General features: G+C 38.4%; 1 protein-coding gene across 2 annotated transcripts; it reads left to right on the top strand.

Moving 5' to 3' along the window:
• Positions 1 to 43,870: 43,870 nt before the first annotated feature.
• On the top strand, positions 43,871 to 122,417 carry GABRG2 (gamma-aminobutyric acid type A receptor subunit gamma2). 2 transcript variants are annotated; one of them, XM_045829572.1, is made up of 10 exons: positions 43,871 to 44,414; positions 67,940 to 68,091; positions 69,331 to 69,398; positions 71,502 to 71,722; positions 74,755 to 74,837; positions 77,554 to 77,691; positions 113,463 to 113,615; positions 115,734 to 115,939; positions 118,465 to 118,488; positions 119,977 to 122,417. In XM_045829572.1, the coding sequence occupies exons 1-10, from the start codon at positions 44,308 to 44,310 to the stop codon at positions 120,250 to 120,252; spliced, it is 1,428 nt and encodes a 475-aa protein (XP_045685528.1). In that variant the 5' UTR covers positions 43,871 to 44,307; the 3' UTR covers positions 120,253 to 122,417. The 2 variants fall into 2 exon arrangements, with proteins under 2 accessions (XP_045685528.1, XP_045685535.1); XM_045829579.1 differs by lacking the exon at positions 118,465 to 118,488.
• The last annotated feature ends 21,762 nt before the right edge of the window (positions 122,418 to 144,179 follow it).

The following is a 144,179-nucleotide window of genomic DNA, read 5'->3' as shown; positions in this document are numbered from 1 at the left end:
ACCAAAATTTCATGCACCCTAGTAACCATAACAGCATCCTCAATGACTTAGAATGTGTCTTGTGATTTTAAATTTGAATTTAACAAGGTGGTGTAATTGAACATTGTCGATTAAATATTACTCACTTTAGGATCTGTATTAGAAAATCAAACATCAGGTAGAAAAAGTAGGCCTTTTGAACTCATTAAAATGAAGTACATGTGAAATGATAAATGCATGCAAACCCCAACATCTCTACATGCAAATAAACCACCAGAAACTCTTTTTTGGATAAGAGTAATCTTTCGTTGCTTTTGCCAGAAAGTTCTGCTAGGAAACATTAGATGACTTCATGGTTTTGAGGATGGTGCCATGGTTTTGAGTTCGAGTGCCATGTCCCTGTACTCCTAAATGTTATCAATTTGCATATTAAATGTTTCAGCATTTTTCATCTACTGCATGTATCCTAACTGTTGTTTTTTAACTTTTCATCTTCGCAATAAGTATAGGTTTCACATAAAGTTGAAAAACAGCACAGGAAGGTCCTGTGTACCTATCATTCAGTTTTTCCTAGTGGATTCATTAAGGTACAACATTAAAGCCAGGATTTGACATTACTGCACTGTGTATACAGTTACGTATGTATTATTTTATTACATGTGTAATTTGTATAACCACCATCACAACCAAGATACAGGACCATTTCAGCACCACAAAAATATCCCTGGTACAGCTCCAACTCCACTACCCTTAAATTATGGTAACCACTAATATGTTTTCCTCTGTAATTTTGAAATTTTGAGAAAATTATGTAAATGAAATCTGAGTATTTGACCTTTTGAGACTATGGTTTGTTCACTCAGCACGCATGGCATAATTTCTTTTTCCTGATGAATAGTACTCCAAGTCCTGGCCACACCGCAGTCTGTTTGAATTTTCACCTGTTGAAAGGAGCTGGCGATTGCCAGGCTCTCTTACACACAGCTGCTATGACGACTTCGCACACGCTGTTGAGTGCGCCGAAGTTTTCCTTGTCTGGGACACAGGCCCAGGGGCTACGGGGCTGGAGGTAATCTAGGACACCTGCCCACCATCCGCCCCGAGAAAAGGCCGGCTCCTCCCCACCGGCCAGGCCTTGGAGGGGCCGTCTGTTCACCCTTCCCGCTGGGAGCCACAGCGTCTCAAGCCTGCAGCCTTCAGACCACGTGTTTTTCTCTTTTCAATTACAGTTTACATTCAGTATTCTGCATGAGTTTCAGACACAATGCGTCTTTATGATCATATGGATGGAGTACGTGCCTGAACCCCGTTAAGGCCTGTACATAAACCTTTAAGATCCTGGCGGGTGCGTGCCTAGACTTGGTTCCCGCCACAGCCAAGACAAGCCTCCTGCGTTAAGTCCCCTTGCTTATTAAAACTCCCGCTTACCGTCCGTCCGTCTGTCCGTCCACAGTGCTCTTGCTTCTGCGTTGGGTCTCTCCTCGCCCTCCCTGCACGGAGCCAGTCGCAGATTTCACCCCAGAAGCTCGCAAGGTGGCGGACCGACAATTACGGAGTCGGCGGGAGACGGGAGCAAAGCATTTTGGGAAAGGCGTCCTCCCCGGGCAAATCTCACGTGGGAAACCTCGGTGTGGGGGAGGGTGGGCTAGAAATAGATGCTTTATGGGCCAGCCCCTGAGTACGTGGGACACGCTGGAAGCACCAGCGGGGTTAACAGGAGTGTTTGAGAAACCGAGCATAGCACTGGGGGAGAGAAAGACAACAGAGGCCTCTTTGTGGAGTTAGTGTGTCAGTTTACATCTGACAGAGCAAAGGAAGGTCATCATCGGTGGGTTTGAATATGATTGTTTGGGAGAGTGTGATTAAATATGATAATGTTTTAAATGGAAAGAATGGCAGGAAGTGGGGATCTTGGAATATTGAGGAAAAGAAAGGAGGCCAATATACCAGGACAATATTGAATGAGAGCTAAAGTGGCATGGGATGATGTCGAAAAAGGAAACTGAGTCAGACCTTACAATAAAGTGCGATGGAAAGCTATTGTCAGCTTTACATTTGGGATGCCATAATTTACATTTTAAAAGCATCCTTCTTGCTACTGTGTGTATCATAGATGATCTGAGAGCATAATTGGAAGCAAAGATATCAGATCAATGATGCCTCAGTCCCCTTCAAACCAAGCACGTTGGAACCTCACACAGCTCTCCCAGGATCTCTTCCACAGTTCAAAACACTCTGTAAAATCCTTTGTTGGAATCGCCATCATCTGTCCTGTTGTATTTTCCTGAATCTCACGGACAGTTTGAAATCTCTTCCCTTTCAAAGGTGATTTTAGTTTGGGGAAAAGCCAGAAATCACAGAGCACCAAGTCTGGGCTGTAGGGGGGCTGAGTTAGCTGGGTGATTTGATGTTTTGCCAAAATATCTGCCTGAGACGTGATGCATGAGCAGGAAGTGTCCTGATGAAGCGGCCAATCAGCAGTTGCCCATAGCTGCAGCCTTCTGAATCATCCAAATAGTTTTCATGGAGGAATGTTTAAGTTTAATGCAAAATGTGATGCAGATTCATTGCTCTACTCGCTCAGTCATTTTGAATGTGACAACCACACAGTACACATGCTCACTCAATGGCATCTACCGTCCCCAATGACTAGTACAGTGAAGTTGTCATCGTTCATGAATGTGCATCCCAGTCCCCTCTCCTTGGCTGTCCTGTTACATCGATGTCACATGAACTGTTCTTGTTACATTAACAATGGTTGGGTTTTTCCAGACATATATGTATTTCATAATATATATATATACTTGTATTTTGATTTATTTTCTATGTGATATAATTTCTATAAATGTATTTTTTATAACATACAGATGAGTAGATAGTACATACATTGTGGACAAGAGCATCAGCTCTGGACTCAGTCCTCCTGGTTTGAAAACTTCTCTATAGTACTTTTTGTATATTGGAATTTAGGAGACATGGAGGTGTGCTTCATGTCCTCCTTGGGAAAATTAAAGTGCTAATCTGTCTGTCATGTGGATTGTTGGGAGGCTTAAATGAGAATACAACTAAAGTGTCTATAACAGAGGGTAGTTTGCACCTAGTGAAATAAAGTGTAATAGAGTGGAAAACGTTTATTGGACATATGGGAAATAACTATCAATTCTACGCGTGCAAAGTCAGGAAAGACTTGGAAAAAAGTGGTATCTTTACTGAGCCTTGAGATATAAAAAAACCCTGTCCAAGTGAACAAAGCAAATAAGAGAGTAAAATCACTTGATTTAATTGAAGGGGAAAAAATACAAAATCCTGCAAATAAATAAACTCTAACCTCAGTGAGAAATGTCTTTAGCCTATAAGACACTCTTATTATTTTCCACTAACATGAATAAAATAAAAAGTAAACGTATATTTTCCAACAGTGTTTGAATTCACTTATAGCACTTGGTATGGATGCATTTTTTGTGAAGACATTATGCTGGGGCTTAATGAGGGGCTTTTTCTGAAAGATCACACGCTGAGAGGCCCCCTCTGTGCGCTATTTACCCGACACAGTGCAGTCGGGATGTGTCTACTGAAGATTCCTGCAAGGCCAGCCTCCTTTGGCTGCTCTTAAGAACTCATGGCCCCTTTCTCCTAGGATATATAACTATTCTCCAAATAAGAATTGCTGTAATGACTGACTGCTAATACAATTCTAAGGGAAAAATGTTTTTCTATATTATCACATTGTCTAAAATTTCATAACTTTCCTAACAGTATATGAAGTCATAGTGACTTCTCAAGCATTATTAAATTGAAAATTGCCAAGTTCCATCCTTTGCATCAGGTGACCATGACACCATTGTGACATAATCCGGCCTTACGAAGTATTTTTCATCAAGAGAGGGATTCTAAACAACAAAGTTTAGAAAAATTCTGAGCAAGGTTTTGATGTTAGTTAATAACAGTGCATATATAGAATACAGATCTCTCATTCTAATCCAGGAAAGCCTTTGTGATTTTCTGAGGACTTTTGACTTTATTGACACACACACACAAAATAACAAAAGAAATATAATTAAAATTTTAAGAAAACAAAGGGACCAATGTTCTTAGTACAATCTATGTCTTTAGCTAAACAAAGGCTTATATTCACCAAGTGCATTGAAGCCTTTTATGATATGCAATTTAATTTCTGTCTTTCAATGGCTTTTTTGTTAAGAAAATGAGCATTTAATTAATTAACAGGTAAATATATATTTTTCTTATATGAGTGGAGTTTTTTTCCCTACTAACATGTACTAGTTGAGTGACCACGAGGAATAAAATGTGTACTACTAAATCTTAAAAGGTCAAATTTGATAGTAAGGAGTTAAACATTTACTGAAATGGAAAAGTGTCACTATTAAATTAAAATATTGAGCTATCACCCCAAATTTTGTTCCTAAAGTCCAGTTAATTTCCTGAATAAGATGTTAGTTCAGTTAAAATTTGATCTTTTAATTTTTTATAAATTGTTTTTACTGTACTATAAATTTTTATTTATAACTAAATTTCTTTATGGGTAGAGAACATACACTGTGTAATTACTAATCTTTATTTTGAGAACTCTTTATTGCCCAGGATATGGTATATTTTAGTAAATTTTCTAGATACCCCAAAACACACTGTTTATTCTGCATTAGATTACTATAAACACTCTATATTTTGGATTTTTTCTGTTCTTTTTTTCTAGTCACTAAAAAATGAGTTATCTTCAGTTTGACTATGTATTGATCTACTTATCATTTTAGTTATAACTTTATTTATTGCAGTAAGAAAACATGAAAAGTATCCTCAAGAAATTTTTAAGTGTACAATAAAATATTGTTAATATTAGGCAAAATGTTGTACAGAAATTCTTTAGTAGAAGTTTTCATTTTTCATAATTAAAATGTTATGCTCATTTCCCACTCCCTGGCCCTTGTCAGCCATTTTTCTCTCTATTTTTATGAGTTCGACTAATTTAGATAACACGCATGTCAGTGGAATTGTGCGGTGTTTGTCTTTCTGTGACTGGCTTATTTTACTTAGCATGATGTCTTCAAGGGTCATCCATGTCATATATGTCAGGAATTCCTTCTTTTTAAAGGCTGAATGATAGTCCATTTTATGTATATACCTCATTTTCTTTATTCATCTGTATGTGTATGTGTATATATAAGCACTTATGCACACATACATACATGGATTGATGGGTGGAGGGATAGATGGATAGATAGATAGATAGATAATCTGTTATAATAACCGTTATCACACACAAGAACATCTCAAGTCTTCTGCGTGCCTGTCTACAATTGGTCCTCTCCCCTTAACTCAGGCACCTGGTGATCACTGATCTGCATTGTTACTATGGCCTTGACTTTTCTGTACTTTCATATAAATGAAGTCATATGATACACAGTCTTTCCTGTATACCTTCTTTCATATAGTGTCATGATTTTGAAACTCACCCATATTATTAAATATATCATTAGTACCTTTTTTTCTGAGTAGTATTCTCGGTTTGGACATAGCCCAATTTTCTACATTTATTCACCAGTTCATAAAACTCTTGTTCATATAAAATTCTCAAAAGATGTTTTATTTCTAAATGTCAGAAGTGAGCACTATTTTTTAAAAATGTACTCAAAATCTGTCATCTTCCCCAATCCCCATCATTTTCCAAAATCTACACCACCAGTAGTTACAGTACATACACAGTCACTGAGAGAGCACAGTGAGCCAGACAACTGCGCAGAAAACCCACCTTGTATTGTTTCTCAATAAAGGTTTTACAGAAAAGAAACCACGTGAAATCTATCATAGATTCTCCAAAAAGTTTAGGTATATGTCTGCGTTCTATCTGGAATTCCCTAAATTAATTTTGGTTTTCGTAATGAGCCTATTAATGGCAGATACCTTCAACAGTCATCACGAGAAGATGCTAAATTTCCTGGCATTCCACAAGTGTCACTCTGACACATTTTTGTTCCTTGCAAATGCCAGCTAGGTAGAGGCAATCTCTTATTGAATGTTAAAAAGAAAAAATGAATGTCTCCATTTTTGAGCAAGGCAGTGCAGTATCATGGTTAAGAACACAAGCTCTGGAATAAATCCGGATTCAAGGCTCATTTCTGCCACTTACGAGCTGAATATTTGGTCGAGTTGCCCGATCTCACTGTGCCTGCGTGGATAAGCTGGAGAAATAACAGAACCCGCTGCATATAGTAATGAATATCTTACTTAATGCATATAATGTTATGTGCTTAAATCAGAGCCTTTTGCATATGCATTTCTCACTATCAGCAGTATTAATTAGATAATAGACTTGGTTCTGATAATTTGTATATTTTTTGTGTGTAAATGGAGTTTATGAGTCTAATACTTACAATGTTCGAGAATTTAGCTATTAAAATGAAACAAAAAATAAACAGTTCTTTAAAACAAGCACTTCTACTTTTTTAATCTATTTTGGTTGCAACTCTATTAGGTTTCATTTTAACTACAAGAGAATGTGAATCTAGGGAATTAAAGAATTTGAACCCTGAAAGATTCAAACGGCACCATTTGTACTGGTTGGATTCAGTGAGGTGTCTGCTTTGCTGCTAGACAATGCCTGGGTCTGTTCTCACACACACGTTCTTAGTCTAAACATCTGAACTGCACTCCTGCCAATGGTCTTCTTATAAATTATGTTTTCTTGTATCCACAGTGGAGATACTGACCTGGAGCCCAGCCATCTCATCAAAATACCCTCAGGCTTTTTGGAAAGAGATTACAGATCTCTTGGTAATGCATGTTCCTTATACAGAAATAGTTTTTCTTAATATTCACCAACACCTACCAAATCAGAAATAAAAATGGAATAAATCATAATCCTTTATCCAAGGTTTACACTCACGAGACTCAAGTTCTTTTGGCATTTGCTTCATGCCCTATAAAGTTGTAAAAACATCATTTAATCATATTTCCCATGGCCTTTATCCTTACTAAAGTGTTGACTCTTACATTGTACCAGAGTCTAGCTTTGTCAGTCAGCTCTTAGTCTGTAAAACAGGTTTAATTACATAGTTAAAGAATACACAATCTGTCTCAGCTTTGTTGAAAAATTCTTTGCTTCGGTATTACAAAATGAAATCAATTTATGATAACAAGCTAAACAGATTATAGATCGTTTTCTTCAAATGGTTACCAGTTTTGACTCCTACTTGGGCTTTGAAAATTACTTTAATTATGAATACTTGTTAGAGAAGTAATTTTATAAATACACATTATACTGTGATTAATAATAAAAATTTAATAGCAGGTTTCGGTCTTTGTATCATCTGAGATAGGAGTAGAAGCACAAATCTCCTATCTTCTTGATTGCTAAAGATATTACAAAGCGCAGCTAAAAATAACTGCATACAATGAAGTCTGACCTTTTAAGATTCACAAAGGTTTTAGGTCATCTTTTTACATATCTGTTTCAAGAACCAACGGTTCTGTAAAGAAATTGAAGGAAAATAAGATTTAACTCTTAAAATATCTCAGAATAAACTTTCCTGGTTTTATTTTCATTTCTTTTCTGTTTCCAATTGAGTTATTTCAAAGTAATTTAGAGTTCTGTATAATTGTATCACATGTTCCTTTTTCCTTTTAAAATCCCCTTTTAAAAGAATATATACTTATATGTTAATAAATGAAACAAAATGTTTACTTATTTCTAAAAACAACCAATTACCGACGCATGAATTACATTTCAACATAAGAAATAATATTTAACATATTTAGTGAGTTTAGACCTTCAGTTGTGTGGATAAATACATCAGTTTTACTGGAAATGTTGGTACTTCTTTTCCCTTAATAAAGAATTAATAGTATTTTATTTTGTCCTTTCTAGATGAGCAATCCATCAGCCTCGCAGATGTTTCTAATTCATCAGAAAACTAATGAACCCTCCCTCTGCCAGTCCGTGCCCCAGGAAGGACGAAGGCCCATGTGGTGCTCTGAAGAAGGGGAGACTTACTCTTTGGGTAATTTATCTGAGACACTACTTTCTGAAAAACTGCGTCTTTCCAATTTTTGCCGAAGACAGATTACGGAGCCAGAACGACACCATTTTATTCAGGCTTTCCCCCGCTAGCGACATCTATATATTTACTAGATTACTCAAAAAGTGCTGGGTAGATTTTTACCAAATGTGGACGGATATTTGAAATGATTTGAGTTAAAGGCACATTATCCTTCCCCAATAAAGTGTATGTCATTGGCGGTTGAATTCCTGTCCTTTCATGAAAATACTCACAGACTTTCTTTAAAGCACAGTCTTTGGAATCTACCTGAGTTTGAAGTATCACCACTATAAGACATTAGGACGAGCCTTCAGACATGATCAGCTCCAAGTTTCTCATCTGTAAAATGAGAGCAATAAATAAGTTACGTACTTCACAGGGTTGTTAAGAGAGTAAATGAGATGGTGCAGCTGAAGTAGCTCGCAGGCTGTCTGGCACATAGAAAGTGTTCACTGAAGGTGAGTCAGTCAGTTAGTTATCAGTGTCACTATCATTCTTAGGCAATTGTTAGTGCTTCTTGACTAAGAAAGAAAGAAAGAAAGAAAGCTAAATTGACCTTCTGAATAATAGTGGTATAGACAGAAGGTATTTAATCCCCCACCACGGGCAGTTTTCTCCACTGGTGTCACTAGTCTATCCATCACATGCACTTTAACAAAGAGCAATGATGCACAATTACTCCCTATCAATCAACATCTATTCATTAGCAGCCATTATGTATTTAGCATCTACTATATAATAATATATAAAGGTCCAGTGGGAGATACTTCAGAGGTATAAGGCATGGATGGTCTATGGTCTTAGAGAACTGGCAGTTGGGGCTGAATTACAGAGGACTGATGAATTCACATTGGTTATTCATGAATAATAGACTATAAAATTAAAGGCTAAATATCAAGGCCTAAAGTATTGATGTTGTGGTGTATTTGTAAGAAGTTCTTCAGAGGCAATGACAAAATCCAACTCAAATTCGATGAAATAAAAATATGCATTTATTGACTTGTATAAAAGGGCAGATATCAGGCATGGCTGGATCCAGGGATTCGAATGACTTCATCAGTTATCAGTTTCTCTTCATGCCTCTATCACATTTTCTCTGCATTGACTTCATTTTCATGGAGGCCCTCACTGTAAACTTTTGAAGCTGTTGTTGGCATCTCCTGACTCACAAACTCAAACTGTACAGCAAGAAAAGAATGTGTCTCATTGATCAAGCTCATCCTGAAACTGTGAACAAGAGGATGATGGTACATAGGCAGGCCTGGCTCCAACCCTCCTGGAGCTAGAAAATGTTGATCGTGGTGGAGGAGTGATTTTTCAAAACAGTACTTAAATATGGAAAATAATTTGCACACATCATGACATTTCACCTCTGTTTCCAGAAGGCACCATCTAAGAATCAAGATCATTGTCCACTTAATCGACACACTGTTCCTATTTCTGACAGTTTTAATAATAACTCCCTATCATCAAATAGAGACCTTATATTGAAATTATCCCAGATTCTCAAAAAATGGGCTGACTGGTGAAGCAGTTCACTGGGGCTGAGGTTGCGGAGACAGAGGTGTCCTCTTCTGACATTTTGTGTTGTTCCCTCAATCAAAGACACTGGAAGTTCCCAGAAGGACCTATATTGTTTTATATCTATTGCTTTATCCCTCCACCATTAGTCCAGATGAATACTAAAATTAAACTTAATACTAAAATGAAAATGCATACAGCTTAACTTGGAGAAAAGTTATAACAAAATTCATTTTGATATAAATGAAACATAGGTTCTTTCAAAGTGACCCAGTTTAACAGGCATTAATGTTGCAATGACTAATTCTGGAAGTGATAGATAGATGATAGATATCAATACGTATCGATAAAGATTAATCAGCAGTCTGTTGCTTATTGTTCACAAAAATACATTTCAACTATATTCATCAAACCAAGCAGAAAGTGGGGGAGAAAAAGTTATACTAGAATGTGCAGGTGAAGTGCTATCTTCAGAAACAGCTTAATCCACGTTCAAACAATCTCATGAGGTCTTTTCTCTCTCCTTCCTTCTTAGGTATCCATTTCCAGCCAGCTTTCCCTGACCTGTGTTCACTATGCTCTCTTCCCAGTTCTGTCCACTAGGTGGCCCCTGACAGCCCAAAGTCACATCCTCACCACCTCAAGGGCAAGGACCGAGAAAAAGATTTTTTCAATCATCGCATCAAAATCTTGTGACTACGTCATCTTCATCACCACTTCTGACTTGGTTACAAGCCCATCCCTGAAGTCACTCTCTATGTACGAGAGAGGGCAGACGGAAAGGGTTGTAATTCTTTAAACTGGGTAAGTCTGAGTCACATAATCATTCTGAAAGCCCGTGGTGAACTCAATACTACCACAACCAAATCAAGTGGCTTGTTATTTTGGAAAAGTTTTTTTTTTCCTTCTAGTGCAAAAGAAAAAAATGTTTGCAAAAGAAGACTGTGTGGATAACTGGAACATTGCAAAAGAGACGTCCATTACACGGCTGAGAGGCTGACTGGAAACCCCAGCCCCACCGCAGTCCCCCTCAAGTCTTCTTCAGCAACAACTACTTAATGAGTGAGCTCTAAACTGGGTTTTTCAGGGTGCTTTCAAAGACTTTAAAACACTTCATTTACATATCAGCATTGTGAGGTAAATGTTACCATCTCCCGCTGCAGAGCGGGAACCTAAAAAACCCCCGAGATTTGTGCATGGCTGGAGGGCAGGTAAGATAAGGAGCTGATACACAAAGCCAGGTCTGTCTAATTTAATTACCTTCCTATTTTTAGAGGCATCAGCTTACTTAACTCAGGAGACATAAATTTCACTGCCTACAGGTGTGAGTCAGGTAATACAAATACTGCAAATACCTGGAGAGAGCAGGGTGGGGCCGAACAGAGTTGCAGGTCCGCGTGGTTGCTCCTGAGGGCACAGCTTCTCCCAAAGGTCAGATCGTGGTCACCTGTGCAAAGACACAGGCATAAATGCCAGGTCTGCCCATGTTCAAGAGAGGCTCAACATTGGAATGTTTGGTGAACCGTCCTCTCATTTAAATTTGGTGTTCAATTTATTAAAGTGAAAAATGGAAGGCCCACAAAATATCTCTTTGGTCTGCTATTTTAAATAGCTCAGCACCCTGCACTCAGTGTCAACACTGCAGAACTAAGTGTGTTTACTCCACCGTCCTTAACCTGCTGTTACTTGAATGGATATTTTAACAGGAGCATTGTGCCATTTATTAAATAAATGAGCTGCATACTATAACCTTGCTCTCCATTTCTTTTTGCTCTCTTTCTTCGTTGCACTGTTATCAAACCTCTATAAATCGTGAAAGAGATTTCACAATTGTGAAAGAAATTGTGTAGAGAAACAGGCAAATAGTATAGAAAAATGTAGGAGGATAATCAGAAAGATTTTGTTCGGTAGATGTGGGAATGAAATGAGATAATTTAAGGCATGTTTCAGAGGCAGAATTGAAAGAGTTGAATTCCATTGGGTAGCTGAGAGAAAGGAAGACACGGGATTGTCCTGATTTCTGCTAAATGAAGATATTGAGGTCAAGGGGCTTTACTTACATCCCCCTTGATGGCAGAGACAGACCTAGAAACAACCCAGGTATTTTGACTCCCAGTTGTCAGTTGCTTGTCTTTTTAAACTGCCAATACATTCTTTCTCTCTGACACTCTCAGGCTCTGTGTATGCGCGCGCGCGCGTGTGTGTGTGTGTGTGTGTGTGTGAGAGAGAGAGAGAGAGAGATACAGTGAGGTGACCAAATGTTACAAACTCATTTTTGTGCATGATCATTGGAATATCTGAAAATGAAACTGAAGAATGGATAATGGGTGTTGGGCATGGGAAAATTAGTAAAATAACAAAACAAATGCAATATCCACTTAAATCTTCTTTTAGTACTTAATCTTTTTATTCTAAACTCTCAAAATTCACTTTAAAGAAGGATCTGAATACCTGCAAATTTTCCTAGGATCACCTAAAAGATAGTATGTTTGTGATATTTTATCAAATAATATACCTTTGCCCTGGGTGGCATACCTCAGTGGATTGAGCATGAGCTGCGAACCAAAGCATCACAGGTTCAATTCCCAGTCAGGGTACATGCCTGGGCTGCAGGCGATGACCCCCAGCAGCCACACATTGATGTTTCTCTCTTTCTCTCTCTCTTTCTCCCTCCCTTTCCTCTCTGAAGATAAATAAATAAAATCTTTAAAAATAATAATATACCTTTCATTTGTACAGGTACATTTCTGCCTATCACTGTTCTAATTTCCCTATTTTTCTCCCATCTATCAGTTGCTTCAGTCACATTAGCATTTTTCCTGTTCCTTAAACATGGCAAGATTTTTCCACGTGCTCTCCCTACTGCCTGAAATGTCCTTCCCCCAAAGTTTCACATGCCTGCCAATTTCTCTAGATTCAGACCCAGTTCAAATGTCCACTACTACTTGGACTAAAGTAACCACCTCAGTTCGTCGCTTTGTCTCATAACATTATCACAAAACAATTATCTCATGTTTTCATTGCTTTTTATTATTTGTCTCTTCTCCTAGAATGCAAGTTCTACTTGAAAAGCCCTTATCTGTCAATGCCCCCACTGCCTTCCCAGATGTAGAAGAGTGGCTGACACATTCAAGGTACCAAGGTCTCTTTTCCACATGCGTTCCCAGAAGACAGAGAGCGTGGGGGGAACAAGTGTAGAGAAAGGTCAAAGCACTCTCTACATGACTGGCTGTAGGGCAGCATGACCACCAAATGGGAACTAGCTGACTTCTTCCCTGACTCACACAGTGCCCGACTGGGTCTGGCCTGTCACAAAAGAACATACGCCTGGTGGTGGATCCGGTGAGATTCCTGGCTTACAGTGAAAAACAAGGAGCTGAACCGAGGCTGGCCAGTTTATTCTTCTCAATTATTCTAATCAGATAAGGTCACTGCAGCCCCAAAGGATCGGCATGTAAAAACACAGAGACAAACCAATAGGTGCATTGACTAATTTCCGTTCACACGGATGGAAACAGCTAGAGTGAGAGAGAAGCTTTTCTCCCTAAATGTCAATCAATAAATATTCTTGGAATGCATCCATTTTCTTTAGCTCTAATTACAGGTAGCAAAAACTCAATGATGTGGGGTTAAAAGAGATTTCTTCAAGTTTATTTAAAGCAGGTGTTCCGTTTTTTTAGTTCAGTATTTTCCTACAACATTGTAAAACAAAAAGTATTTCCAACTTTGAAGCTTCTTGGTGACTTGTGAAGGTCACAGGAACTAATGATAAAGGGAACAAAAGAAGATAAGTATGGCCCCGAATTTCAACACAGAAAATGAGACCAGCGTTTACATTCCGGACACCCATCAGCTTGGGCCCTGAGAGCTGGTTTCCTCTGCTCATCGCTGTTCTTTCAGAGCCTCCATTACTAAAAGAAGACAAACAAACCGTCGGCGGAAACTAATCTATCCACATTCAATTAAATTGTGAAGCAATTACATTTTTTCCCCTCAAAGCATGCAATTAGTACCCTTTGAAAGTTTATTCCAGCTCCAAGAGAAAAACAGAACCTCTGAAAATACATGTTGAAAGCAAACTAGAGAAAGTATCATCACCCTCTCTTGCCCATCAGTAGTTTTCCTCTTCGGGCCCCACTCCCACTTCTGTGGCCTTTGGGGCCCCCCTCAAATGACTTCCTGCATGTCACCTTCCCCGGGTAGGGCCCGATGCTACTTCAAGCCCGTAATCCAGATATTCATTCGACACGTGGGAGGAGATATATGGAAGGACATTTATGGCAGCACTATTTGCAGCAGCAAGAAAAAGGAGACGCCCCAAAGTTCAAGAAAAAGGTGAATGATGATTATGGTATATCTATGCTCTGGAAAATGGAAGGAAGTAGTTATACAGATAAGAGAGGTGACATCTACTTTTCCAGAAAGAGGGCTAAGACATTGCCCCCTGCCCCAGGTGGGGAAGGTGACATGCAGGAAGTCATTGGAGGGAGGCACCAAAGGTTAAGGTCTGAGAATGGCCTCAAGGTTAAGATCTGAGCATGCTAGAGGCAGCACGGTAGATACAGCGGAACAGGGATCCCTAACCCCCCTCCCAGCCCAGGACTGCTGTGGTCCACAGTCTGTTAGGAACCTGGCTGGAGCTGAGCTCACCTGAGCTTCGCCTCCTGCACCCCGCTCCGCCGTCCACACTCCCTCCCCCTGCACTATCTTCCACAACACCAGTCCCCGGTGCCAAAAAGGTAGAAGACACCCTGGACTTGGAGGACAAAGTGATTGCTGGCTCTTTGTGTTGTGACTCTGGGCAACCTAGCTTCCCTCTCTGGACTTCAGTTTCCTAATTTTTATTTTTTTAAATTTTAATTGTTTAGTTTCCCAATTTTTAACTTGAGGTATTTTGATTCACATCAGTGTTAGGATAGAACACTTTTTTAAAACTTTCCCATCCAACTCTTAAAGAACATCTCCACCCTCCCAAATTTTCAGATGCTCTAGTTGAAGCAGACAGTTGCAATGGGGGTGGGGAAGGGTGAAGACAGAGTGGTCCCTCTATAACCCCATATACCCTCTCAGGCGCTTAAGTACTAGAAGAAAGCCACTGAGTTAGATCGTCTCTCAGGTTCTCCCCATAAGCCCTGTCTCAGCTTCTTTCTAGTTTAGGAGTATGGTCTGGAGAGGGACCCAGAGATCTCAGTTGTGTACTCAGGGATCTGGGTGAGCCTTGAAAAGTTATTTAAACTCTCTAGGATGATCGTTTTCCATTTTGCAAAATGGGGGAGATAAAAATAAATGTATCTTTGTTTTTAAATATTAGCACACTTTTTTTGAAACATTTTCTGCAATGTCTTAGCCCTCTTTCTGGAAAAGTAGATGTCACCTCCCTTATCTCTATGGCTACTTCCTTCCATTTTCCAGAACATAGATATACCATAATCATCATTCACCTTTTTCTTGAACTTTGGGGCATCACCTTTTTCTTGCTGCTGCAAATAGTGCTGCAATAAATGTCCTTCCATATATCTCCTCCCACGTGTCAAATGAATATCTGGATTATGGGCTTGAAGTAGCATCAGATATTCAGTATTTTCCTCTATAGTACATAATATCCAATTACCAAAGTTATCTTGCCAATATACTTCCCTTTTGCTATAACTTTATTAATATTTGAATTCATATTTTTTAATTTGAGAAATTTAGAAAATATGTAAATTTCGTGTTAATTTTCATTTTATTTCTAAACTAGTACAGAACCTAACAATACTAGGTGCCTAATCAATATGTATTTGGATATATCTACTATTTTACTTATAACTTACATGAAAATAATAAAATCATGTATAATTATTTTTTATTTTTATATTAAGCAATTACTCAAAGTTAAGAACTTACAGTTATAGCTAAATTGGGAGTTAATAGTAATAGTAGAAAAGTTTAGAATCAGGTCTAACAGGAGATAAAGGTTCATACTGAAATGAGCAATTCAGTACTACTTGGAAGTTGGACAGATCTGAATTTAAATCTCAAATATCCCCCCCAGTTAGCTATGTTGCCGTGGAAATCTTCCTTTATCATATCATAGTTTTGTTTCTAATTTGTAGAGTAGAGATTGCATAGGCTATTTTTCAGGACTACGAAAAAATTGATTCCCATATAATAAATATAAGAGGGCTAATCTGGCCCCTCATAGCCACCAGGTATTATTGGTCGGGCCTAGACAACCAAGATCCCCTTGACAATGCCAGTCTGGTAACCCACGCTGCCCACTTGCCATGGGTTTTCATTTAATGCATCCAAATCTCCATGAAGCAGATACCAATAGAGTTTTTGATTTTGCATAATTTGGACTCAAACACAGTTTTTTTTTAATTTCGAGAATATACAAGTCAAAAGAAGATATTTCTCAGAGTGAATAATTGTATCTTCAGCCCATCACCTCCCCAGCAGCAGTGGCAAAGGCCAGATCCATGATGCACCTTGCTTAATGACCTTTGAGCACACTCGGCCTCCACCTCTGACTGCAAGATGAATTGATGCCTGGAGTTTAAGCAAGGACACGCACAGCCTCAGCCTTTGTTTGTCTGTTCATTGTCTGGAAGAAAGACATAGAAAGACTTGCAGGTTGGAAGATGGGGCAAAATAATTACAGAGTGATTTGCTCAATTATTTTTAATGCCACGAATCAGACAACCACCATCTGGCATTTGGCAAGGGAAAAATTCACGCACTTAACTCTTGGGAAATGCTAGGGGCTTGACGGATATTTCAAAAGAGGAAGCCAAAATTCCACGACAATAAAATAATAGACTCGCTAACCTGGCGTTCTCACCCATGTTCCCACCAGCATCTGACACCAAGGATCTCACTGCCCAAACTGTTGCAGTCCCTTTCCCAGGGGTCTTCATCAGGACATCATCTCTTTCTCAGACCTACTGAGGACAGTTGATAGAGAAATATCTCTGGCAGTTATTCTATCAAAATATTGCCCCCCTAAAAAGTTATTAAACAGATTAGCTCAATGCATTGTAGAAAGTATAGTAAGTGTTATGTTGCCTGTGAGGCCATGGTTGCGTGGTTATGAAACCATGACTTAGAAGAGTTAGTATCTGAGGACTGTTGCCAATACGAATCATGATTCAGGACCAAATATTATTTCATGGGAGGGGTCTCTTTTTTCTCCACATGCACTGAAGGCCATCAGAGGCAGTCTGATTCATAAGTTTCTAGAAAATTGTTCAATAGAGGGGGGACCCAACAAAACTGGAATTATTTATAAATATTGTGTATTTATTCTTCCATGTTTAAACTTCAGTGACCTTCCAAGTACTCTCCATTTGATGCAATACACCTATCGAGTTGTTTTTTCCACTGCTCAAAACAGTTTCTGAACTCATTGATTTTCATGCCTTCTAGTGCTTCTGCTGTTTTTTGTTTCACCTCTTCCACATCAGCAAAATGTTTCCCTTTGAGGACTTATGTCATCTGGGGAAACCAAGAAAAGTCAGTAGTGATGAGATCGGGTGAGTAGGGGGTCATGCCCTTTTTGGTCAGAAACTGCTGAACACTCAGTGCATTGTGGGCCAGTGTGCTCATCAGTTACTCATCATGAAATGGGCAAAATCTTCAAAAATAAAATTCACTGAAGCCTGATGCAGCCTCTTACAACAATGCCAGCTGGTACACTGATACAGATGGTTTCCTAGAATATTCACCTTGTAGGGGAAACCGGTAATACAAAAGGCCTGCCCTCCAGAGAATAATTCCAGGTTTTTTTGTATCCACCCCTTGTATCCTTTTAATCTCTCAGCATGATGATGCTCATCCCCTCCTGAACTTGATCCAAAAACCTTTAGTCCTCCTCCCATCCTACATTTCTCTAGATTCTTCAAGACCAAACCTGAAATAACGGGCAGCACTTTCATGTTGTGAAAGAGAAAAGCTGACAGCTTTTGTGAAGGCGTAATCTTTTTTAGCTACGGGCTGGAGGGAAAGGCTCAGACTACAAAAGTCCTAGTAATGTGTGCTAAGTGCTGAGGGAACACAGAGAAGGAAGATTCCCATCTGTCTATGGGCCGGGGGAAGGTCAAGGGCGGGCCAGGAAAGTATGTGTTAGAAGAGTGACATTAAAGGGGGTCTTGAAAAATGAACAGTTTTCCCGAAGAAGAAAAGGTGAGCTTCAAAGGTGTGACTTTTCCCTTCTCTTAACTATTCCTATGCATACTTTTCTCCCATGCATGTATTACTTCATATAATTCGTGGTTGTGTATGGTGTCTGTACTTTGTCTCTTCAATTGTGACATATTCATTGAAGATAAACTATGTGTTACACTTCCTTATTTTTAACAGAGATATTATTGAGTTATAGATACTTAGCAAAGCTAGGGCTTTTTTTTTTTACTATTGATGGAAAGGTGACAAAAATTCTGTCATTTCTCTGTTTCTCTTCCATCATGAACCTAATTCTTTTATGCTAAATTCAGATTATGCTTATACATGGCTACACAGAAACATTAAAAATCTCCAGCCCTTAGAAAGAAAGTGTGGTAACTGTAACTCTCAAGATGCTTCTTTATTTAAATGGAGCTTGGAATAGAAGTCTGGAGGAGGGAAATTCCACAAATGATCACAGACGTATTATTTGCAGATTAGCTGCCATATGGCATGTTTAATTGCAATCCTAAAACAACAGTGAGACTCAAATTGATGGTTCATTTTTAAGTTTCAAGTTATAGAGCCTTCTCAACATCATTTGAAAATGGCCGTGTTTTGGCTAACTACCCAAATTACTGAAAGCGTTTTTTCATAGTTTAAAGAATGAACTGGAAACTCCAAACTGGTTGAAAGCTTCAAGGGGGAAAAAATGGTTTTTAATTGGATTGATTTTTCATTCATCTCATGAAGTCACCATCTCCTGGCCCCCTTTCTTTTCTTCACTCTGAGCAAAACCACAAATATGAAATACAAGCACATTGCTAGAACATGAAATTTATGATCTTCCGTGCCATTCATCTCAACAACAACAAAAACAACAACGGAAGGATGGCAAGTTGAAGAAGAAAAATGTTAACACTAAAACCCCAGAGAAACACCATTCGGAACCCACCCTTGCACTGGGCGTCTGGACAGTGAAGAGACCTCCCTGGTCTGGGCCGGACCACGCTGTGGCTCACTGTGATGACAGAGAGACAAATGTCAAGGCTCTGTAGGACACAGTGGACAGTGGCTTTCACATAACGCCTCTTTCTTATCCATGGCAATGGTCCACTTTCCTTCCACGTGACTTTTATAGCTTTTAAATCTCCATGTAAAAGTGGACATCTTTAATTGTCTGGAAGTTTATGGGCCTCACAGCTGGTACCATGATGTGCTTGAGGGAAGGAAATAACAGTTGCCAAATTTTCGCATCCTAGACTCTGGCAGGCTCTGCTGCACTGCAGTCGGTTCTTTAGACTATGGGTCCAGAGCAAGTATCATTTACAGCTTCCTTAGAGTATTTTAAACACGACGAAACCAAGTTTCTCACTAATTTGTTTATAGAGATATATTTACTGAGAAAGCAGGTGAGGAATGCTCCTAACTAGAAGTGAACTTTTAACTGAGAGAAGCATGAATATCACTCATGTACTCCAAGGATCGACATGCAACTAATCATTCATAAAATGTAAATTGCTACTTTGGTTTAAGGATTTTATTCCTTATTCCCACAGTCATTTTTTTATAAAAAAAAAAATCTTGGCATTATGGACTAAATGTTTGCATACCCCCCACCCAAATACATGTTGAAGGCCTAACACAGTGTGGCTATATTTGAAGATATAGCCTTTACGGAAGCAACTAGGATAAAACGAGGTCCTAAGGGCCGGGCCCTGGACTATTAGGACTGGAGTCCTTCTGGGAGACATCAGACAGCTCACTTTCTCCCTGTTGCAGCTTGCTTAGAGGGGAGGCCGTGTGAGGACAAAGCATTCTCACCAGAAGCCAATTCTGCCAGACCCTTATCTGGGACTTCCAGGCTCCAGAACAATGAGAAAACACGTTTCTGATATTTAAGTCATCCAGTGTGTTGCATTTTGTTATGGCAGCCCAGTCAGACCCTCGCCGACACCAAATAACCTCAGGTTACTTCCAAAAGGCATAGTCAGGCTGATGATGAGGAAAAAATTATTCTTCTGAATGACTATTTTATATTTATTTTGCTAGGTTATGATGAAGTGATATTGCAATATTATTGTCAATTTGTCTTTTTCTTCTAAAGTGATTTTTGGGGGAACAAATGCAAACCAGAACACTGAGAAACGGCAAACCAAGTGCAAGTTTAGAATTTATCTGCAAGATTGAAAGAATCCTCATGCATTCCTAACATCATTTTATGTTACCTCTCCGTGATCTGAAATTGCTGTGTAAGTGACCTGAGGTTGGTTACATTTCTGATTTTTACTGAAACCTAGGTTATTTGTTGTGTTTTTTTTTATTGTGACATATTTTGGCTACATAAGAATGCATCAAACATGAATGTATAATTACATCATTTGTGTTTAATTGAAAAGTAACAGGCATAGAACCAGTATGAAGATGCTTATTAAAATTTTCCTAGAAGGTCCCCAGCTCCCTTCCTCGATCAGATCATCCTTCTATCCCTGGAGGTAATCAGTATACTGGATTGTGCTGAATTCTGTGGTAATCATCCCTAGCCTGAGCATGTGCCCATCCCCCCCACCCCCACTGGCTTCTTATTGGGAATTTGGTGGATCTGTATCTTTTTGTCACTAAAATAATCCAGAGATTTCATTTAGCCCTGGGCAGGGGTGGGGGAGTTGAATTCAGCTCTTTAGCCTCTCACCCTACACAGCTTCGAGGAAGAAACGCTGGGAGCTGGCGGCTGGCCTCCACGCGCTCTCTGTGACCTGATCCTCGTCGGAGCACCGGAGATGCCCTCTGTGCTTTAGTCCTGCCTCCCCAGCCTCCCTCCCACGCTCCTCACAAAGATGCTTCTCTCTCTGAGATGGGACTGGTCCTCGCTGCACCCCCATTTTCACTGCAATGCGTTTGTCCTCTGGTCCCCTTGAAAACATAATATTTGTTCTACACTTGGCAAATTTGTCTCCCATGCTGTGGGTTATCTATTCAGTTGATGTTTAAGTACTTGTATTCCTCTGATGATTAATGATATTGCTCATTTTCTGTTGGTCCATCAAGTGACAACCTTGAAAAGTGCTTATTTTAGGCTTTGACCAATTAAAAACTAGTTTTTAAATTCTTTAGGACATTTTGTTGATTTTTTTGGTCTCTCTTGGCTAGGAGTGCTTTGCCATTTTGCTCTCTTAGTATTTTTAAAATTATTTTTAGTGCTCTGTTACTTGTGCTGATGGGTAGCATTTCATTGAATGGATGCACCAGTTTGAGTATCCATTCACCTATCCAAAAACAACTTGTTGGTTTCCTGTTTCTGAAAATTATGAGCACAATGTGTAAACATTTGCATGCAGGCTTTGTGTGGACCTGTTTTCAAATCACGTAGGTATCTATGAGTGTGATTGTTGGAACCTATGGTGAGACTATGTTTAGCCTCATGAGACACTAGGAAACTGTTACCTAAATGTTCAGTACCATTTTGCGCTTACATCCCCGATAAACGAGATTCTGGAGCTCTACACTTCTGCCAACAATTGATATTGTCAGTTTTTTGGTTCGTAGCCATTACCAAGTGCTCTGTGGTGACTCTGTTTGAATTTGCATTTCCCTAATGACAAATGACTTTGGTCATCCTTTCATATGTTCGTTTGTCGTCTTTATTCACTTTGGTAAAATGTCTGTTCAGATGTTTTTCTTCCCATTTTAAGAATCCAGTTATTTCTTATTCTTGAGTTTTAGGATTTCTTAGTATGTTTTGTATTCAAGTTCTTTATCAGATATATCTTGCAAACACTTTGTCACAGTAACTTTTCATTTTATTCACAATCTGTCAGTAGAACAGAAAGTTTTCTTTTTAATAAGATCTGATTCATTTTTTTCAAGAATTGTTCGGTTAGTTTTACATCCAAAAACTCATCACCACACCCCGAGTTCATGTAGATTTCCTCATCTGTTTTCTATCAGAAGTTTTATAGTTTCATATTTTAAGTTTAGTTATATGGTCCATTTTGAGTTAAATTTTATAAAAGGTACAAGATCTTGTCTGGATTCTTTTTGATGTATGGATACACAATTGTTTCAACAGAGTCTTTATCTGTTGAAAAGACTCTGCTTTCTCCACTGAGTTGTCTTTTGCCTTTATCAAACATCAGCTGGCTGTGTTTGCTGATCTGTTGTACGAAGTTCTGTATTCTTTCCCATTCATCTATTGTCTACTGTTTTACTAATGCCAGCTGTCTTGATTATAATACTTTGGCAGATAAGTCTTGAAATAAGATAGTGTGAGTCTTTCAATGTTTTCCTGTTTCTTCAATATCATATCAACGTCAATATAAGATACAAAATTAGTTTACTGAAATTTTGATTGGAATTGTGTTTAGTCTACTGATTAAATTAACATAAATTGATATCTTAATTCTAATTCCAATCCATGAACTGAAATTTAACTCCATTTACTTAGTTAGATCTTTGATTTTTTTTATCCGTGTTTTATAGTTTTCTACGTATAGACTACATATATTATTTGATTTACACCTTAGCATTGCATTTTTTGTTGTTGATACTATAAATGATATTGGCTTTTTAATATTAGAATCCCATTGTTCACTGAGGCAGACAGGAAAGCAACTGACTTTTGTATATTAGTTTTGTATCCTACAGTCTTATTATGTATGCTTATTACTTGTAGGAGGTTTTGTTTTTGTTGTGTTCTTTTCTAGATTCTTTACGATTATTTACATAAACATTCATGATATCTATGAATAAAAAAGTTTTATTTCTCCCTTTACAATATGTATACCTTTATATTTAGATATCTTATTGCATTAGGTAGGACTTCCAAAACAATGTTAAATTTGAGTAGTGAAAGGGCATTGTTGCATTGTTCCTGATTAAGGTAAATGCATCCATTCTGCTTCTTCCTGCTAAATATGTTGAGTGTAGCTTTCCTCTGCTTCTATTTTCTAAAAGAAATTGTAGATAATTGGCATTATTCTCATTCCTTAAATTTTAATAAAATTCACCAGTAACACCCTCTGAGCCTAATGCTTTATTGAACTATTTTAATTATTAATTCAATCTCTTTAATAAATTTGTGGTTATGAATTTGTTTGTAGTATTCCTTTATTATACTTTTAATGTTCATGGGGAATGTATCTTGCCTCTTTTTGACTTTGATAGCCTGGCTAGGATTTAGCCATTTCATTGATCATTTCAAAGTACCAGCCTTTGGATTTATTTATTTTCTCTAATTTTTCATTGATTTCAGCACTAATTTTTAATATTCCTTTTCTTCTATTGCCTACAGAGTTAGCTTGATGTTTTTTTTTTGTAATTTTCTAAGGGAAAGGCTATTGATCGGATATTTTCTTTTTTCTAACATATGCATGTAAAGCTATAAATTCCCCTCTAAGAATTGCTTTCACTGCATTCTACAAATATGGATTATTTATATTTTTATTTTAATTTAGTTCAAAACATTCTTTTCATTTTTCTTGGAAATGTTTCTTTGACCCATGGGTTTTTAGTAGTGTGTTGTGTAATTTCCAAATATTGGGGGATTTTTCAATTATGTTTTTAATTAATTTCTAGTTTAATTCCATGTTGGTCTGAGAACATACTTTGTCTGATGGCTACTTTTCAAATTTGTTCATGTATGTTGTATGGCCTAACACATGATATCTTGGTGAATATTCCATATGAGCTAGAGAAGAATGTATATTCTGCTGTTATGAAATGGAGTATTCCCTAAATGTCAGTTATAGCAGACTAATGGGTAGTACTGTTCACTTCATTTGTATCCTTACTGATTTTCTGCCTGCTCGATCTATGAATTACTGAGAGTGGAGGTTGAGGTTTCAACTATAATAGTGGATTTGTCTTTTTCTCTTTTTATTGCTGTCAGTTTTACCTCATGTAATTTGACATCTATTGCTAGTTACATACACATTTAAGATTATTAAGTATTCGTAGAGAATGTACTTCTTTAGCATCTGCATTGCCCCTCTTGATCCCTCATAATTTTGCTTGTTGTAAAGTCTGCATTGTTTTAAATTATTCTAGCTACTTCAGCTGCCTTTTCATTATGTCAGCATGATATATCTCCCTCTGTCTTTTAACTTTTAACCCAGCTAAATCTCCATGTTAAAAATGGGTTTTTATTAGACCAGCTATAGCCGGATCTTGCGTCTTTACTGTTGATTTTACTTACTCTGACACTCTCTGTTTTTAGAACTTTCACATCCAAATGATTATTGCTATAGTTAGATTAATGCCTACCATGCTTAAAACTCTTCTCTATTCTTCCCAATAGTTTTTTTTAAATAATTAAACATTTTTTTTCATTTACAGGTGACATTCAATATTACATTAGTATCAGGTGTACATCATAGTGGTTAGACATCTATATAACTTATGCGGTGATCCCCCCAGTAAACCTAGTATCTACCTGGTACCATTACACAGTTATTGCAATACTATTGCTTGATCTTTTTTTTTTTTTGCAAAAGTGTATCTGTATTTAAGAATACATTGAACACTGCCTTCTGAGAATGTTCTGTTCTAGGACTTAATAACATTTGAGGGGGAAAGTTACTTAATGCAGTTAAAGCTCAAATATTTTAGGACAGAATTTATTTTCCTTCAAAAGGGTATTTTCTAAACCCAAAGAAAAGAAAATAAGTGGCAGTTTTCCCTAAGTAGCCAGAAGTATTGGGAAAATAATGCACAAAACTTAGAGACAATAATTATGTCTCAAGGTCATGCAGGCTTTCAGATTCTGACTTCATTCAGCTCACATCTTTTTCTCCACTCTGAAGCGATGTTTGTGGATGAGAAAATAAAGCCAAGTCATTTGTATTTACCAGAATTGTGTCTGTAAAATTGTAAACATTTTGCAAGTGAATGTCCTTGATTTATCATTTACTGCCAGTGAACTCAATCCAATATGAAATACAGAATACTAAATTGGCACACACAGACATTCCCTGCTGTAACTGCCTGAGGTACATTCATGCAGAAGAAAGCTCTGAAGTATTTCCAAAGTATAGGTGGATAAATTGTCTCTGAAACAGAAAGTATTTAGAATTTCTCTAAGTATAGTGTCAACTCCTTCCTAGTCATAAAACTGATGTTTTCATTCTAAATATAAACTCTGACATGTAGAAATGATGATTAAAGGACATCAAGGCAAATCCTATTTGACATTTGTTGCTACTGATTACCTATGGAGAGATGAATTCGTTTTGTACAGGGGGAATCGCACAGATTCCTGTAACAAATCCTGAGTTACTGCTTATGGAGTACTTAAGCGTCAAAGTACTTATAGTGTCAAACACTTTATTACATAGGGTCCTGTTTTAACTTACCCAAAATGTTTAAAGTAATATCTCCATTTTGTAGTAAATTAAACCGATACCTAAGAAGGCTAAGGACTTCAATGCCTCTACCATTTGGCCTCAAGCTATGTATAATAGAAAGGGAGGTAAATTTAACCATGGTGGTCAAGGGGTAGTTCCCTTTTTGTTGCAGAATTAACACTGAAGTTGAAAAAAATGCGAAACTGACCCTCAATATTTTGAAGCCTGAATTCCACACCTGTCAAATCTTGAGCTTGGTCATTCAAATTCAAATTCAAATTTTCTCTCCATTTCTGGAAGGTTGCTTCACAGGGAGAATCATTGAACTCCTCAGAGAGAGATGCGTCCTTCTATTGCTAATATTCCTTTTAATCACAGGTATTGCTGTATAGTGAGAACATTTTTTTGAAAAGAAAAATTGGCTCCTGTGACAGGGTAACTTCAAAGAAAATGATATTTTATCTATTGCTTGTTCCTTACCATTTCGAAGGACCTCTCCTCCCATTGTCAGCCTTGTTGAGCACGGTTGTAACACTGAGAGCAGGGTGGTCTGCTTGGAGGAAGGGCTGTGTCAGTTCATGCCATGGCGGTGAGTTCCTTTCTTACCTAAAGTGTTGGGAAACCCACTAGTCAACTGGGAGAATGGGAGAAAGGTAGTCAGGCTCCCTGATAGTCACGGGGGCACTACTGTTTAGTTGGTTTTCCTGAATTGAATGGCTGTTCATAGCTTGTATGAACCAGACACTCCCTCTTGTTTAGCCTGTAGTATAATGAAAAACAATACAGGCTAAAATTACAAAAAAATAAAAACACTACAAAATTCCTATCATCATAATAATACACGGCTATATTAATTATCTGCTCGCTCTATTAAGGCAACCATTGAGTTAAATATTTATTTGCAACATTTCTTGATAGCATCAAATAATAACCGTGTGTGTAAAAGGCAGTTAGAAACTTGCCTAACAGTGGGGAGAATGGACCACTCACGAGAAAGGCTTTAAGAAGATTCTTTGAAGGACAGGGTATCCAATGCCCACGAAAACGCTAAAATGGCATTGTAAATTGTGGTTACATATTGTTCTTCTATGGTAAACTACGATTAAAAGAATATTTATATGCTTATTGTCAAAATGGTACAGCACTCTTTTTCTTTTGCTTTTTATTAATTGAAGTGATATAATCTGTAAAGGTGAGAATACAGCCATCTGCTCTCTTTGCTTCCTTTAATTATTTTGTGTTAGCTTAGACAAGCTGTTATTGGGGATTTATTGCAAAGAATTTCACTTCACTGGCACTTAGACCTTATTGTGTAAACATGGCCAAACCTCTGTAGCTTCTGTATATCATTTTGAAACAGCTATATTTCCAAAATAAAGCTCAAAATCTATAAAAGAGACAAGGTATGACAGGTGCCATATACAATGTATGATTGCTGAAGGCAAGATCTGGTAACCCAAACTACTTTTCTGTTAACTCCTTTATATCTTGTCTGAATAGTCATTATATCTCCCTGAAAGTTTGCTCCACAGATGTTCAGTCCCCTGTTGCTCTTGAACCTTCTTTGTAAAGTCCCTTAGGGATGGTTATTTAAAGAATAAATGCCTCCTGTTTCCCCCTACTTGCTGTCTCTGCATGATGGTATTAGATAGCGATGCTTTCTTCACCAAGAATCATCTGAGAATCAGGTGTGATTTAATTTGCTAAGTACTTTCAGTTAATTTATTCAATTACCTGAGATCTCCAGAACACTTCAGCGTCTCATCAGCATCGATATGAAAAGTCACTTTGCCATTTTCTGCACCTCTCAACACACACAGAAACTCCCGAGTGTGTCCAGAGAGGCGCGGGCAAAGCAGATAGCTGGATGGACATAATCTGACAATGTGCTCAGAATTATCTATACATAGTCCTGAATTTGTATCCCTCAACCTCATAAAAAAATCGTGCACTCATTCACAACAGAGGTTAAAGCAAGAACACTGAATTTCAATCCAGTAAATATAGTGAGAAATTAAGGTGTTCATTTAAATATTTTTATATTATTGTGGGAAACAACCTTTTATTTTTCTGTGACTTCATTATGGGAAATTATGAATTTTATTATTATTTAAATAACCTAAAATCAATACTCTGTTAACTTGCAGTCCAAAATAGCCTGATATTATAACTCAATGATTTTCAACTAGTATGCTGCAAGAATTTTAAGACATGTAATACCTGACTGTTTAGTCAGGGGCACTGACCTCTTTTCCCTTCAATTGCCAAATAAAAAATGACAACAGCCAACACAACATCATCTTCTGGTGAAATGCCCTGTGTTGAACCATAAATATATAGGTCATACAATAGAGTTGCATCTTATTGGTCACATCGTATAATAAGGTTGTGTTTGATTGGTTAATTCTTGGTAGCAGAAATCCTTATACACAAATGTAGGCATCTGATTTTTTAAAAGTCACTTATTGAGGTAGAGGGAATAAGTAGCATAAATGGTAGATATAAAATAGACAGGAGGAGGTTTAAGAAGAGTATAGGAAATGCAGATGCCAAAGAACTTATATGTACAACCCATGGACATGAACGAAGGCTGGGGGGCGGAATGCGGAATGTGTAAAGGGCAGAGGGGAATAAAGGGGGTTGGGGGAATGGGACAACTGTAATAGCATGATAAATAAAATATATTTTTTAAAAATCCAGTTAGTTTCCATCTCATCTACAAGATGGTACCATGGCAGAAGACATGGCGGGGCCACCCTTGGTAGGCCGAGCACCCAGTGCTTTCAGCCAACGCGGGATCAGCAAGAACAGGAAGCGGGGCAAAGGGGCAGCCCATGCACTGGCAGCAGCCTCGGGCCAGCAACCCCCTCTAGAGGCCTATGGACCAGAGTGCAGGGTCAGGGGTAATAAGGAAAGGGGGTTATGGGAAGTGACCACATTAAAGACAATCCTGGATAGTTCAAGAATACACTTGAGTCTACAGGCAGAAAAGGCATTCTGGTCCACCCTCCACTAGATGTCCAGCATGTTTTTTACTAGTAACCCCTCTCTGCCCACACACACACACACACACACACACACACACACACACACGTGTGCTCTCATCCCACACTGCTGTGCTGAAACTGAGGAAGCCAAAAGAAAAAAAGTCAATTTGAAGCAAAAAGGTAGATAATTACTATTGTTATTTATTTTGTAAATCAATCAAAGTTATACCTTTTTGTCAGATTGGCAAAAAATGTAATATATTTTTTTGGTGTGCTTCAGAATTTTAGTATTTAGTTTATGTTTGCCATGAGACAAAATAGGTTGAAAAACCGCTGCTATATCTCAAACACTATCATTTGTAATGTAAATCATTGCAACATTTTTGGTATATGTGTCAGAAAGTAACTTTAAATATTTTTAAATGTACACTTCCTTTGACCTAACTACTAACACCAGAAATCTATCATATGGAAATAAAGTGTAAAATCATATGCATACACATAAGTACACATAAATAATACATAGATACATTGATATGTATAAATGTTCACTGTAACTTTACTTTTAAGTTGCAGGCGTGTTTTATTGCTTTTGAATGAATGGGTCATGAGGGAGATTGGATAAACACTCATTTGCCCATCTCCCAAGGTGTTTTAGGTGGACCGCCTGCCATTAGGCAAAGAGCATTGCATATAAAACATTATATGTTTTATAATAACAGATGGACTTTTACTTCCTTCAACAAGGAAAGATTCTGTTGTATTATCTTATGAACATCAGGATAAGACATCTCTGATGTTTTATGAACATCAAAGAGTAAATGCTCTCTTTTTGTAAATGAGAAAAACAGGGATTCGATGAAGGAGAGTGATGCACATGAGACTTTGATTATCCGACTGAAAATCATGATCGATGGTCAGCATATTTTACACTCCTCCATTACTGTATGTCTATACAGAAAAAAATTTAAAATATATATCAAACATATGTAGATTTGAAACATTAAGTAGATCGAGAATACAGAAATATTTTAAGTAAGAATTTATTTACATTAGGACCTAGCATTATATCTATCACTTAGTAAATTAATATATGAAAGAAAGGAAAGAAGGAAAGAAGGGAATATTCTTAACATACGTAAACTATAAAGTATACCAGCCAGACTGAACCATCAGTTCATTTAAGAATATATTTATGGCTAAAAAGACTTCAGTTAAACATAATTTTAAATATATTTGAATACAGAGGTTTTTAAAGCAAATGCAAAGGAATACAGTGATTTTTCCCCTTTTAAGTATATATGCTTGTTAACCTCACATTTTCATTTCTCCTTTTGTGTCTTTTGATTGTTAGGGCATATTTAGTGGTCAACGATGAAATATATCTCAATCATTATATATGATACATTCATTAATTAAATGAACAAAAGCTATACGTATATGATGGAAAGTTAGCCGCCGTGCACTCACAGAAGTTTCTGTACGAATATTTTGTGAGGAATGTGTGTTGATGAGTGTAAACGTTTTCTAAATGAGGGGATAAGGATTATGTACTCAATCACTGATTAGAAACTATAAAGATTATGTACTTAATCATGGCTTACAGAATATAAGTGGGTAATCTTAATACCTCTTTTAAAAAATCGTAAGTAGATAATATCAAAAATCAGCAACAGTGCTGAGCTGCTAGGATATATTGCTTGCGGGAGAGTAGATTGATGTAATATCTTTGAGATGTAATTTGGTAAATATCTGATGAAGTCGAGTTTGCACAGACCTCGAGGCCCAGCACTTCCATGCCTAAGTACCTAGACATTCTTGATCATTGTACATGTATGTGCACCCAAACAAACCTGTGACAATGTTTACAAAATAATACTTCGCAGTTGGGAAAAACAGTGATTTATGTATCCAGATAACCACCAATATTAGAAGAGGTCAATACTTTGTGATATATTAATTCGATGGACTGTCCTACAGCAGAGACAACAATTGTATAATAGCTACATAAAACAACATGGATGAATCACAAGATGTAAATTGAGTGAAAAGTAAAGAATATACAGGATAATCCCATTAGCATATATTTCAAGTGAGACAGAACATTTTTAGGGGTATAAACATACACAACTAAAGAAAAGCAAGGATATTCAATATGGTGGTTACTCCGAGGATATAGACAAGGACGTGGGAAAGGGATTGGGTACAGAAAGAACGTCAAGCTAATGATAGTAATTTTTAAATTAAACTGAATTCTGCGCCTACAGAGATGACCACATCTTTACTCTTTATCCTTGATATATGTTTTGTAACTATTCCTTTGTACCTGCTTAATATTTGGTTTAAAAAAACATTTAATGAATAATGATAGGAAATGATATAATAGTGGTGTTTAAAGTAGGTATTTATTTTTATTAAATAAAAATTCAAACCACAAACAAAACCTAAAAAACAGCTAAAATGAATCAAACATTATTTCTTGATATTCCTAGCATTAGCTACGATCATTACCATTTTGTCAGCTGTGCTGGGGCTGAGCTGAGGACTCCAACTTTGCCTATCTCTAGACCTTGTTTCTGGCATGTACGACATTAAAAAGAGAACTCTTAAGAATTAGGATTGCTATCATTTTGTCTCTCATAGGAGCCAGGTTTTTAGCCAAGTTAAGTCTGTATTTTCATCAGGTGGATGTGCATGTACACACACACACAGATGCACACATGCACACACAACCACAAGCATGCAAGGCACTAAAACTAACCAGTTCAACACGGACTCATATGAAAAACCAAATATCACTATTATGACATTGTGAGTTATCTCTCACAAGGGAAGTCACAGCTATTAGGCCGCCAGAAAAGGTTGTGGGAACTAGAAAGTAGTCAAGTCAACTCACAGAGGCTTTCCTTCCCATGTTACATGTCCGATGCCCAAGGTCCACCTCACTACCTCTTCAACCACAACCAGCCAAGGCTACATCTTTACCTGCCATAAGCTGATTCCGTCTGACGCGAGTTCTGCACGATACGTTTTCACGGGCAAATATGTTTGGGAAAAACGCTGTCGAACAGAGACAGGAAGCTCACTACAGTACGTTTTAGAGGATGTGAAACTCTAAACTGCATTTTGATTCTCCTCTGAATGGGAAACACATCGCTCCTCCAATTCCTTTGATTATGATGACTTTTCCTCCTTGGAGGATTGTAATAGGGGATTGGTGATTGGCCTGATAAACTTTGACAAATGCTGCTCAGACCTATTCTGTTCTGTTCTCTGCTTTTCCTAAAAAGGTACAGTAATTAGAGAACTTAGGCCGTGTCAATAGACTCGAACTTATCACCGGATGGCAGAGTGGGCAGAGAAGCAGACTGAAATAAAACTGGTTACACAGATACTCTATAAAACTGTTAGAAAAAATGTTTTACAAAAGCATACTTTATATCTTTTGATCACTTAAGGTGCTATTAAAGGTTCCCTTTGCCTGTTTAAATATTACCTTTTCATCCTATTCTACTTGCCTCCATTTAGATCCTAAATAAATTAATTAAATTTAATCTGGCCTCTTGAGTTTAAAAAAAAAAAGAAAAAAAGAAATCTTTTGATAGATTCACCATCTCTTTAATCAGGCCAAAGAATTTTCACTTTAAATATAGAAACGTGTCTCACTCGAGCTTCAGCACAAATATCATGCGACCCACATCAGACTCGGTTGTTTTTAGATTCTTGGTCTTCATAATAGGATCAGACTAAGAGGTGAGAAAAGTCAGGTGAAAGTTCTGAATGGAATGGAATAAAACATTATTTTACACTCCATATGGAAACAGGCTTTATTTAAGTGCAAAACTGGGATAAAATAACCTATCGTGCTTTTATTATTACCAAATGGGTTTTCAGAAGTTATTTCACACCCACCGAAATCCTCCACAACTTTATCAAGGTCATGCATATATAGGATTCTTATTTTGGTTTCTAGGTAATGACTAGAAAATTTAGATAACCTGCATATAGTCACAGGGGATAGTGTGACATTTATAAAATGAGAGGGTTGGATTAAATGAACTTTAAGAGCTGATTTTAGATTTAACATTCTTGGATTTTAAATTTTAATAATGTTTCTTCTGGTCATGCTATATTCCAGTAACATCAAGGAGATATGGCAATGTTGAATACAACCAAGGTTATATCTCAAGAATTGTCTTGATACTGTTTAATATGTTTTTATTGTTATTCTATTCGAGTTGGCCCAAGTTTTCTGCCTTTGTGCTTTTCTGCCCAGCCCACGCCCCGCTCCCACAGTCAATCCCCACACCGTTGTCCATGTCCATGGGTCATTCGTACATGTTCTTTGACTAGTCCGTTCCCCTTCCCATTCACCACCTTGATTAATTTCCAAATCAGCCATTAATCTTTGGATCAAATGTGAGAGCATATTGCTGACTGACTGGGGTTCATTTGTGCCCTACTTGCCTGGGAAGGGTAGATGGATATTATAACCCCTTGGTCCAGGTGGAATCCTTCCTGCTGCAAGCGCAAACAACAAAATTACACATTCAGATGCTGGATAGATTAAATGCATTCAAAATATAAAAATAAGGCAAATAATGGAACATCTGATTTCATAATTCATGGTCTCTTCATTGGGTGAGAGAGATTTCCAGTTTGGCAGAACTGGAAAACTGTCACTCACAATGGTTCTTTTACATTTTACCCACTCTCAAGGGGATGGGTTTGTGCTGTGGAGTCGCAGAAAATGAAGCTTCGTGGTAATGTAACCTCTTGGGTAAAAACTGGCAAGTGTATTTGACAATGACTCTCGCAACTTCCACATAGCTTGTCAGTACACATGCACAAAGGATAATCAGGTGTTGAGACTGAAGTATCAGCCAAAGTAAGAAAAATACAGGGAAAGAAAATACATCCGTTCCTTATCTTGTGCTGAGATGACTCTGCCAACTGAGAACTTGAAGCAAATCTTTGGTTGTAACAAGGTGGAACGGGAGTAAATGGTAATGGAGAAAAGGTAAAGGAAAAAAACTAAGCAGACATTGGCACCACAAAACAGTAGGATGGTCGATTCCAATGCTTTCTTATGTTTACATGTTACTTACACCTTTGAAACAGTCCTTACAGAATATGCCGATGGCTGTTCCTATTGTGTACAATAGGGAACAATACCTTAGACAGGTTAAGTAAACTAACGGAGATTTAAAAGCCTGGATTTCAGCACCTGAAATCTTAAGCACTAGGCATGTTTTCTCTAAAGAAACTAGAAGCAGCGCCTATGTGGAAGAGGTGATTTCTGGGGCCTGAGATAACACCGCTGAGCTCTCCCCTCTGTGGAGAGCCAGTCTGGCATCCCTCCCACGTTCACCTCACCATCGGGGACAAATGTAGCCATATGTCCATGTGGAATCCAGGATGCTGCGCTCTGAGGCAGGTCACCTGTTCTAGAATTGAATTTCCCCATTCATACCGTAGGAAGGTTAGAGCAGGTGATCTTTAAGATCCTCTGCGGATAAAACACTGTTCAAAATTCCCTCACAATTTTCCCTTTAAGCCTAAGATTTTAAAACTCCTCTAATGCAGGATTCTTTGGGCAAACAGGATCGCACTATGCATATATAAATAAATACATGTATTGACATTAAGAGTTTTTAACCTAGATATTATAGATCTACCTGATTCATTTTAAACTTCATATGGTAGTCCATAGAATCCCATGGTATTTCATGTTGCACCAAGCTTATTTACTTATATATCTATATAAAATTATTATTTAATTAATCATTAATACATGCCTTCCTAATCTTATTTATTTATTGAGCAAAATATCGCCAACATTTTCCATGTCTGTTAATATTATTAAATAGTCTTGGTGAAACATATATATTTCCTTGTTTTAAAGATTATCTTACCTCTTTTATCAAAAGTGGATTGTATATTTTAATTTTATTTTTACTTAACCTCTCTCAACACAAATTAATATTTGAGCTTCTTAGAAGACCCAGAAATAGGTGGCATTTTATTCAAGATTTATTTATAAAGGAAATCAAATGTGGCCCTGAATTTAATTCTGTATTCATACATTAAGTATAAATGTATGTATACATGATTCATTAAAAAAAATAGTCTCTTTAAGTAGCTGAATTTTCCAGGAATTTTTCTTTTTTTTCTTTTTTTAAAGGGTTTATTTATTTTTAGAGAGGGAAGGGAGGGAGAAAGAGAGAGAGGGAGAGAGAGAGAGAAACATCAATGTGCGGTTGTTGGGGACCGTGGCCTGCAACCCAGGTATGTGGCCTGACTGGGAATCGAACCTGCGACATTTTGGTTTGCAGCCCACACTCAATCCACTGAGCTATGCCAGCCAGGGCTGAATTTTTCATTTATTTAAAAGTGAAATTCCAAGTGTAAAATGAAATGATAAATGACTAACCTGGTTCTCCTCAGGCAGACAGAGATGACAAGGTTAATACAATCTAAAGGAAAATGAAGAATGTTTGAAAGCATGCATTTTTATGTCACAAAAGAACATTTTGTTTTTCATTTTTCTTTGCTGATCCTAACAGCTTTATGCCAGAGTTGAAATGAACAAATTCTTCTCAAGTAGAAATAAAACTTAAAATCACTGCTTACATTTCGGTAGATGTAGGGTACACAAAGGACTTTTTAAAAAAAGAAAAGTATCCAAAATAAAAGGGTTGGCTGTCAGTTCACTAACTACCTGGGTAGAATCAAGATTCGAAAACAGAAAGAGAAGCAGGCTGCCTGAAGACGAGAGTAGGAGGCTGAGAATGCCAGCAACTCAGTGGCTCTAACCAAGTTCTACCATGAAACGAAACCATGAGCCACCAACACCAACACCTCCTCGCTGAATCCCCACCCCCACCCCCACCCCATGCCTCACAACAGCGAGCACTCCCATCTTCCACATCCCGGTTGCATAACTGATAACTGCCCTACTGCTCTATAGAAGAGTTCAGTGTCGGGATTTAAACAACGTAAATCACCCTTTGAAGACCAGATTAAATAAACAAAAAACCATCTCATAGATTGCAGAGTATTCCGTAACAACTGAAACATAAATACTTTGCAGTGACAATCTTTACCTTTGTCTTGAACTGTAAACTGAGGTTGCTTTCCTGGGGGTGAGGGGGCTGGGGAGATGGGGTCAGGCAGACAGAAAATCTGCATTTCCCATCCAGGCTCTGCAATTCATCAGCTGAGTGCACTGGGGCCAGTTCTCAAACATCTCTGGGCCTAATTTCTCATTTTTGTACAAAGAGAATCTTTGGTTGAATATTTTCTAAAGTCAATATCAGGTCTACTGTTATAACTTTTTCCCCTGAATAATTAAGTTGGTACGATTAATGGAAATGTGGGGCGAGCAACAAAAGTATGAAAGTATCTAATGTCACAAGTATAATATCAAAGGACTATAACAATTTCAAAACATTTTAGTTGATATATTCTATTTAATGTCAAATCCCACAACCAGCCACACATAATCTTTTAGAATGCCAACAAATATTTCACCATCTTTTTTTAAGATTTTATTTATTTATTTTTAGAGAGGGAAGGGAGGGAGATAGAGAGAGATAAACATCAATGTGAGGTTGTTGGGGGTCATGGCCTGCAACCCAGGCATGTACCCTGACTGGGGATCGAACCTGCGACACTTTGGTTCACAGCCCACGCTCAATCCACTGAGCTACTCCAGCCAGGGCTAAATATTTCACCATCTTAATCGTTTTTTCAAAATGTGAATGTAGCACCTGGAAAGTGAACACCAGGCTGCCTTCCTCATGAAGCTGTGGGAGGCTAGAGGACAAAATTCATGTCTTACTCACTTTTCTATCCCCAGCACCTGGCACAGTGTCCAACGCCTCATGTGAAAATGAGCAGTATTTGTTAAATGAGCGAATGAATGAATTGACAAATTGACTTGATCTGGTTTGCCTGGGTTTCTGGAGATTAAGATCAAATGGATTTCTATTAGAAATAGTATTCAAGCAAGTAGAAATAAACTTTACATAAAAGTGAAGTTAAGTAGCTGCCTTGCTAATGTGATTGAGTGAATGACAATGGAATTCTCTGTCTTATTTATTGTCACAATGCTGTGCAACCATCAACTCCATCCGCCTACTGAACACATTTCATCATGCTAAACTGAAAGTCTACACCCATTAAATGATAAGTCTTCATTCCTTCCTCACTGCTGTCCCTGGTTGCCAAGCCACTTCCTGTCTCTAGAATTCTGACTGCTCTAAGTGTCTCATGTAATTGGAATCATGCGGTCTTTGTCTTTTGGTGACTGGCGAAATTTCACTTAGCATAATGTCCTCGAGGTTTCTTCCATTTTGTTGCATATATCAGAACTTCATTCTTTTTAATGCTGAATAAAATTTTACTGCATGTATATACCATATTTTGCTTATCCGTTTATCCACTAATGAACACTTGGGTTGTTACTGTGAATTCTTTATCTCATTTCAAACCACAAATTCGGAGTTCAAGAAAACCGCTCAAAGAGAAGGATGTGTTCCTTGGCTAATGTGGAGAACACAGAGATCTTCACGTGACTCAGAACCGTTAACAGTCTAACAGAGCAAGAGGCTATGACTAGAGCTTTCTGGTAACAGAGGAAGGGACCGGGGGCACTGGAGACATTCTGCACTTGCAGAGCTTGGCAGCAAAACTGGGAGTTCACCATGAGTCAGAGGTAGCTCCCAGGAAAGGGGGTTGGCTATGGGCCATCCTGATAGATCCCACAGAAAGGACTTCTGATCAGTACAAAGATCTTGAGATCTTCCCAGAGATGCAGAAACTGCAGGAGATCATCACCCACACTCAGGTGCATTGCTGGCACCAGGAAACTGATTCTGGAGGCTTTTAGTGGGAATCTCAGAGGAACTCTCAAAAGTGCCTCAGAAGAGAGAGACAGTAATTGCGTAGCTAAGGCCCTGACACCAGATCATAATGTACCAGTCAAGTAGTATCTTTTCCCCTCCCACCCTTGTTAAAAAGCAGCCATAGAGTGTGTGCGTGTGTGCGCGTGTGCATGCATGTGTGTGGCAGTGTTTCTGGGTTAGCGACAGACTGAGGGAAGCTATACCAAGAATAAGAAATGTCAGTTTTTATTTCTCCCTTCCCTTATCAGGCTTCTTATCCTGAAGTACATCTTTTCAGTGCCACAGGAATGCTTTAAAATTGCAAAGTGCTCAACAGAGTTTAGGGCTAAGTTGAAATTGCACATGTTAATACTTGGTAAATAACCTGCTCATTCGTCAGCTGACAGTGCCAGGAAGAGCTGTGACATAGGCCTGGGATGTCCTGTGGGAAAACGGAGGATGAGCACACAGAGGGACTTGAAATGAGTTTCTGTGGGAAAGATCTTGGAGGAATTTCAGCCTTAGATACACTGAGCTCGTTTTCTGGGAGACTTTAAAGTGAAGAGATCTACTGGGCAGTTGGATGTTTGGTTGTGAAACACAGAAGAGTGTTGGAAAAGGGCTTGCTTCATGTTCCTGTAAAAATTAGAGTGGTAGAAAACTAACTCACCACACTATTATCTCTTCCAAGGGAAAGAAATGCATTTAATGAAACGCATTTCATTAATGATGCCTAGATTGAGGCCAGGTAACAATTAGGCACTGATAAATTTTGCTGGATGTTCTTAAATACTAGAACAAGAAATAATAATAATGGGTAATATTTTTGAATATTTAACATGGGCCAGGAATCTTATAAATTGTTTACATCTATTAATTCATTTAATCCATGGAGCTGTTTGAGCTCAGTATTATTATTAGGCTATAGGCAGATGAGAAAAATATGTCTAAAAAATTTTATCAGTTGTGACTCAGGCATGCCAGTAAAATTTCTGATAAGACTTAAAAAGTGAATCAATTTTCTTGCAGAGACCTCTCACTTTTTGAAAAAGGCAGTAGAATTGTTTAACATACTTCTGTAAATTTAAAGAAGCCCTGTTTTCTTTCAAGTATTAATGTGAGGAGCTGACATTCGTTTCCTCAATAAAATGGTCTGAAGATTTTAAACTGAGAGTCTTCCTACAGTTTGGTAGATCCGTATTCTATTTCTACTTTCACATTTGTGGTTTGCTGATGCAAACTATGTCAAATAAACTCTGATGGTCACCATAATGATTTTATATATAGTTGTGTTTGTTTACCACAACTGAAATTTTAAAAAATGCAATCGATCATTTAAGAACTGACTCACCTGTCAACCAAAACACACACACAAGAATTTATTTTAAATGTATTCCAGGAATATTAGCACTGTAATAATCTGCTGTCATTTTCATGTTTTTTTTTTTTTATTTTACCCTGAAGTTTAAAATCCTCTTTTCTGGAGTACTTGACAGGATCCTGAAGCCAGTGGTGTTGAGGAGGTGGGTGAGGCAGTTCATACTATCGTTTCAGGCTTGCCCGTCCCACCAGTCCCACCCACTAACAGTGTCACACTGAATGACACTCCTGTGGCTCCCAAGTGTAAAAGAAAGTCCCTGGGAGGCACGTTATTAGCAATGAGAGACATTTGCCCGGGGAAACTCGGCTTCACCATGTCATGATTGCACAGAACATCTGAGAGTCATTACAAGATAATTTACAGCCTCGATCAAGTTCTTAGATCATGTGTAAATGTTGAGATGCCTGTGATTTTCAGAGACCATAATTTGACATTCCAAAAACAAAAACAAAACTTATACCCAGTGATTTCAAAAGACTGGCCAACTTGCGATCCATATACTATTATTGCAAAAGTATGCTGACATGCTTCTGGGAGATACTCTACAAGAGTCAACTTTAAAATTTCAGCAAATTTTTAATGAGCATGTACTATGTGCCAGGCCCTTTTCTAGGTGCTGGGGAGTGCATTAGATAAGGCAAGTCAATGCGTGTTGTCATAAAGATCTGATGTTGTTACAGGATGGCAGGAGCATTGCAAGAGGATGAAGACGGAGGTGGAGATGCCTTTCACGGCTCAGACTTCAGAACTCACACATACGTATGTTCTACTGGACAAAGCAAATCACAAGGCCAGCCCCAACTCAAGCCTGGGAAAAGAGACCCTACCTCCACATCTGGTTCATCTAGTATCCTGAACAATGAGGCACCTGCACTCTCCCATGACACTGAAGATTAAGACGGAGATAACTAAGCCAAACTTTTTTTCAGTTTATTTTAAGGTGTGATAACATGAACATTGACCCCTGTAATGCCGTGCTACAATTAAAGAAGCTAACATATTTGAAAGAGCTATAGATACCTCTTCCCACGTCACTCACAAGGAAATGCTATTCAAATTATAGTCACTGAGTGTTAAAGATGAAGGGTTCCATGTATATCACCTGTACCATCCATCATTTTACTGATGAGAAAATAAGACATAGAGAAATGAAGTAATTTTCCCAAAGTCACAAAGTTAATGACAAAGCCAAGATTTCTGACTCTGAACTGTGTGCTCTTTGTATTACATCATGTTGACTCTGAAGTTTTATTATCGCTGAGATTAAAGTGAATTAATAACTATGTTACTTATTGCCAGAATCATGTTATTGAGAGACGGTTTACAGCAACGCTTAAGAGTTCAGTTTCTTATCTTAGGCTGTCTGGGTTTAAAATCTGCTCTGCCATGAACTGTATGATCAACTCTATAGATTATACCAGGCAAGAAATGTAGCTTTTCTAAACTGGAATCCTCCTGGGTGTGAAATGTTGATATTAACAGTACCCACCTTGTGGTTTTTTAATGAAGATCCAATAAGGCCTGTCATGCAGCACTGTGCCTGACACAGATTATGCTTATTGATGAGGATAATACTTATTTTAATAATAAAATTTCTGTTAAGGTGAAATTAGTGTATAGTGAAATGCTGAGATCTTAAGCGTATAATTTCATAAGTTTTGTCAGTGTATAAGACTATGTAGTAACTTTCCTAATTAAGATAGAGGATACTTAATTTACCCTACAAAGTTCTCTTGTACCTCAAAAATTATAGGCAAAATCCATGCTTATTTTAATCACATATAATTCTTCTGCTGCCCTTGAAGATAATACAAATGGCAGCATCACACAGTATGCACTAGTGTTTGCTTGGCTTTTTTTTTTGCTTAACATAATATTTAAAAATTTGACTATGTTGTTGAATGTATGTATATATATTATATGTTTATATGTGCGTGTATTTGCATAAGTTATTCATAACATTCTTGTTGAATAATATGTTTTTCCCATTGTCCAAAAATACCTTGGGATCTGATTATCTATTTTCTTATTGATGATATTTGGATATGTCAATACTGAATAAATCTTCCACAGAATTCTTTTTCTGGTGGCTCTTTCTCACCTGGGGGCTGTTCTCTGAAAAAAAAGTATTTTAATGTATTTTCTAAAAATTTTTAATGCATATAAGGTGGAACAAAAGTAGGTTTACAGTTTTTCATATGGAAAATAATATAATAATTAAGAATAATAATACAAGATTAAAGTTTGTTTTTCAGGTACTCATAGCTATATTTATTGCTGGCCACTTTTAATAAGACATGTTTATAAAACATTTAAATTACATTGTCCATTTGATAAATATGATGTTTGTATTTTCATTCTACATAATATATGTATATATATTTATTTATATTGTTTTTAAATATAAATTGTTTATTGTTGTAAAAACAACATAATTGTTTTATTGTATTTAAAATATGAAAAAGTAGGAAGACGAAAATTAACACTGATATCCTCTCATCCAACTAATTATCTTCAATATGTTGGAGGATTGTTTAGCAGATTATTATTCTCAGAAAAAAGTTTTATTTAAAATTTTAACTTGGTACTGCATCATCATCATCATCATCATCTTCTTCATCATTATTATTACTATTCCCAGGAGTGAATTATGAGGTCAAAATCTTGACCAGTTTGGTTTTTGATACCAGATCTTTTATCATTTGGGAAATTAAAATACATTACTTAGGTTCTGGTTTGGTAGTTACGAAGTAAGCTAATTATTCTGCAGATAACAATTATAACTAATGGACAGAATATTAAATAGCTAAAGGACTAGAAAGTTACCAAAAGCACATGAACGTGATGAAGATTTGGGCATAGAAAGAGAAAACTATACTGGATGAGATCTAAGATTTTGTAGCCTTCCCATGAGGACATGTAAAGGATGACCAACTTTTTTTTTCCATTCGCCTGAAACTTGACTGGTTTGGGTATGAAAAGTCCCACAGCCCAGTCTCACCCTCAATACCCGCAGTGCAGGCTGGCTCGAATCAGCAGAAGGCAGCCATCTGATTGGCTGGAGTTTTCAGAGTGTGGGGCTGCCAGAGAAGCTCAGACTGAAGGGGGAAGTCCCAGAAACAAAGTAACAACAAAGAGCTAAAACTCCACATTCACAGGCAAACTTCTCTTAGATGTTTGTTTCTGGCTGGAAGGAGGGAAGACACCAAGAAGCCCTAAAACAAAGCAAAACTGAAATACTCAAAAAGCTGAGCCAACATTTCAGCCACCACTCATTGCAAAAAATACTGAGTTTGGAGTTTGAAGTCCACCAGTCTTGATAAGCAATTCAGACTTCCCTAGAAGGAAAGGGCTTAGGGTTCCTAAAACCCTAGAAGGAAAACAACCCTTCTCTGTTTTAGAACTAAGAATTTGCTGGAAGCCTAAGGGCAAAACTGAAAGTAACATGAAAGCAGTATAAAACTAATCCTGCACAAGATTAGGGTGATTAGTCAATGATTTAACTCCTGTTGGAACAAGTATTGACATTCTTCAGAGGAATATTGAAAATCAGAGTGTTGATAATATATAATGTATGTAATACATGGTAAAAAGAATGAGATATACAAAGTGCAGCATAATAAGACACTTTGAAAAATAGCAGTCGAGCCCTGGCTGGTGTAGCTCAGTGGATTCAGCTCAGGCTGTGAACCAAAATGTCACAGGTTCGATTCCCAGTCAGGGTACATGCCTGGGTTGCAGGCCATGACCCCCAGGCAACTGCACACTGATGTTTCTCTCTCTCTACTCCCTCCCTTCCCTCTCTAAAAATAAATAAATAAAATCTTTAAAAAATAGCAGTTGATATAAACCAATCAAACCTGAAATGAAGTTAGCAAATAAAGACATTCAATTAGCTATTTTTAATAGTGTAAGTACTTAAAGGAAGAATGGTCATAATTTTTATATGATCAGTGAGTATACAGTAGGCAATTGCAGAGAATAAATGAATCACTTGCCTGATTCACAACCAGCCCATTTGTATAATTTATCTCATGCGGTCTTTATAGGTATGTGATTATATAATTACCTTGGCCTACAAAAATATGATAAACTATCTTCACTAAATATAAATATACAGCTGTAAGCCACCTAGTTGTTTTTGTTAAAAAAAATCAGAAATATAAAGAGGGCTAAATTTTCTCACAGTGCAGCAAGGAACAAGGAAATTACAAAGAAAGGGGTTTATATTTCTTTTGCCTCCAGTTCAATTATAATAGGAAGACATCAATTGACTACGGAAGGGAATGTTGTCGCTGCTTTTATTGGACTTTCCCTAACCCCATAAAATAACGGTCTGAGGTAGAATTCTGACGTCATGCAGGTGTCCGTTAGGCCTTTTTTGCTACGGAGTCAGAATGTGTCTCCTCGGCCTCTGTCGTGAGCAGAAGCCACCAGTAATTCTCTCTGCTTTTCTTGGGTATACCTTAGGGTTGGAGAGGGAGAGTAGGCCTCCCCCTGCCTGGTTCTATTCCTATGCCTCTTGGACCCCTTCTTCATGCTGCCTTCCTGGAGGACTCAGAGTATGTAGAAAAGTCCATGTTCGGATACAACCCCCCGTTGTGTTCCGGGAAAGGGTCCAGTGGGTTTTCTTCACCTGTATCGCTACGTGAACACCTTTGCTCTGGTCTTGACTCTGCAGAAACCTCGGAACACTCCTCCACCTTCTTCTCCGTGCTCAGTGAGTGGAGTTCCCCCTGTGGCGGATGAACTAGGTTCAAATAGAGGGATGTCTCTCATGTATCAGTATCCATGGTAACATTCTGTGCCAGAAGGAAGCATGCTAACACCACTCAGTCACCCCAGAAATTTTCAGGATTGTCATGAAGAAGAAATAAAAAATGTCAACTCTGCACAGCAAATAAAATTCCCTATATATTGTTAGATGTCCTCTCGACTCTCTCCCTTTGTCCAACTTCCCTTCTAAAAGCGCCCTTTGGTTCTGTGGTTTATATTCTTTACTAGGCAGCCATCTCCACACAACTGCATCCTTCAGCCTTCCAGCAGTTTGTGTCTTTACATTCTGAGAGCAGAACGGGGAGGAGTGCATCCTGGAGAACACAGAATTTCTTCCTGTCTTTTAAATCTGGCAGTGTTCCCCCCTCCAGTCAAACTGAAAAGCCATCAAAGCTGTTTTCGAATGGGATGGTTTTGCAGAGAGACGGCCCTGCCTCCCCTGCATGCTCTGCTCTCCCCTTTCCCACAATGTGATCATGATTTCTAAGGCTACGCGGTTTTAAATAAGGATTCTTGGCAGATCTGAGGAGGCAAACCTCCTGCCATTGGTGTAGAGTTTATGAGCTAGCTGGAGCATCTCCTGGCTTTCGTGGGGATGAAAGGCAGTCCTCGCGTGCCTGCGTGTGCAGTGAAGGGTTAAGAAGCACTGGAGAGACACCACGCATGTGTTAATTCGTGCTGCTGCGGCGTGCATCACTTCCACTTTGACCTCATAGTTATCACGTAGAGATTCTCGTGATTTTTCTATTTCTTTTAAATACACACACACATGCACACACACACACACACACACACACACACACACACACAGCCCTGCCCCCTCGAACAGAAAAATCAAAACAAATAAACCTACAGTGATGGACCTGGGGGAGTTTGTGTGAGTGTGCGAATGTGAGCGGCATGAGTGTGTGTACCAGCATGCACGCCTTTCTCTCCCCCTTATTTGTCTCTGTGTGTCTCTCCCTGAACCCTCCCCCTGCCTCAATTATATTATTCCCCCAGACGTGGAAGCTGCTCCCCGAGCTGACGCTTTGATGGTATCTGCAAGCCCGTGTGCTGATCCTATTTCTGCTCCCTGAATATTAATTCCTGAAGCGGGTAGCAATACATCTCCCCAGTGACGGGACCTACTAGAGGCAGGTGGGGGGAGCCACCATCAGATCATAAGCATAATAATAATACAAAGGGGAGGGATTCTTCTGCAACCGAGAGGCAAGAAGCAGAGGGGAAAAAAAAGCGATGAGTTTGCCAAATATATGGAGCACAGGAAGCTCAGTCTACAGGACTCCTGTATTTTCACAGAAAATGACGGCGTGGATCCTGCTCCTGCTATCGCTCTACCCAAGGTAAGATGTGCTGGTTTTGGCTTTGTTTTGTTCCAGAGAGGTGGGGGAAGGGGTGGGGATGTGGCATTAGGGAGACCACCCAGATGTAAAACACTCTTCTAGGATTTGGGGCTTTGTAATTTGGGGGAATGTGAATGTGCTGGGAGGAAAAAGGAGGGAGGAAAGAGGAAGGTCACTTTCATTTATTTATTAATGCATTCCATTGATTTGTTTTGTTTTAGAATGGAAAAGCTGTCAGTGAAAAGACTTTGTGTTTGAGGAGTAGCATTTTGATATTACTGCAAAATTATATCTGGGTGGGCTGTGCTGATACATGTGGGCATTTGAGGCCATGTTGGAGGCGTTTGGGGTGGGGGTCTGGAGGAGAAAACTGCAAATGAGGTCCCGGCGCACCCCCAGGAGAGATATGTTTGGGGGGAGGGGTTCTGTTCGCGTACATTAGAGTATTGCTTGCGCCTGCACTTTGGCGTTCATAAGATCAGTCAGCCAGGTTTTCTATCCAGCCCCATTGACCTGGCAGCGGGCTCTCTGATGGGCAAACATGGTTCAGCACCAGGGACAGCAGTTCTGCTTAGGGCCAAATGGGAAGAAGCTTGTCTAACCCTATAGGACACCCCTAAATTTACACAGGACATCCGTAGAGTGGGGATAGAAGGCCAAGAGAGCCAAGGAGCACTGATGACATCCAGGGGCCCTATTCTGATTAGTCCTACCCCCTCCTTGAGATGGGGGGGACTTTTGGGCATGGGTTTGGAGAACCTAGTTGCATGCATGGAGGAATACATGCCTGGGAAAGAGTTGGCCTTGATGCAGTGTTGAAAAACATGCTGAACCAGGGGAATGTGATGCAAAATTTGTGAAGTATGCTTCTGTGCCCTAGAGACTTGCTTCACTAAATAAAAAAGATGGGAAGAGGGGATAGATTCCCAAACCCTTGAGCAGGTGTGTGACCTGAAGCGCTCTGAACTTCCTTGGACAAAAGGAGTCAGAGGAATATTCCTCCAACTATAGTTCACCATTTATCCACCCACCTAAACAGTCCCCACCCCCAACGCACACCTCAGGGTTTCCAGCAAGAACCAAAGGCAGGTCAGAGATCCCCTATCTACATTACTTGAACTCTCCAATAGAGTCATTTTGAAATAAATCTCTATATTTAGGGTAATTCTACTCTCCCCCGACCAGAAAAGAAAAACTAGCTATAGAATATATCAAGCCATTGCCCTAAAATTTTTGTGGGAGTTGACACTTTTATGTAGTAGTTGTAACAAAGGGAGATAAAAGGTTAACTCTTATTTTGTTTTGTTAAAACTAACTAGTCAACTACTCCAATCCTTCATTCTTTAAGGGAGGTAATGGGAGGTGGCGATTTCTGATAAACAGACCCATGCAAAATAAGGAGTGAACGACTCTCCTGGAGTTTTTAAGCAGAGAAGGGATCTGCTTAATTCTTCCAGTATTTTTCATACTTTCCTCCTTCACTATAAAAATAGAGTACACTTTCATTAAGAATGTAAGATTAAGTAGATATCTTAGAAGAGGAGAGGTCCTTTTGATGGAAATGGTTTGTGTGCAAATACATTTTAGTGGGATCCTAGAAAACCATTTTTCTCTTCAAAATTTGCAGACATGTTTTCCTGTCCAATATGTGTAGTTCTTAACTTGTTTCACAGATGAGAGAGTTGATAGTTGCTTATGGGTAGAAAATATCATTCACATATTCCTACTATTTATGAAACCTGTGGATTAAAATCCAGATAAGACAGGGAAATATGTCTTTCCTTCCTACTCACCTCACATCCATCTTAGTAAACAATTTTGTAACTAAATAGGTGAGGACAGTCTTATGTATTTTATCTTAATGGTCTTACTTTCACCAAAAATGTGTGATTTTATTGTTATTCATGATAGTATCATATCTGAGTATCATACTCTTTTCAGGAGTCCCACATTTTTCTTTCGAATATCATCTAAAAAGTAAAACTTAAAAATACATTTTAATCTTCAATTCTTAGCATAGTAGCCTAGATGAATATTTTAAATAGCTCTAAATAATGGGACTTATGTGTCATAAACTCTCCAATGGGGAGATTTTCACATCTTCTCAGGAATGACAGAAACAAGTGGTAGTTCTGTGCAGAGAATATGATCGGAGCTTCAGTTCACTGCAATTCCATAAAAAAGCTATTTGCCTGGCCGAATCAGGCTGGGTGGAAATAGAAGCTTTGATCTGAAGTTGGTCCTAAAGAAGAACCACAAATTACAGAAAAATATGTGGGATCCTAGGAGGTAATCGGAAAGAGGTTTTCCAGGTAAACTGTGGCAGTACAAAGTTCAAGAGAAATTATAAAAAAAAAAACATTTAATTGACTTTTCCACTTACATAAGTCCAAAGAGAAAGTTTTCCCCATGATTAAATTGACTAAACTCATTAGGTTGTGTTTACAAAAAAGTAAAGCAAGGAGGAGTAGAAAGCACTGAAGTGAAGATATATAATAGCTAATGTCTCTTCTTGTGTGTGAAAGAGTTAATTTTGAAAACTCAAAATGATCTAAACTGTCACTTGCCTTGTGTACAGTGCTATCAAAGCATCACATGGAGAACTTGCTAAAATGGAGATTCCTGGACCACACACTGGAAGACTCGGAATCAGTATGTCCAGGGTGGAGCCCAGGAATGTGCATTTTCAACAAACACCCTGGACCTCACTTTGAAGAGAAGGGTGTATGCCTTGCTAACGTCCAGTTTTATTTATCACTGTATTTAATGTGTGCGGGCATTTTGATTATTGCTATTTTATTGAACAGCTGAGCACAGTGAGTTAATTTTATCTCAGAATTTTTTACTTGTATATAAATCATTGAGTGTATTATAGAAATCATAAAGGGTTAGGAATAGCTAAAAGAATTTTAATAAATCCTCTTCATATAAGAGAAAACATTGGTTGAAAAAAAGAGACTTCTCTCATTAAAGATATGTATGCCTGTGTATATAATCGTATTTTTAAATTATATATAATCCATGTGGAAATATTCATACATATAGGTTTTAAAACAAATTTCCTAATTTTATAAACTCTTTTGATATAACTACATTCCATTTCAGAGTAAAAATACCTTAAGGAGAAGAAACAAGGAGAGATACAAGAGAAAATGAGTAAATAGGAATATGTGCTAGAAGTAAAGATATTTTAATTTTTTCTTAAAATAAAATAAGATTTCATAGTATACTTCAAGGGATAAAGAATTAATTTTCAAGGACAGATTAGTAGAGATGAATCTGATGAAATTTGTGACAATCTAACCCTTACTCTGAAGTCCTAACACAACTTAAAATATACATTAAGACAAAAATTTGTAAATATATTTTTTTCTGTTCTTTTCAGGTAATTTTTCTCATGAGGTGCTGAAATTTTTTATCCCATAACTAGTTTTTTCGGAGTTTTAAACTTTTATAGGCTATGGGCATGCATGGAGGGCAGTATTATGACTCTCTATTATAACCCTGTTTGTTTACAGACTTAACCTCTGCAGACAAGTTTGTTCTTTCCTAGTGTTCCATCTGGTTTTATTTAGAAAAAAATCATTTCCTCAGCATATTTCATTGCTTAGTTGTAGACATAATATTGCAAATAGTCTATACTGAGGCAAATATCTCCATTAAAAAATCAAAAAGAAAGGCAGAAAGAAAAGAAAAAAGAAAAACTTATTACTAGATATTTTCCGGAATCCACCTGCCAACCACCCTCTAGACAAAACATCTGGATCTGAGGCAGGAGTTAAAAATTGGCTTTTAATTTAAATAATTAGTTACATAAATGCCTGCTTGGTATCTTAGACACATTTTAGAAGAACTAAGAGCTAATCTCCTCAAAATAATTCAATGACAGAATGCTTAATGATTGAGGTCTCCGTTTTAAAATATGCTTCATGCAAGGATTTCTTCTCCACCTGAAATGAAGACTAACTTTAGAGACTTTAGACTTTATTTTTGTTGTAAATATCACATTCCCAAGGTAGCTGTTATTCCTCACTGTTACAGTTTCCTAGCCATTCCAAGACAGACTTGCCACAGTTCAAGTACAACTGGAATTACACATAATTGTAGTTGAAGGGAGAAGAATTTGTCTTTTTGGTGTAAGGAATATTTTACACTGGTTATTTTTAAGAAACAGCATGCACAGGAGAAACTCAAAGTCAGTAGAAGTTACCCTTTTGAAATAGACATTCGCATTTACAAGGGCAATTTCCATTTGCAAGGGTGACTCCCTCCCACTAATAAACAGGTAGAGGGGTCTGGCTAAGTCTGTAGAAACCCTTATCAATGACGAAGGCAGGGCCTTATATCTCCATAATAACCATATCTTCAGTTTACTATGCTTTGCCTGATAGCCTTCCAAGTCTGCCTTCTCGCCAATGTCATCTTTTGTCTTCAGCTGAAGATGGTAATTAAGGTGGTGGACTGGGCATTCAAGGGAGTTGCGTGGTTTTCCTGGTTATTTTTCATGTATATGGGAGGTTATATATATTATCAAACTTCTGTTTGTTTTCCTCCTGTTAACTTCCCTTTTTTATTACAGACAAGAACCTAGAAAGTTAGAGAGAAAATTACTTTTCCTCCCCTGCATGGTTCTCCAAAGTACTTCTGCCAAATGCACAGATCGCAGAAGACTGGTTAAAAGTTCTAACCAGCACAGTTTAGGAATTGTTTGACCACCATGGGTGTCAGCACATTTTCAGCACTTAAAAATTCAGGATTTCAGTTGGGATGTTCATCCCAGATACGATAACCTATTCAGATAAAGGTAAAGAGAAAATCTATCCCTCCACTACTGGGTCATAAGAGATCTATGTGACATCTTCAAAGTTAGTAAGGGCAGTGAAGATTTCCTCTACTGTTCTGGGTTCTTTTGGCTAGTCTAATGATTATATCTACGTGAGACAGGTAAGAAGAGAACATAGCCAAATTTAATTAGATAAGCGCGTATAGCAACCCACATACATGAGAGCTTCAGAGACAGGGAGGGAAAACGTGGTTTCTGTGAGACCCTGAACTAAGGATGCGAAAAAAGGCCCTTGGGGCTTCAGAGTGGCGTTGCAGGACGAGAAGTACAGGGTACAGTCACTGGCAGTGCGCCCTGCTGTACAGCGGATCACAGAAAGTCATCTTTGGTAATTTCTTACTACGGACAAGGCCTCTAACTCAACTTATTCCAGGTTGCTGGAGAGAAAAGCGGGGGTACAGAAGTTTCTGTTGAGCCCACTCAGTTTCCTTTAGCTCAGAATAATCCACACACTCCAGGAGCACAACCGGGGGTGACTCGTTCTGAACCCCTACCTACATCAGAAACTAAATAGTCACAACCTAGTATCAATTTCAGAGTTTCAGATCTACCCATGTCATGCACACATATACAATGAAGCACAACTGTAATATAAATATTAATATATGTTTATTTTAATTACTATATAAGCATATATTTCAAATATATAAATATATGCTAATGGGTTAATAGATAACTACTATATATAATATACATAATATATTATTAACGAATATATAGATAACTAATATATTATATATTATATATTGCATTATATATTAATATATTATATATTATATATATTCTACTAAAATCTATGAAGTGGTTATTGTCAATCACGTTTGACAGGTTGGGAAATCAAGATTATAGAGAGATTCAATAACCTGCTTATAAGCAATAGATAATTAGATATGTAAAATATATACTTCATAAAATAGTAAAGTGACAAAGTAGTATGTGTGTGGCCAGACACAGATATGGATGTATAATGATAAGCAAACATATATACATATATAATAGTGCATGTGTGTGTCCGTGTGTCTGTGTGCATATCCCATCTTGCCCTCCCTGTCCTGTGTCCCTTAGAGGGTGCCCTCCAGGAACCAGGAGGCAGCTCTCATTCCAGCCAGCAGCACTAATTACATCCCCCAGAATAATTATCAGCAAGGTCACTGTGTGTCCCACCCCTGACCAGCCAGCCAGCGGGGCTGACCCAAAGCAAGAGTCTCCTTTCTGCGGCCACACCACTCCCTCCCTCCCCAGCGCTGCTCACCATCCTCCCCAGACCCCTTCCTTCCCCCCAGCAGGGCCTCAGAGGCTGCCACCTCCTTGCTTTACCTCTTGGGACAGAGCCACTCTTTTCTCAGTGTGTCCCTTTCTACATACTCCTCTTGTTTTCTGTATAAATAAAAGATGATTCGGAGTTGTCTCAAAAAAGACTTAACAAATATATGTACACAAATGATCATAAGAACTGGTTATATTTTAGATGGGTCACTAATTATTTTCTGAAAGTTTTGGCCAGTTTCGCCCCATCAATACTGTTTTCTCACTAAAGTAGCTAATTAGTCTAGATTATCTAGATTTACCAGCATCAATTTTTAATAATTATTTGATCCTATCTTCAGACAATAGAGTCTAGAACAGACACCTTACTTCCAATGAGCCCACTGAACAAATTAAATAATCTATATATAGTAGTATGGTTTGAGGTCATCAGCCTCCATCAATCACACCATTCCTAAATGTATCTTCTTACTTTTGTTGAAAGCTCTAAGCTGAAGTGCTTAAAATTAATCCACTATTTGGTTGTTTTGTGAGTTTAAAACATGTTAATGTCATTATTTAGACCATGGACCAAAATTATGCTTACAAAATATTTTCTTAATGGTTATGTCTCTGTATATAAATATAGCTCAACCTGCAATTCAGTCATTACCCAGGAATTTAGCTTCTGCATGTAATTCCATTTTCAAAGAAGAGAACTTGCTCTTCCACTAAGTAAATTTATGGAGTAACCTGCTGCAGTGTTCCCACAAAAATTCTTAGAAAAGTGAAAGACAAAATCGAGGCTACTGTACGGAATATTAAAGTAGAAATAATATTACTACTTCAATATTTGATGTTTATATCTTCAATAGGTAGATATGTAAGGTTGACATTTTCAACCACCTCAATTACATTTGCAACTTCTTTGAAGACTTTGGCATGTGATAACTTAATGTCAAGTTTAATGTCTAGAGGAACAAGAAGATGTAATTTCTAGAAGCTGGGGCTTCAATTCTCCCTGAGAATGTTTGCATGCACATTCTTATCTCTCCATAGCCTTGTGAGTTAAACGAAGATGTGTCACCCTCCGAAAAGCTGTAAGAAATGAGATACGAGGAGCCCGAGGGACCCCCCCGTGGCTCCCCGAACTCTCCCTGTGAGGCAGGGTTCGGCCTCCCTAGTCTCACTTTGGTCTGTGCGCCACGCCACACACGCGTAGTCACCCTTCTTCTCTCTGAAAGTAAGAAGGGTTCTTCTTACTTTGAAATCCAAAAATAATTGGATTGTCCCAAGATGTTACAGGCCTCTTCAGTTAGCTTAAGTGAGAGTGTGATTTGCTATTTGTTCCTTTCTTATTCTAGAGAATAAATATCTTTTGGAAGGAAATGAAAAGTTCTTTTAAGTTACATATTAGGGTAAAAATACAATTTAACTTCAAATTATATTAATCTCTATAACATTATGGTATGAGTCCAAAATACCGTAGTAATTCCATATCATTATAAAACTCATTGTATACCTCTACAGATAAAGTGCCATGTAAATACTAAGTAAGTAGTACTGATCATACGCTTGCCACCCATTCATAAAGAAAACCATAATGAATAGCAAATAACATAATAGTGGGGAAAACAAGGAATTCTTTTTTTTAAGCAAAGATCCTTTGTACTCATTGAAACCCTGCCATACACTTCAGTTGTACAACCAAGGTTTATGTACAAATATAAACTGAGACAAATATAAACTGAGTTCTGTACTTTATTACACATTTAAATAAAGTGGCCAAAACAAACTGAATGTAACAAAACAAACTGAAAGTGGCCAAAACAAACTGAATGTAACTGAAAAAAGATTGACTTTTAGGTTATTTTTTGAGGGTTCTCAGTCCTTTTTGTATCAAGTGCTTTTGAAAGCACCTTTGAAATACACAATTGAAGAAAACTACTCTAGACACAAAACACGTTCAGGTATCATGCCTCAACGAGGTCTGTGCTGGGGGCTGGGCGTGTAATTATGGGGCAGCTGAGGTCATGCTGTCTGCCATCGTGAAGTCTGAACCTTGTGGGACAGCAGTGACCAAAGAGGTATAGAGATAATTATTAAATTTTAACTCTGGTAAAAGCCACGCCGAAAAGCCACATGGTGCCGCGAGAGAGAACACTAGCTCTCTGGCACAGCCAGAGCACAGGACAGAGAAACAGGGAACACCAGTCCAGCGGAAACTGACCTACAGTCATCCAACTGGTGGATTTTAATATTCAACACTTTTCTTGTTCATAATAGTTTTGCTGAACTTGTTGCCCTCAATTGGAGCAGTTTTTACTTGAAAATGAATGTGGGGTTTTTTTTTTGAGAAGAAGAAAAGTGGCATAGATTTTTTCAAATGTTCTGAAAACTATTTTTTCAGTACTTTAAAAAATGTATGTAATAAAGATTGTATTAAATATAATTAAAGAAACATGGTCATCTATGGCATTATTTTAACACAGACAAAATTCAATGGCCAGTTAATGGGTTTTTGTTCCCCTTACCCCCTATCCTGTAGGTTCTCAAGCTACATGCACGATAATGGTCTATTTTCTCACCATCACTTGCGGTTGATTCAACTCCTCTAAGCCACTCACAGTTTAGTATAAGTAGTGAAATAGAGTCAAAGGGACGGGGCGGGGGTAGGGGGACAGAACCACCTTAAATACACATACCAGTGTGTGCCTCAGTTAATTTAAAAAATATTAGGGCTTGAAAACTTGATGTAATTGCATAAAAAAACACAGTGAATATTTTGAAGCTTTTAAAATTAAGTGCAAACTATACTGTGCATGGCCTATAGAGATACAAAATAAGATTTTAGGGCCTCAGTAATTTTTTAACATTGATACACTATAATCTTTGGTAAGAGTATAGATCATAGTAACTATATGCAAATAAAATACCAACTGCTTTTTAAGATCAATTTAACTATTTTTTTCCAGTATGCCTGAACTTTCATTATATTCTCTCAGAATAAGCAAAGGAGTATTTCGTTCCTCTCAAATAATTACCATTCTAAAAGCAAAGCTGCCCTGTCCTTGTGCACATGCACGCAAATCTGTAATTTTTAGATACTTAATTAAAAGGTCTATGGTCTTCTGCATTTTAGCCACTATAGTGGGACTAAAACTGTGTCTCTCAGGTTTATGTTTTTTATTACATTTTATTGTATTATTGACTCAAAGAAGTACTTTATGAATTTTAAGTAAAAATCCATGTTCAACACATATAGTGAAAATATTTTTCCCATTTTGGGGTGATTATTTATTTGCCTCTAAAGCAAAATTTGTCATTTTTTTCTGTATTGCTAAGAAATTTTTAACTGCCCTAAGTTTGCAAAGATATTTTCATATATTTTTAGAAGCTTTGTAGTTATAGCTTCTCCATGTAGCTCTGTGATTCATTTTCAATTATTACTATTTTTATTTAGTGCATGTTAGAAGCTGATATTCATTCCCCTCATGCATTTATCCAATTGTTTTAGCCCCATTTTTTGAAATGATTTTTCTTTTCCCATGGACATTCCTCAGTAACTCTGACAAATGTCATATATATATATATATATATATATATATATATATATATATATATATATATATATATATGTCTAGGTCTATTTCTGAAATTTTTATTCCGTTCCATTGATCCATTTGTCTATGCCTATGCCAGCACTATATGACTTAGACCTTTGAGGTTTTATAGAAATCTTAAAATCAGTTAATAAATATGAAGCACATTCATATGTGTTCTTCTTTTGTAAAAAAGATTTATCTATTTTAAATCTTTCATATCCTTATATGTTTTAGAAAATTTCCCAATTTGTACCAAAGCAAAACAAAAATGTCCCACTGTATCTTTATTGAAATGGTGTTGAATATATAGATCAATTTAGACAATACTGACATTTTTGACAGTCTTAAGTCTTTTAATTTACAGACATGGTTTCTCTCTCCATTTGTTTTGGCTTCTTTTAATTCTTCTCACTGACTTATTGTTTATTTCAAAGTCAACATCTTGCACATTTCCTTAAGTTTATGCTTAAGTATTTTGTGTCTTTTATTCTATTTTAATATCTATTTTCTAAATGTATACCATTATACAGTAAAGCATTTCTTTTGTATATTAATATATATCCTGTGATATTAGTTCTAATAATTCTAATAGTTTTTATAGATTTTTAATGAATACTATATATAGTATTGTCATCTGCAAATAAAAACAATTTCATTTCAGAAGGACTTCCTAAAATATAAATAAGGTTAAAGTTTTGCAATAACTCCTCTTTCTCCCATAAGATACAGTTGTCTTACCTAGACAGTATATATGACCATATATTTATTGTGCAAAATGGACACCTTTTTATAGTGACAGAGGGCATAATTATGAATAATGATGTCAGCACCACAGGTGCCAACTGGAACTTTCCCAGGCAAACTGGGCATATGATCACTCAACACGATCCTTCCTGCCCTGGTCCCTGACGGCCTCTCCAGCATCAGCATCGGCTCCTGCCCTCCAGCAGACACAGGCCGACTAGCGCACTGCACGCCAGTAGATTTCTATGATTGTCAGTCTTATTTCCCTCCCTCCTTTCCATGTGCCCTTTTCAGGGCTTTTTACCCTTCTTCCATTTTCTTTTAAGTCTTTCAGTCTTTAATACAGAGTGTTCGCCTGAGAGGTGTTTTAAGGTCTGTAAATATTTTTATTATACCTTGTTTCTACTTGTGGTTAAAAGGAAAGATCACAGTGAATAAGTTTAAGCTAATATTTTGAAAGCATGAAAATATTCTATAAGAACAGTGACTCTGAATAGATTATTTTCCAGTGATATCACATGTTACTTTGCCTAAACTCTTTTACACAATAAGGTGAACAGCAAATAAAATCAAACTCAGTGTTATAACACCAAGGACATGTCTGCATTCAAATACTGCTTTAAAACATCCATCACAGTGACTATGATTTTCAGGTGCCCTTGTGGTCAGCAGGCCTTTACCAATTTCCAAAGTCCATGACGAAAGCTCCTTTTTGTAGACCTGGGGCCACATGCATTTTACAGACCCATTTCCCCGATGAATAAGCATCAAAAGAAACTCTGCAGAGAATCACATGGGGAGGGAGAGATTTCCTCATTCAATTTTATCCTCCTTGACTTCAGACTCGAAGTAACCTCCCAAGCCGATTCCTAATAGATGCTTAAGTATTGATGAAATTGATCATAAAAATGCACATGCACATAAAGCAGAAGATGGGAGACAGGGGTTACACACTCTGATTTAGGTGATCTGAACAGTGGCCTGCTTCATTCCTACTTATTGTGTGAATCACATTTTGTTTAATCCCCGTCCACTATGTCCCTGGCACTCTACCTGATTCTGAAGATACAGCATGGAACAAGGCAACCACAGTCCTTGTTCTTGTGGAACTTATATTGTAGAATAAAGACATGTCTTTTTAAAAAAACGATAACACTGTATTATAGTAATATAATATATATTGTAACCATACTTTCACTTATCAACAGTATTCTACCTTTGTGTGGGTTTGTTTCACTTATTACCCCTGATTTAAGTAAGCTGTAGAACCAGATACACATATTACATTCAACCTTTTCTTAAACCCAGAAATTTACATGATGCTGTTCTTTTCCCCTTGAAACAGGCTAACAGGCAGTATCATTTGACTCTTGTTTGAGCTCTAAGTTGCTATGCTAAATGTAAATAAAAATAAGTGCAAAGTGGACAAACTTGTTTCTTCATGCCTCTGGTCTTCCTGCCATAAATATTTATTGAATTTCCACTACTTGGTTTGCACTGTACTGGAGGCAGAGCAGTGAGAAAACCAGACATCTTCTGAATCCCCTTAGAGCAGTGTGGAGGCAGGCAGACAGTAAACAAATAAGAAACTGCTACGTATGATCCAGGTTGAAGCAATAACGAAACTTAAGTGTGGAGTCATGGAGAAAATGAAGAAAACCTCTCCTTCAGAGAGATGATCAGGAGAGACTCCGGGGTGACGAATAACAATCTGAGACTAGAAGGGGGTGGAGAAATTCAGCCACGAGAAGGCTGAAGGGGAGAGTTTCTCAGCATTGGTAAGACAGGTGCAAGGACCATGAAAGGGGTAAGAACCTGGTTTGGTGAGGGCACTGAAGAAGGGCCCAGATGGCTGTAGGACAGTGATGGAGAGTGAAGAAGCCAGCGTGCAGGGGTGGGGAGGCAGAATGCTGCATGACCTCGCAGCCACAGTGCACACTGTGAATTGTGTTCCAGTGAGAAGTTTGGGTCATGAGGAATGTTTCAGATGACACACCGTCAGTGTTCTTTTGAAGGAAGGATGTGCCCCTCTGATTCGGGGAATGGTTAGAATTGCAATTTACCTACCTATATTCAATTACCTGGCAATTATCTTAACGGATGACTTTTAGCTTCTTTAGAGTTATATATAGTGCTATGTATATATGGTTTTATATAGTATATATATACACACACACACAGTATACACACACACACACACACACACACTGTGTTACAAAACTTATCAGGATCATGAATTAGTTATTGATTCTGCTATTACATCAATTATTTGAAGCATACTAATTATTTTATAGCATTGTTATGAAGTTATTGCACTCTAACACATTTCAACAGATACATTTTTATAAAGATTAGTACTTTGCATTGAAGAAATGACAGTGAAGGTTCTGAAATTCCAAGTTAATCAATATAATTTGAGAGTAATTATTTGGGAAACTAATTTTTAAATTTTAACAGATTCTCACAGAATTAACAAAAGTGTGCTTATCTCTTATTCATACATAGCCATTGAACTTAATCTGTGTGTGGCAGAAACAGGGAGGGTAATATCCCATCTACAGCCTGAAAAGGATACAAAAATCTACTCACCAAATTGAAAGGAAACCACAATACTATTTTCTCTTTTACCAGGAGATTTAAAAACTTTTAGACTCATTTACTTCATCCTTTAGTATGAGAAAATTTCACCAAAAAAATCTCATGTCAAAAAATTTTTTCAAATTCATAATTTACTTTACAATGTAATAGCTTTGGGTTTTTTTTTGTTTTATTTTTAAGTTTGCGTGGAGCAAGGCTGACCTTTACTGGTGTACAGGTGTGTGAATTTTAATACACATGTAAATTCTTGTAATTCTCTATCCCAAGTCAAGATACTGGAGAGTCTTATCTCCCCACAAAATAGTTCCCTCCTGCCACCCGTCTATACTCATACCCTCTCCCACCCTTGATGCCGGCAGCAACTGGTGAGTCACCTATCACTGTAGTTTTTCAAGAATGTCATATAAGGAGGGAGGGGGAGGGAGAAAATACAGACAACTGTAACTGAACAACAATAAAATAATTTAAATTAAAAAAAGAATGTCATATAAGTGGAATCATATGGTTGACTCAGCATAGTGCCTTTAGATGCATAAGTTACTGAGGTATTAATAAGCACATTAAAAGATGTTCAACATGGGGAGAACCACACGGTTTTGGCAGAGTGTAGGCTCCTGCAGCCATTGTGCAGAGAGAACCACGCAGCTGTGGCACTGCAGAGAACCATGCGGCTGTGGCAATAGGAGGGAGAATCACTTGGCTTTGCCAGAGTGGGGACCCCCGCAGCTTTAGAAGGGGGAACCACCACCCGGCTTTAGCAGAGATCCAGGTGATGCAGCTGATGGTGCCGGGAACTGAGGGAGGCCTACCGGCTGAGACAGATTACTGGGAAGAACCGGGGGCTGCCTGAGCCACGGACTTCTATTTCTTTTCCTGAGATACAGTACCCCAGACTGGGCAAAGGGGGAAGGAAGGACTGTGTGTGTTTGTAGGTGTTTTAAGGGACTTAGGGAGTTTGGTGAAGACATTAGGTCACTATTTTAAGTCTGTATAGCATTAGATAAACATTTCCCTTTTCACGGAAAAAAATAAAGATGTTCAACATGATTAGCCGTTAGGCAAATGCAAATTAAAAGCATAATATGATACCACTATATGCCTTTCAGAATGAGCAAAGTGAAAATAATATTGTCAAGACCAAGTGTTGGTAAGGATGTAGAGCAACTAGAACTTTCATACATTGTGAATAGGGATAAAAAATAGAGAAAAGTTTTGCAATTTCATTTAAGATTAAGCCTATACCTAACATATTACTCATTTCCAATACATTTTAATATATTTCAATTTGATGTACTTGAATATATATCTGAAGATATATAGATACTTCATGCAATAGAATTGACCTTCCTGTTCATTTTCTGGCTCTCCGTGACTTTGAAACTATCCTAAATGCGGGATAATTTTGCCTTTTGTTCATGGGCCATGAGACAGTACACAGAGATCCTTAGATCCATCTGTGGCCTCCTTCGACATAAGTGAACTATTTTGCATGTTTATATGTATTACCTTCTGTTTGCTAGAAGAGGGGACCAAAAGTTTTATTAGTTGCCCAAAATGTTTTATGTTCCAGAGAAAAATATTCTTATCTCAGAAATTGAAACTTGGAAGTGAATACAGAGGCACACAGATAGAAATAACCTAAATACCAAGGCAGAGATGCTGGTAGACACAGGTTAGTCATATTCTACCCTGTGACAATGTTTTTTCAGTATTGCCTTGTTTTGTTAGTTCAGTGTTGCATCTTGCTACCTGCTCGGGTATTTGTCTCCTCAAATAGATGAGAGGTGTTTTAATATCAACACTGCGGTTTACACTTCTTTCCGTCTGCAACTGTGCCTTGTGCAAAAGAGTCTGTAATATGTGCTGATTAACTGGGGAATCAAGAAATCTAAATCTATAAAGATCTGTTTCCCAAATTTGTCCACCTTCACAGTTTTTGTCATGTCTAAGAGACATCTGGCTATTTTTTTTACTTAATTATCATAAAGCCAGCATTTTAAAAAATACAATTGTTTGAGTTAATATACTTAATAAAAATAATAAAACCTGTAAAATCAGTTTTACTTTTCATAACAGAAGGCACTTATAAAGTAAATACAATAAAACCAGAGCAATGTTATCATGTCGTAATTATATATTGTTTTCTACCAGAAGCTCTGAGCATAATGTTGCTCTCCTTAGAAATCAGGTTAGCCGATCGGAAAGTGTGGTTAAAGCCAAATTACAAATAAAATGAGACTCTGTCCTTGATATAATTGGATGGGCTGAAAAAAATTTAAAAGGAAAAAATTTTCTAACTACTTGTTTTCCAGTCTCTTAAATGCTGGGCCTGTGTGGCATTTAAAACTGTCTTGGGAACCAGGGGTCGTTTTCCTGAGCTTTGGGGAACACGAACGGGGGTGATCTTAACAGGACATAACTATGGGTGGCAATCATCCTTTGGCATGTTACATAGATAGCTCATTTTAATATCAGCTACAACTCGTATGCATACTTGTAAAGAGTCAAGTTAATTTTTACAAACATTGAATCTTTAAAAATACCTCATACTCTCATTGATTCATTTCATACTTTGAAAAGCATTCATTTGATGTCTTATCAAGTGCCAGGAACTTGCAAAGGCTTGGAAAACGATACTGTTGAAAACCAAACCACTTCTTGCCCTTAGGGACCTAATAACATTCTACTTTTAACGCTCACACCTTAAACCTAATTTTTAAAACACTCGTTGTTATTATTAGTGAGGTGAAATGTATAGCAAGTACATAAGACATAACTATGGCTCAATGAATTATCACAAATTGAAATAAAAACCCGTATAACCACCAGCCATGTCTGAAAATACAATGTCGCCAACACCTGGCAAACACCCGCATGTCCAGCTCAACCCCTTGCCTCTTGCTTTGCTCTCAAAGCCATCATGGTTCTGACTTTGGGCTCAAGGGTTGAATTTTGCCTGACATTAAATTTTACAAAAAGAGAAACATAGCATGTGTGCGTTTGTGCATGTAATGTGTAGCACCTTTCTCAAATGTTCAGTTTTCAGATTCATTTTGCTGCACTTGGCATTAGGAGTTCACTAATCTGTAGGGTCCTACAATATTTCACTATGTACACATACCACATTGCATTTAACCATTCTTCTGTTGATTCAGTTCCCGTTCACTTCTGTTGCCAATAATGCAATAATGACCATCCTTGGGCATGTCTCTGAGAGGACCAAGGCATGCATTTCTTTTCGGAATAAACCTAGGGATGGCCTTTCCGCATGATGGGATACCCCAGTGCTCATCATTAGCAGGTGATGCCAAAATGTTGTGCCCCAGCAGTGCGTGAGTCCTAGTTGCTCCACATGCTCCCACTTTTATTTAAGAAGGGTTAGAACAGACTAACAGCAGCAACACGACCCACAGAAAATGGACTTTGGAGACAAACCCGGAAGGTGACCTGACTTAGATGGTTTTTTCCTGTTACAGCCCCGGACCCAGTGAACGCTGTAGTTGCCTCCCCCACATCTTCCCTCCTCACCTTCTGGACCCTCCCAATTCTAATTTGGTATTTGTGAAGCCCACGTGCTTTTTGGGAAGCCAATTCTATCTTTGATACTAGTGGTGGAACATAAAATTATTTTTTTAAAGATTTTATTTATTTATTTTTTAGAGAGAGGGGAAAATAAGGAGAGAGGGAGAAAAACATCAATGTGTGGTTGCCTCTCACATGCCCCCAAGTGGGGACCTGGCCTGCAACCCAGGCATGTGCCCTGACTGGGAATTGAACCGAGAGCCCTTTGGTTCACAGGGCCATGCTCAATCCACTGAGCTACAGCAGGCAGGGCTTAAAATTAGGCTAAAATAATTAACATAGTCCCACTCTGTGGCCCTAGATGTCGATTTCAAAGTATTCAGGCTAATGATACACAAAATGAGACTTAGGCTTTATAGTTATATATAACGGTGCCTCCTCATTTAGTTTGAATGTTCTGATTCTTGCAATAAAATTCATCTTGGCTAATAAAACCCCATACATTTATTTGATACGGGTCACTGGTGATCTAATAAAATAACAGTTTGCATTGTACGTAATGGAATATGTAGTTCTGATAACGATGGACTGAGTCAAATAAACACACTTGCCAACAGCTGTTATCCTAATATTTTAAAAAATGAACTAGGTAAGAGCTAAGGAAGTCATTACAAGTAGGACAATTCACTATCAGAATCGATACTTCAGAGTTTACTTCCCTGCCCTAACTACTGTATCTGCATATACACAATCGTCTGTACACACCTGTGCATAGAGCACCCGTCCCAAGAGCTTCTGTGCGCTGATGCTCCTGGTCACTGAACACCAGCACAAAGTGTCTCAAGAGCTCCCAGTCCTCCTGACAATACAGAGTCTCCTCCTCCACGACCAGGTTTCGAGTCCCGATAACCTCTGGTGTTATGTACTCACCTTACATAGCTGCTCCTACACTTTTACTGAAGTCCACCTTTTGCAGTCCCTGGCAGAACCTGGTGAAACGGCCTAGCCCATGCACATGCCTTACCCCTGCAGTGTGCATTGCTTTTCGAGCCTGGAATTGTTTAAGTGAGGCTGCTTATCACATCCATTAAGTTAAATTGTGAGCTTTGCTTTATTCCTCAGCGTGGGGAAATCAAATCACTGGTATCTGCAATGGCAAGCTTATGAAATTTGAATGTTATTAACTTTGTGCTGAAGGTGCCATACTTTTATTGAGCTTAGGCATAAACTAATTTCTTGTCCTAAGGGAAAAATGAGTTTGAGCAACCATTTATTTTGGTTGATCCCATTTTTTGATGAATGTATAGTGGCAGATTCTCTAGCCCCAATTCCTGTTTCAAAGGTTTATGGTATAATGGTTTAGCATTTTGGTTTGCCAACCTAAAGTGACTATTGGTAAATATCATTGTTTTCCTTCAAATCCATTGGTGTTTGGCACCATAAAGATAGAATATATATATATATATTTTTCTGACATGGGCAAGTAAACAGGGGATAATTATAGAAACTACAGTAGTTTAAGAATTGAGTGGGGGAATGTAGATGAAGTCCCTAAAGTTATTCTTAGAACACAGTGAATATTTAACTATTGGTTTATTTACCTTAGAAAAACTAGATAGCAAAAAAAAAAAAGATTCTTTCCACAAATCTGAATTAAGCATGTATTCATGGAATTTATAGTCTAGTAATGGAGACAGACAATAAACCAATCACTAAATACACATTATGACAAATGCTAAGAAGCAAATAAAGGACTGAATAGGGTACATAAAGGTGGGGTGGGGGACAAAGGTAGATAAATGGTAAGGGAGGATTTTCGTGAGAAGATGATGTTTATGTGGGAAATTGAAAGGCAAGACGGAATAAGCCATGCTGAGTGTTGTTTTGGAAGCTGGAGAGAATGAAAGATTGTCAGCAGAAAGAACAATACAGGCAAAGGTACTGAAATTCGGCCAGCTTTCTGAAATTCAACAAACTCTCAGGTAACACCATGGTGTAAGGAACAATATATTCTTTTGTTTCTGATGCTTGGGGACTGTGAGGTTCCCAACCAGACTTTATAGCCTGATGAGAATTTAGGGGAGCAGGGGATCTCTGTGAGTGCATTACAAGGAAGGAATAGATTTTACACTACACAGCGGAGACCACAGTACAGGTAAAATTGACAGAGCAGCAAGTCCAACGTGCAGGAATTTTTAATAGAACAGTTTGAAAAGATCTTATTTTGCTGACATATATGTCTTGGGAGATTTATTTTGACATCTAAAACACTCCACATTTGACTCATTGCACCTGTGAAATAAAAGTAAGTCAAAATTTATACCAATGAAAAAGTATTAATAAAGTTAATGGCTCAAAGGAATCAAATACTAATCATTTAAAAATCTTTCAAGTATAAAAAAAGCAAATGAGTTTTCCAGTTCTGGCCATATTGAACAAAAAGGAAAAGGACTCATGGACGTGGACCACAGTGGGTGGTTGTGGGGGGAGGGACGGGGTACAAGGGGACTTAATGATAATGGAAAAAATACAGTAAAATTTAAAAAAATAAATTGAGTTTTTGTTTATTTTACTATTTACCTACCTATGTCAGGGAATATATATAATATAGGAATATAGGAATATGATACATACTCCTATGTATTATGTATATAATACATAGATTCTGTCTTTAGGAAGCGAAACAATGGATTTAAAGATATCTGAATGAAATGCTTTATATCTCATCCAAACGTTTGCTGTTGTACACCCTGGGCTTTATTTATTGCATCTGTGGGAATCTGAAATACCTGAATTAAAATTTATAATCCCATAACTGCATGATTAATCTTCACAGTGCCAAATATCCAGAATATGAACCAAATTCAAATATTTGGAACCTCCTATATTTTTTTCTTTCTATTAAAGATTTTCTAATTTCTATATTTCATTTTTTAAGATTATTTATTTATTTATTTATTTATCTTTAGAGAGGGAAGGGAAGGAGAAAGAGAGAGAGAGAGAGAGAAACATCAGTATGTGGTTGCTCGGGGCCATGGCCTGTAACCTAGGCATGTGTCCTGACTGGGAATCAAACCTGCAATGCCTGGTTTGCAGCCCATGCTCAATCCACTGAGCTACGCCAGCCAGGGCTAGAATCTCCTATATTAATGAGAGCAATCTCTCATTAAACTATGTCTATCCAGTATTCATTGTTTTTCAAAGCCACTTATGAGTATTTCTCCTAAATACTAGTTTTATTTCTGATTGCAAACACAAATTCACTACATGTTTGTATTCATGCATAAATTTAAATCATGAATAAAACTGTACAGATGAAAATTAAAATTAATAACCTAACTCACAACATGGTGATTCTGAGTCAGATCTAAACTAGAAACCTGTATTTTAACAGCGCTCACCCCAGCGCACACACGCACACACACACACACACACACACACACACACCAGAGTGAGAACCACTGATTTAAACATTCTGTGCCTGAGATTCTCAAATTTTAATATGTACATGAATCACTTGAAGGTTTTATTAAAATAAAGAATCTGATTTAGGAGCCTGGGTGGGGTTCAAGGTTCTGCATTTAGTATTTCTAGCAGTTTCCCAGAGATGCCCCTTGTGCTGTTCAAAGCTCTTGGTCAGGTGGCTTTCTAACAATTTTAGGAAAGCTTTAGAACATTTTCTGGCACTGTCTTCCAGAAATTATTACTCAAACAAAAAAAAGTTTCCATTATGGTAAATTAATTTAAGAGTAATATCAATTGTAGCTCTTTCCTCTTATAAGATTGGAGGGAGTGAATGGTGACAACTGTACTTGAACAGCAATTTAAAAATGTTAAAAAAAAGATCATTTTTTTAAACTGAAGGACCCAAGAAGGAGTAATCACTTCTAAAGTCTATTTATTTAAATAGGTGCCTTTAGCTAGAAGTTTAAATTTGTATTTGCTCTTAGCCCGTTCAACTGTTAAGTCAGTTTTCTCGAATCTTTATCAATTTATTTCTATACTGGTGTTCTCATGGAGCTCACAATTGTACAGAATGGTCAGAGTTCTTCACTCCTCGACTGTTCACCTAGAAATGTGAACATTCTTGACTCCGAAGAATCACAGAGGATAAAAACAGCCAACGTTGAATGAGAGAGGCTCCTTTTCCCTTTTTTAAGACAAATCTGGGCACAATCCCAGATTATGCATCGGCCCTATTAATTTAGACATCAGCTGGAAAAGCTCTAGAGAATAAAAACTTCATCTGTAGGGGCTCATTATTTTTCTTCCTGGAAAACATCTGTTTTGAGTCCTTCGTAGCCTGTATTAGACAAAAGCGGGGAGCAGCATCTGTAGAATCAGGCTTAGTGACACGGTTGGAGCTGTTGTTATCAACCAAGGTGGGCTCTTGATAGTAATAACTGTAATAAAACTCTTTTCAAAACTATGTGCCGGGTACTACGCTCAGCATTTAGTGAGTATTCTCTTATCCTTATGCAAAAGTGTGATACGAATACTAGTGTTAACTTTATGTTAAAAAGAGAATGTTGATGTTTAGCCAGGTTAAATAATTTGCACAAGGTCATAAAATAATGACAGGGACAAGAAGCCAGCACACAGACCTGGAAATTCCTAACTCCTAAATATATGCCCTTAATTTCTCTACTCTGTTTAAGCTCTCTGTGGCTAAGTAGGCATCTTAAAGTGTGAAAAGAAATGCATGACTGACACTTTCAAGTGAAATCAATATGATTATTGTTCTGGCATCCAATAGAGGATGCGATGAAGAGAATTGATGGTGCAATTCTGGAAAGTAACATTTCTTCTAAGCAAGTATCTGTCTCTCATCATTTCATTTGAACTGTGTTTCCTTCTTGTTCGCCAGGCAATAGCAATGTCAGTAATGCAGCACCATGAGGCTTGGGCCATTTATTTCTTAGTATGAGGAAGTGCTTTAAGCAAGCAAACCAAACAAGTGAATAATACATATCATCTTCCCTTGAAGAAACTTTAATAGGGTGTATTTGTCTGATAGAGAGAGCGAAAGAGAAGCTGGAGAGACAGACACACAGGAAGAAAGGGGAAGAAAGACGGATAATTTTTTTCTGAAATGGCCCTTTTGTATGACCAAATGAAACAGTAGTAAAATTCCATTGCGATGACATCTCATGTGCCAAACACGTTTTTTTTTTCCTCAGTGATTTATTGGAAGGATTTAGAAATATCTTAGAGAGATTGTTTTTCTTCTTAAAGTAGTAAGATTTGGGTCACAGGATTAGAGTTCCATTACGCAGGGTTCACGGGGCTCTAAAGAAAAGAGGAACTGGGGGTCGAGAGGGATTATCCTCGCAGAGAACTGGTCTCTGCTAGATGAAACTGGTCGGGCCCCCCTCCTCCAACCCCCCTCCCCCCCACTCCATTGGCAGCTATGGAAAAGCCCCCCTGCTACTAAATTGCAGGATATAAACCACTGCCTCTGTTGGGTGCTATGCAGATGTGTGGCTCAATTTACATGGTTCTTTTGTATAAAGGAATATAAAAACAGATTGCTCGCTTACTAAGTGGATTCATGCCAGTGATTTCTCTTGAAAGTTCATCTCCCTCACTCATTCTCAGGCCAGATTAATCACTTACTAGCTTTATCATCTATCTATCTATCTATCTATCTATCTCCAAGCTTCATATATAAAACATAGCCATATATATATGACTGAGAAAAATTGAAGAAAGGTGATAAATGTGGTTTGAGAAAAACATATATTTTTTAATGAGCATTATATATATATATTTAATTAGGGTAATGTGGCAGCGATTTGATTTCTGGCAAGATCCAGTCTATACCATATACTTAGGAAAATAAAGTGAAGATGGGGTGGGACATTTTATGTTTTACATTTGTTATGTTTCTCACCACAAACCACAGAAGTAACCAGTATGCACTGAGTGCTGATAAAAATGAAAATGGCAGCTTTTTGCCATTTTAAGGCTTTTACATTTTGTAAGGTTTTGCCTTACCTCTAGATATGGAAAATACAATTGTCTTGTGTGTTGGGGGGTAGGTGGGAGTGGGGGAGGGGGGATTGAACTTGGGGCAGGGGAAAGACAAGCTGCAGTAACTCTACTATCTTTCCAAAGTCAGCCTTAGCTTCTGGCCCAACCATGGGGATTTTCTGATACGTTTGGGCATGGAAGACTGAATTGCAGCATATTTTGTGGCATTCTGATCATTCAAAATATGTAATTTCATTTCTATGATTGTAATACATTAAGCAGTAGTATGAGTTTCCAGTTTAGGAGCTTTTGCTGTAGTAAAGAGTGGTTTAAAGTCTGCAACTACATTTTTCTTCATAGTACCAGGCTCTTAACAATCAAAGATAAATGAACCGCCCTTGCTTCAGTGCAAGTGAGAGGAAAAGTACACATACACACACCCTGGGGGAAGCAAAGGCAGCAAGACGGAGCTCTCCTCAGTAGTTCAATCCAGGAGGGAGAGTCTCGTCTGGCGGTTTGTGGGAGTGAATCTAATTATCAGTCTCTTACTTTCATTAATAGGTGGGAGCGAGTTAACGCCTCAAAGGAAAAAGAAGTAGAAATCATGCCTGAATTCTTAGACTACATTCTGACCGTTTAAGCACCACTTGCACAAAAATAGGTTCACCAATAGGTCCTTCATGAGGCTGGGAAGTTGGGCAAAAAGAATATCAACCATAGAAAAGGCAAAAGTAACTGGTAAGAAGTAGTCTACTTGTAGATGGGAAGGCAGAGCACTCTGAAAACCTGGAGAGTACACTTTTATGGACTGTAACCTACATCTGTGAGGTTTAACGATCCAGACTAATCCTCAGGTAGGAATTTTCACTGTAATCCATTTTCATTTTTATTCCTGTAACCTGGTTTCACTTTTCCCTTTCCACCAGTGCTTCGTGAGTAAGAGTTAACTTGGATGCAGTCTATGTGTTTCTTAACCAGTATTTTTGTTTTCTTAGCCTCACTAGCCAAAAATCTGATGATGACTATGAAGATTATGCTTCTAACAAAACATGGGTCTTGACACCCAAAGTTCCTGAGGGTGACGTCACTGTTATCTTAAACAACCTTCTGGAAGGATATGACAATAAACTTCGACCGGATATAGGAGGTATGTAGAAAACTTTTGTACTGTGGTATAGATAGACACTCATAAACAAGCCTACCACGTTAGAAAAAAGTCAGCATATTTCAAAAACCATAGCCATTTAAATGATACCTTCATTATATGTTATAAAATAGACAAAGAAATATACAAACAGCATTCCAGTTTGAAGGTAGGAGGGGCACCGATAAGTACAAATGAAGAAAGATAATTTTCAAGTGTTACGTGAGAACTGAACATTCATTTTTTTGGCTAGATAGCCCAGGCAAAGGCTGTAGAAGAAAATCGACAAGTTCTTTATGAAGTGACATAAAAAACAAACAAGCCAATAAGGAGAAAGGAGATATATCCATTGCCCATTGAAACAAACAACTACAAATTCTTAGTGGCAGGTCCGATGGCCAAGTCCAACGTTCAGAAGACAGAAGTGCCTCATTGGGGTGACAGCAAGGTTTTAGGTGTGAGGAATAGTGACGACCTCATTCCGCCACAGACAGTTAGGGCATGACCCCTTCAAGGAAAATGATACAGATGGGACAAATGTTGAACTGAAGCCCAGAATGACATTATGAATCTTTGTTCATTAAAAGCGAAATGAAAATGGAGCACGTGCATTTGGTCATAGATGTAACACTCCATTATTTTCAGTGTCAGACCTCTTTGACAAATAGGTGTGTGTTGGGTTTCCGTATGGTTTCCTTGTGTTGTCTGATTAGTCACAGAATCCACGAAGTCACCGAGGAAGATTGATTTAGCGATGGCTAGAGGCATACGTGCATACAGTGGGCATAAGAGGAATCAACAGGTGCAGCTATTCCAAAACAATTCACAATACTTGTTGCCCTTTTTATCTACTTCATGCTTCTTTTACATATTTTTCTGGGTCACAAATATTTTTATTTCTATGTGGGGCAAGTCAGGTTGCAATGCCCAAATAAATTTCAGGGTTTAAAGGAAAAATGGTAAAATTCAGGATATCTGAAAAAAAAAAGATAAAATCTGAGTTTTTCTGGTCTGTTCATCTTTGCACAAAGTCTTGAAAGGATGTTTAGTTATGGCATTTACAAGCTAAGCAGAGATACTTCTTTGAAAACCAAATTATTTAAAAGAAGCAAGTTAGTCACTGGCACCCAATTAGTTGCAAATTAACCATTTCTAAAATGGAAAAAGAAGTGTATTTCTAGAAAAACAGACTAAAAAATTGTGCTTCTCTATATGAACATATCTCTGTGCTTATCTCTGCAGTGAAACCCACATTGATTCACACAGACATGTACGTGAATAGCATTGGTCCAGTGAATGCCATCAATATGGTAAGATTCTAATAGTTTGTTATTAACATGTGGTATGAGGAAAATAGCAAGAAATATGCCAATAAAAGAATTCGGAAGCGAGAATCTTTCAGATCAGTTTTTTTCTCTCTTGCAATAAGGAGATAATTTTAATGATTTTTAGGAGAGTTCAATGTGATCATATCTATAAAATTAATTTGGGTAAAATGCTATATTCGAAATTCAACAATAATCATTCCTTTGTAAGTATTGCTTTCTACAAAATAAAATACAGTGCTCTAGTAATTTTTAGAATATTAATGGTTTAGAGAAGGCATCATTTGCTTTAAATCAGAATTGTCTCCCAGAGGAAATAATTGATCGAATATAACAATATAACTTTTTATTGTATAACCCTTTCTATCCAAATCTGAAATAAGAAACTAGATTGGAGTCTATAACAGAATAGAATAGAGTAGAACATTAACATAACTTAATATAATGTAACGTGCCCTGGCTGGCGTAGCTCAGTGGATTGAGCGCGGGCTGCGAACCAAAGTGTTGCAGGTTCGATTCCCAGTCAGGGCACATGCCTGGGTCGCAGGCCACGGCCCCCAGCAACTGTACATTGATGTCTCTCTCTCTCTCTCTCTCTCTCTTTCTCCCTCCCTTCCCTCTCTAAAAATAAATAAATAAAATATTTTTTAAAATTAAAAAATATATAATGTAATGTAACATAATGTAATGTAGTGTAATATAACATAACTAAAACTTTGAAACAATCTTCCTGTCTGTTCTTTATCATAAACTGGAGGTGGATTAAGTGGATTGGATTAGGAAATGTGGATGACTCCGACCCTTGGCTCTCACATTCTAAGAATACCGAAGTTTTCTTTTTTCAATTTTCTCATTTATCGGCATGATCAAAAAATCAAATTATAAAGTAACACTATATACTACTTAAATATGATAGTCAAACTGGAACTTGGGCATCCTCGATGCCAGGACTAATGGTCTGAATTCATATCATACTTCTCTTTGATTAAAGTCAATCCCTTGCCACTTAGCGGTAGATCCTTGAGCGTATTCATTACAGAGTAATTTATCATCATAGCACTCTGGCACTTTGAGACTACGCTTTGCAATGGAGATTAGTACAGTATTAAACATTATTATTAATTGGTTTATTTCCCCGTGTTTAGAGGAAAAGACAACTACAGTAGTTTTAAAAAGGGAAGGCCATCTTATGCATTGTGCCGGTGTTTGCTATCTGCCGGATACAATGCAAAGCACTTCACGTGTATTCTCTTTTTCTGTCCTCACACTGCCTCACGAGATAGGTTGTTTCATGTCCTCGTTTCCTTATGAGGTGATGGAGGCTCCACAGCTCCAGTTTAGGACTGCTTAATTATTCTGGACTTTCACTCTACAGCAGTGGTTCTCAACCCAGGTGGCTGCTTTCCTTGAGGCATTCAGCACTGTCCAGAGGAAGTTTTGAGTTGTCACAACTTGGGGTGGGGGTGAGGTTGGTGTTGGCGCTAATGACATCTAGTGGGTGGAGACTAAGAATTCCACTAAGGATCTTAAAATGTACAAGACGGCCCCCACAACCAGAAATTTGGCAGCCCCAAATAACCCGAGAGACCTGGCTGGTGTGGCTTAGGGAATTGAGCACTGGCCTGTGAACCAAGGGGCCACAGTGGGATTCCCAGTCAGGGCACAGGCCTGGGTTGTGGACCAGGTCCCCAGTGGGGGGCACATGAGAGGCAACCACACACTGATGTTTCTCTCCCTCTCTTTCTCCCTCCCTTCCCCTCTGTCTAAAAATAAATAAATAAAATCTTTTAAAAAATAACCAGAGAAACTGTGCTGGATAGACACCAAATCAAACAATGGTATCAGGGCTATGATCTTTTGTCAAAATTCATTGAGACCAGTCCTTTTATCTCCCCCTTTAAAAATATCAACTCATCTATAAGAGATGAGTGAGTGTCCTTAGCAAAGTCTTTGCTTTCTTTGGGACAATTTAAAGCCAAAGTAGCTCAGAATGGCAATGAGAACAAAAAATGACGAACACAAAAAATGTTCTACAAGATAACCCCACTGCATTACAAATGTTGTGTTTCGCCGTTTTCTTTATCACAGGAATATACAATTGATATATTTTTTGCCCAAACATGGTATGACAGACGTTTGAAATTTAACAGCACCATTAAAGTCCTCCGACTGAATAGCAACATGGTGGGGAAAATCTGGATTCCAGACACTTTCTTCAGAAACTCAAAAAAGGCCGATGCACATTGGATTACCACCCCCAACAGGATGCTGAGAATTTGGAATGATGGTCGAGTGCTCTACACCTTAAGGTATTCTTTTGGAAGAAGATATGAGTAATTGCTGGGAATAAAACAAAGATCAACCTCTTAAGACAAAAAAGAAAGAAAGAAAGAGAAAATTTCAGACCAACATCAGGGTTGGCACATTTGATCAAAATAGTATGTGACAGTACAAAATTAGTTTTTCTTTCTGTTGTCAATGAGCTTTTTGAAAGGACTAGGAATAGGTCAAACTTTTCTTCTGACTGATGTGAGAACTCATTTTCTCTTTCTCACGAGTGCATGGAACCCTGGCTGTTCTTAGACCTCCCGAGCTCTGCATCAACCTTGGCTTTTGTATGTGTGTGTCCTGCAACTTTAAAATATGGAAACTAAAACATAGTCATCTTTGGGACCACTGGTTGTTATGCTTGGAAATGTCTCCGTTTCCAAGGAAACTATTGCAGAAGGAGATTTTTTGATGTGGAAGTCTGCTGTATGCTTTCTCTTTTCAGCTATACAATGGCAAGTAACTACACTGAATTCTGTCTCCCAGCACCCACCCCCAATACAGTGACAGGCTGTTTGAATTAATTTATTGGCTATTTTGGAAAGACATTGTTTGGGAAAACTTGGAGCTATTTTTTTATTTCCTGAACTTAAAAATAAAGTAACATTTGGGAGGTTTTCTACTTATACATGCCATTATCTTAGCACTTTATGCTTAGATGCATATTTTTATGCTGATGTTTTTCATTGGTGAGCATATATTATCAAACAACATAATAGATAAGTACATGCACTTACAATTCAGACATACCTGGCTTTAGGTCTTAGCTCTATACCATGCTACCTATATGCATTAGGGCATCTCTCCAAAATTTCTAGGGGCCAACTATTTGATAGCACAGGTGTTAATGCTAAAAGATACATCTCCAAGCTTTATTTGTATAGTAAGTTTGATGTTTTTACTTGGTTACATTTTTATTTAGAGGAATCAGATGGGAATTGAAGGGATTATTGGAAAGCAAGGCACAACTACCCCACCACACACTGCCCACCCAACTGAGCTAACTCTTAACTTTTCTTTCTCTAATTTTGTAAAATAGACAGTGATTCTTATCTTACAGAGTTATAAGGACTAAACGGAGTGATGTGTGAAGTGCTTAGACCCTGATATATAGTAAGCACAGAAGACACTAAATTTATTCATGTATATTTTTAGTAAAAGGTATAAATACGATTCTTCTAGGTCTTGGTATTCTGGAACTTCTAGCTTCAAAATGATTCATGTTAAATGCCCTTGTGACATATACCTTATACCTTATATAATATTCAACATACAAAATAAAATATTTTAAAATGGCTTCAGACCTTTAAATCAGTTAAACAGAGTTATATCAGTAACTAGGAAAAATGGCTGTAAGTTTAGAAGAAAGTCATTGCACACATTTTGAACGCATCATGGCTTTTATTAAATGTGAGATAAGGTAATGACTGGAATTAGAATCCAGTAAAAATAAAAGTTTGTCTCATAAATCAGAGCTCAGTCGAGCTTTTGAAATATTGTCGATCACACTATCTCAAGTCTGTTTATGTTTTCATAATGTTATAGTCATTTTTTCACTTCCATTGATTTACAGAATCACTATACAATATTTAACTCAGAAACTACCTCAGAAATGTCACTCACAAAAAATCCAAAGTTTGAATGAACTGCCAGTCTATGCTGAGAGACGATTTTGTTGTTCTTATCCATAAGTTATGGATGTGCATGTGCATAGCTATATATATTGTATTTATCTGTTTCTGCAAACTATATTATTTTCATTTTAATAATTCCAGTATAATTTAGAAAGATAGCACTAAAATATCTAATTTAATTATAATTTTACTTGTGAATAAAACTAATCTTTTCTTTGAAAGAGCATTTAGCTATTGAGTGGCAATGATTAAAATCTCCAGCTTTGGAGATACATAATCTTGGAATTAGCTCACAAGTTTTGGCAAGTTCAAGTACAATAAAGCCATAATAACATGTACAAACTGAGAAGACAATTCACTTTTACTCAGTGTCATATAAACAATTAATGTCTCAATGTTTATTAGTTATGTTTTAAGGTCATTAATTACCCTATTATATTATAGAAAAATAATCTCCCCAATTAAAAAGTATGCTAAATTGAAAAATATTTTAAAATATTCATAAGATAACATTTCATTACTTCATGATCGACATCATTATAAAAAATAGAACTAATAAATATGAAATTTAAGATATCCTCAGTTATTACCAGTATAATTTTAGAATATGTTCATTTGTCTCCAAAGGTAATCAAAACATCTGAACACCTTTAAATTTCATCCTTCCTAGTACCCCAGTTCACTGAGGTGCAGAAAACGTGCATGTTTAATAAGCACCCCAGATTTAAACTATTTGAGACTCATTGGAAAATATATTTCTAGTATATCTATGTTTAACATTTTCTGTTTGCCACTACATATTTTTATACTCTATAACATCCTAGTTAATGGCTTCAACGTGTTCCATTGTAAGAATGCATAATACTCCATTGTGAAACATAGGTAATTGTAAATTCACATATAGTAATTTAAAGCTAACAGCTAATAAGCACTTACAAACAGAAGGTTCTGCTTTAATTAGCAGATAAGATCTGAGAATCATCAGCATTCATTTACATGCAAACAGTAAATGAGCTTAAGTTCTTATAACAGTTTGTTCTGTTAAGTTAAATATCTCCACTGAGCAATCTCCTGTGAGCAATTAATTTCCCCCCCAAAAAATAATAATTGCATGATCCTAAGCTTTGAAAAAATGGAGTCGAGGTCAATGTGAACCTATTGTTTGGTCTGTGAAAATGAATGGATCACTTTAAGTCTTAAATACTTTTCTCCTGGACTTGGCAGATTTCTTCAGTGAAAATCATTTTGTGTTATAGGTAAGAATGTGAGATATACTCTCCAGGAACAAAGATGAAGAATGGGCATTAGAAATTGTGCTAATGTACATTTTGAAAACTGTGTCTCAAATCTTTCTACTTATGTTTCATATTTCTATTGAGATTGACAATTGACGCCGAGTGCCAATTACAGCTGCACAATTTTCCAATGGATGAACACTCCTGCCCCTTGGAGTTCTCCAGTTGTAAGTAGTATTCATTTGCATTCTGTATCCCCTCTCACTGTAGTCTAATTGCAATGTCAATTAATTGGGAGATTCACAGAGAATGCAAAATTGTATTACGCGATGTTGTTCACACTGAAGATTTTGACAGTTTCTTTCATCATACCACCAGCTTGTCCCTATTAGAGTGATTCTTGCAAAAAGGAACCTAATTTATCAGGAAGTATTAAAAAGTTTCATTGCAGTATAAACTTTTAATAAATTGGCAGCTGTTGCCAGGAGCCCTTTGTTGGGCTGAGAAGAATTACGAAGCCAGACCTGGATTGAACAGAAAGGGGTAATGGTGAATTATACACCCCCCTCCCTCCATGGGCTCAGGAGAAGGGAATAACAGTACATTTGCTACTTATTTTTTCCCCTACCTGTCAGGGCAAGCAGAGATCCAACAGTGTCATTTGCATACTTCAGTTTTGTAGCCCTGTTAAAGAGAACAAAATCAATAATTACCTCTTCCTCCTGGAGTTCTAGTAATACCTGGAACTAGTTATCCACCAGTGAGTAAAAGACTGATTTTTTGGTATTGTTTGGGTCTAGTTCAAATTCTGAGTCTCTCTCTCTGGAGTTGAGCAAATTGCTAAATCTCCAAGTCAGTCCCCATTCCCAGGTACTCACCAGAGATGACAAGATCTCACCCATCGCAGTATTGTTTTGTTGATGTAATGTATGTAAAATGCTTGATATGCCACTGCGACACTCAGGATTCACCAAAAAGCTCTATTTGTTTTATTATTATCATTATCACCGGACAACAGACTGCAGTAAGAACATCCATAATGATTCTAACACAAATGACCTTGCCCTTTAGTAACCTTCACAGACATTTCCTGCCTGAATCAAAAACAAGCCTCGGTTTCCCCAAAGTGTTGGCCTCACTTCTTGTTCAGGTTGCTTGCCTCCTCCTTATTGCCGGTCTGCCAACCATGCATATCAAGCAATGAAAACTGATTATACATTTTAAGTTTTTATTTTCATAAATACAATTGCCCAGCTAGGGAGTGAGGGAGACTCCTAAGAGCCATGAAATCATAATAACCATATTATAAAAAATCAGCAATGAGAGAAACAATCATTTGTTTATCATTGCATCCATTCCAGAGGGAACTAGAAGAAAAATATCATATATACAGGGTGGGGCCAAAGCAGGTTTACAGCTGTTTGTATGGGAAGCAATACAATAATTAATAAATAATAATACAAGAGTAATCTCTGTGTTTTATGCACTCACAACTGCAAACCTACTTTGGCCCCACCCAGTATTTAAAAAGTTTCCATCATAAAATGTATTTCATATGTGTTACCTCATCCAAGATTAGGATATTTTTAAGTGCAAGCTTCCACAAGCTTTAGGAGGCTAGACTTATTTTCTCTTAATTTCTAACTGGGATTACACGTCTTCTGAATCAGCTAAAGCTTAAGAACTGGTGATTCCTGCGCCATCACGCCACCGGTTGGCAACTGCCTTCTGAGCCCAAACACAACTTAATATCACTTATTGCTATCCAAAAAAATAAGTCACAGTCACATGCTCCGTAGGGAGATCCCTAATGTCATCGCTCTTTTCCTCAGTTTCCACACATCCTGCCTCCCCCCCTCTGCTCTACAGTACACGAGGGTCCTGCTTTCTCTTTTCCTTCTTCTTAATTAACAGATACATACCAGCCAAAGAGCTGGGCCAACAGAAAAGACAATGAGGACCAGGAAGACACATAAGGGATCTTACTCTAAGTAGTGAATCAGCCTCCACAATCAAGACATCGTTTCATAACATCGTTAGTAGACAACAGTTGAGATGATTTCTAGTTTTTTCCCGTCCCTCTCTACTTACCTATTTTTACTTGAGTTTATTGTACAGTTTACTTAATAGTAATGTTTATCCATTAAAAATACACTGACTATTAGTTTTAGGAAATAAGTATCATCATCATCGCCATAAGGAATCCAATAATTTAGAAAAAAATTAAACTTGTCTGGGGTGCTGGGCTTGGAAATGGTGCTGACAGTCACTGCATCATCAGTGTGCAGCCTCTTTCATGAAGGCCTTCCGCGCTCTTGGCCGAACCAGACAGACCCTTTGGAATCTGTGCAGTGCTCATTGGTACCTTCCCCTTGATGTTTCTACCTCCTGCTTTCATTGTAGACTTCTGTTTATAGCGGGATAAAGTCCCAAGAAATTGAGAGAGTGGACAAAATGTAAATGGTTGAGGTTATTTTTCCCGACCACCTTCCACTCTGGAGAAGAATTTGAGTCTGCCCTTCTCTCAGTATTTTCTGTGTCTGCAGGACTCTCCCAGCCTTGCCCTGGTGGACTCCCCTTCACCCTGGAACAATTCCTTACATATGTATTATTCATTATATACTGACCACTTGTTATATCTTACCCAGACAGTGTAAAGTATGCATATAGTATATATTAAACCGTGTATAGTATACCTTCTACGCAATGTAAGTGACTTTCAAGGATGCTTTTGACCTCATGATTTTTAAATCTAACTTCCCATTAGGATATGATGTCATTGTATTTATTTTCTCCAGGGTGAGGCTCTTTAGTCCAGGATCCTCATTAAGTCATAACTTGATCTTTCTCAGTACTTTCCTCAGTGTCTTATTATTGGAGGTGGTTGCTTACGTATGCTCATTTACAACCATTTTAAACGTGTGCTTCCCCATCTCATGGCAGATGGCTATCCTCGGGAAGAAATCGTCTACCAATGGAAGCGTAGCTCTGTTGAAGTAGGTGACACAAGATCTTGGAGGCTTTATCAGTTTTCATTTGTCGGGCTGAGAAACACCACTGAAGTAGTGAAGACGACTTCTGGTAAGATACACCTAAAGAGAATTCTGAGTGATCCTTCAAGAGCGAAAATTCTGATGTACATGATTCAGAAGGTTTTCCAATACCTGTGTACAAGTGATACTCAGAAAATTAAAGTGTTTTAATTTTCTAGAAAAAAATATAATGGGTATTCTAGTATAATAGATAAATATAAGTGCACTCTATCAATTCAAAGCAACTTACATTCAAATTGAATTAGTGAATTATTTGCTTAATTAGTGAAAAATTTGCTTATTTGCCTAATTGTTACTTAAAATAAGTAACAATTATTCTTAAATATATTTATTAGGTATAAGTGTAATGTTTCTTTTAAGAAATATGTTTTATATTATATTTGAAATAGAATATTAGAATAGAACATTAAATTGAAAATTTAATAGAATAGAATAGAATAGAATATTGAAAAAAAACATTTAAAGTAATAATACAAAAATCAACTCTCTACAAATGTAGAAAAATGACCATAATGAATATGGACGAATTCTCCATTCAATAATTTAATGTATCAGATACACTCCATCACTGGATAAGGGACTGCACTTTGATATCAAACAGGCCTGGGTTCAAATCCCAACTCCATCAATTACTGGCTGTTGATATTGAGAAAATTACTGAATGTCTCAGGGCATCAGTTTTCACAGGTAACCAATGTGGACAAAATGATCTGCATCACAGACATTCCGTGTGTAGGGGGAAAAAAGTAAAATGCTTAGAATGACATCTGGCACTTAGTGAACATTCAGTAAACAGTAGCTCTTACTCATTAATATTAATTATAACTATCAAGTGTGCATGACACTTAATTGGGTCAGGACTTCAGATTTTTTAAGATAAGCCAAAAACATGTTACATTTATATATTTATATTATATATATTTTATATAAATATATAAAATATATTTTATATTAAAATCCCATGACTTTAATGGTATGAATTGAATTGATGTAAAAAATCTACGTGAGGCAAATTAAACATATTTGCAAACTAGATCTGTCTTCTGGTGGCAAGTGTGAGTCTTCTGCAATGCTGAGCATATACACATACAGATTATTCCACCTTTCAAAATTTAATATGACAATTTAAATATGCCCCAATTTCAAATATAAACCTTGTGTCCTTAGCTTATCATCTATTCAGACTGTCTTCCCACTAGCTGAGCTGTTTTCTGTTGATTTACTCACACATACCTGATATTTTTCCCTTGGAATTTGTAAGACACCGTTTTGTGTTGACTCATTTGGAATAAGGTCTTGGTCTTCTGTACAGAGAAAAGCAAATTTAGGACCTACACAAAGATGGAAACTTAAGAGTCTACCTCCATAAAAATTTAAAATTCTACCTTTAAGATTCTCTCATTCAAAGAGCTATCTGGCCCTAATACTATTTTTCAGCAGTTGCAAATTTCTCCTAAACATGCTTTCACTTTGAAAAAAGGAACCTGAAAGAAGGTCAAAGAAATGCCCGAGTACATTTTTTGAAAAGGTCCCTTCTGCTCCTTTATTCACTGGAAATCCTGACCACCAAGTACTAGAATAGAGTTGCATTTGGTGCCAAAGAAAGATGCTCAGGATTGCCTTAGGAGTAAAGTCTTCCATCTGTGAGGGAAAGGACATGTGTAAAAATAATCTCCAAGTCTGCATGCTTCCAGAAAGAGAAATTGAGCATCAAGTTCTGCTGTATATTTATATTTCCATACTTATTCCAGCACCCTAAAACAGAACCCACAAATTCATGACTAGTCAATCTTTTGTTCAGCCATTTAGCCCAGAGTAGCATTAAAATCAAAAGTTGATGAGGGAAGGTTTGGGTTTATATCACAGGTCCTAATATCACCCCCTTCCCACTGTCCAATATTGAGAATGATCTAGAGTAGTTACTATCTATTAAGAGATACTTCCAGAGGAAAATGATCCACTCATTTAAAGCATGGTAAGAAAAATCAGCAAGGCGTCACAAAGCTATTAAGCTTCCTAGGGAAATCAAGCCAAACTGTGTTGGTATCAAATTTAATATTGAGTAGCATCATCTAACTGATTGCATCAGCTCCTTGTGAATTTTATTGTAGTAGTTAGCTTTCACATCGGTCTTCTCGTCCACACTCTGCTCTCTTGCTGGTTGGTGTTTAGCGTGCAGCACTATTTCATTTGTCTCTGCGAAGAGGGTTGGACTGAAACGTAAAGCCAGTGCCACGAGACAGCCTGATTCTTGTGACAGTAGATTTTGTAATGACTACAAGTTTCCACGGGGTCTTTTGTTGGATTTGTGATGCCATTCCTGCTTTTGAGCATAGCTCCGTAATTAGTTAATATCTACTAAGAAGTTATGTTAACAATTTTTCTTGGGAAAGTGTTAGAATATCAAACTTCTAGCCCTTTTTCAATTCCAGCCATTAGAGCAATGTGGCTTTCTCCTAGGCTTATAGTAAATGTCCTCCTTTAAGAAGCCTTTGTGGAAACAGGATGAGAACATTTGCTTAAAATGTTACCTGGCTGACCGTAGGGGGTTTCTAACCTTCAGTCATATAACCTCCCCTTTCATGACTTTGTTATATCCAAGTGACTTTATTACTGGTTTCTTAGTATTTTTTCTTTGATTCATTGTTATTCATTTAAACATTTTTACAGGAAAATTCATATTAAGGCCATAGTCATAAACCAGACATTTGACATAAATAGAAATTGATATAAAAATTTCATAAAAACAAATGTTTAAAAAACTTTTTTAATCTTCTTAAATTGTAAGTGCATATATATTTGTGTTCCCCAGACTCTGAGTATGTTGAAAAAGATAGAAAGAGAGGTATCAGAAAAATGGGGGAGTACAGCTAGCACCAAAGTGACAAAAATTCTTGAGTAAATAGGGCAGAAGGAGTGTTTCGCAGAAAAGAAATTTCTTACCCATGGAAATTAACGCTATTGATAACTCCTGCATCCACCACCCAGATCATCCACTCACCACCATTTGTATCTGTATCACACGGGAAAAATAGTGCCTTGGTGGCAGATTGATAAAACTTGAAGAATACCTTTTCTTCATAGTCAACAAGACTTTGGACCCATAATTCCTGCTCCAAATCATCATGTTTTCCTGATTGTTCTATATCTGGTAATAGTGAGCCAGGCACGAACACTCAGAGAGCCACGTCTCTGCCTCCCACATCTAATGAATCATGAAGGCACTTATGCCTCGGAAATATCTTGTGTAACTGTCCTCTTTTCGGTTGCCATCACCACTGGCCTAGTTCGTGATTTAGTCTGTTTTCCTCGGGCCTGTGTTGGTAGCCTATGAAGTCACATCCCTGGTCTGTCCCTCTCTTCTATAGTCCATCATTTACACACCAACCAGAAGAGGTAGCCTTTCTGAGTACTAACTACATGCACAGCAAGCATTTTATATAAACGGCTTACTTTAATTCTCATAATCAAAGTCATATTTGTTTACTGTCATCAACGCTGTGGATACCGCCCCGTGTTACTCCCACTGTGGCCCAGTGCATCCTTCTGAGGCACGGCTTTCACCATGTCTCCAGAATTCAGTGCGTGCCATACGCACAAGCGATTTGCTTCTAATATGTGAGCACCAGTCTCAGGGGCTTTCTAGCCTTGTTTTCTGTCATTTCCCAGCATGTGATGATCTGCTATGGTTTCCTGAATATAACTAGCCACTCCCATATGCACCTGCTGAATCTCGCTCTCCTTCCTCTGTTGACAGTTTCTCCATTCATCCCCTTCCTCCTGGTGACTTTAAGGTTTAAATAAGCAGCACTTTCTCAGTGAAGCCTTCACTGACCTTATCCCCAACATGAATTCAAACAGTTTTTACGAATGTGTATCCTTGGAGTCAGGCAGCTCAGGTTTGATTACTGGCTTGTATAAATTATTTAACATATCTAAATTCAATATCACTAATATTGCCAGTTTGCTCTGAGGATTGAGTGAGATCCTCCAATATAGAAATTTGGAGACATTTTTACTCCATAAAAATGCTTAAAACTTTACCTGGCACATAGAAAGGACTCAGTAGATGAAAGGCATTATTAATTATTGTTATAATCATGATTCCATTAATTACCCTCATCATCTTTTCACCCACCTGATGAAAACACTTTCTGCCTCATGTTGCCTGGATATTCATTTTCCTCCCTTTCTGCCTACTCATTCCAATAAATCACCAACTTCACAGAAGAAGCCGTTCCATAATCATCTTTGCATCTATGATGCTGATAGCATGGTGGCTTGCTCGGAGTTGTTAATTACTAGGTAACTGCAGAATTGCTTATGACAATTATATTGATAAAACTCTATGTTTTTTTTCTCAATGTAATAAGCAATGCAGAATCCTAGTACGTATTTTTCCATTACTCATTGCTTCTTTTGAAGGAGAAGATTTTGTTCTTTCTGGTCATATTCCTATTTCCTGTTCACTAAATTATCTGCCCAATTTTTAGTATGAAACAGAACTTCGTTCCTCCGTATTCTCACTGTGAAATGTGGGCTAGAAAAGTGAGAAAATTAGTTTCTTATGGAAACCTATATTCTTGGGATCCAAATGCCATCATTTTGATTCAGAAATAATATATCCTAGTCTCCCTAAATTAGAATACCATTAAAACTCCCATATTGTCTTAAGCAGTGCAAATATCAGTGTTTCATGAAATATCATCATAAATTTTTTTAATAAATCAATGTAGATTAATTATTGTTCACTTTCTCTTTGTCTTGAACATATTTTTGGCTTAGATTTCATGTTCTACTTATATTTTCCTGATTTTCAGTATAAGAAACACATAAACATTAAAATTTTACATACCACTAAATTTATCTTACTTTTCAACAGTGACATGCAGACCACAATTTTAGAAAAGTCAACTCTGTCCATTCAGTCCCTGGGCACGGCCAGCTTTCTAAAATCTGTGCAACCCACGCTACCTTCCAACCTTTCCCTCTCTGCTCCCAGCTCGTCCTGTATCTCCCCTGAGGTTCTCTGGGTAGCTTGTCCTTCAGGTCTTCGTGCTCAGTTTTCCTTATTTCATACCAAGCTCGAGTCCAAACTTCTCTGCTTACATGAGTGTATATGTTCTGGTCATATAATTCAAATAACTCACCAAAGATGGGGAAAAAGCTTCCACCTCCCAGGCTATGTTTTAATTAAGATGACGTTCGACTTTTACACATCATTGAGAAGTAGTTTGGAGAAATGAAAAAGGAAGTGTAAAAAAACAGATACAAGTTTATGGTAATTTTTTTCACTGAGGAGCTTGAAAGAAAGAAAACATTAGAATCCTAAATGATAGTAGCAAAATAATACGGCATCAGCCCTATAGTCTCTCAGCACGTCTGAGTCACAGCAAGCAGTAAGCCTGGTTCAGTCAATGGTAAACTTTTCCAACTACTTGAATCAATGTAATATCTTAAAATAAGTCAGTGGAAGACTAATAGATTTTTATTTTCTTTTAGCTTCAATTTAGAAAAATTAACTTTGGTTTCAGGAGAGGAAAATGTATGAATTACATCAAGAGAGTTGGGCCAAGAAGAACCATGGGGAAGGCAATTGGAATGAAAGTTTTTCTCTTTTTAAAATGAATGCATTTGACTCCGAGTCCCTTTAAAGCCCTTGTCCTTAGAGCTATCCGTACTCTCTGAGGCAACCAAGGTTACACTATACCTGCCTGATACGGGAGCGACTCTCCTTATAAGCTAATGTTCTCCTAGAATGTTTGCCTTCATTAAGTTTTTGACATATTCTTCTTAAAGCAAAGTAAAATGCTAAAAACTCCTTTAGGCTTTGGATTCAGGGGAAATCTCACATATACACACACGCCCTCTCTATTTTCTTTGAGTTGCAGGACTAGAATGTTCGCATGTCACATCTAAGAATCGGACATCGGACTTTTAAATTCCAAGGTTGCTCTGACATCACCCAGATCAAAACAACATTAATTTTTATCCAAGTTTTTGGTGTTTCCTAACTCAACTGAAAATCCTTAAGAAACACATTTATCAGTGGGATTGATATAACTAATAGGCCACTCTTGTCCAGCTGTTGCCCCCAAAATAAATGTAAAACAGCAAGCAATTTTTAAAAATATAGAAACGTGAGTGAGATGATGGAGACTGGGTATACAGATGTCATGCTGTCACTGAAACTCATTGAAGTTTCCACTCATTCTATTTGATGCAACTGAATATTTCATCTTATTTTTGCATTTTCAGAAAATAATGCTGTTCAACAATGCAAACATGCAAATTTAAGAATGCCAGAGACTACCATGGACAGCAAATAGCAGTGAGGAAAATAATGCTTTTTTTTTTTTTTTTTACAAATTTAATTTCCTTTCTTCAAAAGGAGGATATTATGCAGATGACAACATACAGCCGCGCCAGACAGCCCAGAAAAGAACTTTCTGGGCATACAACCTAGACTGACCAGAACTTGTTAACCACTCTCTCCTGCTACTCCTGTAGGAAATCTATTTCCTGTAGAAAATCCATTAGCACATTCAATAGGAGCAGAGAGCTCAAGGAAAAGAGAATTGACAGATATGTTAAACATGACTTAGTGTATTATTTTTTGTTTACTTTGATAGATAGGTGTCCCTGCTTTTCAAGAAAATGACAACGCTTCTCATTTAACATAGAAGCCACATCATAAATTCTAATTTTTCATATTTGTCTTCCAATTTATCCACCCCCACATAAACTACTCTTTGCTATAAATCATCTTTCGGACAAAAAGAAATGCTGAAAGGAGTGTTTTTTAAAAAATTACAGTTCTCTCATTCCCATCACAAACCTAGTTATTTTACCCATAAGTGCTTCTCTACCAGCAATATATCTATATTTATGAATACTGAAGGGCATTAAGTGATATTGCTGATACTATAAAAGCTTCAATTTAGAAAACCAAGTTCATTGGAATAATTTCCAAACATTATCCTTTACACTTATTATATAGATTATATATATTATACTCACTATATATTGCCTATACTCATTTTACTTCACAGCACCACACACCTCAATTTTCATCGTTATATCTATTGTTCAGTGCCAGGTGGTGAAGAGCTACGTAACAGAGAAGACAATTGTAATTCGTGAGCTGTGTAATAGCTGCTTGTTACAGACAAGAGATAGTGCAATCGTACACACCAATTATAACCACCTAATAATTACATTTTCTTAGTTGGTGATTTCTGGTTACTAGTATCAGTGACTGATGGTAAAATAAAATTGGTAGAAAAGTAAAATTTCACGGACATGGACAACAGTGTGGGCATTGACTGTGGGACAGGGGGTGGGCTGGGCGGAGGAGGGCAAAGGGGGAAGATTCGGGACAACTGTAACAGTATAACAATAAAAAAATTTTAAAAAGAAAAAGAAAAACTTAGGGCTAAATCTTGAAGACCAAGCCCAATTTTAATTTTACTTACAGAGAAACTATTCCAAAGAGGTAAAATCAGTTGTAAACAATTGTTTAACTGCAGCCTAGATCATGGATAGTTAGACAAGGAAAGAGTTGAATTTTATCTATTTTAGTCAACACTGAACAATTGAGAGATTTTATATGAATGGAAGATCTTAAACATCTTTCCATCTTCAACATCCGGGTCTTCATTTTCGCTTGAAAATGACTGGGTAAATCTGAACTGTCTCCTGCCCCAATAGGTGAGGCACAGTCTCCAGTTACAAGTCCCTACTGCTTAAGTGCACTTTCAGGGCTCTGTGTCTTTCTTCTTAGGAAACAGGCAAGGGGAGTTTCTCTCCCACGACCACACTCAAAGAGATGAACATGAAAACTGCTACTCAGCCAAGGCTGCTTTGAGAGTATGTAGTGAGTTACAGAGAAGTGCCAGACCCTGGCCAACCTAGGTCTCCCTTCATCTTTACATTCTGGAACTGGGTTTATTTATCATAACTATCTAGTGTGCACAACTGGAATGGATTTTAAGGTCATTCAGTTGATCTCTACGATCCTCTTTCACCGAAGACGGGCTTTGAGTAAACGTAAAGTTCTGAAGCTTTGTATACAAACATCTGTGTCTCCAGCCTTCTCATTCTTTGTCTGCTCACATCCAAACAGCTAAAAGTTTTCTTGCAATTTTCCTGTACATTATTGATTAGCAGTCTCACATAGCCAATTAACAGGTTTTCCTGTTGTACTTTGCTGAAGATGAATACAGTTTTTGTTCTGTAATAAAGCCCCGTTCATTTTCTTTGATGAAGCGGGACACCTGGATCCAGAGCAAAAAATGATGACTGCTATTTAAGAGTTGCCCTTGTGGCTGTGCTACCACGTAGGTGAATGACCTTGAGCCAGGGACTTTCTCTCTTGTCTCTCAATTTCATCTCAAAATAAAAAAAAATCAGACTAGATTGAAATTGAAGGTCCTTTTCATCCTTGAAAGGTTGTGTTGTACTCTGCTGATATGCAGCAGCTCTGTCGCAGAGCAAACTTCTGGTGGGTGTTTAGGTTTTCTATGTCCCCACGAGTTCCTAACAGAAATTTCCTTGGGCTTTCTTATTCTGTGAAACTCAGAAACTCGGATCTATTTTTATCTGTCATGTAGAGAGAGCTCTGGTGGCAACTGTGGGGGCAAAAGGCCCAGGGCTTTGCCATAGAGATGGTTGATAAGTTAGTTAAGGTCTGAAAAATGAATTTGGAGCAGGAAAAGAGGCCCACTGTGGGCGTGAGGTGCGAGGGTGGATGTCAGCTGAGTTTACTGTGAATGAGAAATTGGGAGAGGGCGAGGATAGGACAACGGTTATGACACAGCTCTCGAGAAGAGAAAGAACAGACACTCGGTGACCTCAAATGAAAAGAATATTTGCGATCAGGAGTGCATGGTATAACCTTAAGTTATTACTTTATTTTGAATAGCTTATAGAAACTTGACTGAAGTATACAGTGCTATGAATTGGCAGTCCATTAAAATAGTACTGACACAAACACCTCTCCAATAAGAATAAGACAGGCTAGCCTTTGTAAGCCCTTTATGCATACATCATTTCATTCAGTTTTCACAGTAATGCTATAGTGTGATGCTCGTTTTCCAGGAGAGGTTATCATGTACAGCCAATCTTGTAGAAAAACATCCCAGATGGCAAGGATCTTGTTCAAAACTGTAGATTAAGTTACTAAACAGACACCCACGTTTCCTGACTGGCAGGCTGATTTTCCAATCCAGTGATGCCTTGAGAGCTAGGGTGGTCTCTGAACTTGGTTTTGCAGACATTCTAATGATACACTAGATACACAAGACTAGTCTAATACAATCTCTTATACCTCTTTCCTCTTTATTGTTATGGCATCTATCTATCTACCATCTATGTATCACCTATCATCAGTTTATCTAAAGCCGGTTGTATACAAGTATGGCAGAATTAGACTGCATTGATCAGTTAAATAAATAGCCCTCAAATCTCAGTGGTTCAAAACTAACATATAATGTATTGCTCTCCCCCACCTCCACCCCCCTGTGATTTTTCATTCTGTGGCTTGCCATTCTCATTGCCCAAGGGGGAAACAGCAAAACCAATCAATAAAATGAGTCTTGAAGTTTCTACTTTGATAGGCACGGATAACCCTGCCTGCATTCTATCTGCCAAAGCAAGTCACATGGGTAAGTGAAGGCCCCAGGGACAGCTTCTCTAGGTATGGACTCAGTAGAAGAAGAGAACAAATATTTTGAGCTGCAAAATCATACCTGGAATTTCCCATTAGTATAACCCTGTAGGTTATACATGGCCCACCTACCTGGCCAAACGAGTAAGTGTAGCTCAAGACCACGTGTTGGGATGTCATCCCTAGCAAGGGAAAGGAATGCCTTCCTTTCAAGGAAAACAGAGCCCAGGTATAAAGTGTCTCTCACTCTGAGAATTATCCTCTCCAAAGAAAAGACTATTTTGGGTTTAAGCCTGCTTCACTCTGTCAATGACCCAAAGCCATGATTTCCTATTTATGTAAAACTGGCTTCAGAAGGAGCAGGTGAGAAGACCCAATATTATCAGGCAAGTGACTGCAGGGTGACGGGAACTGTCAGGTTTCATAAACATGGGCAAGATTTCCTCTGTCGTCCCGCTGGGACAGCTTTATTAATTACAACAACAAAAATAAACAAGTCCGTAAATACTGATCCCATACTAAATTCAATTTTACAGGAATTAGGCAGTGGTGACTTCTAAGATACAATGAAGCAGAATCATTCTCTTGTCAGTAGGAGAAAGTAATTGAACATGATTTAATAAAGAATGCCCATAAAACAATGAAAAGGTCAAGCTCTCTTGATCACTGCTACTTGTTACAGAGGGAAAATCCTTCCCGTCCCTAACGGTCCTGTTGTGGGAAAGAGTACAAATGGAGTGGTGGCAAGTGAAACTTAGACATTTTATTTCATCAAAACAATGAGCTAAAAGTTGAACTCCTGCCTCTATGAAACATCCTTCAAATTAATTCTCTATTTGATAGATGAAGTATTTTATGTACTTTATCTGCCACTGATTTAAAACATTTTCTTGTGCCCAGACCAACAAGCATCTATGTCCCCAAGCCACTGGCTCCTTGCCACTGCCCAAGACTAATCTAATACAAAAAGGAATTCCCATCTCATAAGCTGACATGAGCAAGTATACAGTAGTAGGAGATATTTTGGTCCTGAAAATCTGCCACTATTAGTTTATACACAGATAAGTTGTGTTGATAATGATGTGAGGATGATGATGATGATGATGATGATATGGATGTTAAAGCCAGCTTTTTTGGGCATTTCACACATGCGAGGCACTGTGCTAAGCACTTTATAGGATTCGTGTAAATATACAACAACTTTTGAATATAAATCTTAGTTTTATTTCCAGGATTATATAGCTGGTAAGTAGCAGCTCCAAGATCTGAACCTATGCTCTGGGAGTGGGCCATAGCATTTTCATTGGCTTTCATCCATAAAAAGTTATTTCCTTTTTATTAAGGAAAAAGGCTATTCATATGAACAGGTGTGCCCATGTGTGCAATACACACTACAGATAAAGATAAAGAACGCGCATTTTCAAGGTACCTTATGCCACTTGTACTCTGTAACAGCTGAGTGTGTTTTGTTATTCAAATTGACGGCAACAGCTGAGCATTGATAACTGACTCTAACCTGATAGGCCCAGTTTTCTCTTTACAAAGATAAGAATGAGGAAGCAATAGTGTCTTGAACGAGACTAGTTAAAATGCTTCCTGTTACTAGAAGCATTATCTGTGACTCAAAGGAACACTCTGGATAAAAGCACCTGAGCACTATATTAATAAAACATCACCTCTGATAAAATTAGAAAAGAAAGTATGCTGGGCTAGCGGAGAGGAGATCCGTCCTTAAGTGTGTGCTGAACTTAATAGGTGTTTACATCCAGGCAGGCGTTTAGCCTCTCAGACCTCACCTTGCTTATCTGTAAGGTGAAAGAGTTATAATTGCCCTGCCAGAGCTTCTATGGAACTTAACTGAAGTAAGTATCTAAAAATGCTTAGGAAATTACACATAGCTTTGGAAATAGAAAATGTGATCATAATGTAATTGCATTTTCACTCCTTCTCATCCTTTCTCTAACCCTTGAAATTAAGAAAGGATTTCTGCATGAAAACTCCAGCCACATTTAATGACTCTGAAAAAAAAGGGGTGTGTAATTTATTGCAGGTTTGTAGAAGATAGTGATGGATGCAATGGTCCACTCCTGCTTGCTTTGCACCCTTCCACGTAGACCAACAAAAGGGAAGAAAGATAAATTGTGTCCAAAAAAGGCAGAGTCATTACATGAGAGTGCTCTTTTAATAGCTGTCCCCAAAAGTGGCTTTGGAAGAAAAGTGCTTGAGGATTTGGGAAATACTAAGTTGACTTGCTGAGCGATCATGACTACCTCCGTGAATCTAACACACACACACACACACACACACACACACACACACACACACACACTTAGTAGATGCATTGTTTATCATCCCACACTACTAACAATACTGGATGCCCCGGTTATATAATAAAGACAAGAACATGCAAATCAAAGAGACTTTGGACTTGCTGGTCAAGTTTCCTTATGTCCTAGGTGGAGAAAAACGAAGTCCAGAAAAGTGACATGGCCTGCCTGTGGCCTCCCGGCTGTTTTCACAGGAAGTGAAACATCTCTTGGTTGGTTTTGGGTTTTCAGACCTCATTGCAACAGACCTCTCCCAAGTGTCCTTGTTAAGTTCTGAAACACAGAGGCTTACTTTGGCAGGTCCTCTCTCTCCCATCAGACATTGAGGAACAACAGAAAAAAGACAAGAGGAGGAAAACTGACTGAATTAAAACGATGACACATATCTACTTCTATGTTTGCTGGAAGATCTTGGCATTCAATGATTTCTAAAGAATAAATTACATGTGCCTTAACATTTTTAGTAGTGCTTGTAAATTTGCTAGTTAGAATATCATGGAATGGTAAAAAACAAAACAAAACTTGAGTACATCTTAAAACCCACCTACCATACCCAGGCCTCCCTCTAGGTTGTTGGCAGTTCCTTGATCAAATGATTTTAGCCCTTTTGTGCTGCAGTGTCTCTTCGGGAAGGTACACGTGACTCCAGCAGGCGTTCTTTCTCAGTGAGGTGCCGGGAGAGCCAAATGAGCACGGGATGCGAAACTGCTTTATAACAAAGCATCGTTGTCATTGCTCTAATAATTATCTTTGAAGGCCCCTGGAGATCTGAAGTCTCAAGTCATGCCTTGGAATTAAGACTTAAGATATATATATCTTAAATATATATATATATCTTAATATAAATATATATCTTAAAACTGGCACAAAGACATATATATATATCTTTGAAAAAGGGGGCATGAAAAAAATCAATCACTTAGCCCAGCTCCAGAAGGAGCAAGCCTGGAGTGTGACTCAGATTCCTACTTCTCACTCTTGCGTTCCTGTGATCAGATTTTTGTCATCAGTACATAATGAGAATAACTATCTGATAACCATCAAGGGTGTTATTAAAGCAACACAAAAGGCAAAATTCTGACTTTTTTTTTTGGCAACTCCTGGGAGGGGGAATTGCTATTAAAAACTCAAGGCTAAATTTGGAAATGACAGGATGAAGAAAGTTTTATACTCAGAGGAAGATGGAGGAATGGAAGTTGGCTGGTCCCTGCAGTGAATACAGTTTCACCTAAAGCCAACACAGCACCTGTAGCATCTGACAGTTTTGAAGTCCCTCTGAGACTTTGCGGAGTTGCCGGGCAGGGCTAAACTCAGTCCTTTCAATTTCTGGGGCTGAAAAGGTAAACTCTTAGACGAGGAATATAGGGTGGAAAACCTTTTAAAATTAGAAACAAACTGTAAGAGAATCATGCTTTTGTTTTAACACGTTCAGTGAAGTCCCTTGCCTCTAGGTGTGGGTTCAAGAAAAATCACAAAACCCAGCATTAGTGCTAGTCTCTGTGCCGGTTGGAACCGAGAGGAAAAAATGCTTGTTTTTGTTTTTTTTTAAACCGATGGCCTCGTTGAATGTTTCTCTCTGGATAAATGCAGTTTATTTTAAGATATTACAGTTATCCAATATTGTAATAATTAATAACGTGATTTACTTACTGAAATCAGATTGTGGAACAACGGCCCCAGGCCATTTCTAGAAAGCATATCTTTTAATCCCCATAAAAACCTCTGAGTAGACATGATTACTGCCCTTATTTGAGATAACAAAACTGTAACTCAAGGGAGTTAGGTAAGGAGTCCAAGACCAGACATTCAGTAGGAGAAAGAAAGGGTTTGAAATCAGAGTGAACCAGGTTCTGAAACACCCTGCTCTGTAGGGTTCCTTATGAGTATGCCTTTGATGAGAGATGGGGGATGAACAGGTAGGGGAAATTATTCTGCACTTGAAATTTACTTTAGAAACCACTGAAGCCTGAGACCAGCAAGTCTAGACGGCACATGCCAAAATGTTACCAGAGTTTGCCAGAGGCAGGTTCAAGGTTGCTGATTCGGTTTCTCCACTGTGGTCCCTTTCCACATGGTAATTAATGAGAAGAAACATTTTAAAAGTCACTTCACAGGCACCTGAATGTATCAGCTTCCTTTTTTCTTAGAGACTTGTTTAATGTTGAATTTCACTCACTCAGAATAGTCAGACACTCAATATAGGTTAGGGATGCATGCCGATTAAGGGGTGAACCCACGTAAAACACATTAGACAGAAAAAAATGGTTTCATCATAGTTTTCTTTTAACTGACTCAGTATTTTTTATGGTTTTAAATAAAGTATCTCACTTAAAAAAAACCAATTCTGCTATTGAAATAACAGTGCCAATGTTAATTAATTCTCTCAACTACCCCATGCAGTAGGTATTAATACAACCATTTTACAAATAAGAAAATAGAGGCTCAGAAAGGATGAGTAACTTGGGCAAGGTCGCGCGACTGATGAGTGGGACTGCCCGGGTTCAGACCCAGTGCAGACCGCAAAGCCTGCCGGTATAAATCCACGCAACCCGGCTCTCTGTTGCCAAGAGTGGTCAAAAGCTCTGGTGAGCGCCTCTCTGTGATGTCAGCTGGGTTCACTTCACTGGTGATTCATTCAGGGCCTCCTATGTTTCAAGCACCATTAACAGGATTCAAGGCGATCAATTAGACATGGTTCTTGCCCTGGAGAAGCCCACAGTCTAATGGAATGACAATGAGCTGTATCTAACTGAATTTTAAATAATTTTTACATGAATCTCTACGTGACAAGCCTAATGAAGCATCGTGCACAAAAATCCATACTTTTTACCGCAGCAGAGCATATTCATGCATACGTGCTTCAACTGTATGTCATTCTCACTCTTTTTTTTTCTGAAGGAAGATATTATTATCCTAAAAATAGCTCAGATTTTTAAAATACCTCAGTATATGTTTGGAATGTAATTTGAAAGTATCGGTACAGATATTAATCCAGTTTAAGAGCTATTGTAGTTCTTAATTGGGACTGCTCCAGAGGCTTATTTTTGCTAGTTGCTTACCTCCACCCACCCCTTATTCTGGAGGTAGGAACGCTCGCCCCCATGCCTGCAACACCCAGTGCCTCCCGGCCAGAAGCTGGTGGGGGAGAGCTGTCTGTAGAGACCAACTGCCAGCCCAGCACCCTGAGAACTGGAGTTTGCACGATGGGAGCCTTCACTAACAACTCAGCCGAGGTGATGCCTCCATAGCTGTGCCAGCATAATGCTGAGGGAGTGAGATGCTTATGGCTTCTGCTGGCCTTCCCCTGCCTTTTACATCCAATCTCTGGCCCGTGGAAGTGCCAGGGGTGAGCTTTGCATCCAGACAAATCTGATCTGCCTCTAGATAGCATAGCCCTTTGACATTATAGTCAACCTTGCAATTCACCCTTAGTCCCTCAGGAGCCCTCTCTGTGGCCCGGGAGACTGTAATCGCAGCGAAGGAGAGCACTGAGCGTGCCTTCACATCCATCACTCATCCCTGGAGGACTGAATTTTCCTGTCTGACACGGAACTACACCTGCTGAGATTCTCTGTACAACGGCGATATTAGGAAGTTGCAGTCAGCCCCCTCCAGCACTGTAGCTTTTCCTTGAATAATGCATCTTTCTGGCCAAAGAGGTAGACTTGGGAGAATTCAGGATGAGGAGTCAGATAACCAGAGCTCTGGTGCCATTTCTGCAACGTGCATGGACTCCGGCACGTTTCTGAGCTAGTTTCCATGCTTATAAATGAAGGTTGAAATATTCTATTTAGTCAACCATAGAGAATCTTTATAATAACTAAATGAGATTAAAGTATGTGCAAATGGCTTTTTAATTGCAAAGCATTATATATAACTCTATAGGATCATTTATACAAGGAAACTTGCCACTTTATATTAAGAATTCCTATTAAACATGAGAAGAAATCTAACGTTGGTTTCATTAACCAAGGTATTCTTCAGTGAGCTTGTCATCAAATACTAAAGGAATAACTGTCATCATTCAGTGGCACATATGATGAGGAAGACACTGGGCCAAGTGGTAATAGGTTGAAAAGCAATATGAGGCATACACCTCACTTTCAAGAAGCCTAAGGACTACTTACTTATTTTAGCTAGTTATTCAAATTGTAAAACTGTAGAAGCACTGTGTACTCTCATTCTTTAATTCACTTCAAACTAGTCTACACAGCCACCCTTTGCCCTGTGGGAAGCTCCGACTGGGGTCCGGGGCAAGTCGCACTCTGAGGCTCGTGGGTTCCCACAGCGCCTGTGCTTACAGCTCCGCTGAATGTAATGTTCAACCAGAGTCCACTGAATTTCTGCCCGGAGCCGTTTATAAACGTTGAACTATTTTAATGAAATACTGAATACTCCCCAAAGTCACATATTTAGTTGTAGGCTAGTTATAAATTATTATAAAATCACCACATTTAAACTTTTTTTACACTTGATATTTTTAAAGTGGATACGTTTAGATGTGATTTATGTATAAAAAAAGTGATACTTTGGTAACAAATTGGTAGACACTTATTCAAGGAAAAGAAGTCTTGGGTCTGCTTTTTTTTATAATGATGGATAAAGTATGTATTTTGTAGGGTTTTAGGTTAAAATGCATTTTAAAACATTGTATAAATCAGCCCTGGCTGGTGTGGCTCAGTGCTCAGTGGACTGAGCACTGGCCTGTGAACCAAAGGGTTGCCAGTTCGATTCCCAGTCAGGGCACATGCCTGGGTTGTGAGCCTGGTCCCCAGGGTGGCAGGGCAGACGTGCAAAAGGCAACCACGCATTGATGTTTCCCTCCCTCCTTTCCCCTCTCTCTAAAAAAAACCAAATAACTTATTAAAAAATAAAAACATTGTATAAATCATATTTATTAATACCTGACAAAAGAGCACTTCTAATTAACTGACCTACCACAGACTCCGTGTATGTGATGTCAGGGCTTCTCCTCTATAAGACTGAATACAGATAAGACACTGTCAAAGTCTGACTTCGTTGTCTTCTCGGGGCAGCTAGCACAGGACCTGCACGCAGTAGGTGTTCCATAACTACCTGTTGTAGCATTCATGGAAGAGAGCTAAAAGAAGAAATTGTGGCTACAGAGGCATTTGACTGAATCTTGAAAATAGGGAGAAATTGGTTTTGATGGGATGTGGACAGAGCAGAAAGAACATCAGTGTGTCCACTTGAGAGCAAGGGATTATTGTTTAATGTCATTCCAGAGTTGTAGACATATCGGAAAATGAGTTAAAATTCCTGGCTTGTACTTCTCACAATTATTGGCCTTCAACAGAGGCTGAGAGTATGACAAAATTAATTCCTGTTTTTTGCTGAAAGTTCTTAGTCTGGCATTTAAGTGTTTGTTCCTGAAAAATGTGGAAGAGCTGAAATCAAAGGGTCATATAGAACTATTTATAGGCATGCCTGCATGCATGAATAAATTAATCTTTCACTAGCTTTGCAATGTCTTAGTGTTACTGAGGGGAAGTGTTGGTTTTAAAAAGTTCTTAACTTTAAAGTATACAAAGTAGCATAACAGATTTTGTGGAATTCACTGAGATAAATTTAATATATATATTTCCTTATTCCACTAGCCTAGAGCTTGCAGTATTTTGCTGACTTTAAAAGGTACACACACACAAATACAAATATTTATTTTAAAGACTGACAAAAATGTACTTACATATTTTTAAGTAACTTTGATTTATACAGAGTTAAAAGAAAGTTGCATTGACTAAAATGAAGCAGGAAGTTGAACATTCAAGTGCAACTCATATATCCTGATAACTCTGAGTTAGACCGCTAGTGCGATGTTGTGCCTGGGAGAAACAAATCAAGCCAAATCAAAGCTAAAGCAACTGGACAGGTCTCCTACAACACAGAGTTGGTACTGTCTACATCACAGGATTATCATGAGGTACCAAAGGATACACTGTAGGAGGTGGGCCTTGTCCCATAGCCAATCACCAACGAGTGATGGGTTAGTGTCAGTTTCTCCAATACCATCCCATTTACCATTCTATTTCCCCTCCTTAAAATACTCAGCCCCTTTCTCTGTGGTCAAATTACACACAACCTTCCAAACCCAAGATGTAACGACACTGTGTGCACGACATTTGCCCTGTTTCATATACTGCTATCTGCACCATTTTTATTGCACGTACAGTCATTACCACGCAGCTAAGCACTTTGTGTGTCTTTAATCATTGCACCGATGTTTCTTGCCTCCCCAAACAGATTTCAAGTTCACTGAAAACAGATGAATTAAATGACCCCCCTTATGGCACTATTTTGAGTGGATATGTGAGGGAAGCTCAGTGCACACTCGGGGACGTTCTAACGCCTATTGGTCACCAGTCCTACTCAAGAAAGCATGGTTCACACAACGTGCCCAAGTTATGTAAAGATACTTGGTCCCTTTGTCTCAATGTAGTCTAAGCAAAATTTACTTTTAGCACGAAGATATGTGTCAGATGGGATTATTTAAGTCACAAGTATCAGACTCAGTAACAAAAAATGTTTACCAAAGATCTGGCTTCTGTCTGCGTCTTTCATCGTCTAGCCACACTCTTGGCTCCGCCCTCAGTCTCGGTGCCGCCACGGAGGCGTCCGACCTCTCGCTCTGTGGAAGCGGAATGGCCCAGGGAGGCCAGCCCGCACATCTTCCCACCACACCATCAAAGGGAACCTCCTAGTGGAGCGCCTGAGATGTTTCTTTCCTTGCTCTAAATCTGGTCTGGTTCACACCCTTAAACCCACCGCTCTAGCCCTCCGGGGCAAGATTTGCATGTGAATCCTGCCTCTAGGATCTGGAGTGGGGTAATTACGCAAATTCGATGGCTTAGAAAGGAGAGAAGTGAGTTCTCAAAGGGAAATTAGGGCATTTCGGTCAAAGAAGAAGGAAGAGATAAGATACGGAGTGAATGACCAGTAAACATTTATCACAACGGTGTTCTTTTTCTTAAACCTAGAGAAGATTGGAATGAAATCTCATGAATAAGAGCAAAAATAAATAAGAAAAAATCTGCTTAAAAATAGGTTAGCATCAAACTTACTTTGTCTTACCATGTAATGTTAACCCTAGAGATTCAGGCAATTTTTGGTGTCAAACCAAAAACACATCAGGGTATAGTTTCTTGTATTCCTTTAATAATATAGTGTTGGTGGCAATGGCCCAGGGTAGGAAACAGTGGTAATGTCAACAGCAAAGTTATTATGCAATATTATCAATTGATGTTCACACTGGTCATTTTATAGGTTAGAAATGGAAACTGAAGCTAATAATATAGGTGCAAAGCAGGAAAGCCAGGGAGCGGCAGATTAGTGGGTGCGGTCACCCTCAGGACTATGACATGGGAGCATCACAGGGCCGCACCTCTCTCCAGCAGGGATGGGTGAGTGGTTTCCCCCCGGGGTCCAGACAGGAAGGAGAATGGGAACACGTGTGAACTGCACGAAGAACTACATGAGAGCATAACAAGTAATAAAACACCTTAGGAATTAATAAAAAGAGATTTGACTTTGTATTTCTATTGCACTGAGGCTTATTTCTCTTTCTTAGTTCAGTTGGGAACAAGAGGACTTGGGGTCAAGGCAGGGCGGTGTGGTATAAAGGACGTCACCCTCAAGGCCTGGCTCTGCCATTCAGCAGCTTGTCACCGGGCAAATCATTTTAACCCCTGGGCCTCAGTTTCCTCACCTTTAAAATGAGGGCAGGAAGACATTCCTGCCCCTGTAGGAATATTGTAAAAACAACAAAATCCCATATGAAACACCATACAATACAGGTAGTGAGTATTCAATAAGCTGTGGCTATTGAAAGTCCATATAGCGTCTTACCCACAGCATTTAATCTCAAGTCACGGTCTTAATGTGCAAAGTAAGGCTTTTATTTCCTTGTGAGAAAGATAACATGACTTGCTCTCAACTCACTTGGCAGAAAGAACTGACCTGAAAAGACACGAAGCTGGTGATAGGCTTGATCCCACTGAGTATGAATATTCATACATTTTCCTGGGGAAACATTAACACGTTTGATTTTGGCTCCTGTCCTAGATTTTTCCGAATTGTTCCGTAACCTGTGTCATATGCATACTGTTACTATTTTAAAATTATTTTTTTAGATGGCTTCAAAAACATGAATCCCCAGGAGGTGTGGAATAAAGGGTTTTATGTCTTTACTGAAACCTCTGCCACCGATCCAGGTGACTGTGTTACCCACTCATGTCAGTCATTAAAATGACTGAGAGGAACAATTGATTCTCTTCTCCTTTCCAGCGACGATGGGGCTTGGACATAAAAGAATAAGCAGCTTTGGAATCTCTCAGCTGCTGCTTCGTTCCACCCCTTTGCTAACTGGCCCTTTACCGCTCCGATTTTTTTAGAGCATGAGTTCTCACAACGTATCCTGGGCACTTGGGCATCATTCCTGTTCCTTATTCGCCGTGTAGATTGCCGGATCCCACCCGTTCTGGGGAATTAGAAGTGTGGTCTTAGAATCAGGATTTGAAACAGGACCCCAAGGCGATTCTTAGGCATAACCAAGTCTGAGAAGCGCTGTCTCATATATGAAGGACAGGCTGGCCTTTTTATCTCCTCTTGCACAAGTGATTCGGGCCCACCACAACAGATTCTGCCCGCATGTGTAATGCATCCTGCGTTCCTATATCCAGGGGTATCACCCGAAGTCTATTGTGTTTGATGTCGGTTTTAGTCCCCTGGATACTTAGCTGAACCTTTCTTAATGCCAATGGCTGCTCCTGGGGCTTAGTTTCTCAGTAGAGGTCTTGAAACAGCACCTCAGAAAAGGAGAGGGCCTTAACCTTCTTCAGGAAATTGATCCAGAGAGACCAAAGGAAACTCTTTTTCTCTTTTTAGAAATGGCAGGAAGGTAACAAAAGGTGCATATTCTTTCTTACAACATCCGACCAAAGTTATTAAGAGGCAAGTGGTGATGTGGTGGTATCTGAAGTCTGACAATACTATAAAGCTTCAAGTATTTCAAAAGCAAGCATCTAAATCAACATTAATGTGTTACCTTAGAGTCACTGACTTCGAGCAGGCCATGGTTCTTCAGACAAGCATGGGGAAAATGTGGCTCAGAGGTTGGAAACACTGAGGTTTAGACCACAAAGCCACAATGGGCCGGTTTAGTGAGTCATTCGTGTTATCTGTTTTTAATGGGCATTTCTTTATCTATACAGTTGAGAAAATATGTACCTGGAAGCTTACTTGGATCAAATAAGTAGAGGGCAAAATATAGTTCTTGACATTTTGTATCTTCAACCCATTCCAGAACTGGGTAATTTTCCCAGGCAAGTATCAGATAAGAAAATCCAAAGGCACTTGTGAGCGTCCTCAGACACAACACAAGAGGAAGTTCCTAGGCCCCCCAAAACCAAAGCTATTGAACTACTTATGAATAATCACTGTGGGTGTCAGTGAGAACGTGAATGATAAAGCGGAAGGGAGTGTGAACTTAGAGGTATAAAACTGTTTATCCGACTGTTTATTGGCAAGCTCCGTTGGACTCAGTACTCACAATTGCTTGAATAAGCTTGGGGCTCCCTTCTCTGGTTCATCTTGTGTCTCTGTGCCTGACCTGGGCATTGCTTTCACTCTAGTCCTAACCTTCACTTGCCGCTTGAGATCCAGTCCTAGCTCCTCTTAAAAATTCCCAAAGCATAGATATGGAACTGAAACAATCCTCTGCAAAATGGCTCAACAGAGCTCACAGAACCACTTAGAAAGGGCATTTCTTAAACATAAGGACAGTCTTGAAATAAATAAGATACACTGTTCTCTGTTTCATTTGCAATGGAGGGATGAATATGTAGTTTCACCTAAGCATGCCAAACACTGCATGCAGGATGAGTTCTCTCAGCTTGGGTCAACTTATCTGTGTTCAGTAGTTTGAAAAAATTAATCTGAAAAGATTAGATCTTAGGATAAATATGCTGTATCCTGAGATGTCAGAGATTTGCCTTTTTAGGTAGAGAAACAACTAGAGGAATCTATTGCCTGTATTTTTTTTATTCCTAGATTTTATATCTATTTGCTTCCAGTTGGGTATTTGGGCCAACTATATTTGGTGCTAGAGTCCTACTTAACCTTTTGGTTGTCTCCTCATGTATCTGTTACGCCATTGTCTGTTTTTACAAATCATTTTAGATTTTCTCATGAAGGTATAGATAATCAATGGGCCCCTGGGTTCTAGTGATCAAGCCACTGACCACCAAGATGGCGGGTGACATGGGCACTGAAGACGTCTCAGTGCAAATAATCATAGTGGTTACACTTTAAGTCCTAATGTATAAGGTCTGTTGGTAACCCAGACACCAAGCTGGAAAGTTAGAATTCCCAGATTTCTAGACACCACCTGCGGATTTCCTCAGAGTTACCAAGGCGAGAGGATGCCTGCACTGTCTAAGGAACAGCAAGAAGGTCTGCCTGGCCTGAAAGTCTGGGATTAACTAAGGAGGCCAAACCAGAGGGAGGGAACGTGACACAGAGGAGAGCTGCGTGTAGATATGAAAGAACTGATGTACCTACTAGGGGTGAAGTATCTTCTTACCTAAAGTTATATATCTAGTAAGGACTAGAGTGGAGGTGCACATGCAGAGTTGATCTCAAAGTCTACACTTTTTTAAAGCATATTTTATTGCTTATGCTGTTACAGTTGTCCCATTTTTTCTCCCCTTTGTCCCCTTCCACCTGGTACCCCCACTTTTTCCAGCAATTCCTCCCCCTACTAGTTCATGTCCATAGGTCAGACACAAAAGTTCTTTGGCTTCTCCATTACCTATACTATTCTTAATCTCCCCCTATCTACTTTGTACCTACCATTTATGCTTCTTATTCCCTGTAACTTTTCCTCCATTCTCCCCCTTCCCTTTTCCCACTGATAGCGCTCCACATGATCTCCATTTCTGTGATTCTCAAAGCCTACCCTTGCATACACAGGAGTCAAGCAGAGAGCGTTGCTTGGGGCAAGCAAGTCGGGCAGAGGCCCAGTGTGAAGTTAGACAGGGGGTGGAAAGGAGATAGTTGGTCCCATAGGACTGAGAGCATGAAAAGGCAAAAAAGCAGATAAATAAAAAATATGATATATAAATTCAGTCTGTATCATGCTTTTTCTTGGATACTCAGAATTAACCAAAAAAAGGGGGAAAGCTTGTTTACTTATAACTGCCAGTCCAGTTTCCTGAATGTCCTTCCTTTCGTGGTGATTAAAGAGCGTGGCTACATGCCAAGCCAAGATGCTTTTCTGCTTCGCTATCCCAGGTTCCCTCCCTTGGCTAAGACACAGGGACTAGGTGTATTGATTTCAGCTCAGATTTTCATCTGGGCCATTCAGCTCACATTCAGCAAGTGGCGTCCTTTCACTGCTAGAGGCAGAGACACCGTCAGTCTCTCCCTGGAGGGCAGTTGACTAAGCGTGACGCGACTGTTGGCATCCCTTTCCTTGTCTCGGTTAGTTTTACATAACAGCATGCCACAGGTCTTCAAGGAACAATGCTGAAAACGGCCCTGGCTTCCCATCTCATACCATGTAGGAAGGAAATATCAACGCCGGGGAAATGCTGTCGCTCCAAGCTCAGTTCTCAGCAGGCAGATAACCAACTTTCCCCAACGCCAAGCTCCTCTCTCCTTTCTGCTCTCCCTCTTCTGCCACGTTACACATGGCAACCCATGACAAGGCCACTGGCAGCTGTCAGTTCTCTAGGAGGGAGGTTAGGGAGGGAGAAGCCTCTCTTAGGACTCAGTTTCCTCAATTTTAAGATGAAAGAATCCAACAAGTTGACAACTATTATTACATATCTCTATCACGATGTTACCGTGCAATTATTTCAGTGGCATGAACCAAACAAAACTGTCCATGCTTTTAATGGAAAGCCACTATGAGAAAATTTCCACTTCATATTTTAAAAGAATCAAGCTAGTGGAATTTTGTATTTTATATCTAGTGTTAACCAATGGTGTGGCCCTGGGTACACAATTTTAACTCTCTGAGTTTCAGTTATAGCTAGATTAGGTGACTTTTGAGATCTCTTGTAATTCTAAATAGTTTAAACTGTATGGTTTTTCTTTTCCCACTAATATAGCTTATTTACTCTAAAGTGATAGTGGTTAAAGGAATGATTTTAGAGTGAAAAACAAAAAGAGTCTGTCTGTATTCTTTATTTGTCAGTGTCTTTTTTTAGTGAGAAAAAAAGGGCCAAACTATATAGGAGAGCAATGAGAGTTTGTGGGAAATGTTTTCATCCCTAGAATTTTCTTTGCTGCTCTAGAAAAGATGAACTACAGGCAAGCCTGGTGAATCTGTCCTCAGGGTAGATTACAAGTTGTCCACCAAAGAGGACACATGGCAAACAGGGAAAGAAGGATCTTCTCCTTTTTCAGAACACAGTCTAAAAACATCACTGAGACCATCTTCCCTATCACTGAAAAAAAATGGAAGAGACTAACATTTAACTTAAGGCAGCTTTATTCAATTCTATAACTTCCTACAGCTTGCACACCAGTTTTTACAAATATTTCCCATCAGCACTTCCACACACCAATCCTAATAGGTTGTCAAGAAAATGGTTGGGGTGAAAGAGCTATATGTTAGTGTTAATAAATTCTAGAAAGTGCACATCCTATACAAATGGCTTGGAAAGAGAGTGAGGTTTTCTTTTTCACTTCAAGGAAGGCTCTAGAGGGGAAGAAAAAGACTTCCATTTTTTCACTATTAAACACCACCGGCGCTAGGTAGGCTGCAATGTCATTACTGCCCCTGTCACACTGTCCTTGAGAAATTCCTCCTGATCAGCTGGCCGAGGTGTTGTTTCATTGCTGAGAATACAATAGCACCCTCATACTTTAGGAAATAATGTACCTCTTTACAATTAAGGATTATCATTATTTTTTCCAGTTTATTCTATGTAAGTCATAAGAGCAGTTTATTTCCTAGTAAGGCTTGGTTCACTTTGAAGTTTATTCAGGAAGTCAAGCGTGGGGAAGGAGAGAGAAAAATCTAATTAAAATTTTAATGCATAAAACCATAGTTCAAGTTTACCACCCAGAGTTTAGTTATTTAAGTGACAGCATTAATGGAAATGATAAAGTGCTCCATGGTAAAGCGAGAGACCTAGCTTCTGGTGCAGGCTCTGCGGTGTGAACGGTGACCTTTGGCAAGCCCCTGCACTCCTCAGAGTGCTACTTTCTCACAAAGAACCTGTCCCGATCTCTAAATTCCCTTTCCACTCTGACACCCAGAATCAAAAGACACTTCTCCAAGGAAGACACACAGAGGATCCAGAGACACATGTAAAAATGCTCAATATCGGTAGTTGTCAGAGAGATGCAAATTAAAACCACACTGAGATACCACTTCACACCAGTCAGAATGGCCATCATAAACAAAGCAACAAACAACAAGTGTTGGAGAGGTTGTGGAGAAAAGGGGACCCTAGTGCACTGCTGGTGGGACTGCAGACTGGTACAACCACTGTGGAAAACAGTATGGAAGTTCCTCAGAAAACTAAAAATGGATCTGCCTTTTGACCCAGCAACTCCGCTGCTGGGATTATATCCTAAGAATCCTGAAACCTAATTCAAAAGAACCTGTGCACCCCAATGTTCATAACAGCACCATTTATAATAGCCAAGTGGTGGAAGCAACCTGGATGCCCATCAGTAAATGAATGGATCAAAAAACTATGGTACATTCACACAATGGAATTCTACGCAGCAGAAAGAAAGAAGGAGCTCCTCCCCTTTGTGACAGCATGGATGGAACTGGGGAGCATTATGCTAAGTGAAATAAGCCAGGCAGTGAGAGACAAATACCACATGATCTCACCTTTAACAGAAACCTAAACAAGAAAACAAATGAGCAAAATATAACCAAAGACACTGAAACAGAGAACAGGCTGACAGTGACCAGAGGGGAGAGGGAAGGGAATTTCAGGGGAATTTCAGGGCAGAATGGGAAGGGTTTACAGGAACAACTATAAAGGACACAGGGACAAAAACTAGGTGGGGGGGTTGGAAATGGGAGGGAGGTGGGGAGGAATGGGTGGGTAGGCTGGGATAGGAGTAAAGGACAGAAAACTGTACTTTAACAATGATTAAAATAAAATTTAAAAAGAAATCCCAATTCTAATCCAGCAACAAAAGCACTGAAAACTCTGTGGGTAATGAGTCCAAAGGCAGTTTCGGTTTTGGTGAGCAGAGCGTTACACCGTTGCTCTAGATGCTGAGTAGACAGGCAATACCATCTGCAAAAGTAAAGCAAGTGCCAATTCAAAAAAAGAAAAGGTTCAAAGGGCGTATGATAATCCCCTATATCGATTCTGAATAGCAGAAACCAGATACGAGCGAGGCAGATACCACATACATTGGTTCACATAATTCTTCTCTCAAAGTAGTTGTTCTCAGAGGCGCATTTTGCTCAAAATATACTGTCTTCATCTTCTCTGTGGACAGAGAATGCTGGGCATCAACTCCCTGATCTAGACTGTCCTTTATAGTGAAAGAAACACAAGACTCCACGGGACAAGCAGGCTAATGCTAGAATTCTTTCTTTGGCATGTAAATGAAAAACCGACAGAGCCTTGAGGTCTGAATCCCACATGTAACCAGATCAATGGATGTGGTTGCCTGTTTTTCTGAAGATCTATTATCTAATTGAATTAGTTATATTTTACTTTAAAAGAAATAAAGTGAACCAGGAAGGAGAAAGGATTTGCCCAAGATCACTCAAGATCAAAGCCAGACAGGAATCAGAACCCAGGTCTGCTCACTTGAGTCCAGTCCTTTCCTCGGCAACAGAGAAAGTTTCTTTATTCAGAGAAGTTGAGCTTTTTGAGAACCAACTATATGTAGTATGATGTAATTTACAAATGTTCTTTACAACATCTTAAAAATTACCTCAAATATCACAAAATGCAAAACTTCCTGGGTAAGAGAATTCCAGCAGAGAAATACAACAACAAAAAAAACTTTAAAATTGAGTGCTTGGCCATAGAGCAAAGAGCAAGAGAGGTCAAGTTTTTAAGCCTATAATTTTGTAGAGTATCCCCAGGAGTGATTTCACATCTAGGGGAACATTTTGTAATTTGACCTTTTGCAGCCATTGCCTGCAGTTGACTGAATTTAAACGTTCTTATTCCAGCTGCTTTCCAAGCCATTTTAGAAAGCTTGGTATTCTGACATTAGGTTTCTCAAGCTCTGTGGAGTCTTTTCTTTAAGAAAATGTCAACGGCTGGGATACATTAAACAGGTCCCCCTTCAAACGCAGTTATGCCAAACCCATCGAAGCAGGGAAAATAAGAAGAAAAGAAAGTGTTCCTACTAATATAAGTTTATTTCTCCAAAAGAGGTTTCTGGGTTTTGAATTATAATCATTATCAACATGTCTCTCTTTGCCTTCCAATTTTGGAACAGTTTGTGAGATACATTCATAAATTCAACAGACAGAGTTTAAAAACCATCCTCATTCCTAGCAGTGATGGTCTGGAAGAGATTCCTGACAGTTGCAGTAGCCTTTTAACAAAGGCTAACAAAAAAATCCCTTAACAGGAAGCTGATGTACCAATGTCATGGAAGCTCTTCTGCACAGCTGTGCTTGGGAAGCTGCAAATACCACCTCGTCTATACATTGTCTCTGAAAGATTACAAATCACTTTCCCTACCACTAGCATATGTGGTTTTCACAACAGCCTTAGCAGTAGGTATGACATCCCTATTTACTGAAAGAATTTAAACAACTTACACAAGTCTTTGTGTTCTGTTAATGTCACTAGCACTTGAATCCTAGCTCTGAATCCTGCATACTTCCTGCAATCATGAACCGCTCTGCACTTTCTGTTAAAAAAGGTTTTCGTGTCTACTCAGATGTTTGTAGGAGTTAGGTTTAAATCTGCTGAGAAACTGCATTCCCTTTGGATGGATCCAAGAGGCAAATGCATTTACTCATTTGTATCTGCAGCTTTAGATTTCTGAGCAGAAGTTGTTTTATTTACATAAATCCCAAGGTGAGTTTTTTCACTGCATTGTTGGAATTGGACAATGGCCACAAAATAATGAATTGTATTACAGAAGGCCACGCTGAGCTAAGAACCTGTGATGGTTTTTTCAGAGGGCAAGGAAGAGAAGCTATTATACTAATATACTTTTCTAGTAAAAGTGTAGAAAACTGAGATATTAGCAAATAGGCATGTTCACTGAGTGAATCTAAAGAAAACCACTATTCTCTGGAGGCTGTAATTACTGAGTTTCCTTTTGCCTAAAACTATTCTCCTAAAGAAAAACCCTAGTATGGTTTGTTGAGTCAGACAGGCTGGTATTCCAGACAAATGGGTTTTCCTCCTCTTAAAGGTAGTGTCTATTATATTGTATAAGGTTCAAGGAGAAATGAAAGGAGTTTTTCCCTTTGTGGTTGGGGTTCTTAGTTGTCCAAACGAGCTTTCGGTATGAACCGCCCTCAGAAATTACTCTTCTTTCACTGTTTTTGCTTTAAACCCATGATCCTGACCCCTGGACTAGAATGAACAGGCTGTTGGCTCCAGAAGGAGAACTGGGGTCTGGGAGGTGGGATGCCGGGTCTGCCACGAGACAGCTTTGCCTCCTAAGACAAAACACCCATCTTCTTTAGTAATCTCAATGGCTTGATCTTTAGAGGATAGAATTGGTTGACGTGGGTAAAAGCTAGGACCCTTTTAACTTCAGTTTTCTTTGGGATACTTAGTAACTTCTATGGTCATACGCACCAGAATGGTGTTGATTATATTACACGGACTACAAGAGGTTGTAATAACTGACACTAATGGACCTTTTCCTATGAGTCAGGAATTATACCAGTCACCTTATACGTGTTGACTATTAACTCTTTTTATGTTCACAATGACCTTGTGAAGTGAGTTCTAGTAAGGTAGTCGGGACTCAGAGTTAAGGAAGTAAGGTCACACCACCACTTAGGGAAGGACTAGGATTTCTGAACCCAGCCAGTCCGACACCACAGTCCTAGCAGTGGATTTCATGAATGCCCCTCCTTCCCATGATCCTCTCTGAGCTGGTGCACCTCTTCTCTGGGGTGCTGCAAGGGCTGGCTGCTAACAGTCCACCACAGACCCCTTTCCTGGAGAACTGCCTTTGGCCACCACAGAACCAGGAGATTGAGACCCCCTACCTCAGCCTACAGAGAACAGATGACTGCTTCTCCTGCCTCCAGGCGGGACTAACTCACTCTGTGGAGCAGTGTGCTCCAGAAAATCCTGGAAGCTTTCCTCCTTAGGCTGACGTGAATCATGCTTAGCTTTTTCCCACTCACCTTTCCTACCTCCCTCCTCCTCTTTTTCTAACAGGTCGACCCTGTCAGTTGCCCTTGCAAGAATGCTGGACTCCAGCTCTGCTTGGAGGCACTTGCGCCTGAAGTGGCTCCTGTTTTTCATCATCACGCTAGGCTCTTTTTCCTCACTGGGGACAGATGTAGCTTAGAAAAATAAATTATAAGTTACACTTTTTGTTTTTTCCCTAATCATGATTTTGTTCTTTTTTTTTCCCCACCTATGAGCTTAAACAATCAACAGATGAAACAAAACTGGTCCAGTTCTGCGATGAAAATGCACCTATTAGGCTTGATGCGGCAGACAGGGATGGTTCTGTTTCAGCAGCTAAGCCCTTTGCTCTGTCTCGCACTAATTGGGTCTGGCTGAGAGGCTGAAATCACCGATCGATTCTTTAATAAGCATAATGCAGCCACTCTGGTGTAGCTTTATTCCCTTCCCTTCTTTCTCCTTGGCAAGCAGTTAAGGATGCTAACAGCTCTCTGAGACCTCATGTCCACATCTCCGGGGTTCCGTGAGTATCCAGTAAAATTATTTCCAGAAGCCATAATGTCTAAAGTAAAAGATTAATATTTTAAAAGCCCACGTTGATCTCTGCCTTGATCTTAAATGCTTTTGGTATGTAGTTCAACCAGAATGTTCTTCGCGGCCTTCTTAGCTCAATTTATTCATTTATCGGATAACTGTTGAATTCCTTCTATGTAGCAGGCACTATACTAGATGCTGAGAGTAAAATCAGTGAGCAAAGTAGGTGCAGCTACTTTGCTCATGGAGCCCATGGACTAATTATAAACTCGAGTGAATTCCATATTCACACCAGTCACATACTTTCAGTGATGATCAGCCCTATGAAGGTCATATCATGCTGTAAATTCTTACTGAACACATCTGATCTAACGAGGGTTCCTCTAATGTTGAGCTAAGTTAAGTGACATCTGAGAAAGAATAGAATTAAGATGGTGGCATGAGAGTTTGAGCCAAGGGAATCATCATGTGAAAAGACGCTAAGGCAAGAAGTAGCAGGGGCCACTGAAGGAAATACAAGAACCCCAGATAGAGCCTGGAGGTGTAGTCAGGGAAAAGACCATGCAGAGTGTCACAGGACAAGTTAAAGAATTTTAGTGTGTCCTGACACTGATGAGTAATTCCAGAACGGTTTAGAGGTTTGCATATGTGTGTGACATGAGCAGAGGAGCAGAGAGCAGTCCAGAAATTCAAGGTCACATGGCAAATGAGGATGAATGGAAATTACAAATGATGTGAGATACAGCTGGAAGGTTCCGTATGGATCAGAACCAAGGGGGCTAGAGTGACATCTTACGCAATGTGGACTTTATCCGGAGGAACTTGAAGGGAATGAGCAGAAAGGCATTCCAGAAAGGTTAATTAACACCAGCACTGTCCAACAGAGCTGTCCACAATGAAGTGACTTTTCTATAATCTGAACCATCACAATGCAGTAGTCACTACACACAAGTGTACATATAATGCAGCTTGATCAACTGAGAAAATACATTTCTTAAATTTTATTTAATCTTAGCACAAGCCTAGTCACAATGAAGAGTATGTAAGTCTGGTGGTCAGGAGCTGGCAGCTGGGATGAAGAAAAGGGGTGAGGAAAATGAGTTAGGGATTTGGCAGAGATGTGATGCCAGGATGAATAAAGACAGAAGCATGATATAAAAATATTTAGTCTATGTTGTCTAGGGATTCAAGGACATGGAATAATGAGAAAGAAAGGTCTAAGTTAAATTCAGATTATAGACAGCCTTGCATGCTAAGCTAAGGAGTTTGGAGTCTCTTTGTAGAGGAGCGTGGACCTCTTTAAGGCTTATGAAGGTGGCCGTTATTTAATGAGAACTGTCAGCAATGTGCTTGCCAGCAACTTCATCTCATCATGGCATGTAAGATAGCAGCCTGCACATGTTTTATTGGGGGCTCTGTGCATTGAGGAGCGACGCTATATTTATATGTCTTTCTTAGCCTGAGGGTTCCAAGGGCTAAGAGTACAGTTCAGGTATGTCTCCCCCTCTCTTGACCTCACAGAGACTAGCTGTTGGAAGGATGCTGACTGTGGTTCCCAAATGGTTTATAAGAGCCTAGGCCACCACCGGGAATGGTGGGCAGGGGATGAAACACTTGGGGGTGACATGCACAGAAGTTAGAAACTGATTGGATATGAAAGTCTTTTCTCCCCCCACAATGCTCTGGACTCCTTAAGCTCAGGGACCTGGATTCTGCCCAAGGACTTGGTGTTCTTTTCCTTTTTTTGAGCATACTGCAAGCCTTAAAAAACGCTTGGTGTCAACAGAAAGGCAGTATTTTAGAAAATGTTTTTCTCTTTGGTGTTTATTCCAGATATCTAGGAGTACATTTTTTCGAATGTATTTCCAGATTACTGTCTCAAAGGTTTACATCAGTGCATGCCACTACCAAGAGAGTGTAGTTCTGCTCTTGTTTCACATCTGGTCAGTGCTGAAAATTCGTTTATTTTTTCCCCAGTCTGACAGGCTACACATGAGAAAGTAATATTTTCCATTACTGATCACTACTGAAGTTCAGACTCTTTTCATATAATTAGCACCCGTGAATTGTCCAGAGAGTTTAGCCTACTTGAAAATGGGGGTTTCTTTTCTCAATAATTAATGAGAATTCTTTATGTATCAGTGATATTAGACTTTGATTTCTTATTTATTTTGGAAATACTGTATTTAAAGCAAATTATAATACAAATTCTAAGTTTTACATGGTAAATGTATCATTTCTCTCCTTTGTGCCTCTTATATTTTGTATACCTGACAGCCTTTTCCACACTGAGATTATACAGATATTGCCCTATATTTTCTCCATGTGTAGGATTTATATTCACACGTAAATTTGAGTCTTTGATCCATTTTAAGCTTATTTTTGTGCATTAGGTAAAGTATTGATCTAATTTCAGAGAACAATTTCCTCCAATAAAAGTACAACCAATCAACTACCTTGCTTGCTTGTGGTCAAAATGAACCTCAAGGATTTATGTTTCAGATTCAAGAGTTTAGTAAGGAGTTCTAACAGTAGACATAACACCTTGTCTCAGCATATCTCCCTGTCTATCTGAGTCATAGTCAGAGAGAAGATAATTTTGTTCTCACTTAATCCACTTAATTTAGAATTAGTTGTAAGATTCCTTATGTCTTAATCTCCACATTGCCTAATATAGTGCTCTGTGCATAAAAAAAAGTATGTGTTGACTTAAAGATGAGACTTGAGAAAGGAACGCAAAGAAGAGTATAATAATAATTATGCCTTCAAAGTTAACCAGGTAGAATGATACATTCTCTGTCCACTGTATTTAAGTGGAGGAAGAATCATGAGAAAGGAACAAAGTGAAGTGGGCTTTTTTTTTTTTTACCATCCTGACAAAATGATTAGGAAATTTAGCGATAATATATGCAAACCATTTAGTCCAGCGTCTGCATATAGTAGGGCTACTTTACTGGTGACTAGAATATAGTTATTTTTATGATTTTAGGTGCTCAATGGAGAGGCAGACTTCTCTGTCATGGGACCTTTAAGTTTTTAAGAGGAAATAGTTCATGTATGAAATGGAGGCTAAATGCTCCAGTAAATCCGAATTTTAAAGCTTTCATATGGTTTACATCACACTAAAGAAATAATAATTGGAGTTCATTGTTCACTGACATTGATAGTCTCTTCCTGCAACTAGGCATGAGAATCATACTAAATACAAAGAATAAACACTAATGGGGGTTATTAAAATTCTATGTCTTCTCTCCTCTACCATGGCCTGTGTCTATTGCATCTAAATTGGGTGGGGGGAGGTAGGAAGCAGGGAACAAACTAATTTATAAAATGCTATGGCTTTAAACATTTACTTTCAAGTAAGTCAATTGAAAAATAAATTTGAAGGGGCTGAAACCAGCACCCTTGACTGAGCTGACATTGAACCCTTCGCACTTGGCGAATCACTGATGCGGCACCTCCAGGGGATTTGGTTTCTGGGCACCTCAGCCCAAGAGTCTTTTAAAATACAAAAAGGATATGGCCTTAGAGATAAGACAGGCATCGGCTGTCACTGAGAAGCTGCTTTGCTTTTCAGTGGCCTGTTCCCAAGTTTGAGTCTGTATTACAGTGGTAGAAAAGCTTTGGATTTGCTGGTAAAAATGAAAGATGCTCAGAAGCTATTATCTCAAAATAGATATCGATAGATTAGAAGGCTATAGAGGTTTAGAATCTGACCTAAAGGGAATAGGAGAATTGAATCGAGATAATTACCTTGTTAACTTGAGGCAAAATTAAAATTCACCTTTAAGAGAGTCAGACCATTAATGCCAAAGTGCAGATTCTCATTCATTTATATGATAAGGAATAAAAAGTTACTAAAATTGTCCAGATTTATTAAACTATTATTTGTCAAGTGTCATTTAACACATTTAAAATATGCAGAAAACTCTCAAGGTCTTGGAAAATAAGGAGAAAAAGTACCTCCTGAGTATTATTAGTTTAAAAGAAAGCCTCTTTCTTTGTTTTTTTTGTTTTTTATTAGCTTGCATTTACCTTTGGTATTCAGATCAGAAAAACAGGATAAAAAGAAAAAAAAAGACAGCCATTAGTAGGGATCATCTCAAATTAAATTACTTTAATCCTCAATCATAGCCTGTGTATGCTATATTCTAAATTAAATAAAAAGCAAGGACCAAACTAATTTATAAGACGTGTTGACATGAAATAGTTTCAATCCAGACACATCAACACAGAGGAGTATAACCTCAGGGAACTAATCAAAATCTAGCTAATAGAATAAGAAAGTCATACCTTCAAGTTTTGAGAGATAATCACTACATAATTGCTGCTTATTGATCTCTGAGAAGGAATAGATGTTCCAGTGGGAACCAGCTGCCCCAGTGCCCACAGCGTTGCTGCCGCCCTCACCAGGCCTCACTCGGGGGAGTAATAGAACATTCATCCACCAAAGGGCAGTGTGAGGAGCTGCTCAGAACCCCACGTGGGAAACACTGCAGGGGAGACTCTTGACTTCGTGAGGAAGAGCCCGTGAGGGTCTTCTGTCCCAGCATCTTGGAAGGGTGTGGAGTAAAGATTGAGAGGGGAAGGGAGAACTGGACTGAGCAGTAATACCTCATCTCACTAAGTCAATCTTCTCTGCACAAGGCTTCTAAAGCACCTTGTTTTCAAATCAGATCTAAATCAGCCAAGTGAGTAGAGAAACATGGGCTGGAAGCCAAGTAATTAAAATGGAATGCATGGTTTGGATATCATTCTCCATGCATTTTAGGGCACATTATAATTTAGTAAAGAAGAAGAAGTAATATTTGAAAACTGTATTCTCTTATTTGTTCGCCTCCCATTGCAAGAACAGGTACAGTCTTTGAAACTGATGTTCTCTATGAGTAGAAAGAAAATATTAATATATAGTAACTGGGCTAAGTCTCCATGGTACATTGTTTAAATTCAAAACTTAAAATTCCCTAAAATTTCACTTGGAAGCATACAAAATGAAGGACATGGAATTTTAGAAGCAATGCGCGAATCCTGACAGTAAAAAATCAGAGACCTCAAAGTTTGTGACATTAACTTATTCTCATGGTTATGTCTTGATTCCTTTATTATATAACCACCTTTTTTTAACCCAAATGTCCCAAAAGACAGCCTCCTGATTTCTTGTTTTTTCTTTATATATAAATGTATAAGTGTATTCATTCTTTGACCATTCATTCCAACAAATGCTATGAAATGCCTATGTAGAATCAAGTAGGGTGCTAATTACTAGTAGTGCAATGATGAGCTAAAATAGGCAGTTTGTGGACTCATGCAGATACAGCCTGAATGGAGGAGACAGACAATACAAACGTAGCCACACATATAAGTGAGAAATTACGCACTGAAGTAACTGCTACGAAGGAAAGCCATATGATTTGACGAAACCTTGAGGAAGCATGTCTCGGCATAGAGATTTCATTATAAAGTGGGTAAACTAGCTATTTACTAGTGTTCAGTACCAGCATATTACTCTCCAGTTTGGAAGGACGTAGGTCCTGAGAACAAGAGGAAATTGTTACAAATCTTAGGATTCATTTTAGGCAAGAGGCACAGTATAAAAACAATGTTCCTTCCCTCCCCAGAAAACAACAACAAAAAAATGTATATTGCATGCACTAAGCAAGCAGAAAACGCACCATCAAAGCTCACCTGAAAAAAGAACATATGATCAGTATGTTTACCAATGTTTTCTTCTGTCTAGTAGTCACTTTGTTTCTGAAAGGATCACATTTCTGTTTCATTTGTATTTCGCTTCCTGCCCTGTGTTTCTGCGTAACCCTGTATGAACTCTCAGTTGAAATGTGTGAGGGTTGGCTATATGCTGCTTTTTGAATGCTTTCCAGTGCTTGATAAGGGGGCACATGGGGCCGTCTTTGTTCTGTTCCAGGAGACTACGTGGTCATGTGTGTCTACTTTGAGCTGAGCAGGAGAATGGGCTACTTCACCATCCAGACCTACATCCCCTGCACACTCATTGTCGTTCTCTCCTGGGTGTCTTTCTGGATCAATAAGGATGCTGTTCCAGCCAGGACCTCCTTAGGTGAGACACACCTTTATTCCTTTTAGTAAATTGATTTGCTTTTAATTCAGTCAGCCATTACATAGACATGCTTTTTCATTTTTAAGGAAAACTAGCATATTAAAAATGAAAAAACAATATTTAAAGTTTCCTAATTCTGCTTTCCTAATCACCTTCATAGAATTTATTCTTAGTAAATTATTAATAAAGTTAAGTTAATTAGGGAAAAATCCTTCTAATTTCAATAGATTTAAAAAATTTTTTGGTCTCTGAGCAGTTTTATATGCTGGAGCTGCCTGCACCAGCTCATGAGAACTGGTCGTTTGTCCTTTCCCGATGGTGTGTCCAGTGATGTCTCAGTGGCAGCTTGACATCAGCCGAGGTGAAAGCATTAACACCAAAGAAATAGTCAAACACTGAAAATCACAGCTTCCATATTTTCTAGTTATTTGTTATACCTTTACCAGCACACCACTGGCTGTTCATTAATTCTGACATATATAATCATGATGACATTTGAAGACATACATATATATTAATTGGCCACTTACCCAAGACCCACTAAAAAGATTATTTGGGGGAACACACAATGATGGGAAATTTTGAGAACCCATCTCCCCACTTTGAAGATCACTTACAGTTTGCTCAATGTATTGTATGATGGATGATATGTGTCTCAGACTTTCACGTCTGTTTCGTCACATGAGAAAAAGGCACACGGAGATTAAAACAAAGCCAGAGACTCACAGGGAAACAGGAGGCTAGGGCCACGAATAAACTTTTTATACTTGATAAAATTCTCTAAAGACTTAACAAAGAAGAAAACTACTGAAAAATGAATTATTAAACCATAATCTCTTCCATCAGCTACGTGAAAATTAGAGCCACATCCCTTGCTCAGCCCTTGCTAGAGAGGCAGTATCGTGCAATAGGTAAGAGCTGGGGTTTCGAAGTCCAGCAAATCTGAGTTTCAACCCACAATTATAGTACAGCCTTGGAAATACCCTTTAGTCTCTACGTCACAGTTCCCTCACATGTAAAACATGTATCGTTTCCTGCCTAACTTGTGGGGTTTTAATTAGATTGGATAAGGTATTCTGTGCAAAGTTCACAAACCATAGTAAGACCTCGGAAATGTTAGCAACTATAGTCATTTTCTGACAAAATGATCTGTACCAAGCTACTAAAACTGAGGGCAAAAGCAATTACTGGGGAAAAAAATTTTTTAAAGCTATCATTTGCATATTGATCCTCTTCCAAACCTAATTTAGTCTGCCATCTGTTTCAAAATAAAGTTATTTTTACTTTTTCTGTTATATGTGGTACTTTATGTTACAAGCCCTATTCAACAATTATAGTGTTTAATGCTACATGCTGAAACAAACCCAAAATGTGTTGAGCTTATTACTTTAGAACAATTAATTCTCACTCTGGGTAGAATGTGTTGCATGACATGCTATGTCTGTCTCTTGCATGAACAGGTAAATATCTTTTTTATTTCCAGTATAGTGCCTGGCACATAGCTGGTAGCTCAACAGTTATTCAAGTAATACATGTGTACTTATGAATAAATGGAACAAATGGATTGATATATTCCAATTTACCCACCCCACAAATATTTCAAGGAAAAGATTTCATGTCAATTTCTTCTTCTAAAGTCCAGATTCCTGCTAGTCACAATCACTCTTATGGGTGCTCTCACAGCTCATTTTAACCAATCATTAATGCCTGCTCACTGGCAAAGACAATGTGGGGAGAAAGGATCGAGGTGGGGGAGCTGAGGAATGAGGAATGAGGAATGAGGGAACAGGTATGCGTTCCTGTTTGTTGATCATTGACCAAAAGTTGACTTCAAGTCAAACATGTTTAATATGCATTTTCCATTCTCCATAACTACAGCATGCAGAAGTTGTGATAGTTTAAAAAATCACATTTTTTAGAGTTAAAGAAGCAAAGGTGCTACAAAATTCAATGACATTTAAAAGGCAATAAATATCTGTGGGCATAGTGAATGATTTCAATTATACTTCTTTTCCTGTCACTGAGGTTGCTTACCAAGTGTCACAAAACAAGTTTAGCTTCAGTGGTGACTGATGTGGTCACATGATTTGTTTTACTGTGCCCTCCCCGCCCCTTCAGGTATCACGACTGTCCTGACAATGACGACCCTCAGCACCATCGCCCGGAAGTCGCTCCCCAAGGTCTCCTACGTCACAGCAATGGACCTCTTTGTGTCTGTCTGCTTCATATTTGTCTTCTCTGCTTTGGTAGAGTATGGCACCCTGCATTATTTTGTCAGCAACCGGAAACCAAGCAAAGACAAAGACAAAAAGAAGAAAAACCCTGTACGTATCATTTCCCGCTGGGACCACTGAAATTTTTATGCAGAAAGACCACCTGGCTTGGTTTTTGGTTTGGTTTTGCTTAGTCAATCTGCAGGTTAAGCCTCAACACTTTGGGCTCCAAAATGAAAAGTGAATATGTGAGTTTGACCAGGACATAGGATTCATTGAGAGAGACCTAATTCACTAAGGCAGACTCTTGCTCTCTTCATTTCATGGGGAATACAACCATTGCTAAGAAATGCATCTGTGTGCTAGCTGCTATTATTCTAGATTTCACTGATTTTCATCTTTCTGCCCCTTTGCTGTAAGAGTTTGTAAATTATTGATGTTTTCAATGAATTTAAAGAGATTTTATTTATTTATTTACTTTTAGAGAGAGGGGAAGGAAAGGAGAAAGAGAGGGAGAGAAACATCCATGTGTGGTTGCCTCTCACATGCCCCCAACTGGGGATCTGGCCCGCAACCCAGGCATGTGCCCCGACCGGGAATCAAACCACAACCTTTGGGTTCACAGGCTGGCACTCAGTCCACTGAACCACATCAGCCAGGGCTAAATTAAAATTTTTACCCAAAGCTTTCTACTAAGAAGTCACAAGATTCTTGAAATTTCAAGGATCACCACACTTTTGCAAATAGTTTAATGTGTGTATGTGTGTGTGTGTATTGCCACCAGAGGATTTCTATTGGTTTCATTCATATTCAATGTATTTATTTTGATTTAAAAGAAATGTCTCATCTATTGATGGGCAGGTTATTTAGCCTCCCTTTGTTTCCTCATGTATAAAATGAATATTATAAAAACACATATCTTATGGAGCTGCTGTGAGAAATAAATGTGTTGACAGAGGTAAAAAGCATTACATAGTACCTTACACATGGAAGTTCTTATCATGACAGATGACAATGATGGTTGATATTGATGATTTATACAGGGACCAACCTGGATGGATTTCAGTGATTTGGAAACAGGGAGAATGACTTCTCCCTGCTACCAAACTTTTAATAGAGATGGTGAAGCACAAATTGAATGCCTAAGGCCATTGTCTTTTATTACTAATTTTGAAGGGAGCACGTAGCTACCCATTTGCCCAGCTGAACACCATGTCTGGCTCATGGGCCCCTGTGAAATTTAAGGTCCATTCCCTCCAAGTCAGAGGCAAAGGAATGAACTCAATGTGCAGCCTTTCCTGGTCTTCTGCTCTAAGGGCCCCGAGGGCAATGGCAGTGGCTGTCTGACCCATGAACTTTGTGGGGCTGAATGATAAGGAGGAAATTGAGCTGATTCTGTTGTATTTTGATGCATCTCCAGGAACACCAATGAAATTGTCTAAATTGTATGTTCATTTGAATATAAGAATTCATAACAGGTAAAGAAAGAAGCACCATTTTTCTTGATGAATATAAAAAATAAATGCTCTTTAATTTCCCAAATATTCACTGTGCTTTATGCAGTCCTTTCCTTCCCTGTTCTGCCTCTCTTTGCTTTAGCATTTTCTCTCTCTTTTAGTTTCCTTGTGTTGGTGTTTTTGTTTTCTTCTTCTCCTTCACTTTCCATTTCATTTCCCCCCAAGAAGATGGTTTGACTGATACTCAGCATTGTTACCTGCCAGCAGTAACAAGGGTGTGAGGGGATTGGCTTACAAACAAGTATGAAGAGTTCTTTTTTCCTTCCTTCCCTTCTTCCTTCCTTCCTTCCTTCCTTCCTTCCCTCCTTCCTTCCTTCCCTCCTTCCTTCCTTCCCTCCTTCCTTCCTTCCTTCCCTCCTTCCTTCCTTCCCTCCTTCCTTCCTTCCCTCCTTCCTTCCTTCCTTCCTTCCTTCCTTCCTTCCTTCCTTCCTTCCTTCCTTCCTTCCTTCCTTCCTTCCTTCCTCCCTTCCTTCCTTTTTTGTTCTCCTTTGGAAAAAGCCCTTTGGCCCTCTCTCACAGCTGGGTCATTGCAGAGTACATTTTGTTATAGAAATAGAAACCATGAATTCCTTATTCCAAGGTCATAAAGATGACAGAAGAAGAAAAGAAGGCAGAAGAGAAAGGCAATTAAAGCAACTGAGAAACTAAAGTTATCTGGGAATTTCATGCATTTCCCCTTTTTAAGGCAAAATTGTATGATTTATCAGAAGATGCAAGAGCCTAAGGGGTAAATGAGGGACTAAATTTTCATTTTCCCATTTAATATGTCCTTTGGTTCATTATCAGGATTCACCTATTAAGGCCTTTTTAATGAGGATTAGAAAATAAAAGAATAGAAAGATTTCTCCCAAATAAACAATACCGGCGTTTGCAGTTAGGTAACTTTGGGTTAATTTACTGAAGACTTTACCAACAATCACTGAATTCCCTTTTCCAACTTTCGGCATATACTTTGTTCCACGCTCAGAACTGTCATTCTGTGTTTATAATTTCAGTTCATTTTACTTACTATGTTTTCAAAATGCATTTTTAATTTATCTTATTTTGTCTCTTTTTTCTTTTTTTCCCCTTCTTTTAATAAAAAAAATGCAATTCTCTTTTCTGTCTACAAACCCAAAGCTTCTTCGGATGTTTTCCTTCAAGGTATAATGTTTTTGGAATGGAAATTCACTGCATGCAACTGCTGAATTTAAGTATTAACGCTTACATGGTGTTTTATTTTTTTTTATGATTAGACATTTAAGCATTCTACTAAAGATTACACGTTTAAGATGAGAACATTCTATAGATTTCTACAGTTGGTTCAGCAACCCTACACTAATTCACAAGGTGTTGACCTTCCATGAAGCTGAATGCTGTAAGCACTATGAGATGGCATTAGTCAAGAGGGCCTCTTTAAGCATGAAAGCCAAATCTTACCCTCTCTTCTCAGATGAAAACTAAATCCAATTTCACTGCCTGCATGTACTATATACCACATATAATCTATATGCACTTAAAATTTAACTCTGTAAATCCTAATGCAAAATAAGATTGCCTTTGGATAAGTAAATGTAATAATCTTTATTGGTCTAAGCTCCACCTGTCAGCTCTGTAAAAATAATACTGCCTGTAAAATGTTTCAGTTAAAACACCCTTCCCACCTTCCAGGGTGAGCCAAGAGCCTCGGGCTCTGTCATGCAGTATTACAAGATTTCTACTCCCAGTTGAATGCTGACAGCTGCATCAGAGACACTGGGGTTTGTATTCACATTATCCTAAAGCTAAGTCATCCAAATTAACACGAGAAAGACCATCGAGTCTTATAGCAATTTTATAATTTGTCCTGAAGAGAAACTCATATGAAAAATGCTCAGTCACTAACTATCAGAGAGATGCAAATTAAAGTCACAATGAGATATAAAAAAAAAAACCCTTTGATTAGCATTCAATTAATTGGTACTAGTTTCTTCTTCAACACTATGTTTGGTGGCAGTAACATTTTTTCCTGAATTTTCACTAATAGGCAGGTAAACATAGCTGACATTCATTCTGAAGCTTCTAGATGGTGAATGTTACACGAAGTACCATATCCCTTTAAAACATAAGCCATGCTATTGTAGTATAAACTCAGGAAACTTCTATATTTATATATTTTTTAGCATTTTATACTAAAGCATTTAAGACATTTACTCAGTATAATGGGGTTTACTATTTGTCTATAGGTAAGCATGACACAATCTTTGATTTCAAAATTGGTGCATTTTTATTTCTCTGTTCTACTCACATGCAAAACCATTAAATGCCTTCATGTAACCAACCTCACATCTAATATTTACTAGAATAAGATTCCATGTAGTTGTTTGATTTAAATCTTTAAACTTTTAGTTCTTTTGGTGTTTAATCTTCTTGCTCTAGCTGTTAGCTTGATGGTATTATTTTCAGCCGCACTGCTTAAGCTCAAAATTTGAAATCTGCAAATGTGCTATCCTTCTAAGTTCAATTTCACCATTGTAGATCACGCTGTCATAGCAATCTCCTGAGTACCCATTTTCAGATTCATCATTCACATTGGTAACATGTGGAGACACAGTCTAGGACTTACCAAGCATAATGAACTCTGATCCCTCTTTGTCCCTGCCCTTGTCCCAGGCCCCTACTATTGACATTCGCCCAAGATCAGCAACCATTCAAATGAACAATGCCACGCACCTTCAAGAGAGAGATGAAGAATACGGGTATGAGTGTCTGGACGGCAAGGACTGCGCCAGCTTTTTCTGCTGTTTCGAAGACTGCCGAACAGGAGCTTGGAGGCACGGGAGGATACACATCCGTATTGCCAAGATGGACTCATACGCACGGATCTTCTTCCCCACTGCATTCTGCTTGTTCAATCTGGTGTATTGGGTCTCCTACCTTTACCTGTGAAGAAGCATTGGTTTTATTGATATGGGTCTTATTCTTCACTAAATCTCATGGGGGAAGATGTCCTTTCTAAGTCCATTTAAGTAATCCTTTGTGTGGTTTACAATCATCTGAATTTGTTTCTGCGTTTTGACCTGGTAAGCTGTATTCCCGTCATACTGTTTGTGCCCAACTCTCTTTCGGTAAGTGTAATTTCAACTATAATGTTCTGTGTTGCAAACCTGCAGGGCAAAGTGAAATAAGAGCAAGAACATTGAAACCAAACAACGTATTTCCAGCTACAGAACTGAAATAGTAAAAGCAATGATTATTTACAGTGGTGGTGTCCTTATTCAATTCAAAATACAATTACAAACAAAACATCTCAGACTGTACTCTAAGTTCATTTGGGGTCAACTTGTGATAAATTTGATCCTCACAGAACATCTCCTCATTTGAGACAAATCACAACTCATCTGAAATATAAGAACCTAGACAAGAAATCAATTTACCTCTATCCCAAGATAGAAAGAAAATTTCCTCCACATCACATGTACAATGATGTAAATATTTCAATAACATAGAATGCTTCCAGTTTAATGCATGCATCTCTTTAGAGCCAAAATAAATGGATTAAACTTATCATCGTAAAGTATTGTCTTTTATTTTTTGTGTCTTTGGGCTACAAAAGAATCATGAATGTAATTATAAGGATTTGGGATTAGAATTGGAGGGGAAAATTTTCACTATTTTTATCCCTCATGCATGAAGACTGAAACAGCTTATTTTTTCTTTCTATGGCGTATTAAAACACTCTAAGTAAAATAGAGACTGAAAATTCAACATCTGCTGCCTCTAAATATGCCCAGTTTCATAGAGTATAAAGTGATCGTATGTGCTTGCCGCTATTTTGTTTTCTTCCTTTTAGGATTATAGATATTGACAGAACTTAGTCTCCATCTCAACATCCGCTTCTAGTGATTGTGAGTGCCTTGTGGGCAGTGCCCTTGTCATTTCCTGTTCGGGTCCTCGGCACCTTGCACAGTGCCTGGCACACAGGTGGTGCTCCACAAGTATCATGTGAAGTGAGCTGGCCCCACGTGCTTCCGGTGACTAGCTCTGCGCTGGCCCGGAACCAGTGACTCATCTTCTCACATCAGCATTGTCCGAGGATGTTGGATCTTGCAGAGATGACTGGGAGGATCCAAAGAACTTGGACTATTTATATTTATTCTCAAGAATTTATTTTAGTCAAGGTCCATACTCCTTTAGAACAATATTTGTGTCCTGTATTTGCATACAAAAATGAGTCTACTAGGGAATAAGGTTTGTGTATAATTCTCCACGTTCAGGGGTGAGTCAGCCTTGACCCATGTGCTTGAGGACCCATTACAGACATAAGCAAGATTCGTACTTACTCGTGCTCAGAATATAGTAATCTACACTCTGTGAAATTTTTTTAAACAGTACGGAAGATTGAATTTCAAAAATGAAATAACTAATGAATGACTTACAAGGAGGTTGAGTCCGTGCCTGTGGCCGCATTCAGCTAGGTTGTAATCACATGAAGCGGTTGTCCCAGACTTCAAACCGTCGCGAGTGGAGTTTCATCTTTGGGTACTCATCCTGAACCCTTATTTTTCCAAATTGGCACCCTCTGTCAGTTCTTCTTTATGCCAATCATTGCTCTAAGTCAGAATTCAGTCACAGCTAGCAAAACTTTATGGATAACCTGGAAGGAGGAGAAAAGAAGAGGCGGTGACTTTGTGAATACAAATCCATGTAAAGTCATCTGGATGAATCTTGAAACACATTTAGCTGCCAACTTTACAAACTTTTAATATATCAGTGCTCTAGGATACAACCTCAAACCCATGTAAATAGAATCAATTATTTTCTTGTTTTGAATTGTTACCTATTAAATGTTGACTCTTTGGGAGAGTTGTTGGCAAATTTTCAACGATGAGAAACATGTTATTATTGTCAACTTGAAATGTATTCCATAATGGGGATACTCCAAAAAGCTAGCTTTCCAGTGTGTGCATAGAATGGATAATATGAATATCTATTATATATGATCTAGTTCTCAATTTTCAGCTGTTCCCTGTGTATGTATTTGAAAACCTTTTCACAAGGGGAATTGCCTAATATGTGGACTTTTACAATAAAAATGCTGCATCCTAATCCAAGGTGACATCCCAGTGGTCTGGTTGGACTTGTTTGTCTTAATGATTGTGCCCTCTCTTTCCCGGCTTATGCCCTGACTCTGCCTTCCCTTTGGGTGGTCTTCATGTGTGATCACTTGCGATCATGTTTTAAGTCATGATGCTTCTCGCTTCAAAAGAGTGAAGACACGCATTTGGGATGTGGAGTGCAGATGGAAGGTCGAAATGTCATGAAGTAGTAAAGTTCAAACCTTCTGTACCCCAAAACTTGTGGTGTGGTTAAGAATATGGACACAATGTCAGGCATGATTGGGGTCTGAACGCTACATTTACCAGTTGTTTGACAATTGTCAGTTCAGCCTTAATAAGCCTCCATCTTACCAGCTGTACATTAGGTGTGATAATGCCACCTCGTGTAGTGGCACTCAACGGAGGGACACAAGCCCCGCCCTTCACCCCTAGTGCCTAAGGTGCTCTGCTGACCATGCACCCCCGTCAATCAGCTCTCCTAAAGGAATCAAGCCTTGTGTGACTCTCTGTCATGATGGTTCATTTTAAAAGAGTATTTGCATTGTAAACCTTCTTTACATCTAGTTTGAAAATCCAATTCTACTGTTGAAAGAATTCTCACACATTAGATTAGTCGTTTTTTTTTTAAGGTCAAAGAACCCTTCTCTGTACTCCCGAAACTTAAACACATAGGGAGCTATGCTCCAGAAACCATGTGATGTCTCCTTGAAGTCCTCTGAAATTTTCAAAAGGGAAATGCAGCTCAGTCCTTTACAAACACAGCTGCCGTAACCTCCCTCTGCCTGTCATTCTCCTGGCCCCTCGTGGCTTCCTGCATCCAATTTAAGCATCTATTTCTCACCTTCCAGACATGTATAAAAACAGTTTTCACCGAGGTTCTGTCTGTTTCCTAACTCAGGGGTGCCCAACCTCTGGACTGCAGACTGGGACCAGTCTGGGCCTGCTAGGAACCAGGCCTCACAGCAGGAGGTGAGCTTGAATGTGATGTACTTGAATCATCCCTAAACCATTCCCCCACCCCCGCCCCCAGTCTGTGGAAAAATTGTCTTCCATGAAACCAGTCCCCGATGTCAAAAAGGATGGGGACCACTGCTCTAACTAATGCCCTTATATTTAGCTGGGTAGATATTCATGATATGGACTTCACTCCTCCCCTCCTTTTTTTTTTCAATTCCCAATATTCTTCTGACAAGTAGTAACCATTTTTATCTGTGTTGAAGGTCAAATTAAATTAACCAAATGAAGTGGTCTTTGGGGATTATGTCAAAAATTGCTTTCTCTGGGCTCTGTCACTATGGATTTTTGTCAAACGTGTAGAGCAACAGCTCTGCTACAGTGTTTTAATGCTCATCGAGTTTCCAAAGGTCACACAGCCAGTTAACGGCAAACCTGGAAAACCCAGTGCTTTAGGGTTTGCCGAACTTGAAGATTTCTTCTTTCTTTGACCTTGATCTCACTTCAATTATTTTAACTCAAATGAGGAAATTTTAGAATACGTAGGTAAGTTTGCATTTTGTTTACTCTCTCATATAATAATCAATCAATGTTTAATGTTACTCACTGCTTTCAACATTCTACTTGAGAAAAGGGATCTCCAATTCCCTGAAAAATTTCAGAACCAGAGTTGGCCTTTGTCCCTCAGGGACTGGGGCATCAGACAGTGACAGTGTGCTCTGGCTGGTCTGTAGGCTCATTCTTTCTACTATATCCGGAAAGTTGCAGGAATGGTCTCTAGCGTTCATTCCGGATTAGAAATTATGGGCTAATTACAAAAGTCACTTGTAACTTCCTTTTGCCGTATTTGGGATAATGAATAAAAGTTTGCCCCTGTTATCGTTGGTAAAACAAAATGAAAAAGCAGAGGCTTTTGCCCTCGATTTACCTACATTCAGACTCTGGCACTGGCTAGTCAGAAGCCCAACTGCATTTTGCCTCGGTTTCTTCATCTGAAACAATGGGGTAATGATGGTTCATAACTCACAGTTTTATCATAAGGAGTAGCTGTGTTAACACGAAGGGGTAATTGGAGGTTAGAAATGTTCTTCACACAGATAATGAAGTGTCAGAAAGGAAAGGGCACAAGAATCATAGTGCACCTTGCTTAAGAATAATTATTTTTAATGAAGTTAATTGCTACATTTTTCCATTTTGTGTATGAATGCATTTCAGTAAACATTCTTACTGACATTATGCCTTACTTGGGAAATTCATGTACATAAAGAAAATTATAAAGCTAATTGACTATTTCCAAGTGGAATAGTATATTATTTAAATCACTATATGTGATATATATGAAGATACAAGTAGATATTTTTAAGTAAAAATTATGATTTAAAAATACAGAAATGTCTAATTGAATTACCAAACATAAATAACATAATAAATATGTAGTTCTATTTTAATATAGTATTTTTTGCAATGTAACTAAGCCAATAAATTATTTTGTAACTAAGTTTACAAAATCATTAATGACATGAATATGAGGCTGCTTAATCATTATTGAGGACTGCTCCCATAAAAAGAGAAATAATGTCACTAGACTAGAGATAGATAATTCAAGTCACTTCTGGGGATTTTCCTAAAAATCCCTATCTTGAGAGACTCAGTTTCTCATATGCAAATGAGAGTATTTGGTCACTTCTCCTTCTGACATATTAATTCTGTTACTCCTCTGCTGTTTTATAATGGTGTTACTATGTCTTATGATTTATTATTATCTAACATTCAGACCCTCCTAACTCATTCATATCTTCGCACAGCTATTTTCACTCATTTGTCCTATTTTCTCCTTGCATGCTCTCTGAAAGAGTGCCATGTGCCTAGAATGCCTTTCTCCATTCAACACGCTGAACAGTCATCACCCATCAAAGATTCTACCTGGTCCGTGAGGACTTTCTAATTTCATTGAAGTACAATAGGCTATTTTCTTTTACTTTTCCTAGTACTTGAGGTGATTTTTGAATAGCCTAATTCTACTGTTTACCTCAGCTAAATACTTAGATTGAACCAATCATCTTAGTAAACATATTTTAAATGAACAATTCCATGACAAGAATATGATATAAATAATTCAATATCTATTTGCATCTTAAGAATCTTCTGTGTATCTGCTGGCTTTATAAATTTGCCTCATAATTCTTTCTGTCATGAGTATTTTTTATGGGTTTGGAAATAAGTCCCTAATCAAAGAAGTTTTGATTAGGCACCTATAAGTTCAATTCAATATGAAGCTTTCTATAAACACATATTGCAACCCTCACATAGGGCACTATGAGAGCAGGACAAAATATATGTTAAGGCACTTTCTGTCCCCAAATGCCTCTAATATGATAGAGGAATCAGCTAAGAACACAAGTAAGTATAACAGAGCTACATAAAACTAGTTGCAGGTAGGAGAAATCATTATTCTCACTGTGGCTGTAACCAGAGTATATTTTTTTCTGGCATACAAAGGATTTCACCATATGAGAAGAATTCCCATTCTTGCTTTAAAATTTTCTAATGAAAACCTTGCAGAAATACTTATAAAAATAAAAAGGCATGAGTAAAAAATACCCTTCATGAGCAGGAATAAACCAATAAAAGCATCATTGTCTTTTCTCCTTTTTCTTTTTGTCTTTCTCTCTATATTCACAAGATATAGATAGACAGAGGTACAGGTATAGATAGAAAGCTGTTTGGAATATGAGAGCGCTATATATTTTATACCATGTATTCTGTTCAACATGAATAACTTTCCAGTTGGCTTTCTAACGGTCAAGCAAATGCCTCCTGAAAACTTCTTTCTGGCCGTTAATGTGGGTTAATAGCCATGACCTTCTGGTGAGCCCCACGCAAGGTGCCAAGTCAGCCAGTGACGTGCAGTCAGAAGCAGCCTGGGGCAGTCTTAACAAAGAGTGGACTTTCTGAGCCAACATTTCTCATCTGTTCAGTTCAAAAAGAGACAGGCCTTCTGAGTCAGTCGAAGCCCAAGGGTACAATTCTGTACTGGGTTTAGGGCTAAAAATAGCAAAGTCAGAGTCCTGTTTTTATACGCAAAATGAATAGAGGGACAGTTAAAACTTAACTGCTACAACTTAACCTAAAGTGACTATGGCTGGACCATTGGAAGAACAGATCGGCTCAGTAGACAATGAACCCAGTGACCCACAAAGTACATGTCTCCTCATTGAATAGCCGCTACTGCCTTAAACCTCAGAGGAGGGCCTAGTCCTCATTAGGACCAGATTTGACCTCTATTGGACAGAAGAGTAGAGCAATTCTACTTGGTATTTAAAGTTGGTTCCTTTCTTCTTAGACTCTAGAGACTTTGTCTCTCTCTGTTCACTTTCTTTCCCCTCAACCCCCCACCAAAGCTTGATGCCTTTATAAGGTAATGACAATGTGATTGCATTCAGTTAAGTATATTGAGAACCTGCCATATGCCAAGCACTGCACTAAGCTTTAGAAATATTATGGTAAAAACTATCGGTATAGGCCTTGTCCTTACAGACTTTACAATACAATGCCGAAAAGTACTACATATAAAATTCAGCAGGTGGTGAGAATTATTACTGCATAAGCAAAGATGTGATCACAAAATACTAAACCCCCCAATCCCATATACATATGGAGAAATGATGTATACATATATAGACCATCGGGTTTCCCTACATTAATACATTATTTATTTAAAAAGTCACTATAATATAATTATTCATGGCAGTTGATAAAGACATGAGGAAACACCTTACTCAAGAGGGATTACTGCAGTGGGGTTTTGAGTAGGGGAGAGAGATTGGCCTCAATTACGAATAGAGGGCAAATGGGGATTTGTAGCAAAGAGCACAGTGGGGTCAGTGGATGGAAAAGTACACGGGGAAACCTCGAGGCCAGCGGGATGTTTGCTAAGCTGACTCAGTGGGATGTGAGGGGTGGAGATGCCCAAGGGGTTGGTCCCAGTGGGGTAGAAGGCTCAGAGAAGTCTGATGAACGTTTGGTCAAGGAGAGAATTGTTGTCAATATCTAGTACAGTATTCGTTTTTCTTTCAAAAAGGTCTTTTTTGGAGTATATATGAAGTTATACAGCCAACGTGCATTTCTTTTGGTCGTCAGGCATGGTGACTTTCACTGAGGAAATAAGCAATAGAGAATCCTGAAGTGCTCTGAAAAGTGTTTTATATGAGGTTGTTGACCTCCCTAGCTGGGCACGGAAGAACTGGCAACAATTACTAAAGTCAACAAAGCCGACCGTTCCCATGACAGCTGGGGCTCTCAGGTTCAGACTGATCGACAATAAGAAATCATTTTATGTTACAAACTAACACATACCCGTGAACCACACCTTATAGAATGGCAAAAAAGTATTCTATTTAAAATTCAGTAGGTAGTTAGAATTACTAAATGAGAAGCCAAGCTTTGACCACAAAATCCTTACCCTTTCCCAAATGTGCAAAATGAATACATGATGTTGATCCTATATACACATAATTTCCTATAAAGTTTCTCCATGGTAAGTTATCTTATAAAGCTTCTTGCAGCTCTCATCTAAAGTCATAAGGTCCTTAAAAGTGGGGGCTATGATTTTCATCTCTGAATATTAGTTGCCTAGTAAAGTCCTTTCCCATAAGAAGCACTTGAGAGATGCAGAATTTTTGAAACAAAATCTGTGATTAAGCTTTATGTCATAAACAGCAAAATATTTTGAAAAGCCGTGGAGTATTTTCTATAAATATACAAATATAAGCATAAGTGCTGAAATTATTGCAAGTGGTAATATAAGGCTCATGTAAATTTTAGTAACAAAAAGATCAAATCACAATATGACAGAATTATTATGTTTCAAATTCCAGTTAGATTATTCCTGGCATTAACAGATTTATAGTCAGGAAATGATAAATTATCTGCATCCTTTTCCCCACGTGCTATTTACTCTAACTTGCTCTTGTTCTTACTGTCACTCACTCAGAAGACATAAAGATGACCTGTTTCTTATATTTTGTATAAAGTGTATGATGTAGTCAAAATAATACTACTTACTATTATTTGTGAAATTTTCACTTAAAGTACTCATGATATTTTTGATTTTTGAAACAGGTTATTCAGAATAAATATGTTTTTGCATATTTATTTATAGTTGCATATCTCCACAGTCTTCCAGGGCACACCCCCCACAACCCTTCCCTCAGAGGAGCACACCAAGTAGAACAAAATCAAAGGTAATCCTCAGATTTTAATCTAAGATCAACATCAAAGCCGACATCTACTAACAGACAATAAAATTACAGGAAACATAATGAGATTTGTTATTTACTAATTATGCATTGATGACAACCAATAGACTAAATTAGTTTGGGGGAGAATTTTTTTAAATTCCTTAAATTAAATTTTTCCAGGAAGAATCTGTCCGACAAAGGGCAAGACTGGAAATGCTTAGCTGTCGTTTATAATTTTCTCAATTAACTTTTTTAAGTGATCATGTAACCAATTTTGTGTCCTCTCATCTTTCATACATAATGTTCTAATATCTAATCAGAAGCAGGAAAATAAAGAGATGAGTATGGTTATGGTTATTTTGTGTAACTTCTACATTATTCAAAGGATTATTTTGACTACATCATATGCTTTATACAAAATATAAGAAACAGGTCATCTTTATGTCTTCTGAGTGAGTGACAGTAAGAACAAGAGCAAGTTAGAGTAAATAGCACGTGGGGAAAAGGATGCAGATAATTTATCATTTCCTGACTATAAATCTGTTAATGCCAGGAATAATCTAACTGGAATTTGAAACATAATAATTCTGTCATATTGTGATTTGATTTGTTACTAAAATTTACATGAGCCTTCATATTACCACTTGCAATAATTTCAGCACTTATGCTTATATTTGTATATTTATAGAAAATACTCCACAGCTTTTCAAAATGTTTTGCTGTTTACGACATAAAGCTTAATCACAGTATGCTGCTCATAGATGGTGCCCAATAAATGCCTCCTTTAGTGACAATAATAATAATAATAACAAAAGTTCACATACCAAGAGAGCTGTGTTCCTATGTTTTGATACACATTGTTGTTATACAGTTTACTTCATAGACATTGATATTTTCAATTTTTGCATATTTCCAGATTATTTTATTTTTCAACAAAAGTATCCCTTGTATAGCTTTGTGTTATGTAATTTGTAAAAAAGTTGAGAGATTCTCAAAGGAAGAAAAGATGTCTTAGTCAAAATAAAAAAGGCGTTAACTATAACGTAAGCAAGCGATAAAATGAATTATATTAAAAAACTTTTTTCCCCAAAAGACACATTTCAGGAAGCAGTCTACAGAGATGTTAGTAGTTATTTGCAATATACATGTATGACCAAGGACTTGTTTGAATTTTAAACAGAGGTCACATAAATCAATGAGAAAACACAACCCCATAGAAAAATGGGCAACAAGTGAACAGGCTTTTCATAAATGAGGATACTCAAATAATTTTATATAGTCCTTATTGAAGTGTACATTAAAACTACAATGTCCTGGAACTATACAACTGCTGAAACAGGTTGGAAAAAAGGAAAAAATAAAATTTAAGTGTCGACTAGTGTGGAGCAATGCAAACTCCCATACTCTGTGGACATGTAAATTGCAAAACACTTTGTAAAACTGTTGAAAGAATATACTAAAAATAAACTATACATAACCAAATGACCCAGCAATTCTGCCCCTGAAAGCATTAACATGTTCACCAAAACAAAATGGTTACAAGAATATTCACCAGAGCACCAGTGTTCAATAACCTGTACGGTGACACCGCTCAAATGTCTGTGAGCCGCAGACTGGATAAAAGAGTGGTAGTGTATCCTCACAACAGCACAGTCTACACTGCAGAATCCACGGCAGCCAGATAAACTACACGCAACAATCCGTGACACAGAGCAAAACGACAGACGCAAAAGAGAACATCAGTGAGATTCAATTTCTATACAATTCAAAAAAAATCAGAACTAATGCTTGGTACAGAAACAAGGAGTATTCTTCTGAGAGTGTGTGTGTGTGGGGGGGGGAGGTTAGGGGTGTGGGGGGAGAGGCTTCCTGGGCACGGAGAGGCTTCCAGGGCACTGATAATACTGTTTCATGACCCGGATGCCGGGTACACGGGTAGGTCATTATGTAAAAATTATTTTATCAGTGCACTCTTCAGTATATATGTGTATGTGTGTGTGTGTGTGTGTGTGTGTGTGTGTGTGTGTGTGGGATGTATTTACACATACACATTTTCGATGTTCATTTATATCCATCTACAAACACTATCAATCTGCTGGAACAGTAAAATGTGCCCTTTGGCTGTGCGGCCCTCTGCACAGTGAAAAGGATGTTGATGGAAAACCAAATCAATTTCAGCCTAGCTCTGTTTTTGCAACTCACCAGCATTGTGAACTCAGGGGGAAAAAGAGCAGGTTCAGAATCTTTTCATAAGGGATCGGGACCACATTAACTCCAGATTTACCTTTTTAAAATATATATCTTATATAAGCTCTGTATAAAATTTCACATAAACAACCCAAGCCTTTGACAAAAGATAAAGGGAACGTAGACAGCTTGTTGAGCATCAGTAGACCCATCATTATGTTTGTTTAGCTTTACACTAGTGCGCTTTGCAAAATGCATTTTTGCAACCTACAGGTTGACCCCAAGTTTTGACTATATAATTGCAAGTAGAAGGAATTAAAATAATATTTTAGGAGTTGGGAAATATTCTGCAAGATGTATAAATAATCCAATTGTGAAAAATAGATGCATATACACATGCACATATTAATTCATCCATGCATTCACACCCCTACAGTGGCCTTCCTTTCTCTGTCTCGCAGAATCATGAACCCCCATCACAGGAGAGAATCCCTAATGCCGTTTATCCTGACGTGTGTTACATACGTTTGCCGAGTGGGAATTTGGCACCTGAGAGTTAACTGCCCTTGGGACGTGTAACCTGAAATCACCATTTTCTCTGTTTGTAGTCTCAGTGCCTCTGGGCTCCTGTCCCCCGGCCAGAGTCCCATGGCCCCCAGCTGGCCTCGATCTCAGGCACCGTGGAAGCCAGCTCTCAAAGAGAAATCTCCAGTGAGACTCATGAAGTCTTTTGCCACGCACCTGAGAGCAAGCTACAAAAGTCACTCATGTCTGAAACAGATCGAGGCCTGCAACCTCTGGGGGTTTCTAACACAGGACTTTCCCAAAGTAAATTTTAATTATACCACTTAGTATATTTTTAAATCAGAAAATCATGAAGATAACTTCCAAATCTGGTAAACAGATAGATTAGATGGATGAAAAGATAAATAGATAAATGATAGATGGATAGATATGAGAAAAACGTTCATGATATTTACACTGTTTGGAGTATTAGAGATTAGTGGTGCTTTTCCTTCAAAAACCCTCTACAATTTTCTAAAATCCTTTGTTGTGCACATGAATTAATTTAGTCATCGGAAAAGGGATGTGGTATTACATTAGAAAATAGCTGTGATAAAAATCTGGATTTTTAAATACACGGTTTTGTATGTGCTCGGCATATGAAAGAGGTTAGAGAACAAGAAATTCTACCTAAAAAATTACCACCAGCAAAGTAGACCTCAGTGGTACCTGTATGCATACACAATTCACCAAAACTAAAAAAATTTTTTTAATTATTAAATGGTCTAAGAACCATAAATCGAGCATATTCACTTCCTGCTGCCGTTGAAGGCCATCCCACTGTCCCCTCTCTGAGCCCTTCCTGTTTCAGACGGCAGCTCAGGAAGCGCTTTGAAGACCCAGCCTCTCCCTCACCCACGCCTGCACTTTCAATTCCATTTTTTTTTTAAATACAGAAGATGTTCATGGGTTGTGTCAGAATAATAGATCTGGAGACTGAAGTTCTCTTTATATTTCTGTCATTAGTGGAGCTCAGGTGGCAACAGTCAATCTATATTTTACCATCCCGCCGTGAGGTTTTAAAAGTTTCTCGAGTGGCAGGGCCCTTAAACTGGGTCACGGTGGCCCTCCTCCAATTAGTCACCCCGCTCTGCCAGGAGGCTGATGAAAGAACTTCGCAGCGTTCTTCTTCCCTGAGGTGGACTGCTTCAGGATGATTAAATAGTGGGCTCTGCTCCCCACAGTCCCCACACCCAGATTATAAAGTGATGCAACAGGACACCATGTAAGGTGCATGTTGATTTTTTTAATATTATGCAACCTCACTGCTTACAGGAACCTTAAAGATCATCTACTTCATTCAAGTGAGAACTTTATTCAATTATTCATTCATTCAAAGTAGTTATTAAGCTTACTAGGTGCTACAAATGATGCTATACACTGAACATTTAACTATCAACAAGATACAGAAAATTGCTTCCGTCTTTATTAGGAAATCACTTATTTAATAAATATTTTGAGTACCTACTCTGTACCAGACACTGTGAGGCAATAAGCAGGGAATAATAAACAAGGTTGTAGCAAATGATTGTTAACAGGGTGCAGCCAAGAGGGGAGCCCCAAACAGGGATTTGTAATAGGGTTCACAAGAGCTTGGAGATAATTGGCCCCACACCACAGGGCCACACCTGCCCAGAATGTGGGCAGCTGTGGCCAATTGTGGGAGGAGCCAGAAATGGGGCTGCAGAGGAAGATTAGCACTGGGATTTAAACGGAGGCACAGCAGCCATTGGGGTCTCTCTTTTTGGGACCACATGTCTGTTTAGGACCATGTGGCTTTGGTGTCTTGGTTGGGGCCATGAGGCTTGGGTGAGAGTCAGGACCACGAGGTTTTGGAAGTGCTCCCTTTTGCCACGTGGAGGGTGCTGGGAGGACTGTGTGCATTTGTGGGGTACTTTAGTTTGTGTTATTTCAAATGAATAATAAATTCCTTTCCTTTTCATGAATCTCTGGCATTGAGAGGCATCTTTCCTCTGGCAGCGGACATAATGAACCTGGGGGGTTCCTTTCGGGTAATAGTATATTGCCTCGGCTGCCCTTGGCCCCGTTTTGTACCGTAACTGGATGAGATGCACATTTACAGTGCACACTATGCCCAGTGTACACCAGCCCAACCTTCAGCTGCCAGCTCTTACATTTCTTTACTCGCAGACTTTCATGTCATTGGAGTTAATTGTGCTGTCTACACAACAGGCTAGAGGTGTCAGAGAATCAATACTTTCTCTTCCACTCCCCTCCTCTCCCCTTAGCTTTCTTCAGCCATAAGTGATAAGAGCTGATGGTAGGGTGATTAACTACTCTGGTTTGTCCAGAATGGAGGGGTTACCCAGGGCTGAAACTGTAACTTAAGGGGGAACCAGGGTAGAGTGTGACTATGCTAACTCTCTCCTAGGTGGGGCAGCGCTGAGGCACAGATTTTATTAACACTGGGGCCCAGAGCGCCTCAGCATAGTAAGCTTGGCTAACCCAGAGTGGCAATGCACTTGAACTCTTCATTCCCTTCCTTCCCTTCCCTGTCTTACATCTTTATTTGGCCTCCGGAGTTTACGGAAAAGAGATTATCTACCAAATTATTTGCTCTTGAATCCTTCCCTCAGGCTCCACTTATGTAGAAAACGAAGCTAAAACAAAGTCAGCACAGTGACAGAGTCAGGCAAGCAAATGGGTGATGATGATGATGCAATGTAACGGGTTTCACCATCAGGAAATGACCACGCCCATGAGCCCTGGGAGACCAAGGGGGATTTTGGTGGGAGTACGAGGGCTTTACAAGAGGAAGTTCCATGTAAGCAGAAAGGTGTGGTGCAGTTAACTCACTGAATGGGGTAAGAAAGATACAGCTTTTCAGCAGGACAAAAAAATTTTTACAAATCTTAGAACTCAAATTAAAACAGCCTGCTTAGAGATCTACAGGTAATGTCTGTCCAATGACTGCAGCTCCAGAGGATGTGAGTAGTGAGATAGAAGAAGCCATGGAATTGGGGAGACTCAGTCACAGGGGATGTTGCAGGCCCTGGTAAGGAGTTTGGACTTCATCCTGAGAGCGGTAGAATGGCACTGACTGGCTGTAAGGAAGCAAGGACACACGTGGTCAGATTTGACCTCCGAAAATCACTCAGACTGCATTGTGGAGAATGGATTGGTGGGGCCATGACGTAAAGCAGGGGCACCAGTTAGAAAGATGCCGCGTTGATGCAGGGAGGGTTCCTGGCATTTGGAACAGGGGGGATAAGTAGAAAGTGTTGTGTTTTTTAAGTTATTAAGAAAATAGAAGTTATTTTGTAGTACATTACACAAATTTGTGATTCGTTAGCATATGGTCTGTAAGAAGAAAGTCCAGTTTCTAAAAAATTGTATTTTGTTGACTATGCTATTACAGTTGTCCTGATTTTTTTTAAAGTCCAGTTTTTCAGTTGTGTAAATTGAGTTAGAATTTGAAAATCATTGAGATAGTGAGTCAAATGAAAGCTTTCAGTTTAGGGCCTGTTGTATCTGAGTTTTCATGGAGAACCCCTTATACAGGTATCATTAGAAGAATTATACAACGTATTTAACAGTGTGGGATTCCAAATCAAGTGCATCTAGATTCTAGTTATATGTCCAGTAATTTATTAAATATCTCTGAGCCTCAGGTTATTCATCTTAAAATGGGGACAATACTTGAACCTATTTTTTTAACGTTGGGATAATTCATGGAATGTGTTTGTCAGAGAGGCTGGTTCACAGGTGTTTCTCAATGATCACGATCCTTACATGTAACTATGGTATTACTATCCCGGTTGTGGGTTGTGATATGCAGTAGATTCTGCACTTGGCTACTTAGATTGGGGCCAAAGAGAGAAATATAGACTCATAATATCATCTAAATTATGTTGATTTAAAAAACATCCAAACCTGTAAAGAATTTTTATAAGATTTTTAAAAAGATTTTATTTATTTTTAGAGAGGGAAGGGGGAGAGAGACAGACAAAGAGAGAGAAACATCAATGTGCGGTTGCTGGGGGCCATGGCCTGCAACCTAGGCATGTGCCCTGACTGGGAATCGAACCTGCAATGCCTAGTTCACAGCCCACGCTCAATCCACTGAGCTACACCAGCCAGGGGAATTTTTATAAGATTTTATTTGAGCTAAACTGACAATAATTGCCAGAAAGCTACTGAGAAAGCTCAAATGCCCTGAGAATCACTGTTTTGTAGTTCCTTTTATGCATCTGGAATTAAGGAAGATTACAGGAAGGTGGGAGAAAGCAAGGTGGGGACTGGATTACAGTATAGTCAATAAGATCATGTGCTCTCTTGAGGACAGTTAGCTTATTTCAAAGGTGTGTTACCCTAGATGCACAAAAACAATGGACAGGATTTGCTTAAGGCAAAGATAAACCTTTTACTAAAGAAGTTACATCCCTGGGACAAGACCACCCACCAAGACCTGGCCAGTTGGAAATTTATGATCAGGTCACCCTGCGAGGTTACTTTCTGTAGAACCTATTTTTCACCACAATGATTAGGATATAAAATAGTACATGACAATCAGAAAATGGATAGAATTACCGAGGGGAAGTGTTTAGAATGAGAGAGAAAAAGAATGTAACTATGAGGAAATTCCAACAAGGAGGTTCAGAAAGTCACAGCACCCCTACCTACCTCCTCCGAAATAGAGTGCAATGCAGGGAGAACTTCACGAACAATTCAAGTTCTGCACAAACGTTAACTAAAACTAGGATTGAGAAGTTCCCACTGAATCTAGTAGCAAAGAAGTCAATGGTGATTGACTTCTTTGACCACTTCAGCTGAGTGGAGGCGGCAGAAATCAGACTCTAGCTGTCTGAAGTACAAATGGAAGGTGAAAAAGCAGAGACAACAATTGTAGACACCCCTTTAGCACACTTGGTATTGAAGAAAAAGGAGAGAGAGAAGAAAACAGCTCAAGGGGTTGTAAAGGAAGTGAAGGAAAATATTTACCTTTCAAAGATAGGAGAGAATTTCAAAGTCTGAAGTGCTGTCGGGAAGGAGTCAGAGAAGAAAAGGTTGAAGGGAGAGAAAATAAGTTGTATCTCTAATGACCCAGACTGTTCGGGAGACTGACTGCACTGGGTTCCTGTGCACAGTGGAGGAAAATCACCTTTAGTATCATAACTCAAGAAAGAGTAAAAGAAACCAGTGCAGATGTGATGAGATGTGAAGGTAGTTTGTTAAGAAGACAGTAACAGAAGTGACAGATCTAGGAAGGAGAGTGGAGGCAATAAATACTGAGGCAGATGGTTGCAGTTCAAAGTCACAGAATAAATCTCAATTATGCAGATTCCCAGGCACCAATCCAGGTCTACAGAATCAGACTTTGAATACTGGACCCAAAATTGTGCTTTTAACAAACTTCCAGGTAATTCTTATGAAATAAAAGTACTCGATCCAATTTATGAAGAAGGATTTGAAAGGCAGTCACCTAGTTGGTATCAAAGAATAGGTCTGAAAGATTAGAGGAAATAGTTCCAGATAATCACTAGGTGCGGATTACTGGCATTGACTGTGGTCAAAGGTCATTAGAATTACTATGTTCAAAGGACTGAAGCTCTGTGTGATCCATACAGACGTTGAAGAAACAGAATTTTTTTAAGGACTTAGGATGGGGAGAAAGATGTAAGTCAGGTGTTTAATTCACCAGTGAGTGATGGGGAGCAATAAGATTTGTAAATGTCACCACTGAATAGAGGAAGCAGTGACATAACGGAAAGCTGTGCTTCTCCAATGAATGTTTTTATTTGGTTTTGTTTATTTGGTTTATGTAGTTTAGCAAGGACTAATTGACTAGAATGGTTTTGAGATTTAAGGTAATTCAGACTTCACCAAGCAAATTTGTTGGTATGGGAGAATAAACAGAACCACAGAAACAAAGAGACTTTTCAATATAACAGTTATAATTCACTTGTTTTCTGCTGTAATTTGTTCTTCCTTCCATCACCTCTATATATTACAGATGAAGAAATGGAGACCCAGAGATTTAAATAACCTGATTTAAGTTGCAAAGTTAGTCATTGATAAATTATGATTAACATAGAACTTCCAAGTGTGCTTACCAAAATACCTCACTGATTTATATGGAGTTTCTAGAATCTATTCTGGCTGTAAATGGTAACTTACATGGTATATAAGTTTGTCAGGGTTAGTTGCCTACAGATGCATGGGACTCGTTACCATGGGATGAAGCAAAGTTAACCAGCATCTAAGGCACAGACTTCCTGTCCAGACACTTACACTAATCACTTAGGAGACCCTGGCCACCAGAAGTGAAGCTGTTTCCACACTGTATTAGTGTTCCCTAGGTCTGTCACAAAATTGCCACCAACTTGATGGCTTAACCAACAGTAATTAACTATCTCACAGTTCACAAGGACAAACATTGAAAATCAAGCTGTCAACAAGCCTGTGTTCCCTCCACAGATCCAGAGAAGAATTCTCTTACAGCTTTTGGTGGCGCTGAGGATTCCTTGACTTGGGGCTGCACAACTCCAGTCTCCGATTCTGCCTTCACACGGCTTTTGCTTTGCCCATGTCTCTCCTTTACATGTCTCTTATAAGGACACTTCTATCAGATTCTAGTCCCTCCTAGACATTTTAAAATAATCTCATCTTGAGATCTTTAATTTTTTAATTTTTTCATGGCCCATTATTTCCAAAATGATCACATTCACAGATTCCAGAATATGGACTTATATCGGAGGTTCATTGAATGGGAGTCCATTCAATCCACTACACACCTCAGGTGCCATTTCCAGCAAGTTAAAAATGACTCCTTGAAACATTGCTGAGTAAGAATTCGTGTCCATGAAAAAGGCAACTGGGGATGAAAGGATGATGTCTCATAGGCTTAATGCAAATACCTTTCATTTATTTTATATATGTATATTACAACATATATAAATGAGATACCTGGAATTATGTTTTGCTTTCTCTCTTTTTTTTTTTGAGCTTTTACTTTCTCATTAACATTTTAGAGAGTTTTCAGTCAACAGACTGACCAACCCAAATCAATGTCAAGACTGTTAAAATTATTGTCAGTGTGTTAGCCTGCGGGGGCTGCTATAACAAAACACCGTGGACTAGGTGGTTTATAAACAACAGGATGTGCTTCTCACAGTGTTAGAGGCTGGGAGACGGTGCCCGCAGATCTGCAGTCTGGCGAGCACCCTCCTCCTGGCTGATAGCTGGCCATCGTTCCACTGTACCCTCTTATGGCAAACGGGCGAGGGAGGGCTCTGGGACCCCCATTATAAAGGCACTGTTCCCATTCACGAGGGCTCCATCCTCATGACCTAGTCACCATCCCAGTGTTTCATTTTTGAGTGCTAACCCATTTGAGATGTTGATTTCTCTGAGGTCCACTTGCCTCTTCAGCAAAGAGAGATGATGCCTACTCGGTGGATGTGAGGTATCTATGAAATAATGTATCTAAAACAAATTGAGTATTTGAGCCAAATACCTATTCAAAAAATGAGAAGTGCTAATAGCATTACGGAGATAATGGAACACCAATGAAGCAAATTATTCAGTAATGTCCTTCTCTGACCTCTAGTTTTTAGTATGCTAGATGTTGTTAGAAGATTCAGTCTACATATAATCCTTCAATATTAATATGACACTTAAAAATTGCATTTTAACATGTCTTGTATACTCCAAATAACCAACTGGGTGAATGTAACCTGTCCCTTTGAATAAATCAGATTCAAACTGAAAATCAAAAAGCTCAGGACTCAATTCCCTGGGAGCAGTAACATCTTTTTGTGCTACATCCCGTTGGCTTTTTCCCACTTCTATGAAATAAATTGTGCTTGTCTCTATAATATGTCTTCTCACACTACCCACAGAGACACGAAAAACAGTGATATTTTTAATGTAGGCTTTTTTGCTCCCCAGAAACGGAGCTAAAAGAAGGTGAGAATCTATCGGATTGCCAAAAGAGAAATGTTTGGTGGTAAATTATCCAGCTGAGTGTGTACAATGGACTTACAAGATACTCTGAAACTGTCAGATGGGATGTGAGCATGATTCGAATAAAGCTGCTCTATGTCAGGGTCTTGCTTAAATAACAGTGACATGTTCTGACAGAATTCCTGGCTGGCGTGAATGACTGAGGAAGCGGCATTGAGATGATTTCTGAAATAGCTTTTTTGTCAAGGAAACGTTAAAAAGTCAAAGTGTTGCTGCTCTATACCATCTGCAGACAACACTTGAGAAGTGAAAACCGGAAGCCACACTTCTCACGGACTCCAGTGGTGAGGACTGTCTCCCTCCGTCACTTTCAGCTGGACCTGGTCTTCGATCAGGTATATGTGTAATGACTCTGTGGTTTCCCAAAGTGCATGGGCGAGCTAGATGATTCAGATAACATAAACTATCACAGGTGGGCGGAGCTCTGGGAGGGTGGGGAGTCAGGGTCACAGTTCTGCCTCTGGCAGTAACTAACTGTCCCTTACTCCTCCGCTTGCTAGGACCAGGTTAGGTTATATTCGGACTCAGTTCATGTTGTTGAAATATGTGTCCCAGTACCCAGCAGCTAAGTATGCCTTTTTGAAGACCCTGTGAGGACTGAGATGGATGTAAGAGCTCACAGAGAACAGTTTTCATTTTCTTGGATGATTTCACTAACAATCACGCAATATAAAAATATGATTAGATTGTTTTCCAGTTTTTTATTTGTTCATTCTGCCCTTTCTCAACTGGTGTTGTTTGAATGCCCCAGAGGAAACTGATATTGTGCCCAGAAAGAAACAGACACCATAGACATTTTTTTCCCAGTTCAATATTTGTTACAGCTTCAGCTTCCATTTTCACGGCCAGAGGGGAAAGTAAATTTATTAAATAAGAATAGAATGCCTCTTCCCTTTTTGTAATATCTTATTCTCTCTCTTTTTCTCTTAATATGTGAAAACATTCAAAGTAGAAAGTATTATTTCAATGAGTTCTCCTTACAGTGTGACATATGGATTGGTCCAGCAAAGTTGTGCTTTTGAGGAGCTAAAGAAAAGTCTGCTTAAGAACCATACTACAGCCCTGGCTAGTGTGGCTCAGTGGATTGAGCACTGGCCTGCAAACCAAAGGGTCGCTGGTTCAATTCCCAGTCAGGGTACATGCCCGAGTAGCAGGCCATGTCCCCAGTAGGGGTCATACAAGAGGCAACCATATATTGATGTTTCTCTCCCTCTCTTTCTCCTCCTCTTCCCTCTGTCTAAAAAGTAAATGAACAAAATCTTTAAAAAGGAGAGAGAGTATCATACTACCACTCTACCCACCATTGCATAGCACTTCAGTTTGCAAATAACTGTATATGCGATTTTATTCCAGCTCCATGAAAGACTATAGGGGAGGTAAAGTAACAATCCTTCCATCTATACATAAATGGGGACAAGCAGTTATTTCATGAGAACTTATTTTATTTAACTGACAACTGAAAGATATTGTAGAATAGGTTAGTGTTGAGAGAGAGATACAGAGGAGTGAAGAAGGGAGGGAGAGAGGGAGGAAGATGGGGTGGGGGGAGAGAGAGAGAGGGGGAGAGAGAGAGACAGAGAGAGAGACAGAGAGAGAGAGAGCAGCTACCCTGTCACAGCAGGTACCTGATAAGCTGGTGAAGCCCACAGGGAAGCCCAGGCTTCTGAAGCCACACGGCTGACTCTCAGAGTGAATACAAAGCTCCTACTTGAAACAAGAGAAAGAAACTGAAGATTTTTTAGGGCTTGGTGAGTCACAGCACCATGGAAAATTTTGAGCCTTAAAACTTGCATTTCTTCCTGAAACTTCTCTACTTTCTGGGAAATGAGTCCTTCTTGATTACAGTCAAAAAGCATTACAAAACAAAAACAAATTAGTTAGAAACACTTGACCAAACCAGTCTATGAATGTATCCCAGTACGGTAATTCTCAGACTTGAAACAGAAGGCATCAGGATCATGTGAAGGGTTTTTAAAACACAAATGGCGATGGGGAAGTAGCCCAGCAGCAGGCTGTGTGATTCAAGGGGTGGGGGGTGGAGCCCAGGAATCCACACTTCTAACCACTTCTCAAGGGATGCTGAGGCTGCTGGTCTGGGGCCTGACTTCAGATCTATCCAGTCTCTGTGCATTGCCTCTGATGCCTTCCACGCTGGCCCTACCGACCTGTTATTTCATTGTGTAAACTGGGATGCTTTTCAGAGTGCAGTTGGTACTAGTAATAACTACATTGGATAAACAAGCAGAGAATTATGTAGAGAACTGAGCCAAAGCAGTGGTGTATGTTCCAGCCTTAATATTAGTGCCATATGTAATTAATATATGTATATTTATTTTTAATATATGTATTGTGTATAAAAATGGATCATGCTAAGTTTTTCCTGGGCAATTTATGAAACCTCTCTAGGCCCTAATTACATGATCTGTAAAGCAGGGAAAAGAACACCTACCTCTGGCTATACTGTGAAAATGTAAACAAGGAAATGCTCATTAGGTGATAAGCCCAGATCCTGGTATATTGCAGTAGAAGCTCCAAGGAACATCTTCAAAAGGAAAGAATGAATTTACTCTCTTCCCTGCTAACAGTGCTTTCAGGCCTCTTAAAGGGTTGCCTCAGTGGAAGCCAACTGCCTCACCCAAGGTCATGTCTTACTCAAGGGCAATCTGCACCAGTGACTGATCGACACTGGGTATCCGGGCCGAATCCCTTGTCCCAAAACAGGGGTGACTCCAAAGAGCCATCCCCCCTCTAGGGAGGCATCCAGAGCTGGCTGAGGCATGTGCTGAGCCTATGTCATATCTCAGCCTCTTCATCTACCCACAACTGCTGTTTTCCCTCCCGTAAGTATCGATTCCTATCGATGTTTGCCACACTGATCTCTGTCTTAGAGTTGCTTCCTAGAACCCAGCATGGGGAACACATAAAAAACATTTACTGAGTATGAGTTATGCTTATTACTACTATCATTCCTCCTATCAAAACATCCGCAACTTCTATTTTTTCCAAATAATTGTCTATGACAGTGGCTCCTAATGGTTAAACATCGTACTACTACTCGATCAGCGATAACTACTGAAGTCACTACTATCGTTTTATAACTAAGTAACTAGACTTCATAGAGTTTATGTCCCATATAAAGGCTTTTTGGGTAGTGATAAAGGCTTTTTCTTGGAGTATAACTAAAGCTTGTCCCCATGGGGAGGCTGCACTTATATGACAGGATGCACTTATAATCATTTTTGATGTCTGTAAAATCAATAGGAATCTCCTCTTTTTAATTTCTGAGTTTAGTTATGCTAATTGTATCCTCTCTTTTCTCCCTTAGTTACTTTAGCTGAAGGTTTTCCAATTTTGTTAACATTTTCAAAAATCTAACTCTGGGTTTGTTGATTTTTTTCTATTCTCTATTTTGTTCATCTCCACTCTAATCTTTATTTTCTTCTTCTTGTTAGCTGTGGGTTCAGTTTGTTATTCTTTTCTAGCTCCTTTTAAGGTATAAAGTTGGGCTGTTGATATGTGATCTTTTTTCAATGAAAGTATTTAGGGCTATAAATTTCCCTTTTGCCACTGCTTTTGCTGCATTCCACAAATTTTAGTATGTGCTGTTTTCATTTTCATTGTCTCAAGATATTCTTAAATTTACCTTGCAATTTATTCTTTGACCCAATGGTTGTCTAAAAGTATATTGTTTAATTTTCACATATTTGTGTATTTTACAGTTTTTCTTTTGCAATTGATTTTAATTTTCATTCTATTAAGATCAGAAAGATACTTAACATAATCTCTACCTTTTAAAATTTCTTAAGATTTTCTTGACAGCCTAACATGTGGTGTATCCTGGAGAACGTACCATGTTCACTAAAGAAAAGTGTTTATTCTGCTATTGTTGGGTAGAATGCTCTGACTATGTTTCTTAGGTTCATTTTTGTCCGCTGCGCTGTTTAAGTCGTCTATTGCCTTATTGATCTTCCATTTGGATCTGTCTGCTATGTTAGAGTGCAGATATAATTTTATGTGGCTTCTTGTTTCTTCTCAGAATTTGTAACAAGAATTGGGAAAAATATATGAGAGGGGTTAATAAAACAAGGTGGTAGAATTATAAACTTTATATTGTAAAGTTTTTAAATCATTATTTTCTTTTGCCTCCTGATGCCTCAACAGCCCCACAAGCAGGCATAAGTGCTCTACCCAAGTGATCAGATGCACCAATGTGATAAAGTTGACCCTTGCCATTAGTTCTCTTCCTACCCTCCCTTGACCATGACCTAGTAACATACTAATCCATCAGTGAAGTCCTACCCTATTGCACCCGAACTGCACTGGGGCATTACCCACCTCGGTGGCTTCATGCATGACTCTTTATTATGAAAGGAAGATACGTTTCTGCTGAGACAAGTGAAGGCATTAATATTAATGTAAACTTTATTCCTTTAAAATCAATCTCCTATGCTGTACTCAGCTGGAAGGGTATGGGTAGCATTGATCTTTGTCATTAGTTCTATTTTTACAACTGGGATCAAGCTGAATTCTCAACAGTGGACCTAATATCCTGGAGACAGTGAGAGAGTGGGAGGCAATTAGCTGGTTCTCATCATTATTCTTGCTTTTAAATCTCTAAGTCCTGTCCTCTCACCACACTCAGCTGTTAAATAGTAGGACATCTGTCCTTTGGTTAACAATTATGTGTACCTGTTGTTTGGTTAGGTATCAGGACTTCTCAGTTGTGTATGGTCTCTTTCTAGCACTGTAGAGGCAACTTAGATCATGGAAAATACACAGGCTTTGAGCTCCAAGTCTCCACGTTCAAACCATGGTGTTATGGCTT

This window comes from Phyllostomus hastatus, unplaced genomic scaffold (assembly GCF_019186645.2).
Source record: "Phyllostomus hastatus isolate PE091 unplaced genomic scaffold, TTU_PhHast_1.1 phas_contig_150, whole genome shotgun sequence".
NCBI classification, from domain to species: Eukaryota; Metazoa; Chordata; class Mammalia; order Chiroptera; family Phyllostomidae; genus Phyllostomus; species Phyllostomus hastatus.
Note: the sequence above shows the minus strand (reverse complement) of the source record. Positions and strands in the feature narration are given on the sequence as shown.

Excerpts from the sequence above, each read along its gene's own strand:
- GABRG2 (XM_045829572.1), top strand. The coding sequence starts at position 44,308 with ATGAGTTTGCCAAATATATGGAGCACAGGAAGCTCAGTCTACAGGACT. Across the intron at positions 115,940-118,464 it reads ACAAAAAGAAGAAAAACCCT|CTTCTTCGGATGTTTTCCTT; the intron begins GTACGTATCATT and ends ACAAACCCAAAG. Across the intron at positions 118,489-119,976 it reads TTCGGATGTTTTCCTTCAAG|GCCCCTACTATTGACATTCG; the intron begins GTATAATGTTTT and ends CCCTTGTCCCAG.